The following is a 144,179-nucleotide window of genomic DNA, read 5'->3' as shown; positions in this document are numbered from 1 at the left end:
TACCCATTCATTGGGGAAACTGACGATCCTTCCTAGCCGACTGAATCCACATGGATCCCAGTCACTTTCAAAGCCAGCAACAAGCAGCTCCTGACAGCTTTCAGCCTGACCTGTTGACTGGCTACGGAAGAAGGGCAAACGCTAGAAGAAGAAGAAGTCCAAATGGCCCTGCACAGGTCAACTGGTGGATCTGAGGTATTGAAGTTAAAAGCAAGTTTGTGATGAAGGCAGTACTTTCAGACGTGTTGGTCAGGGGAGGAAGCGTACTCAATGTCTGTGTTTAACCATGAATAGAGAAGGTTAACCTGGCAGCTGGCAGAGAAGTTGGGACTATTGCAATGAAGTAGGTATGAGGCAGGAGCTCCTGTCAAAGGTATGAGGGCATGAGCAGCTCTGTTGAGAATAATGAAGAAGAGGATGAATGCCAGAGCTTGTTTCTGATATGTGATAGAGTAGGTTGGTAACCAAAGATGTTGAAGATAGGGGGATATGGTGAAGTCAGAGAAGGCCTTAAATTCCTAGTCTGGGAGCCAGAATTGTGACATTGTCCTTACAGAAAAAAGAAAAGACAATTCAAAGATTATGTTTATGGAAGGAGTCCAGATTCTGAATTTATTGATTATAAGGTCCACAAGTTATCACTTTAATTCTAACTGATTGTTGGAAATTATTTATAGACTAAATATGAATATTTGCTCATCTGGGGATGATTTAACTGAAGTCATGGAAATGGACAATTGCCATGGTTTAGCTGAGAGTTGACATTGGTATTATTGTGAGATTTTTTCAAGATGTTGAGTAATGGGATAGGGGTGGCCCCATGGTGGTACACCTGGTTGAGCACACCTGTTGCAGTGCACAAAGACCTAGGTTTGAGCCTCCAGGTCCCAACTGCAGGGGGAAAGCTTTGCAAGTGGTGAGGCAGTGTTGCATGTGTCTCTCATCTCTCTCCCTACCACTCCCATCCCCTCTCGATTCTGGCTATCTCTATTCAATAGATAAAGCCAATAAAAAAAGTTAAAAAATATATTGGGTGATGTCTGTATTGGATGGTGAATAGAGCAACCAGAAATCCCCAGTGCACCCTCTGCCCAGTCAAGTCCTTTTGCAGAAGATACCCTTGCATATTGGCAATTAAAATGCTAACATCAATTCTGCAATAAGACCCGGGATCCTGGTGCAGTGTTCTGCTTAGATCTGTTCTAATTGGCCGGTGACCTTACCATTGCTTTCCATTGTTAAGTAATTTTATAGTCCTTCTTACCACCAAAGGGCTGTGTTATCAGAAAAGAAGCATATTAGGATGTATATGTTGGGTGATGTGAGCCCAAGGAAGATGTGCTCATAGGAGCATTATGTTGTTTCTTCCATGCACTGGGCATATTCTTTAAACCAGTGCCTGTGGTGGGGTCTATGCTGAGATAAATTCAAATGAATGCATATAATAAGAACTCAATTTGTGTGGTAGTACAGACAATTAAATAATAAGTTGCAGATAATAGATGCTCAATGTAAATTTTAGGTCCCTTTCTCTATATTTTAAAGGGCACATAATTTGGCAATATGCACTTATATTAGACAAAGGGGCTGTATGTTACAAGGCAGTAATATTATCACAGACAAAGCTTTATTTTTTGTAATCTTGTATTACTGAGTTTGTATACTCTTCTGAACTGAGAGGGATTAGATTCCCCTACAACTGTTTTATCCATGCTACACATAGAGCTTGCCCCCATTTCTTCTGTGGAGGTTATGTCTGCATTTGAGAAAACATAAAGGACCACATTCTAGAAAGACCCAAAGCAGGTAGAGAACAATGACTCCATAAGACAAACATTCATTTTTTGACGACTGGATCAAGAATGTCCTACCTCCAGCTGCAGGTATTCCTGCAGTTCTTTAGTGTGCACTGCAATTTCTCAGATCTCAGGTCTTTCTTTGATTTTTTTCTTCTTGTCAGGCGGAGTGGAAAGTAGCAGATTAGTCCAAGGCAGGATGGTTGGAGTCTTCCAGTGGAAAGGTCATGCAGCAAAATCAGTGTGTTAGTGGCGATCTTATCATGACGTTCTCAGCATGAGAGAAATTTGAGTATTCATGATATTCTAATTACATATACTGATACCATGTTTCAGTAATAACCTTGGAAGATAGAAAGTGTTTTGTCTTTGTCACAAGGAAAATATTTCTTCTTCTAATTATTTGCAATGTGATCTATCTAGTTTTCATCTGACAGTTACTTGACCCTGCAATGCCATGTTTTAGTTTCATGATCGACTCTCAGAAGTATTTTAAAGACTTATTTCTAAATCATTCACCTGCAATTGCATAAAACTTGAGTTAATAATGACAAGTTCATATTAGATCTATGTTCCAGTAGGTGTGTATCAGAATACTGCTAGATATCACAGGTTACTGTTTTTGACTTTTTAAATTCTGCATGCCTATTAACTGTGTATTTATATACAGCAGGATGGAGTGAGTGCATAAGTCCTTTGTGAATGCTTGTTTAATGGAAGGCCAGATTAACTCTTGTCTGTTTCATGGTGTTTCACAACACTTCCCTGGAAGCAGCTTTCTTTTTGGGCAGAGGAGCAGAAGAAGAATCATCTTTAACAGAACACAAAAAAGCACAAAAACATAACTCCTCCTGCAAAGTTCAGCCATGTTAATTTTGCAATTTGGGAGATGACACAAAGACACATAGCTTCCTATTTGCTGACTGTGTTGCAGAATGGGAGCTTTTAAAGTGGACCTGGATCCTTGAACATGCACAATTTTACCATGAGGGGCCTGTTTTTTCACTCAGATAAACAGAGTGAGAGGCAGTGAATGGAGGGGACACACTAGCTCCAAAGTTTCCTCCATTGTAACAGTAGCTCCCATATGGTATCAGGGCCTGAACCTGGACCTCACAAAAAACAGTGCAAGTGTCCTATCCAGGGAACAACCTATTTGCCCCATGCTTCTTTTTCTTTTTTTCTTTCTTTCTTCCTCTCTTTCTTTCCTTCACCTTTCTTTCTCCCTTCCTTTCTTCCTTCATTTCCTTTTCTCTCTTTATTTCTCTCTCTCTCTCTCTCTCTCTCTCTCTCTCTCTCTCTCTCTCTGTGTGTGTGTATGTAGAGACAAAGAGAAATGGAGAGAGAAGGGGATGATACAAGGACCCAGGTTTAACTCCTGATCCCCACCTGCAGGGAGGAAACTTCACAAGTGGTGAAGCAGGGCTGCAGTTGTTTCTTTCTCTCCCACTTTACCTCCCTGTTCCATCTAGGTTTCTCTTTCTCTGTAAAAAAATAAAATAAAATAAAGTATTTAAAAAATGTGTGTGAATTTGGTAATGGTACATGTATTAGCCATAAGTAAAAACAAATACACCATTACTGTCATGGAGTTGACATTCTAGTGGGAGGAAAAAGATGCCGAACACAGGTCAGTAGAATAACTATAATGCTGGCTAGTGCAGTAAAGCAAAGTAATCCAGGAAAGGTAGTAAGCAAATGCCCTAGAAGAGGAGCATGAATATTTAAATAGGAGTTTTATGGAGGATCTCATTAAAAGTGACACATAGCCTTTGAGAAGTAACACTTAGGGGAGGGCAAGGAGCAGCTTTATGAAGATCTAGAAGGTTCTAGGAGAGGTGCTGTGTACCTGGCTCATTCAAAGAAAAAGTGGACAAAGTGGATGCCAGTGCCACCAGCACAGAGAAGTGGAAAAGTAATAGAAATGTGGACTGAGCTCATGGAGATTGTGAAGACTGTTAGAGTTTGGATGGCACTATTGCTGTGTATGTATGTGTGTGTGTGTGTGTGTGTGTGTGTGTGTGTGTGTGTGAGAGAGAGAGAGAGAGAGAGAGAGAGAGATAGGATGGGAGTTTTCTGCAGGTAGGCCATTAGACAAACAATAGTGAGGGCAGAAGCAGAGCTATTGAGTAGGACATTATTTACATAACTCAAGTGGGCCAGGTGCTGGTGCACCTGGTTAAGTGCACACACTACATAACTCAAGCCAGAAGTGATGGAGACTTGATGGTAGTAGCCAAAGGAGTAAGAAATCACTGGATGACCTGCTACTTCCAAGGCAGATCTGACAATAGGAGCTACCCAGTTTCTGGTAGAAGGAGGAATCAACTCAAGATTTGAGCTCCAAGTAACTATAAGGATGACTTTCTGCCTAGGCAATGTCAGAGTGGGTAGGCAGCATTTACTTGCTGAGTGTTTCTTCTGGGGACCTACTGTTGCTTTGAGGAATTGCTAGTACAGAGACTGAAATGCTAGCCCAGCATTTACAACAGAGTGTCTTGTACGTGTCAGTTTACTTTATTTCACAAATCAAGAATTCTGATCTGTTTAAGTCAGATTATGTGTCATGTTCCCAGAGCTCTTCTGTCCCTATGACAAAAATGAGCTCTTTCATGGAGCCAGGATCTGGGGAACACTTTTTTTAAAAAAATTATTTATTTATTTATTTCACCACTCCCATCACCAAAAGTTGGTGTGCTTTTCCCCACCCACATAGATAACCACTATAGCTCTCCCACAATCTTGAAAATAAGTTGACATTTTTTTTTCACATTTGTATATTCAGTGTCTATATTCCGCACGTGAGTGAAACCTTCCTGGAGCTGTCCTTCACCTCCTGACTGGCTTTACTGAGCATCATATTCTCCAGTTCCATCTACTTTATCCCAAAGGATACAATATTATCCATTGTTATTGCTGCATAATACTCTGTTGAGAATATGTCCCATAACTTTTCTATCCAGTTATCTGCCAAAGGACATTTTGGTTGTTTCCAAGTCTTTGCTATTGTGAATAAAGCCACTATGAATATAGGGTGTATGTAACCCTTGGAATCAGTGTTGTTACATCTTTCGGGTATATGCCTAGCAATGAAATTGCTAGGTCATAAGGTATTATCTGTTTTGTTTAAGGATTCTCCACACCATTCTTCATAGTGGTTGCACCAATTTGCACTCCCACCAGCAGTTTAGTAGAGTTCCTCTCTCCACATCCTCTCCAACACTAATCTCTTGGTTTATTGATGGAGCGAGCCTATCCTTTCAGTGTGGTTTTCATTTGCAGCTGGAAAAGGCCTTTCACCTCTTCTGTCCCACACCCAAGGCATGCAGTACCCTGCTGGAAGACACAGAACATGTGCCGGCCTCATTGCCCACTTGACTGTAGAGGTGTGAGGACAGAAGACAAGTGTGAGCAGGGAGGAGAGAGGGGGCACTGCAAGGATGCTGGCCTTTAAGACACATTGGCACCTTGGTCACACATGGCCCAGTTAATGTTCTGCATCCTGAGTGATCAGCACAATGATTCTTTCTCTCTGAATAGCCTACCTACCAAGGAATGAGGAAGCTGACCCGAGATCCTTCTCCACAGACATTAGTTTTCTCACAGAAGCAAAGAACTATGAGATGGTCAGCTTCCTTCCCATCTCAAATTTGACAATGCATTAATAAAACTGGGGTTTTGGAAATATATTAAAACTAAAGAAGTTTTAGAAAATATTTATTTATTTTCAGGGATGGGGGATATACTCTTGAGGAATTCTGTCCTTTGCATAGCTGCAGTTCAGCCTGAAGACCTCATGCATGCAAGGGATGCACTCTACCTGCTCAGTCACCTAGCTTCAAACTAAAGAGGTTTTCCTGAATTGTTAAGGATTTTCAAATATTTGCTTTTCATGATAAGGTGGGTGGGGTTCATAGGCTGGTAACCACAAGGGAATTTCTTAGAAATACAGTCTTCAGGCTATACCCCCAGATGAGCAGAAGCCAAATCTGTTTTAAAACTGGCCATGTATATAAAAGGAACAGAGAAAGAGAAATTCTTGAGTAGTTAGTTTCCAAGGTAAAAACACTTGGTACTGTAAACTTCAGCAATAGTCAATTACAACTGGAACAGTCAGAGATGGCAGTAACACTTGACAATTGATGAGGGGTCTATTTACTAGAGAAAGATATGTAATTCATGAAAACTTCACCTAATAAAACCTAGGAGTATTGCTTCCCATTTGGCTAATAAGAAGGGAGAGAGGTTATCTTCTTGAGTGTAATGTTGTTTCTTGAGATTTTCCTTACAGTTATCATTCCATTCAGGCCATATTGTCTTTGTCATTTTTTTTCCGGGGGGGGAGGGGCAGTGAATGGTTTACAGTGTAGCTGTTGACACCTGGGTATGATTTATGGCTCTGTGTGGCCAGTGTCAGCAGAATATTCTCACCCCAAATTGGGTCCTTTTTTTCCATTCTGCACCAAGACCCCTGAGGCCTGGCCACTATTCCATCCTTCTCTTTTGTAGAGTCCTTTGTTTTAGTGCAATATTCCATACCCACCCCCTAAGTCTTACTTTGTACTTTCCTTTTCTGTCCTGGTTCCCTACATTCTACCTGTAAGTGGGATCGCCTGGTAATTGCCCTTCTCCTTTTCAGTTATCTCAGTTAACATGACTGCTTCACCCTCTATCCAATATAAGAGAAAGGAGACAACTTTATCATTTTGAACAGCTGAGTAGTATTCCATTGTGTATAATAGACCACAACTTCTTTTTTTTTATGGCTTCCTCCCACCTCTGAGCACTGCACAGCTCTGGTTTATGGTGGTGCAGGGATTGAATCTGGGACATAGAAGCCTCAGGAATAGATGCTGTTTGCATCAGTATTATGCTATTTACCCACACAAGTTTTTAACAAGAAATGCGTTTATCTTTATTTGATAAGGCAGAGAGAAATTGAGAGGGTAGAGGAAATAGAGAAGCAGAGAGAAAGACAGATTCTTGATTCTTTCAACTGTGCTACCCTGAGCCATCAGAGTTACAAAGCAATCACTCTGCTAAGGGGCCACTTTCCTGGCTCCTATCATTCAACTTTACTTTGGTAAAAATTGTCAGATTGCAAACTTAATTATATGTGTGCATATACTTAAATACTATAAAATCAAGACCATAATCAACAACTAGCAATTGTCCTATGATTACAATAAATGAGTGTTATTAAACCATTAAGGTACTTTTTGTCAGTCTAAAGAAACTAATGCACAAGGAAATATCTAGCAGGAAATGGGATAGGTTGGAAAGCCCCAAGGAGTATTAATATGTAACAGTTCTGTGTTTTAAATTTTTTTAAAAGTTAAATAAAATTTCATATACTAATAAAGAATTTTTTATATGTTCTCCAGTATCAGGAGTCAATGAGAACTTAACTTATTTAGAGTTAATAGACAGAGTACTTACCATGGTGTGGAGACAGGTAGATGTTCTAGAAATGGTATATTTTTGGAAATGTCTCAGAGAGTATATCTTACTTGGAATGTCATGAATCTGAGTGTAATTTAGGCAAGTGTAATATATGCCACTCACACAAGAAAATGTTTGCTACTAAGGACAAGGAAACCATATATTATTCCTGGGTTGTGAAGAAAAAAAACATTGACTTCATTTCTGAGTCAGAGATAATATAAATTATGACTAAAAACAAATACTTTGGAGTCAGGTGGTAACTCAAATCTGAGAGTATAAATGAAATCATTATTAGGGTCTCGACATCATTATTACATCATACTCCACCTTGATCAGCCCTCAATAGCTTTTTCCAGTTATTACCACCTTACAGTTAGCACATAATCAAACATGATGATTCTAAGTGTCTTCCAAGTGTTGCAGGAACTATTTATTAATTTAAAAAATGTTTATAAATGACTTGTTGAACCTGTATAGACCAACTTGTGACAAACTGAAACAGCTCCATAAGTAGGCTGGTGATGCCTCCAACTAGTGAACACATTGCACTAATACAATTTATTCTTCCCAGGTAGGGTCATGCTATGAGAATTGGGAGGACTGATAGGGTTTAAACTGTGTGTAGAAGACAAAAACTCAACTAATAAGGTATTACACTTAATTGTATCTTGCTTTATAATTCTCCAAAAACTGTCAGGCTATTTCATTGGGTCCTTATAAGAGCACTGTGTGGTACATTTAACAGATGAAAAATACTCCTTAAGGCATGGAAGGAAATGATAGTTAAAGAGAATGTGGCTTTTCCTAACATCACATGGCTAGAACAAGGTGTCATGGAGGTGCTCACCTTGTCATTGTCTCTTAGTATGCCCCTTGTCCACCTGAATATCCATTACTGAGCTCAGAAACTACAAGAGAATTTTGATTTCCAACTGAAGAATTGAATGGTTTTCCTTTTGATACAAGAATGTCTTTAAAATGCATGCTAGCAAACTCAGTTACATTTTTTTTCTTTTCTATTTTGGAGCATAAACATTCTCTAAAATTAATCCTCCAGCTTACTGTTTTGAGTTGGTGACAGCAGAGTTGGCTACAATTCAGTCTTCAAATGGTTAGTCTTCTGATGAGAGCTGGGATAATCGGGCAATAAAGGTGACCAACAGCACAAGCTACTTAGGGTACTTTGTGGTACTTAGAGATAAGAGTCACTACAACTCCTGAAGTATCACATGCTTCATTTCTATAAATGCAAAGGCATCCTGCATCAGGCATTTCTAACAGATTAACTTGATTTTCTAAGTGAGAACTGGAACCTTAGATGCAATAAAATTATGAAAATGCTGATGTTTGTTCTTAATCCAGATCAATAATTTAATCCCCGTATAGGTTTACGAATCAATGTCTTATTTTATTTTTAATATGAAAATCAATCACTTGGGATGACCACAACCTTTACATACATATTTTTTATCTCCTAAAAGACTGTTTAAAAGATATATTTATAATCTTTAAAAAAGAAACTTGTGAATTCTGGTGAACAGCAAACAGATGCTAACACTACAAGATGATCAGTTTGCTCAAGAAATGCAAACGAAAAATTTGTTCTAAAGTAGAGCTGTGCTAAAAAATGACAAGCTACACCACAAGTGTGTGCAGGGTGCCTCCGTTTTCCAAGGCCTATCTGCATAGGAATGGAAAAAAACAAGATAATGGTGCACACTACTTATAGTCAATTAGTTAAGGAGAAAAAAGACAGGAGGGTTGGCAAGATGGCTGACCTGGGCAGTTCATCTGCTTTCACTCATGGGACCCATTCCCAAGTCACAGCCCTGCCACACTGGAGGGAGCATTGGTGCTGGCTTTCTTTCTCTCTTTTACCCTGCTTCTTTGTATTGGTCATCTGTCTATCTATCTATATTTCTAATTTATCCAAAAAAGGCACTTGGAATGGTAAAGTTCAGTAAGTGAAAAATGTAAATAAAAGATGAATGGTGAATAAAGTGAAGAAAAGGCATATATGATAGAGCAGAGAATCCTTTATTGTGGGAAACTATCATAAATAAATCAATATGAAAACTAGATGACCAAAGGGTTCAGTATTTAGTGAGAAAGTGTTAAATACTGAGGCTCTGGAATTCTTCTAGGATTTGATTCTGGTTTGAACACTTATATCTTGAGCAAAAAAAAAAAAAAAAAAAAAACGGAAAAGAAAAGAAATCAACTCTTTCAGAGGAATAAAGAAAAGACACTTGGAAGTAGTAATAGGTGTAGGCATGAATTAGAAAGGAAGTGAAGGCAGAACTATTAAAAATGGGGAGACTATATCTACACAGACATAGAAAAATAGTTATAGAACCAGCCCATATCTGTGATCTTGGGAGAAATACTACAGCAGTTTCTAGTGAAGGGGATGGGACACAAAACTCTGGTGGTGGGACATGTCTGGAATTATACCCCTACTACCTTAAAGTTTTGTAAATCAATATTAACTCTATATAAAAAATTTAAAAAATCAGTATCTCTCAACCTTATCTTTTTAACTTAATAATGAGTCAGTAAGTTCACTCCCCAATGGGATTGTGAATTGAAAATAATGAAAGTTGTTCTCTTAGTTCACCTGGGAGGGTGTCTGCTTTGCTGTATGTACAATCCAGATTTGATGTTGGCTTCCACCACACTGGGGTGTCGGGCAGCCCCCTTGCTCTGATGTTGTGGTCTATTTACATAATCATTGTTTTGCCTGAGACCTGCCCTGCCTGCAGGGTATTGATTAATCCCACTTGTTAGAACCTTCGCAACAGCTGCTATGGAAGCTTTCTACCTTCACACTCTTTTCTTTACCCCCTCTCCTAGCCAATCCCATTCCTGACTTCCACTTCCGTTTTTACCCTATACAGCCCGCTGCTGTTCCTGGTTTAGCTCTATTTTCTCTTCTGTGTCCCAGCCTGGAGAAGGGCTGGCATGCACAGCAGGAGTCAGCCATTTTGCTAGCTCCACGTGGCCTAAACCCGCTGTACTCACACCCGACTCTGGGGCGTCCACATCAATAAAGAATTGTATTACCACACTGCCACTAGTTTCTTGTCTCTCTCTCTGGCAAAGCTAGCCTGGCATTTTGGCACACCAACATGGGACCTAACCCACCCAGCCCCCAGATAAGTATATGGCCTTGGCTCTCTGCAGCCTCGTGTTTTACAAAGGCACTGTGATTCTTTTTTTTCCCTCATTCTTTTTTTGAGACCCCACCGCCATGGATGGCCTTCCTCCTTATGAAGAGGTTTCCCAAACCCTCTACTCTTTTTCCATGAGACAGGTTTTCTATCTCTGCCACATTTTGCTCTGAGACACAACTTGGTTCCTCATGACCATGATTATAGATCTTGGAAGATGTGTGGAGATTTCCCCCTGGGACTTTCTGTACTCCCTCTCCCATGTCTTCCATAGAGAAAGGTGACTCTAACTTGCAAGCCTTCTCCAGAACCTTGGCAGTCCCCACGAATGGAGACATGTGGTTAGTTCTACCCTCCAGACTCGATTCTTTCGTCTATGGAAAGGCATTTTTGGGAATGGGTGCCTGCAGCAATCCTGCAGGAACAGTCAGAACCAGCCTAACTGGGATTTTGAGGCCCTTTTTGGAGTAGGATGCCCTCTGGGACTTATAATGCGACATAGCAGGATCTGAAAATCTGGTTCAAAGAGCCTAAAAAAACAAAACCTCTGCTTCTCTCTCCCCCACCATTCTCTCTGAATATCATAAGCTTGCTGTCTACCCCTTTGTTTTCAGTTGTGTTTTGTGAGTGTGTGATCTGAACGACTGAATTTCTGTAGGACCCATTTTGCTCCGAGTACTCTGAAACTTAATTGACTTTATAAAAAAAAAAATGCTGGATGCAGCCATGATTTCTGGAGACGTCCAGAAACAATCCAAAAAAAAAAAAAAAAAAAAACACAAAACAAAACACTGTCACTGACGTGTTAACTCTCTTAGTTACCTGAGTGTGTTTCAATTCTAAGGTAAAAATTAGTTAAAAATTAATGTATTTTAACTAAATCTGGTCTGAAGATCCTGTGCACACTTAGGGTGTGTCTCCATCTTAAATGGGTCTAACAAAAGGTAGAAAAGATGCTATTGATATGTAAAGCTCTCATATACCTTTTCAATTAAAGAGGTAGAACCAGCCTCTGTGAGTGATAGATCACATAATGGTTATGCTAATGATTCCTATACTTGAGGTTTCTAACAATGGTTCTTCTGTTTATCTTTCCACATTTTATTGAGCATAAACTGTTTAAACAACCTTAAAATCATACTAGAAAGGACTTCCAAAATTATAAAGGTACTTAAACCAATTATAATCATTGAGTTATTAATTATAGTAAACTTTTAATTTGTTACAAATTTTTTCTTTACAAGTAAGTGATTACAGCTATGTCAAGCCTTCAAATGAAGAAGCATCTGTTCATATGGAATGCCCAGAAATACATTTGGACCTTAGTCCTCTGATATCACCTACAACTATAGCCCCCCCACCCCCTGAAACCAATGATGTGACCTGACATTATCTAAAGAACCTGATTCACAAACTCCAAGGAAAGAATTTTCTTTTTTTTTTTTTTTATTTAAGAAAGGATTAATTAACAAAACCATAGGGTATAATGGGTACAACTACACACAATTCCCACCACCCAGTCTCCATAATCCACCCCCTCCCATGATATCTTTCCCATTCTCTATCACTCTGGGAGCATGGACCCAGGGTCATTGAGGGTTGCAGAAGGTAGAAGGTCTGGCTTCTGTAATTGCTTCCCCGCTGAACATGGTCGTTGACTGGTCGGTCCATACCCCCAGTCTGCCTCTCTCTTTCCCTAGTAGGGTGTGTCTCTGGGGAAGCTGAGCTCCAGGACACATTGGTGGGGTCTTCAATCCAGGGAAGCCTGGCCAGCATCCTGGTGGCATCTGGAACCTGGTGATTGAAAAGAGAGTTAACATACGAAGCCAAATAAATTGTTGAGTAATCATGGACCCAAAGCTTGGAATAGTGGAGAGGAAGTGTTAGGGAGGTACTCACTGCAAACTCTAGTGTACTTCTGCTTTCAGGTATATATTTTGCAGTAGTTTATGGATACGTGTGAACATAAGCTCTCTCTCACAGAAACTGGTGTATATCTAGGTTATGGGACATTATTAGAAAGTGAACCACCTGAGATGAAATTAGAGTGTACTATAAAAGGAAAGGTCTCACCCGAGTAATGAAACTGAAGGGTTGTCATTCCATAAGTGAAGTGTCTGGACACAGTCTGAGGTGAAGCATGTTGAGGTGGCAATTGTTGCGTTGGTTAGGTTGTGATCGGCAGATGCAATATTTGGTATGGATTGGGAGAGGCATACGGGAAAGTGGGCCCTATCCAAGGGTTCCAGGACTGGGGGAAGTAGGGGCTCTATAGTGGAGATGTGAGGTTCCTGCTGTCTTAGGGTTCAAAAAGACAATCAATAGTTAATGTTATCATCACATTATTTGGTAATTGGGTTAACTTTGAAAAGTCCTTTTGTTATGGTTTGCTGTACAGTATCCAGTATCTTGTATATAGCTGTGCTATTGGATGCTTCTAATCTACTTGGTCTAGGTTTTTGAGAGAGTCTGCATATCAAATACACAGCCTATATATTAAAAAGATTCAGTTTGTGTTTTGAGAAACTTTGAGACATACAATTGATTTTCCCCCTCTCATATTAATTAACTACTGATTTATATGTCTACATTTTTCTAGGAGTGTACATAAACACCATTCCCACCACCAAAAGACTATGACCCATCCCTCCCACCCACTCCCACCCCCCACTATCCCAGGAAGCTGCATGTCTACCCCTCACCACAGGGTTTTTAACTTTGGTGCCCTACTTACAATTTGGTCAGGTCATGCTTTTAGTTTCCCTTTCAGATTTTCTTACTCAACTTCTGTTGATGAGTGGGATCATCCCATACTCATCTTTATCTTTCTTACTTAGCTCACTTAACATAATTCCTTCTAGCTCTGTCTAAGATGGGTCAGAGAAGGTGGGTTCATTGTTCTTGATAGCTGCATAGTATTCCATTGTGTATATACCACAGCTTTCTCAGCCACTCATCTGTTGTTGGGCACCTGGGTTACTTCCAGGTTTTAGCTATTATGAATTGTGCTCCTGTGAACATAGGAGTACACACCTCTTTTTGGTTGGGTGTTATGGGGTCCTTGGGGTATAACCCCAGGAGAGGAATTACTGGATCATATGTAATGTCCTTGTGTAGCCTTCTGAGAGTTTTCCAGACTGCTCTCCACAGAGGCTGTACCAAGTTACATTCCCACCAGCAATGTAAAAGGGTTCCTCTGTCCCCACATCCTCTACAGCATTTGTTGCTGCTGTCCTTTTTGATGTATGCCATTCTTACATTTTCCGTTTGTTGTTAAATGTTAGTTTTCCTCCACTGTGGTCTGAGAAGATACTTGGGATGATTTCAATGCTCTTGAATTTATTGATGCTGTCTTTGTGGCCTAACATGTGGTCTATCCTTGAGTATGTGTTATGTGGATTTGAAAAGAAGGTGTATTCCAGTTTTCTGGGGTGGAGGAGTCTGAAAATGTCCAAGAGGTCTAGTCTGTCCATCTCTTCATTCAATTCTCTTGTATCTTTATTGGTTCTCTGCTTTGTTGATCTGTCTAAGTGTGAGAGTGGGGTATTGAAGTCTCCCACTATTATTGTATTACTATTGATGTATTTTTGAAATTCTTTCAGTAGGTGGTTAATGTATTTAGATGGTCCCTCATTGGGTGCATAGATGTTAATAATTGTTAAGTCTTCTTGGCTGCTTGATCCTCTAATCATTATGTAATTTCCTTGCCTATCTTTTATTACTTTATTTAATTTAAAATCTATCATGTCTGAGATGAGAATGGATGTTCCTGCCCTTTTTTGTGGTCTGTTAGCCTGTATGATAGTTTTCCATCCTTTCACTTTAAGTCTGTGTTTATCTTGTTGTGACAGATGGGATACTTGCAAGCAGCATACGGTTGGCTTATGTTTTCTGATCCATCCCCCCACCCTGTGCCTTTTGATGGGTGAGTTTAAGCCATTGACGTTTTTTGATATTATGGATTTAATGTATTGTAGTGCCATTGTTGGCAAACGCTAGAAGTAGAAGTGCCATTGTTCAAAAAGAAAAAAAAATGCTCTGATATATTGCCAGTATTATAGTGATGTTCTTGTTTATAAGAGGTCTTTTAGAACCTCTTTCAGGGCAGGCTTGGTTGCCTCCTTTAACTGTTGTTTATCTAAGAAGGTTTTGATCCCTCCATCTAGTTTGAATGAAAGTCTAGCAGGATATATTATCCTTGGTTGAAACCCTTTTTCATTCAGGGCTCGATATATATATCTTGCCACTCCCTTCTGGCTTTTAGAGTTTGAGTGGAGAAGTCTGCAGATAATCTTATGGGTTTTCCCCTGTATGTGACTTTTTGTTTCTCTCTTGCAACCTTTAGGATCCTTTCTTTATCCTTAATTCTTCTCATTGTGACTATGATGTGTCTTGTTGTCTTCAGGTCTGGGTTGATTCTGTTTGGTACTCTCTGGGCCTCTTGAATCTTGATGTCCTTTCTGTTATTAAGGTCTGGGAAGTTTTCTTCTATTATTTCCTCTAGAATGTTTGCTTCCCCTTCCTCTCTTTCTTCCTCTGGCAGGCCAATCATACGAATGTTACTTCTTTTGAAATCATCCCATATGTCTCTGTTGTTGTTTTCAGTGTCTCTCAATCTCCTTTTAAGCTCTTTCACCTCTTTCTTTGTTTTCTCTAACTCATCCTCTTTCTGACTAATTCTGTTTTCTGCTTCTGTTAGTCTGCTTTCCCTTGCCTCAGCTTCTTTCTTCATTACAGCTATTTCAGCTTTTAGTGCTCTAATTGCCTCAAGATAATCAGTATTTTCCTTGGGAGTCTCAACTGTTGTTTCCCTAATACTGCCATTCCTTTCCTCCAATGTTGTTTTTATTTCTGTGATTAATAAGTTTATTATTGCTTGCATACTTTTCTTATCTATGGTTACTTCTGGCTGATTTGTAGTTTCTTCTGGGCTTTTGTCTTCATTCATTGGAGTAGCAGTTTTATTTGTTTTTGATCTACCCATTTTTTTTATTTATGTGTTTCTTTTTTTATGCTCTGTTGTTCCTCAGTTGTTGTGTCTTGAGTACAAGTAACACTGTCCTAAATACTTTTATGACAACTGCACTCACCAACCTCAGGAATTACAGTAGCAACTGAAGTAGTTTAATCGTTACCAGTTAGCCAAACAATTTTTCCAGTCCATGAAAAAATAGTAACCAAATCCCAGTGAAGAAAGAGAAAAGAAAGAAAGGATAGCAAGAATAGACAGTTATGCAAATCTACTATTCACTGTATATTCTAGGGGTAACAAGAGGGGAAAGGGAACTAGAGCAGAGATACACACATAGAGAGTCAACTCTGAGTCAGATTTCTTCCCCAAAATAATTCACAAATTCAGAAAGGCAAAGAAGGAGGAAGTGTATGAAAAGATTAAAAAGAGAGAGAGAGAGAGACAAGCGACAGAAAAGGGAAAAGATAAGAAAAAGAGCTGTAATTAAAGAGCAGTGAAAGGAAATTCCCAAATGTGTATCAGTGAATTCAAAAAAGCACACTGTTTGTTGGTGTGGGGCCTGGGGGCTGTGACTTTGCAAGCTGTAGGATTAAGGAAGAAGGGATCATAAGAATGAGAAAAAGAAAAAAAAGAAAGAGAGAGAGAGAGAAAAAGAAAAAGATAAGAAAAAGAACGGTCATAAAAGGGCAGTGAAAGGAAAGGGTTTTTTTAATGTATTTATTTTTAATTATTTAATTAGCTATGCGGGGTGAGGTGGGGGGGTTTGGCTACTTAGAAAGAAAAAAGGCCAGAGGTTTCAGAAGGGTATAGACTTAGAATTAATGATACTCCGTGGTGGGACAGGAATTTGGTAAAGAAAAGGACTGGTTATGGGGGGGGGGCGGGAAGGAGGTATGTTTGAAAATTAAAAGGAAGAAAAAATTTTTTTCCCTTTTTTTTTTTTCCCCTTTTTTCCCTACTCTAATTCTTAACCCAAATTAAGTTGTAGTCACCTCCTTGGTGTCACCGCTAGGACCCCTTATTGGCTGGCCTGCTAAAGGCAGAGAATCCTACCGTTTCCAGGAGATGTGGTCAGAGCTCAGCCACTAGCAGCTTCTCAGTCTGCCATCTTCCTGGAAACCCCCCCCCCCTGAAGCTTTTTTAAAGAATTTCTCAAAGATGAAAACTAGCTCCAAGTCCTTTTGATCCAATGAGAGCTGTACTCAAGGATGTCCTTGGATCCGCCCTCAGGGTCGCGGTGGTCCCCAGAGACTCCCAAGAGAAAGCCCCCGAGCTACAGTGCTCCCTCCCGGTCCTCTGTTGGCCGCCCAGCAGCACTCTGCCCGGTGCACCCGCCTTGCCTGCCGCAGCCTGGGAAGTCTGGAGCAGCCTGCCCGCTAGTCTGCGCCACCTCTACTCTAATTCTTAACCCAAATTAAGTTATAGTCACCTCCTTGGTGTCACTGCTAGGACCCCTTATTGACTGGCCTACTAAAGGCAGAAAATCCTACCGTTTCCAGAAGATGTGATCAGACCTCAAGCCACTAGCAGCTTCTCAGTCCACCATCTTCCGGAAACCCCTGGACAGAACTTTCTTACTGCCTTTCTCTCACCCATCACTGTCTGCCCTTCTTGCTTCTATCACCTTTTGGCATTTTCAGATCACTTTCTACAGAAAAGCAAAATTACAGTGGCTGTCCTCCCCCATCAAGATAGATGTGCAGTGTTTTATCCCCTGGCATTTCTTCCTCTGGTTGTTGGCATTGGACTGACGCTTCTATTGGAGGTGTCACCTCTTGGACACTTTACACACCTTTACAGCAGCTTCCCTTTATATTGCTGGGTTGCTCAAAGACTGACATGCAGCAGTCTATGGACTTTTCAGCCAGTTGTCTTGGGACTATACAGTGCTGAATAGCCCCTTCTCACTTTGCAGGCAATGCCCCCCTCACCTGCAGACCCTGCCCCCAGAAACATGAAATGCCCTTTGAAGCAGGAAATGCCCCCAGAGACAGGAAACCTGCAATGCTAGCCTGGCACTGGGGGGAAATTTGGTGCCTTTCTTTTCTCTCTGTTTCTCTCTTCCTATCTGGAAAAGCTGTCCTGGAGATCAGGTCTCTGGGGTGGTGAAACTAAACAAAGAAAAGACAAACAGAACAAAGGAAAGAAAAAGGAGAAGGAAATGATAACATGTATATAAAAGAATTTATATAATTCCTGACACATAGTAAATTCTAGCTGAAATGGTCTCTTATTAGGATTTTATTATATAGAATTTCAAAGACTGGCTCTTAGGAAAAAAAAGATTTCCTACGTTAGTGGATCACAATCAATATTAAGAACTAAACCGGTGTGCTTATACCAAGAGCTTCTAAGTTTAAAAAAAAAGCTCAAAAACCCAATATTTTCTATTAGTGATTTAATATTGATCTACAAAATTTAAGATACAGGGGTATAACTCTGTACCAACCCCACCACTGTTTCGCCATTTCCTGTACCGGAAACTATTGCAGTTCTACCAAGGTTGCTGATATGGATTAACTATTATTTCTACAACTATCTATTTATATCTGTATATATTTGTCCATTTTTAAGGTCCCATCTTCTCTTCCTTTCCAAGCACACATACACTTATTACTACATCCAAATGCCCCTCCCTTTTCTTCTTCTTTCTTCGATGCCTGATGGAGTTGAAGTTTAGAGTCCTCTGGTCATCTTCCCCCAAGATTTCTCCCCCTCTGAGAGTATGGACCCAAATTCTTTATGGGGTGCAGAAAGTGGAAATTCTGGCTTCTGTAATAGCTTTTCTGCTGGACAGGGACACTGTTAGGTCAACCCATACCCCCAGTCTAGGAAAAAATAGTTAATGTTAACAATCACAAAAATTATATAAGGAGACTCAACTTTCAGATTATCTCTCCTAGTCACTAAAACCTATTAATGTGTTTTAATTTAGATGAACTTTTCCTATAACACTTAAAAAGAAAATCCAATTCAAAAAGTGAAGACTCAAATGATATTCAAAGACAGATTGGTCATGTAAGAAGTTTGTTATTCAATTATGTTCAATATTTGTACATTGAAGTCTACAAAGTGTCTGTAGTTTTATTCATCAAACATTATTAAATTCAAGATAATTTCAATTAAATCCATCAAAAACAATATAAAAGATGAATGTTTACTAGAGTTTGAATATAGTACCTTTCAAATATTAAGTATCATCCTACTCACTTTTTTGTTCCTTCAAATACACGTGAAAGCTAGAATTTAGTTAGTTCAAGAAATATGGCCAGTCCAGAAAAATAAGTAAAACACATCTCTTTTACCACCCTTAACCTGGCCCATAAATTGACAGCAAATACTTTTCTAAAAATTAGTATAAAGAAGAGTTGCCCAAATCACACTAACAAAGCAAACAGTTGGCTTTCTGACTTCTGTGAGTCAGATACTCATGCTCAGATGGTGAAGCCAAAGGGCTGGTTTCTATAAACTTAAAAATAAACAAACCCATTGGAAGTATGGCATGAGAAAAATAAAGGAAGGAAGAAAGAAATAGAGAGAGAAAGAAAAAACAAATTGCCACCTTTGGCTCTGACTAAAGAAAGAACATGAATTAGTACTTTTGTTTGTTAAACAAATACATATATAAAGTAAATAACTGAAGATGTTTTTTTCTTAAAAAACATCTGAAATTTGTTTTAATAGTCTGTCTGGAGCTAGTGATATGAGTAGTCTTACTAAGAAAAGAGTTTTTTTTTTTTTTTCTAGAAAGCAGTAATCAAACTGTAACAGTTCCCTCAGTTAACCTAACTAAAGTTAACATAACTATGCCCACATCCCATTTAACTTAATGGCCTGCCTGTTCTGTAACTGTAGATAGGGCTAGTAGTAATTATTGTTGCCAGAGTGCTGTGGGCCAGTTATTTGTCAGTTTTTTGGAAATCAGTGAATCCCAAACTCTCAGCTCCCCAAATGAAATGGCAGAAGGTTAGAGGCAATGACTACCTCTAAACTGTAGAATCAAGAAGGGCAAACCTGGTCAGCTCATCTGCGGTGACATACAGAAAGATAATGAAGTTGGAAACTTAAAACCTTTGAAAGGGGGAAAGGGACTTTCAGCATTAAAACAAGATTAAGATACACTACCTGAGGGCTAGCACTGTGCATGGTCCTTTCACACCAGAACCCCAATCCCCTAAGAAATCTGCATGACTTCTATCTACCTAGATTCACAGTGGACACTGCTAGCCAATTTTTTTTTTTTTTACCTCAACTGTGACAGAGAAGCTATCCTTCTGCTAATCAAAAAGGAATTACCTTCTGGTGAAGGAATAGCAGAGGTTTCCAGCCCTTTCACAGACCAGCCAGATGTCTTCCTCTGCTGTGTACATGTAGTAAAAGAATATCTGCATTAAATTATGGGATTTATAGGAAGAACAAAGCCACGTATAGATCATTTTTTGCATTAAAATAGTTTTTTTCTCGACTAGTATATATTTTTAAAATATAGGTGACTTTTACTAATGAAGTACATCACAGCATATTATGTTCTGCGTTTTGTGAGAACTAGGCAATTTATAAATGCTATTCACATTTAATTAGTAGTCATTTCTCCCCTATAAGCAGATTCCCTGTTCCTACGGCAACCCAGCGAGTACTCAGGCTACAAGAACAGCCTAGGCTAACCTAAAAAAGGATGTAGATTAATGAACCGGCTCAATATTAAGACTCTACTGCGAAAGCCCAAGCAATAAGATTGTGAGAAGAGCATTACAAAGAAGCCTCGAAGAAGAACCTCTTATTTCAAGGAGTTTATTTATAGCAGCACAGATTTTATTTATTCAGGCGTGCCTATGGTATACACCTAGCAGGAGAGATGGCTCACTTAGTGCCAACTTCTGCTTAATTGGCTATCCATGAAGGTTCAGTGTTACCGATGCACATACACAGAGATATACATGCACACAATTACAATCTGCTTAGCACACTTATCAAAGGAATATATAAACAATATTACAAGCTCCTGTACTTATGAATGTTCTTCTTAAATACTGCATGTGTTTAAAAATAAGGAATTGTTAAAAGTAGCTTGAATCAAAGTTTAAATGTTTAGTGAAAAAAAATTCTTAAAGCTAAATATTTATGTTATTTTAAAGATAATTCTCTGACCAGATGTTTTTTTGCAAATCTACTTCTCACTCATTAAAGAACTGGACTGAAAATACTTAACCAGAACATTGTAAATACTATTAGAACAAACTGAACAGCTCACAGAAATCTTGCTTTTCCTCTAAATTCCACTTGCAAGCAACATTTCTTAAAGACCTAGATGGAGGGAGGTGATGTATGGAAGAGGGTTGAAATCAGTTTCTTCACACAAAAAGTTAACTTTTCAATTCTTGAAAGAGAAAAATCAGAACTGACTGAAAATTATCCAAATTTTGGAGAAAAGTAAGACATAACTTATGTCTTAAGATCTCAGTTGGTGTCACAACAATATGTGGGAAAGACACTGAATATGAAAAAGAACAAGATAATTTTATTTGGTAATAGCTTGCTGTCATAAAATGTTGCTCTGTGGAGGTGACAGGCTTTCTTCAGAGTGGGGATTTGCTCTTGCTACAACACAGAAGCCACCACATAGTTGTCACTGCCTTTAAATTCTCCTGCTTAGCGGCTAAAAGTAAAAATGATTCCTCCTGACCTTTCTGCATTGCTTCATTAACTCTAACTTGCGAGCAATAAGTAAAAAACGAGAAGCTTCTGCAGCCTCTTCTGAACTAACTGATTAAAGAAGTAGCCATCCGGTATCTATCCAGGAGGCTCTGGGCACTGTGCATCTGCTCAGGGAGAGTAAATTCATTGTGTAGGAAGCAATGATGGCTGGCATCACTGATAATCACTCCTATTCAACAGGCCTTTTTCCAGATTTTTTTTTCTTTTAGATTTAGAGCAGTTGAAGATTTAAAGCAGTGTGTATACCTTCTCCTCAGTAATGAACCAATGATGAAGTTACTGTCTATAGTTCTAGAAATAAAGAAAAAATATTTTGATTTATCTCTAGAGAAGATATTCTCAGCATGGCAGACTTCAAGTGTCCAATGTGATGCCACTGAAAGAAGAAATTTGTAAGCTGGAGATGATATTTTATATGCACTGGTCTGTGCAATGTCAGCCAGTTCTGTTGTCACAAACTGAGTATTGTAATATAATATCAGATTCTTTTAAAATACATAGCAGCTCCACCTGCAATTTCACTTTGTATAAAAATGCATCTTTAGAACTGAGCTAGTGTCTCTCTATTGAATTAATTATTTTAAACAATTAAATAATAAGGTATTTCTGTTCCAGATAATCTATGAGATTGACTTCAGTATTTCTATAGGTATTTTTGTACCTGTACAAAAACCCTTTTCATACTGAAGAACACAACAACTGAAATATCACATCCTAGGTTTATGAAGAGGCAATATAGGAGAAGAAATAAGATAAATATCAACAAAAAAGAACCATGAGTTGGAGTCAAACAAGAAATGCAAATAGGAGAAGTTAACCAAAGCAGAGAGGTAAGGGGTAAACACTGATACGAGTATTCTTCCTACAGATGCTCACCAGCCTGTTGTTGCATGAATATTCTGCTATCTAAAAAAATAAAAATAAAAAAATAAGATAATCGGCAATCAGTGAATCTTCTTCACTCAGCTTTCCAGGTGGAATTACAACATGGTCCCAGAGGCACTGAGACATGAAGACAGAGTCTTCCTGCCACAGATAATCAGCACAGCAGAGCAGCTAACTTCTTGAATTTCTTAAATGCCTACAGTTTGGTTTCACACTTGCCTTTTTCCCTTTCCTGGTTTTCAAATGTGGAGTTATGTATCAGAGGAGAAAAACTAGAGGCCATATCTTTAGGAGACAGCCAGACACTCCTATCCTATTAGCTTTTGTCACTTCTGAAAATTCATGCCCAGAATCCAGTGTCTCCCAGTCACACACACACCCCCCCCCACACACACACACTCCTCCATGCAAAGCAGGGCCTGCCTGAGCAGAGCTGGGCACCCCACCCCCACCCCAACTAATAGCACTAAAGAGGCATTAGCCACCACCTTCTAGGAAGCTAGGTGAAACAGCACAGCACTGATGCAGAGCCATTTGCTTTGTCTGTATTTAAACCTCACACCCACACCACCACCAAACACTGTCCCTGAAGCTGCCCTGAGACCCCTGGAAATCCTCTGTGCTCAAACAGTAGGCTCAGAAAAGGATGGAGATTTGCCGACTTGATAATGAGCCAGTTAATGACATAAATGATACCTCAAGAACATCACTAAACCATTCAGGTCCTACGATTTAATCTGTAATAAATACTCCTGCATCAATGCGACATGGCTGCTCATAACGGCACATGAAATACGCTGGTATGATAGGTACAATAAATCTGGATTTTCCTATGGTTCCCTCAGGCTAGAACAATATGTAACCACAGTGCGCACTGTCAGGATGAGCAGATCTCAAAGCCATCATAAAATCTAAATGGGGACTAATTAGGAGGCCCTTCCCTTCCAGAGTTACTATTTCTATTGACATTTTCCATGCATGAGCCCTTCCATAACACCATAAGTCACCATGGTAAAAACTCCCTAGATTATAGGGAAAAAAGCTTTAATGGAGAAGTTGAACTCAAAGGCAATCCATAAATTTCCCTTTTGATACTACGGGAAGTCTGTGCTCAGTACTTTCTTTACAAACTTTCAGACCACTAGTGGGGTCCTTTTTAATCCCTGTGCAGGCTTTCCCTCCTCCTGGCTTGTCCCAGATCTCTACACGGGGAGTGTGAGTGTCAAGGGGTTACCCAGGGGGAATATTAAGACAGTGAACCACTTGTGAAGCCTGTGAAGCCAGCAGCTGGGAATCGCTAGAGCCCCAGAAGAGGGCTCAGCATGGTGGCTGTTGGCTGGCTCTGGGCTCCTTTGGCTTAAAGGTTGTGCCGGCCAGAAAGGTCAGTGAAGACCAGACTTTCTCTCCCCCCAGCTCTTGCCATCAGGAGTGAGCTCATTGCTCCAAACTGCACTGGTCAATGTGGGGAAGTAAATCAGTTCCTTTATCCAAGGCACTAGTGTCAGGCAGACATTCTCTTTTGTAACACAGTAAGCTTCAGAAATTTTCTGAGAAGCAAGACCCTTGATTACCATGCGAATGAGAAGCCAGGGAGATAGCCCTGAGGTGGAACACAAGACTTGTAGGCAAAGCACCACTCAGCTCTGACAGAAAGTGCCAGAGATTGAACCCACAACCCCTGGGGGCTCAGGCATTGGAGCCTGTTGAATTCATAGGCTGAACTAGCCTTCTGGCTTTAGCTGAGTTATTCAAAGTTGATATTCAAGTTTAGGAACTTGATAACCGATGTTTCACACCTATTCGGAGTCAACTACTATTCTGGGTAACACAGGATACTGTTCAAAGCAAACAGACTCCTTACCTTCAAGGAATATATCTTATACTTACTACACAGAGAAGACAAAAGATAAAAGTCCAGGGGCTGGGTGGTGGTGCACCTGGTTGAGCATACTTGTTATAGTGCCCAAGGACCTAGGTTTGAGGCCTGGTCCCTGACTGCAGGGGGAAAGCTTCATGAGTTGTGAAGCAGGGCTTCAGGTCTCTCTCTCTCTCCCTCTCTTACTCCTCCCCCCTTGATTTCTATCTCTATAAGAATAAAGATAATTAAAAACATAAAAATGAATAAAAATATGCTGTGTTGGATGGCAATAACTGTGATGAAAGGAAATGAAGCAGAGTTGGCAGGACAGGAAGTGGGAAGTTCAGAAAAGGGCACTGGAGTTTCGTAGGGTCAGTACAGCCATGCAGTACTGAGGAAACCAGAAAGGATGAAGGGTGTGGGTAACTGGAAGTGGATCATGGCCAACAGAGAAAACAGAAAATGGAGTCATGCGCAGTGTTTTTGTTGTTGTTGTTATGAATTTATTTATTAGCATGATGAGAGAGAGAGAGAGAGAGAGAGAGAGAGAGGAAAAAGAAAGAACTGATGTCTCATTTAGCATACATGATGCCAGGGACCTCAGGACCTCACTCAAGGATGCTCAGAGCTCTTCCCACTCACTGCATGACCTCTTGGGTCACTGTGCCTGGTGTTTTTAAAGGAAAGCTAGTCTAGTGTGGCTGGCTTGAAGGAGGCAACACAGACCACATTGGGTACTAAGATCTAGCTCATGGTCATTCATCATCTGCTGCAGGGCCTGTTGAGCCTTTGTAAAGATGTTGGCCTTTGAGTAATGGAAAGTGTTTGAGTGTAGGAGGGATAGGCTTGGTGTCTGTCCCCACCATTCCTGGTAACTTGTTTTGCTTGTTTATCCTTTTGGATAGAGGGTGAGATAAGAGGGAGGGAGAGGGAAAAGAGAGGGAGAGAGAGGGGGAGGGAGAGGGATGAAGCAGCAAGAAAGAGGGAGAAAGAGAGAGGATGAGGAAGAGAGAGGAGAGACACTTGAAGCACTGCTCCACTGCTCATGAAGCTTCGCTGCTACAGGTAGAAACTAAAGGCTAGAACCCTAGTTCTGAAACATGGCTTTACCAGATGAGTCACAACCTCACCCCCCCCCCCCAATAAGTTCCTCTGCATGATTCTGGTGCTCCAAAAAAAAAAAATCAATGAATTATTAAGAACCGGCTTTACACAAATATTTGATATTAAAAAGTCTCTAGCATTTTAGTGATAGGATCTTCAGAAAGACTGCAAGGCAGCTTACTCATTTGCTGTGTATGGTGCAGTCTTAGCTTGGGCTTCCACAGGTGATTTATACACTAACAATGAAAAGGTGGGAAGACAGAGTGCTTACAGACAATGAAGTCTCAGCATGAATCTTTAATTGTGCATGATGGATCTGGAGACTGAAAATACGAGGCTATTCAGGAGCTACTCCCAAAGGCCTAAGTGTCTGCTTTACTTTTTTAAAGTTTTTATTGTGCTAGACACTATCTGCTTTGGGGCTAGGAGATGAGGAATACGGCAGAAACGTGCCCCTGTCCATGGAGGGTCAAGTTGTCCAAGTTTTCACGAGTTTCAGAAGATAGAAATGAAAAAGGTAAGCCCACTGTAGCAAACGCAGAAGGATTTTGGATAAACTAATGGATTGTGTTAGGAAAATGTGTTTTCATGGAAGACCAGTAATCTCCAAGATTTCCACCAGAAACTTGGAATATTTATACATCAGTCATGACAGTGGCAGTAATGTGAGCATTGTGTTGATGACTGGTGAGCAAACTTCAAAATCCAGTGGAAGAATGTTATTTTGTTTACTTATTTAATTATTTATTTTATCTCCAGGGTTATCACTGGGGCTTTGTGCCATCACTGCAAATCCTGCAGACATTTTTTCCATTTTATTGGATAGGACAGAGAGAAATGGAGAGAGGAGGGGAAGACAGAGAGGGGGAGAGAAAGATAGATACCTGTAGACCTGCTTGACCGCTTGTGAAGCGACTCCCCTGCAGGTGGGGAGCCAGGGGCTCAAACTGGGATCCTTACTTCAATCCTTGTGCTTTGTGCCATGTGCACTTAACCTGCTGCGCTACTGCTTGACCTCCACATGTTAGTATTTTTTGATGAATCAGGGACCAGATATATTTATGAGCATGTTGAACACAAACATGTTTTGAAGATCTTTCAATATGGACCAAATGCCTCAAAGAAAAGTTTAGGTCCAAATGTCCTATAAAGCTAGAAAAAATAGTTAAAACTTTCACTATAGTGATATCAAAAGGCACTGTTGAGTTTCCACATTTGTCTCTGCTTTAAACTAAAGGAAAATGAGCTGCAGTTAATTAAAAGTGTGGTGGCGAGCAAGGAAAGCTGATGGTCAGGAAGACATGAAGCAGCATCCCTACAGCAGAATGCTCAGGGAGTCAGGGCTACCCCAGTCAAACTGGTAAACATGTCCACAACTATTTGGAAGGTCTAGGTTAAAAATAGCAATTAAAACAGCTTTTGCTCTTATAAACAACAAAAATCTGATCATGTACAGCATTGGAGCTTATTTCAATTTGAAGAAACATTTTCCAATATATATTTTTATTTGTTAATCATAGTTTCTTATAAGATTTTAAGCTTACAGTGTACATTTCCACATCACACCCTCCACCAAAGTTGTGTCCCTACTCTCCCACATCCCAAAGAGAACCACCAGAGTTCTCATAAGTCTTACAGTTTGCTTGCTTCTGTTTTGTTTAGACTTTTTTCCTTTTTGGCAACTTTATGTAAACCAGATGTCTAGATTCCACCTATGACTGAAACCATCTGGTTTCCAAAGGAAACTATATCTTTTTGATTACAGAGTAGTATTTCATGGAATATATATTCCATGACTTGGAAGAATATTTTTGACTGAATATATTAACATTCTTCTTAATGGTACTCATGTGGCTTAGAAGAGAAGCAGTGGAATAAAAGTAATATGTATATATAATAAAATAACATATAACTTACATGTAATTATATATAATTCTATATCTTATATATACTTATAAAATTATTTGCTTAATTTAATAAACTATAGTGTATAACTCAGTTTAGTGTGAGGTTTTAGGAAGAAGTTTCAATCTACCATTGGAGTTTGCTAGTTTATTTTCAGTGTTTGAAGCTGTACCTGAGGTAATTGTTTGGGAAGACAATACATTATTCTAAGTTTAAAATATTATTTTTAAAAATTGAGATGAACTGGTTATGCCATCAGTCTCGGCATTTCAGAAGCATTCTTGTTTTATCCAACCTAAACTGTACATAACACTGTCATGTGAATAGTAGAGTGTTCCTGTTTTAGTGATAGATCTCAAAGATGTTAAGGGATCTTTCCTCAGTCACAAAGTCTGCCATGGGACACAATTAACTGAGAATGGGCACTTTGCTATTGTTGTGGCTTTCATAGAGTGTTGGGCTTGTTTTTCTTGATAAGCAACCACGCAGATTGGTTTTTTCTCTCAAGTCATCTCACATGATTTAATTACATTTAACAACTTTCAATTTTGTGATTAGATACTTATTTAATCTATAGTACTTTAAAAAAAGAAAAAGCACTGACCATTGAAGAGGCCAGTAAAAATTAGCATTCAACCCTAAATTGCTTTTGCTATAGGGTCTTTTTTCTGGGTAAGAAGTTTCCTTCTCTGCATCAGATCTCTATTACAGTCTGCAAGTTCATCTTTTTCTTTTTGATGTCCTACGGTGCCACATCCTAATGACAGCCATCAGTCCTTCCAAGTATAACTTTCAGATGATTAACCTACAGGCTGCCTAGGGCCATCCCGATGAAAAGTTTAAAACTCTAAAATGAAAATCTGGGTTGTCCAAATGGATAGTAGTTGCTTCTCAAAATTAATGAGTCACATACAACTTTATCTTGAAAGAGCCTCATTTCTACTATCCATATGTGTATGCTTGAGGTTAGGCATCACTGAGAGGGACAAACTGTACAACAATATGTTATACACACACCTTAGACTTAAACAAAGATGGTTTGAGTCACAAAGCCATGTCAGTGAAAAGGACCCGCTGAATGATTCCCTGGGTCTTGTAGCTTATATCTGGAAATGATGCCTAAAACTTCCTTGTTCAATTCCTTTGTCAGGGTCAAGTCCAGTTCCCAAAGAAGCAGTCTAATGACTATTAAATATTAAATCCTATCGTGGTTTGAAAGAAAAGAAGTTGAAAGTATTAGCTGAGTGACTGTCATGATTGTTACAGTACTGAAGTCTCTTCTGAATAAAGGAGGGACTTAACATCTTTAAAAAATCAATACACAGACTTTTAAAATGAAGGAGACATTTGCACAAACTTCTTTTAAGTCTAAACAAACTTCAGGGACCAATGAATGTCCTTAATTTGAGTAACAGCAGAAAACATGAACCATAATTATTTGTCATTTGTATTTGGTGTGGGTGGTTTGATAAGCTGAATTATTAATGTAAAGTTTCAAATGATCAGAAAAGCTAAAACATTTTGAAAGAAGAGATTTTTTAATAGAGATTTTTTTTAGGTTGCTAATAAGCATAAAAATATCTTACAGTCCTGAAATGCCACCCCTAGGTATTTACTTGAAGGCCATGACAGCAGGGTTAAACATGGAAATGCACTCTTATGTACAGCAATCAAGTTTTACAACCATTCCAAATGCTAAAGGTTGCATAACTGGAAGAAGCCGAGGTGTACATGCCCAGTAGACTATCACTTGACAGATGTTTGAAATCTGAATGGAACTGGAGATGATGATTGACAAGCAAAGTGAGTCAGAGTCAAAGACAACTAACTGGATGTTTTCACTCATAGGTGGAATATGAATATTAAAAAGTAAATAAACCAAAGCACATAACAAAAGCAATGCTGGGGCCAGGTGGTGCTGTTTACCCTCCTTATGTCTCTATCTAAAATAATAATAATAATAATAATGAAACAATTCTCATATTCTGAGAATGTGTCATGATAATTAGAGGGGAGGAGACTGGGGGTAGAAGGTGGGTAGAGGGTATTGGTTTGATTGTCTGAAAGGCACTGCATTCTACCTGTCTTGAGCTGTGTCCTCCCCACTGCTCCAGTATGTAAGCCAGTGAGAAAAACAACCACATTTTATTTGTAGATCTGATAACCAAAAAATACAGATAAGTCACTTGATACTTTGGAATACAGACATTAATTAAAAGTATTGCTACTATATATGTTATGTAACTATATAGAATTGTGTGTGTCAACACAAATAGAGGAATTATCTGAGGTTAAAAAATAATAATAGGTAAGCAAGGGTAAAGGAACAATGTGACTGAGAATTTACCTGTGGAGCTCTGGGCTTGTGGACCTGAGCTTTCTGGCTCAGTCTCCACACCATTTGGACCAGGATGCGCCAGTGCATCTCTCTCTCTTTGCTTTTCTTTCTTTACTTATTTCTCCTTCCTCCCTTCTTCTCTCCCTCTCTCTCTTTTCTTTCTTTTTTTTTTCTTTCATTTTTTTTCTTTATCCCTGTCTTATATAATTTTTTTCTCAGGGCCAGGGAGATAGCATTATAGTTATGCAAAGAGACTCTCACACCTGAGGCTCTAAAACTTCAGGTTCAATCCCCTGCACCACTAGAGCTGAGCTCTGGTAAAAATAAATAGATAATTAAAAATAAAGTTCTTTTGAATATATAATCAATAAAGTAAGTCTTAATAACAAGTCTAAACAGGGGTCTGGATGGTGGTACATTCGGTTAAACACACATATCATCATGTACAAGGATCCGGGTTCGAGCTCCTACTCTCCACCTGCAGCAGGGAATGCTTTGTGAGTGGTTAAGCAAGTGGTCTGCAGGTTTGTATCTTTCTTAAAAAAAAAAAAAGGAAATAATGGCTGCCAGGATCCATCAATTCATAGTAATGGCACCAAGCCCCAGTGATAATTCTGGTGGCAATAAAAAAAAGAGAATAAACAAAATTTATAATAAACATTAATGTATAGATTTCTTTTAGTCACTAGAAGAATGCAAACTGTAGCCAAAAAGGGAGAGGGTTAGGTAGCTCACCTGGACAGAATGTCTGGCCCCACTTCATTGGAGAAAGCTTCAGTGCTATAATATCCTTTCCTCTGACTCTTTCTACCTGAAAAACGAGCTTGGGGCTAGCTTGTGGAGCACCTGGCTAAGCACACATGCTGCAATGCACAAAGTGAATAAACATATAGCAGAAATGTCCCCACAGTGACAATGAAAAGTAACTAAAAGTACAAAGGAACATAATCTAGTCATACCTAATTTAATATTCTTCAAAAAGACAATAAAGGAAAATAAGGTCGTGGAAGTTCTTACATGCTACTGGAAGGAATACAAATCTATATGGTCCTTATGGAAAGTAGTGGACATATGTATTGTTAAAAGCATTTTTGAAACTGATTAAATGATTAAGGCTCAAATATACAAACTTAATGAATCAGAAGTGTGTTCTTAGACACATAGATAGGGAAAGATCTTTCACATATGTACATGGAAATACATATATAACATTCCACAATATCAATGGTCAGAAAATCTAGTTGTTCATAGAAAACTCACAACAATGACTTATAAACTATCACAGAAAAGTGAAAATGATCTTACATATATTCATCTATATAGACAATCCTTATGAATGTGTTAGTATTGGAATTAATACATCTCACACGTTATGACAACATGTAAAGTTCTCAGGCATGATGACTGAACAGTCTAAGTTCTCTCATTACCTAATGATTTGAGCTGAATATTACTTGCACTGAAGAGAGCCTGTACTTATATGTCTAGAATTTAAAGGAAGAAAGGGAGATGAAGACAGACATATGTAGTGAATCCTGGCATTTTGGCTTTCATGAGGCAAGAAAATGTTCCAAAAGCTGAAGATGCAAACTGTAACATTGCTGATAAGAGAGATATTTTGACAAGACTAGAATGCAAGGCATGAGACAGGTAGTACACTGAACACAAAGTATGGAGGGGGGTATTTTTGAGGCCTGAGCTCCTAATTCACTATTTCCTTGTTGGGAAAATGCTTTCCATCTCTGTTGGTGTTGTATGAGAGAAGAAGGTGGGGGTAGCAATAGGAATAGAACAGTAGCACAAGGTTTATGAGTCTGGCTTTTGATCTTGATTATTCCGCTAGAAGAAACCAGTCTGTCAGAAAAGGAAGTAATACTCTTAGTGTATTTGGCAGTGACAAAGTTCTCTGTCATCAAATCCCATTCTAGTTCAAGAAAGACACAACAGACAGGAGCTACAGAATTTGGAAAGAGTCCAGAGGCAATCAACAAAATGATAGAAATGACTGAAAAATAGGACCTTTGAGGAAAGGTTAACAGAGCCGGGCCTTTTAGTCCAGAGAACAGGAAACCCTAGGGTGATATAACTTTGGGAATGTGAATAGTTATTGTAAGGATGATAGAGGCCAGCTGTTCTTCATGATGACTGATCTTCAAGTAGTAGGGGTCATCTAAAAATTCAGCAAAAGCGATTCATGCTAGTTAGAAGACAGAACTTCACACATGTCAAAAAAAAAGTCTAGTCCCTGTTGTTAAAATACCATAAAGTTCCCACTCTGGAAAATATTCAGAACAGAATAGTTTAGTTTGGGGATCTGATAAATTGTGTAATTTTCTCAATCTCCTGCCTTAATAAAATTTTTATTCTACAGATTCCAAGCAGCAATTCAGGGTTTCCCTCTTAATAATTTGAAGCTCTGGAGTTCTAGTTCAAATGCTTGTCATGTGACTTTGATATTTTCTGGCTCTGATGATTAATGTATTTCATACAAATGATATCATTCGGAATTTTTTCTTTTATGTGTGTTTCTTTAGCATTTTGTAAGGCCAGTTTAGTGATAATACATTTCTTTAATTTTTCTTTGTCTGGGAAGCTCTTTATCAATCTTTCAGCTCTAAGTGATAAAATAATTAGAGTATTCTTGGGTGGAAGTCATTTTCTTTCAAAACTGAACATGCAAGTTCTTTCTGACCACTAGAATTTCCATTGAGAAACAGGCTGATAATATAGTGGGGATTCTTTTACAGGAGATTATTTTCTTTTTCTTCTTTTAAAATTCTTTCTTGATCTTGATTTTGCAATTTTCACAAGTATGCACCTTGGTGTGCTTAATATTGAGTTTATTATGTTTAGAACTTTTACAGCTTTCTCTATCTGACTGGTCATCTCCTTCTTGAGTTTGGGGAAAATTGTCAGTTATTTTTCTCATATAAGAGTTCTGTACTAGGGCCAAACAAATGGCTTACTGAGAAAGGAATATGCCTCACCATATACATGACTTGGGTTCTTGCTCCAGCACCACTTATATGAGAAGTGCTATAGCTCTAAAGGAAGCATTTGTGCTATGATATCTTTTTTCTGTCTGAAAGAACAGCAGTCCAGAGCAGTGAGATCACACAAGTGTAAGGCATTAACTCCATTTCTTCCCGACTCCTCCAAAAAAAGGAGAGAAAAGGAAAGAAAGATAAAAGAAAAAGAAGAAAGAAGAATTATGTTCCTTTCTTATTCTGGAATTTCTATGATGTGAATTTTGTCTTACAGATTTCACAGAAGTTTCTTTAAAAAACTTTTAAAATTATCTTTATTTATTGGATAGAGATAGCCAGAAATTGAGAGGGAAGGAGGAGAGAGAGGAAGTGTAGAGACATCTGCAGCCTTGCTTCACCACTTGTGAAGATTTCCCCCTGCAGGTGGGGACCTGAGGTCCTTGTACATTGTAATGTGTGTGCTTAACCAGGTGCACCACCACCTGGCCCCCAGAAATTTCTTTTAAAAAAAAGAATTTATTTATTCGTGAGAAAGATAGGAGGAGAGAAAGAGCCAGGCATCACTCTGGTACATGTGTGCAGCCGGTTGAGAATACAATGCTTTATCCACTGTGCTACCCCCTGGAACACCAGAAATTTCTTATGTCATTTTATTTTTAGCTGTCCCTTTATTATTATTTTTTATGATTAGATAATTTCTTAAAACTTTGACTTTTGTCTTTCTGCTGCTGGTCCTTTCTACTTAGATACTGCATATTTTATCTATCTGATTTTTGTTGTGATTTCTCACATTTTGCTGCAGTCTTATTACATCAAGATTCACATTTCAATGGAAATCCTCAGGATCATGGCTTTGGTGACCTTTTTAGTAAGTATAGATAACTTGGTTGATTTTGGAGGTTTATTCCACTTGTTGTCTTAGTGTAACAGTTCAGTTTGCTTCTGTCTTGTTTGATGCTTTGTGGTGACTCAGATCTGTGTTTAAACCTAAGTAGAGAACATATGTTTGAAATGCTAGTCCTAGGAGAAATAGTATAATAGAATGACTAGAGAATCTTATTTCTTTGAGATATCTAGCTTCCCCTAACTCATCTATGTGGAAAATCCAAGGGGTAAAAATTAGTATCCCCAAAATTTCAATAACTGTTCCCATTTAATTGAGGAACTAATGGTTTACCATACAGCTGTTGAAACAAGTATACTTTCCTGTCTGCCTATGACAGTTGTCTGCAAAATACTCTCACCCTCAACATGGATACTTCCCAATATCATGTACCTGGGCCCTAATATACTACTCTTCAATATTTTGAAGCAATTGTTGTGTATTAAAACAAGAAGGAACATTACAGAATATGTTTTCCCAATAAAGCTATTAGGATCTAAAAACTTCAGCTAGTAGTTCAGACTAACTTCAGACATTCCAAGCAAGTCACATATTCTAGGGATTCTAAGTTAAGAATAGAGATAGAAATAAAATTATGAGCAGTAGATATTAGTTAAAGTAGGAAAGGATTGTAGATATTTTGTGTGTGAGAGAGAGAAGTAGAGATACCACAGCACCACTTCACTGCTTGTGAAGTTTCTCCTTAGCATCATGCTCTATGTGATGGTCAAAATATTGAATATAGGTTTTCTTATATACAGTGTGCACTCTACCAAGAGAGCTATCTCTCTGTCCCCTAAAAGCAAATATCAAAATAAATTAGTACAAAATGAGTCATTAAAATGTTGTTTCCTATTTTAATAGCTTTATTTTTGTATTAAAAATATATTTTTAAAAATACTTTATTTTATTTGATAGAGACAGAAAGAAATTGAGAGAGAAGATAGTGATACAGAGGGAGAGAAGGAGAGAGACATCTGCAGACCTACATCACCATTCATGAATGATCTCCCATGAAGGTGGAAGCCAAGGGCTTGAACTTGGGTCTTTGTGTACTGGACCATGTGTGCCCTACAAGGTGTGCCACTGCTCAGCCCCTTCTGTTTTTAATTTTAATAGTTTTTCTTTTCTAGGATGGAATAATTCAACTATTTTGCCTAACACATTAATTGTCTAAATTAGATCAAGTCTTGGTGACTTTTTTCAACAAAATTTGTTTCTAATTACATATTCAAGGAAGTTTACCAAGGGCTATATATTCCCTGTATCCCATTCAGGTCTAATAGTCAAGAGCCTTCAGGAACTAAATCAAGTGTTACAAGTGACCCAAGAAGAATCATAATATAAATATTTATCTTCAGGGTGAAAGAAATATATTTACAAACCACTGCTTTAATAAACTGTATTGTCTAAGCTAAAATATTTCATGGACTTAGGCAGCACTTTAACAAAGGTATTATATAGAGGACTGTTAAGAAGATAGAGAGCCTTCATAGTTTAAGGTTTAAGGATTTGTATGTCTTGGGGATAACAGAAGAGTATAAAATGACCATTGATATGACTAACTTACATAATTGGTGTTTGGTGGTAATTTTGTTCAAGATAAGTTTTATAGGTGACACTGAATGTTTGGGGAGGGGCACTATCACTTTAGCCAAAGAAAAGCAAAGACACTATGATACAAAGGATGGCTCGGAAGAGGCCCAAAGCATGTCTAACTGACAGCTCAACAAAACAATGTATAACTACTCTCATCTGCTCAGCCCTGGAAGATGAGAGTTTACATAAACAAAAGTACAACAGTAGAGAAACCTAAGAACAGTTTTATTAACAACCACCACTTGGTGGAATCAGACATTACCTTCTCAAGATATCAGTCCACTGCTTTCTCTTAAAGAAGAAAGTATTTAGGGACTTAGGTGGTAGTGCAGTGGGTTAAGTACACGTGTCACAAAGCGCAATGACTGCCATGAGGATCCCAGCTGGAGCCCTGGCTCCCCACCTATAGGGGTGTCACTTCACAAGCAGAGAAGCAGATCTACAGGTGTCTATCTTTCTCTCCTTCTCTCTGTCTTCCCCTCCTCTCTTGATTTCTCTCTGTCCTATCCAACAACGACATCAATAACAACAATAATAACTACATCAATAAAACAACAACTACACTTCCTCTCCACTATTCCAAGCTTGGGATCCATGATTGCTCAACAAATTGTTTGGCTTCGTATGTTAACTCTCTTTTCAATTACCAGGTTCCAGATGCCACCAGGATGCTGGCCAGGCTTCCCTGGATTGAAGACCCCACCAATGTGTCCTGGAGCTCAGCTTCCCCAGAGACATACCTTACTAGGGAAAGATAGAGGCAGACTGGGAGTATGGACTGACCAGTCAACGCCCATGTTCAGCAGGGAAGCAATTACAGAAGCCAGACCTTCTACCTTCTGCAACCATCAACGACCCTGGGTCCATGCTCCAAGAGGGCTAGAGAATGGGAAAGCTATCATGGGAGGTGGTGGGTTATGGAGATCGGGTGTTGGGAATTGTGTGGAGTTGTACCCCTCCTACCTTATGTTTTTGTTCATTAATCCTTTCTTAAATAAAAAATTTTTTAAAAATAGAGAATTTGATAATATGGTGAATCCTACTATATGCTTTTGATAAAAATATAGAAATGCAAGAAAATAGGCCGAAGACCTGTGCATTATATGTAATCCGCAGTGCTTACTCCCTTGAGGACACTTATCTTCACTTGTGAGAGGAAACTTAATAAAGTAATCTATTAACTCCTCTCTCTTACTCATGGAAAAAGAAGTAATAAAGGACTCATTGTTTCATTTCTTGTCCATATGTTGAATATTAACTCTTATATTCCTAACTCAGCCTGCTGTACTAAATTTGCAAAGGGCCTGCTTCAGAACAAAACAATGTAGATGCCAAGAAAACCTTAAATTTCAGGGACAGAAGAATTTCAAGATGGGCAAATGCATTGGGTTTCTCAATTCTAAGTATTTATTTTTGAGATGAACTAACCTTGGTCCTTAAATGAAATGTGATTTCAACTGGTTAAATTATTATGTTATTCCCCAGAGACCCACCCTACTAGGGAAAGAGAGAGGCAGACTGGAAGTATGGACCGACCAGTCAACGTCCATGTTCAGTGGGGAAGCAATTACAGAAGCCATACCTTCCACCTTCTGCAACCCACACGGACCCTGGGTCCATGCTCCCAGAGGGATAGAGAATGGGAAAGCTATCAGGGGAGGGGATGGGATATGGAGATTGGGTGGTGGGAATTGTGTGGAATTGTACCCCTCCTACCCTATGTTTTTGTTAATTTATCCTTTCTTAAATAAAAAATAAATCTAAAAAAAATATTATGTTATGTCCAAGTGTTATGTCCACTCAGATAATAATACTTCACATGTGCCAAGTGTGTCAGGTCTCCTTCCTGAGCACAACTCTTCTCCCACCAAAAAAAAAAAAAGGATAAGTATTCAGAGGTCTAGTGCATTTTTTTTCTAGTATTGAAAAACAAAAGCAGTTAAAGTCATAGAGTTTATTTTCTGCAAAATGGAAACAGTTTTATCAGTAAATATAAAAACCACTGTTTACAATATAGTTATTTAAAGAATGTGACTACTTTCAAAGGAGAGGTAAAAAAATTGAACAGGAGAAATGAGACTCAATTGTATGTAAATTCTAGGTGAATTTATTTATTAAGTCAATGGTAATGATATCAAAATAAATCCAAACATGAAAGTTCTGTGCTCCACTAGACATTTTGTTGCCACTAGACCATTGGCTGGTTTTTCACTCTTGACTTCTAGGCTTATCTGCACTTGTGAAGAGAGCTGTCTTATTCAATAAATTCTCAGGTACATCTTCTGTAGCTTGAGATATGAGTAACATGATTTAATGTAAAGCAAACACAAAATGACTTCAGAAATTGACACAAATCCCTGCAATTGGCACAAAGTGACAGGTCTTATCAAAGGAAAATTCTGCTGACATTGGTTTGGGTTAGCAGACTCAGCCCCAGCCACAGAGGGAGAGGGAAGGGGATTTTGAAGACACAGACACAAAAGCATAGATAATAAGAGATGGTTAAAGTGACAGATGCAAGGAGACCACAGATTTCTCTGTCAAAACTTCTGTATTAGTAATTTCATTTTATTATTTTGAAAAAAAAAAATCTAAAATGTGTCTCTTGCATGGAAACCAGGACTCTGAAAATCAAACTCAACTCTAATTTGTTAAACAGAAATTCTTGTGAAACTAGGCCTTGAGCCTTAGCAGTTCAGAAACACTCTTTGTAGGTGGAGGGTGGGCACCACAGTCAGCAGAAACAGTGGGTCAGATCCCTTCACCTGAAGGTGGCTCACTTTGTCTTAAAACAGGACCAAAAATGTCAAGTCTGATAGCTCAGTGAGTGTGAGTGTGAGTATGAGTTCATGCCTTCTGTGTACAAGATACTCACAATCCTTTACATGTTATGCTTTAAAAAAATTATTTATAAAAAGGAAACACTGACAAGACCATAGAATAAGAGGGGACAATTCCACACAGTTCCCACCCCCAGAACTCCATATCTCATTACCTCCCCTGATAGCTTCCCTATTCTTTATCCCTCTGAAAACATGGATCCAGGGTCATTGTGGGGAGCAGAAGGTAGAAGGTCTGGCTTCTATAACTGCTTCTCCGCTGAACATGGGTATTGGCAGGTCGATCCGTACTCCCAGCCTGTCTCTCTCTTTCCCTAGTGAGGCAGAGCTCTAGGGAGGTGGGGATCCAGGACACATTGTTGGGATCATCTGCCCAGGGAAGTCCAGTTGACATAATGGTAATATCTGAAACCTGGTGGCTGAAGAAAGAGTTAACATATAAAGCCATGCAAATTGTTGACTAAAACTTATGCTTTCTTGTAAAAAAGTATCTATTATGAGAGAGGCAGGAAGGATGATATTAGCTAAAAAATAAAGACTATTTGGAAGACAATACTTATTCCAGAAACTAATTTAAGATTATTTATGTGGAATTTTCAATAAAATAAGATAGTCTTTTGAATTATTGTTGTGTGTGTGTGTGTGTGTGTGTGTGTGTGTGTGTGTGCGCGCGCGCGCTATGAGTGCTCAAAGAAAAATCTTTTCTTTCCTTTCATTTATCTACTGGAGACAATTTAGGTGACTACCTAGCTTGAGGAAATATCTAGACAACAATTTTTAAATTTTTTAAAAATTATCTTTATTTATTTCTTGGATAGAAACAGCTAGAAATTGAGAGGGAAGGGGGTGATAGAGAAAGAGACAGAGAGACACCTGCATCCCTGCGCCACCACTTGTGAAGCTTTCCCCTGCAGGTGGAGACTGGGGACTTGAACCTGGGTCCTTACTCACCATAACATGTGCACTCAACCAGGTGCGCCACCACCCGACTCCTAGACAACTATTTTAATTGTTCTAGGATAAAAGACTGACAAGGGACTGACCTGAATAGTGTGTCTGCTTCAATATGCGCTTGATCCTGCTGTGAGCCCTGCTTCTTCCTACATCACTGGAAGAACCTCTGGTGTTGCAGTATTTTCTTTCTCTTCCTTGCCATATCTCTGTCTCTATCCAAACAGAAAATGTTTTTTAACAATTGTCCTGTAGTAGTGAAGCCCTGGGAATGACCAAAAGTAGTGATAATAATCCATGGATAAAGAGGCCTCTTCCTTTATTTTTTTAATATTTATTTTTTCCCTTTTGTTGTACTTGTTTTTTTATTGTTGTTGTAGTTATTATTGTTTGTTGTTATTGATGTTGTCATTGTTAGATAAGACAGAGAGAAATGGAAAGAGGAAGGGAAGACAGAGATGGGGAGAGAAAGATAGACACCTGAGACCAGCTTGTCAAGCGAATCCCCTGCAGGTGGGGAGCCAGGGGCTCGAACCGGGATCCTTACCCCGGTCTTTGCACTTAGCACCACATGTGCTTAACCCGCTGCACTACTGCCCGACTCTCAAGAGGCCTCTTTATTATTGTGTTATCAAAGAAAGAAAAAAGTAGCTGAAATAGGATACTTGTTTTGCTTATATTGAATTTTGCTGATATTCTAATTGCATTTTCCAGCACTTTCGGAGCAGTGTTGTGCACTGAATTGATAATGGAAAGATTGGATCTCTTCTTAACAAATAGTAGTACTTTCAGCCTTAACAGTAGAATTGATGTTCTTTGCAACCTTCCACTTACATCTGAGAATATTTACTTATTCTAAAATCAGATGTTGTTTACTTTTATAAACAACTTTAATATAGTATTTAAGATGATAAACTATATTTTCAGATATATTTATTGATTTAGCCTTGCATTTATGGAAAAATATTTACATTACCAGACTTACTGTCTTTTAGTTCTCTTATAAATTCAGTTGAGATCATTTCTTCTGTGTCACTGAAAGAGGCTTATTTGTAATGTTTCATTGTCTATTCTACACACAGTTTATAATTACTACGGTTTGTTTTGTGGAGTTAATCTATTTCCATAAAAGACAATATTATTTTTTCTTCCTTTTTCAAGTCCTAGGAAAGGCAGACATTGGTTAAAAATATTTAATTATAAAACATCTCTTTGTACTTATCTGTACATGAGGATACTGAGAGGAAAATAAGATATTATGACTACTGTGATGATCCTCCAAACTGGCTGAATATACACATGAATTCTATTCATTCCTCTATCTGTTCAAAATTTCCCATATGAAAACTATCTTTTCAGCTTATGGATGAAAGTTCTGGACATGTTATGTCTTCGGGGCATGCTTAGGTCACTTTAAGTTCCATGCTCTAACTTGCAAAACAGCCACAATTTGATGTTAGAATTCTCAGTTCTAGCCTTGATGGAGAATTAAATCTTTTTCCATTTTCTCAGTTGGAGATGATTTGAGATAGGCTTTTGACACCTGGTAAGTGGGTACAGTCTGTATCTTCTCTCATTTTCTGTGGCTCTTCCTTCAGCTTGCAAAGTGGTTTCATGTTCTTCTGAAGACAATGTGCACAGAGGGAGAGAATGAGAGAAGACACAAAAAGCACACGAGTATTATATAAGATTATATCACATTCTAAGTTATAGGACTATTTCAAATGACTTCTTGCCTAAGAAATTTTGGGATTCTTTGGCAGACATCCCAATTGTAACTATTGTTACCTTATTGTCTGAACCTGGCATTGCAATCATCTCTCCATACCAAGTTCCAACGGGCACTTCTGGGTAGATTTTTTGAGTAATCCAGATTGTCAATGTCTTCCTTTCTTTTCTTTTTTGTACTCAAAATGAAAAGTATGTGTTCAGTGCTCTTCACACATAGGATTTCAAACCAAAATGGTGCCCATGTCCTCTCTCATATGTCTCCTCAGGTACTGAGATTCCTCAGTACATAGTAGATTGTACATTATTGTGATGAAAGCTGCTAAAATCTCATTATTGCCTGTGAGCAGTCTCTGAAGAGTCTAGATGAAGTTCCCTAGATGAAGGGATGTGCCTATCTGTTAAGGACTAAAATAAAGTATTTATTTTTAATAATTATTTAATTCCCCAAATAAAATAAAATAATAAAATAAAGATGCATCAGAGTTCTACTCCTTGTCCCTCACATCGGCAGGACACTGGAAACATATGGAAACAGAAGTTTTGCTTAAAAGAAAGGAACAAATAAACATTCCAATTCATTTACCAATGAATCTAGTTTAGCAGCTCTCAACAAAGAAATACGATCTGGAAATCCACTCTCAATCGTATTTCCAAAATGACATTTGGATTTCAACAATTCTTTGATAATTTGCTATATGATCAGATTCTTACTTTCACCCTGTAAAATATGTGCTTACAACTGTAAGAAATACTAACCACATCCTGCCATTTCCATGACAATATTAAATATAAAGCTTTGTGTTAAAACTTGTTTAAGAGTACAACCTGTGAAGTAGCACAGTGGAAAAGGATTGAATTTGTGGACATGAGATCCTGAGTACGAGAGTGCTATCTGACTAACTCTCTCTCTTTCTGTCTCACTGTCTCTCTCTTCCATTAATAAGTAAATAAAAAAATTCTTTTTCAAGATCAGCTATAATGTTAAGTAAAACAGAAACCTGTGGTCTCCAGTTCCAGATTATGGTATCTTCACTGTTTCATGCTGTTGTGTTTTCATTTCAGTCAGCTTTGGCTATTGGTAAATGAAATAAATTCTCTTATATCTTGTGTTTCATAGCAGGCATCAGAAGCAATGATCTTGTACTTACGTACTTTTGCTTATGGTAAAGTTTTCATGAAATTAATAAATCTTGTGGCAAAATTATCCTGTACCTTGATTAGCAATAATGGGAGTAACTTCCCTCCAGCGTTACCTATAATTCTATCTTCAGATAGAACACAAATATCTTTATTTTTTATTTAAATGGCTACTGTTTACACTGATACATGTTGTGGCTTCTTTATGCACCAGACCCCCCAAGTTCTCTTCCACTCTACCCTCCCTCGTCTACCCCAGAGTCTTCTGCTTTGATGCAATATACATTGTCCAGTCCATGTTTCATATTCCCTCCCTCCTTATATATATATTAAGCCCTGCTTACAAGTGAGATTATTTGGTATTTGTCCTTCTCCTATTGGTTTATCTCTCTTAAAATGTATTTTCAAGTTCAATCTAAGATGATACAAAGGAGATTGATTCATCATTTTTAACAGCTGAGTGATAATGCATCATGTATAACTATATCTATCTATATCTATATCTATATCTATATCTATATCATCATCTCTATCTCTATCTGTATCTCTATCTCTATATCTATCTATCTCTCTCTCTCTCTCTCTCTATCACAGTTTGTTTAGCCACTTATCTGACTTTGAACATCTGGGTTGCTTCCAGGTTCTAGCAATTACAAATTGTGCTGCTATGAACATAGGTGTATACAAATCTCTTCTGACAGGGGCTTTGTTTCCTTTGGGCAAATCCCCAGGGGAGGAACTGCTGAGTAATAAGGTTGGTGCATTTCTGATGTTCTGAGAAATCTCCAGATTGCTTTCCACAATAAATAGACCTTTTTTATATTCCTACCAGGAGTGCAGAGTGTTCCTTTCCCAATCCCCATATCTTCTCCAACATTTGTTGTTTCTGTCCTTTCTGATGTATGACATTTTCACAGGCATAAAGTGGTATCTCATTACAACACATAGATCTCTTAGAAATAAAAGGCCAGAAAAAGAAGAAAGTCAAATCCTTAATTTTTGAACTGATGATATCTACATATTAACTATATATTAAGTTTATATGATGTACCTTTTTAAGTAAGATTCAAAAATATGTAAAATGGTAAAGATTGAATGCATCAAGGTTAAGATGGTATTGAACAAAGGAGCACGCATATGGATCTTGTTATGTTTGTTAGGAATAATCTTGTACTAAGAACAGGAAAGTACCTGTTTACAAAGAGAATATTACCTGAAATATATTTGAAAAATACTTGCATAATGTGCTGAATTAATAAAAGCATACTGTTTAGTGTGAAATATTAAATGAAATAAACTCTAAAGAACTTCTGAAGGAGGGAAGCACACCAGTGGATTCTTATTAGGAGACTATATAAGTAGCCCAGGATAAGGAAATCAAGAGAAACTCAGGGAAGGTATGGAACGCTAATGGAAGAGTGAGTGGATTGCAGATAGACTCAGAGAAAGCATTTCTCAAATAAGGTGGATGTATTCATAAAGGAACAAGGAAGAGTTGAAAATTAAACCACAGGCAGATAGCTGTGCTGGGGATGTAACTACAGAACTACTCAGTTCTAATCCTAATCAGTACTGCTTCTCTTTTAATGCAAGTACTCTAAATTATTAATTTCATTCCATATATCTTTAAATGAATGAATCTGTATACTAATATGACATTATATTATTAATTTGGATTTTCTTCATGCCAGTTATGTGTCAATGGAAATGTAAACTTAAAGTAAGATATCTAATAACCCTTTTAATTAAACTGGAAGCTGATTTAAAGAGTAATATGCACCATCACTAGATTTAGATAATAAAAGGTGAACTTTTATTGAATTATCAGGATTATCAATTTCCTCAAAGCATTGCTTCTTATTTTAATTGTAAATAAAGCCCACTTCCTATGAAAGAAAAATGCATTTACATTCCCTGAAGAATGTAAATTCCTCCAAAGAAGTGTTAGGATTGAATGGCAGCATTTCTGATAGGTATCTATGTCTTTTGCTAGGATCTTTCCTTAAATGCCACACTCATTACATCTCAGCAACTGTTTCATCGTCCCATGAGAATGACTCTGGTTTAAACCATTATCTTAGTATCTGCAGTTGGGGCAATAAGTAAATAGACTGAATATTAGAATAATTCATAGTGAAATTTTTTGGGGTACATTTGGTTCAATTTTTCAGATGCTCCTTTTTCTATTTTCTTTTCTTTCCCCCCACCAGAGTTATTGTTGGGGCTGGTGCTGGGTTCCAGCACTACTAAGCCACTGCTTCTGGTGCCCACTTTTTCCTTTTCTTTCTATTTTTATTGGGCAGGACAGAGAAAAATTGAGAGAGGACACGAAGATAGACAGGGAGGGAGAAAAAGAGATACCTGAAGACCTGCTTCACCACTCATGCAGCTTTTCCCCTATAGGTGGTGAGCAGAGGCTCAAACCCAGGACCCTGCACATGATAATATATGAACTGAGCTGTGTGCACTATAGCTCATCCCCTTTAGATGCTACTTTTGAGTGAGATGTTATAAGTGCCATACCTTGCCTACCTTTTATTACTTTATGTAGTTTAAAGTCCATGGTGTCAGAGATAGAATGGCTGTTCCTGCCTTTTTTGTGGTCCACTGGCCTATATGATGGTTTTCCATCCTTTCACTTTAAGTTTGTGTTTGTCATCTTGGGCCAGGTGGAATTCTTGCAAAGCAGCATATGGTTGGGTTGTGTTTTCTGATCCATCCTCAGAATCTGTGGCTTTTAATGGGTGAGTTTAAGCCATTGACATTTATTGATATTATGGATTTAATGTATTATAGTGCCATTATTCTACAATTTTTTATTTGCTCTGATATATGGCCAGTAGTATGGTGATGTTCTTGTTTATAAGAAGTTATTTTGAACCTCTTTCAGGGCAGGGTTGGTGATCATTGCCTCTTTTAACTGTTGTCTGTCTGAGAAGGTTTTTGTCCCCCCATCTAGTCTAAATGAATGTATAGCTGGATATAGTATCCTTAGTTGAAATCCTTTTTCGTTGAGGACTCAATAGATATCTTGCCATTCTCTTAGGCTTTTAGAGTTTGAGGGGAGAAGTCTGTTGAGTCTTACGGATTTTCCCCTGTATGTGACTTTTTTACTTTTCTCTTGCAGCCTTTAGGATCCTTTCTTTATGCTTGCTTCTTTTCATTTTGTATCAGTTATGTGTCTTGGTGTCTTCAGGTCTGGGTTGATTCTGTTTGAAACTCTCTGGGCCTCTTGAATCTTAAAGTCCTTTCTGTTGTTTAGGACTGGAAAGTTTTCTTCTATCATTTCCTCTAGGTTTTTACTTCCCCTTCCTCTCTTTCTTCCTCTGGTAGGCAAATTATGTTAATGTTACTTCTTTTGAAATCATCCCATATGTCTTTGTTGTTGTTTTTAGTGTCTCTTGATTTTTTTTTTTTTTTTTTTTTAGCTCTTTCACCTCCTTCTTAGTTTTCTCTACCTCATCTTCTATCTGGCTAATTCTATTTTCTGCTTCTGTTAACTTGATTTTCCTTCCCTCAGCTTCCTTCTTCTGTTCAGTTACAGTATTAGCTTGTTCTGCTAGTTTTCCTTTTAGCTCAGCTATTTAAGTTTTCAGCTATCTAGTTACATTGAGGTAGCTGATATTTTCCTTGAGAATATCATCTGTTGTTTCCCGATTTCTGATAGCCATTTCCTATTTAGTTGTATTCATTTCTGTGATTATTAGGTCTATTATTTCTGACAATGAACCCACCTTCTCTGACCCATCTTGGATGGAGTTAGAAGGAATTATGTTAAGTGAGCTAAGTCAGAAAAAGAAAGATGAGTATGGGATGATCCCACTCATAAACAGAAGTTGAGAAAGAATTACAGAAAGGGAAACACAAAGCAAGATTTGACTGAATCTGAAGTAGGGCACCAAAGTAAAAACCTGGGTTGAGGATGAGGGTGAATGTTCAGCTTCATGGGGTGTGGTGTGGTGTGGGGTTGGGGGAAATGGGATGGGACACAGTCTTTTGGTGGTGGGAATGGTGTTTATGTACACTTCTACTAATTTGTAGTCATACTAATCACTATATAAGTAATATGAGAGGGGAAAAACTGATTGAATGTCTCAATTTTTTTAATGTTTTTTTTTTTTTATTTAAGAAAGGAGACATTAACAAAACCATAGAACAAGAGAGGTACAATTCTGCACAATTCCCATAACCCGATCTCCATATCCCATCCCCTCCCCTGATAGCCTTCCCATTCTCTATCTCTCTGGGAGTATGGATCCAGGGTTATTGTGGGTTGCAGAGGGTGGAAGGTATAGCTTCTGTGATTTCTTCCCCATTGAACATGGGCATTGACTGGTCGATCTATACTCCCAGTCTGCCTCTCTCATTCCCTAGTAGGGTGGGGCTCTGAGGAAGTGGAACTCCAGTACACATTGATGGGGTCATCTGTCCAGGGAATTCTGGTCAGCATCTTGCTGGCATCTGGAACCTGGTGGCTGAAAAGAGAGTTAACATACAAAGCCAAACAAATTGTTGAACAATCATGGACCCCAAGACTGGAATAGTGCAGATGAAGTGTTGGGGGGTATTCCCTGCATGCTCTTGTGTACTTCTGCTTTCAGGTATATATTTTTCCCCTAGTTTATGGGCACATGTGAACCTATGCTCTATCTCAGGGGACCTGGACTATATCTAAGTTTGGGGACTTTATTGGGGAGTGGACCACCTGGAATGGAATTAGAGAATACTATGAAAGGAAAGGTCTCACCCGAGTGATGGAGATGAAGGCTATGCATTGTCTTAGAGTTGCCTGAGCTTTCACAATTTCTATGTTTCCAACTCCAATACCACTTTTGTTCCTCTGGATAGATGTAGATCAGATTTACAAGTGACAAGATGCAGGATTCTAGCTTTAACCACTTTTCCAATGTGTCATCTTTTCACTTCTTTTTTAATTTACTTATTTCTTCAAATTTTTATTAGTGATTTAACAATGATTGACAAGATTGTAAGATCACAGGGGTACAATTCCACACAGTTACCACCACCAGAGTTCTGTATCCCATCCCTTCCATTGGAAGCTTCCCTATTCTTTAACCCTCTGGGAGTATAGACTACATTTCTTTATGGGGTACACCATCTTTCATCCCTCTCAGTGTCTCTGCTTTTGTACTTTTATGCATTGTGTGATTTTGTTTTTCTGTCAGTGGAGAGCAGGGAGAGTTTTCTTTAACCTCTGTACCTTGATATATGATGTTAACCTTACAAAGCTTCTGTTTCTTTTGGGTACCAGTATCCAATTGTGGAGTTTCTCTTTGCATGCACTTCAACATGTGATATCTCTCTATCAGCCTCTCAGTTCTAGAGAAGAAAATTTCTAAGGCTCCCTGAAGCAACATTTCTTATGGGATAGCCCACAGATAGGCACTATCAACATCAATGCAGAGCTGGTCAGGAAGAAAAATCTAATTTATTCCACAAGATCTGTACTTTAGTCAATTCTCTGAAAAGAACAAGAGGCATGCGTAAAGAGAAACACTGCTGGGAAGGAGTCTGGGCTGGTTGCACAGTCTCTAAGTTCTCTTTGGAGCTGTCTTTTCTGCAAGTTCAGTGTTTCTCTGAGGACCCTGACATTCAAGGCAGCACTGCAATATCCTGTATTAGAATAAGTGGGGCAAACAATCCTCGAGAAGTACAGAATCACTGAATCTGGTTGCACTGAATAGTAGACCAGTGCAAAGAGGTGAATGTGTAGCACAACTGACACAAGTTGTAGAGTGGAGGATGCATTATCTTTCATTTCCTAAGTCAGTCTCAGGCTTCCCCAGACTGGAATGAAGCTCCTGTAAGTTCTCTGTTATGAGTAAATAACATTTTCTCAATATTCATATCTACACAAGAACACACGTTGCTGTTGCAAGCATATTTACTGTTGTTGTAAAGCACTGGCTTTTTACGGACATAATTAGACCAGTTTTCAGTTGAACATGAATTCATATTATGCTCTACACTGCATATCAGTGCCAGGTTAGGATGTCTGATTTTGAAATTATGTTCTGTTACCTGTTTGCAAAGACAGACTCTAGAGCTTATCATTTAAAATGAAATTCCTCTTTGCAGATGGGTAAATAATTTAAACTCAGGCACACATAATGTTTCAAATTAAGAATTCATCTGAAATGATATAGTCTTCAGTTATTACCAGCTTGTTTGTAGTTTTCATTTAAGTAACCTCATTTTTATGCAGAAGAAAGCTTGTACACAATATCTGTGGTTCTGGTTCTAGTTATCAAGTTGCTGTTGTATGTCACAATTATTGAAAAGAACTCCTGTCACTTATTAGAGAGGAGGTAAAACATCACAGATCTTGTCTTTCAGAATAATCTTCACTGTCACGCTGCGCCACAGAGGGACATCTGAACAGCACTTCACAATCAAAGAGCTCTAGTGGAAACTTTTAACTGTCCCTCCAGATTGATATACAGCGAGTAAAGACACGATGGACAATGCTGTGTGTTTAATATCAGCATGGTTTTACATATTAAACCAAATAACAGTGGTCCAGGGTCTGGCACAGCGGATTAAGTGTTGTATTTGCCAACAGGATATGCTAAGTTTAATTCCTGATACCAGATATGCCAGAATAATGCTCTGGTTCTTTTTCCTCTCTCTCTTTCATCAATTAATAAAGAAATATTTTCAAGATATATTTATTCATTTTGTGTAGAGACAGAGAAACAGAGGGGAGAGAGAGGGAGGAGGTGGAAGGAGAGAGAGAGAGAGAGAGAGAAAGAGAGAGAGAGAAAGAGAGAGAGAGAAAGAGAGAGAGAGAGATTGAGAATGGCCTATAGCACTGCTTTACCACTTGTGAAGCCTTCCCTCTGCTGATGGGGATGGGGAGGGGGACCTTGAACTTAAATTTTTGTGCATAGTAATATGTTTGCTTAATTCAGTGCACTACCACCTGGCTGTAATGTTGGAGCATTCTGATCCCAGATTTCCTGATAACTGTTATTAGAAATCTTATTGATTGTTACCTTTGCATCTATGTTTACAAAATATGTTTTGCTTGTATTTGTCTTGAATATACATTCCTTTGGTTAATTTGCCATGAGGCCTGTATTTCAGGCTCTCTCCCATTATCACAAAATCCTGCTCTAAGGCAGTCTGGATATTTCAGAGACTCCTGCCCACAGGCAGTAGAAGGTTGGATTGCCCCATAAAATTGAATATCTGGCTGCTGCTGAGAGGGTCTGAAGGTGGTGTATGAGATAACTGGAATAAACCAAGTATCTTATGGCATCCAAATAATGTACCTGACATAAAGAAATTTGGATAATGACAGTTTTAAGCACCCTTACCCTGATGTTTCTCCCCTAGAAATACATTATGACCTCTGTCTCTGTAATGGATAACCACCTGTTGTTTTGTCTGAACATCTACTTCTGTGTAAATTTTCGAAATCAATACTCCTTGGGATGTAGGGAACACAGTGACACTGTCCTGGACAGGATGTCACATGTGTGTGTTTCCACCTGACCTTTTCTAGTCAGCGGATGTACCAGGCTGTGGGTACTTTCTCTCCACCATGGGAGGTATTTCATCTCAGGGACCTTGCAACTGGCTAAGGTTCTCTCCACCTGCATATTCATCATATTCCTGGTCTTAAAAACATTTGTGTCTGGACAATTCTAATACCTGTACATTTTCCTGAGAATGCAAAAATCATCTAAATGAAAAATCATAATATTTTCAATACTTGTAATTTCTAATTTGATTTGAAGTTTTGCTAAGGCTTAAGTAAACATATTGCATAATCTTGTCAACTATCAGCAACAACCCTCCAAGGTACTCAGTCACTGATTAAAAGTTTTACATTTGTAGCTCTGGGCTCATAAAAATTCATCTTAGAGGGACACATGTCTAATTTGCTACATATCTGATGTAGTTGATTAGAAATGGTTATCACATCACTACCTCTATGCATTGTGTACATGTCCCATAGGTTACTCCTCCTTCCACTTATTCTCTATGTTTAATTAGAGTATTGAGTTTATGCTTAAATGTTTTTTTTAAGTTTTATTATTGATATTATTCTTCACAGAGAGAGAGAAAGTGAAAGAACTACAACACAGTGTGGGTTGTATGTAGAGCAAAGCAGTGCACTATTCAAGTGAGCTATTTCACTAGTCCACTTCAGTACTGGCATGTAGCTATAATCACCTTTGAACATTTGTTCAAATGGGAGCATTCACAATATAGTTGCTGGACAGTAGGATATAGCAGGTTTGCTGATGTTGAAAACCACTCTCCGGGAGTCGGGTGGTAGCTCAGCGGGTTAAGCGCACGTGGCACAAAGCGCAAGGACAGAGTAAGGATTCTGGTTCGAGCCCCCGGTTCCCTACCTACAGGGAAGTCGCTTCTCAAACAGTGAAGCAGGTCTGCAGGTATCTGTCTTTCTCTCTCCCATCTTCCCCTCCTCTCTCCATTTCTTTCTGTCCTATCCAACAATGATGACATCAACAATAATAACTACAACAATAAAACAAGGGTGACAAAAAGGAATAAGTACATGAAAAAAAAAAACCACTCTTCTTGGAGGAATTCATTTCAGTAGATAAGGATACCCGCAATAGTCAGTAGCTGAGTCAAAGTTCATTTTGACATAAAAGTCAATGCACATGATACCGAAAACAGGTGGTGTACGGCTTGGGAAACCCAAGGTTTGTAGTGTTATTCTAATGGTGATGCCCACCTACTTTCCCCTATGATTTTGGATGAGTCCACACATTTTTCTGCATACGGATTTTCTTTCAATGAAGCAAACTGTTGCAGTTGGCTAACTCTAAATCCCTAATACAGTATGTCATCAATGTAAGTTTATTTTCTGCAGATTTCTACCCAGAACATGTAATACAATAAATGCTCATGGTTTTGATATTTTTTCTCTTCTAATTCTAAAGCTGAATCCATAAAGTTGTTATAGCTTCAGTTGGGTCAAAAACAAGAACCATGGGGAGAGCAAGAAGTTGGCTTCGTTAAGCCAGCAGGTTCAGGGGGCATGGTGCACTCTAACTGGACAGAAGTGAAAGAGGCGGTACCTTCAAACTGGGATGCAGGCAGCAACATGGGATGCAGATGAGGGTGGGGATGGGGGGTGGAGAAGTGGGGGTGGGGAAGTGGAGGCCCCCACCATTGGGGAAGCCCCTACAAATTGGGCTGCTCTCTCTCAGCCTATAGCTATTCAGGAGCAGAGGCCCCCCACAAACCTCAGGGTTTCCCCCTTTCCCTTTCATACCCTGTCTGCTGGTTTTCCCCATTTCTTTTTTTTCTTCCTCTGGCAGGCCAATTATATGAATGTTACTTCTTTTGAGATCATCCCATATGTCTCTGTTGTTGTTTTCAGTGTCTCTCAATCTCTTTTTGAGCTCTTTCACCTCTTTCTTAGTTTTCTCTAGCTCATCCTCTGTCTGGCTAATTCTGTTTTCTGTTTCTGCTAGTCTGCTTTCCCTTCCCTCAGCTGTTTTCTTCATTTCAGCTGTTTCACCTTTCAGTTCTTTAACTGCCTCAAGGTAGTTAGTATTTTCCTTGAGAGTCTCATCTGCTATTTCCCTAGTACTGCTAGCCCTTTCCTCCAAAGTTGTTTTCATTTCTGTGATTAATAAATTTATTATTGCTTGCATACTTTTCTTATCTATGGTTACTTCTGGCTGATTTGTAGTTTCTTTTGGGCTCTTGTCTTCATTCATTGTAGTAGCAGTTTTATTTGCTCTTGATCTAACCATTTTTTAATGTGTTTTTTATTTTTATCTTCTGTTGTTCCTCATTTGTTGTGTTTTGTGTACAAGCCACGCTATACTAAATACCTTTATGACAAATGCAATCACCACCCTCGGAAATTACAATAGTAACTAAAGCAATGACTGAAGCAGTTTAACCAATACCAGTTAGCCCCACAATGTCTCCAGTTCAAGAAAAAATAGCAACCAAATCCAAGTGAAAAAGAAAGAGAAAGGAAAAAGGGGATAGCAAGCATAAACAATTATGCAAATCTACTGTCCACTGTAAATTCTAGGGGTAGCAAGAGAAGAAAGGGAAGTAGAGCAGAGACACACTCAGAGAGTCCACTCTGAGTCAGATTTCTTCTCTGAAACAGTTCACTAATGAGTATCAGTGAATTCAGAAAGCAGAGGGAGGAGGAAGGAAGAAAGGAAGATGGGAAAAAAAGAGAGAAAATAAAAAAGAAAAGAAAACAGTAAAAAAAAAATCAGTGAGAGTTGTGTTTTTTTTTTTTTTTTTTTAATTGGCTTGGAGGCGGGAGAAGGGTGAGAGTGGATAGATGAGGTATGAAGAGTGAGACAAGCTTCTCTCACAATGAGTAAGACACTTTGTCGCCTAGCAATGGAAAGTATACTAAGAGTTAATATGGTCAACCTGAGGGAGGGGGGGCAAAGGGATATGAATGTATATATAATAGTAATAATAAAATAGAACAAAGTAAAAAGCTCAAGCAGTGGGTCTGCAGCTTGGACAGCTCTCAGCACATGCACATTGAGTCTAGACAACTAATTGAGAAAGAAAAAGCAAAACAAAACAAACAAACAAAAAAAACTTCCAAGCAATCTTTCCCAGGCTGAGTGAGGTCTGCTTGATCAGCTAATTGTAACTCCAATTGGGCCTAAGTCCCTTACTCAGAGGAAAAAAAAATAGCCTAGGTATTTAGAAGAAGCAGAATTGGAATGGCACCCCTGGTGAGTCAGGAATCTTGGTAAAGAAAGGAGCTCAGTGGGGAGCCTGCTACCAGCAGCTTCCTACCTCAGGGTCTGGTTATGGGGAGAGGGGGGCAGAGAGAAATAATAAAAAATTTCCTTTCTTTTTGCTCTAATTTTTAACCCAAATAGAACTATAGTCACCTCCTTGGTCTCACATTTAGAATGCCTCCTTCCTTGTCCCGCTGAAGGCCAGGATCTCTAAGGCTTTCTAGCATTTGTTGTCAGAGCTCATGCTGGCAGCTGCTTTCGAGTCACCATCTTGGCTCTGTCCCCCCTCTTTTTTTAAATATATATATTTATTTATTTAATATTGGATAGAGACAGAGAAATTGATATGGGAAGGGAGAGATAGAGAGGGAGAGAGACAGAGAGATACCTGCAGACCTGCTCTACAACTTATGAAGTTTCCCCTCTGCAGGTGGGGACCAGGGAGGGGCCCAAACCTGGATCTTTGCACAGTGTAATGTGTGCACTTAACCTGGCCTCTGTTGTCTCATTTCAAAGTAATAAAAATTAGCTTTTTATGTAGATATAGTTCCACTAAGTAGTAAACCACTTAAATTTTTTTGATGGATATAATATCAGAATTATTGACATCTATACAGTGATTGAAAATACTTGCTTGGTAAAACTAATGGCATAAGTTTCCATTTTTGTTACATGTAAAGACACATATTTAAATCATGACTATCAACCTGTGTGTATGTATACAGACATAACTTTACCTCTGATATTCTGGAGAACCTTGTATTTTTTTTTAAAAATTTATTATTTGATAGAGACACAGAGAAATTGAGAGGGGTGGGGGAGGTAGAGAGGGAAAGAGACAGAGAGTCACCTGCAGCCCTGCTTCACCACTTGTGAAGTTTTCCCCCTGCAAGTGGGGCCCAGGGGCTTGAACCCAGGTCCTTGTGCACTGTAATGTGTGCACTTAACCAGGTGTGCCACCACCTGGCCCCCTTGTATTTTTTTTACTAGTGATTTAATAATGATAGACAAGATTGTATGATAAGAGGGGTACAGTTCCATACAATTCCCACCACCAGAGTTCTGGACCTATCCCCTCCATTGGAAGCTTCCCTGTTCTTTGTATTACCATCAAACTCAGACAAGGTTTTTCAGATGAAATATACATGCTAATACATGAGAAGATTGCTTGTCCTTCGGTCATATGAAATGTTGCTTACTTAGCAAAAGGAACATCCATCCTTATCTTTTGGGATAGACCAGAAACCTCTCCTTCAATTTCCACTTCCTTCCTCCCTTCCCCACATATACCTTGCCACCACCCCTCCCCCCTTTTTTCCCTTTAAATTATCAAGAAGAGGCCATGGGATGTGGTATGCTTCACCACAAGTGCTGAGATGAAAGTGACAAGCAGTTTATAAACTCGCCCTATCCTGTTGCTTGGAGAAGCTTTATTACTGATTGTTTTAATACCAAAGTGACACCAAAGGAGGTCAAGTAAATAAATATGCAAGCCTCACCAGTTCAAAATAATAAAATTCCAATGTGTGCAAGCCTGCTTGTTGAACATATGTTTGAGGTATGGCTAAGCCATCTGGCTCAGTGTCAAGCATTTACACCAACTGCAGTCTTACAGTACCTGACAGCAGAAAAGCTTTATTCCCCTGGTGTTTGGGCACAAATGGAGAAATATTATTGAAATGATTATCTGCATCAAGACTCAGATTTGCTTTGACATTTAGCTGTCTCTGTTTAATCCAAAGGGTTGTCTGAATGAATAAAGAGAAGGGTTCCTCCAGAAGATGCTGTGAGCAGCCAGGGAAAGCCAAATGATTAATGAGAGTGAAAGGCAGGGTGGACCTGCCCACCTCCACCCAGACCTCAGTGCCAAGGAGCGCATATGAAATGAGTCTAAAGCTTTCTGTGGCTTGTCGGGAAGATTCACCCACCCTCACATGGACTCTCATTTTGGATCTCTGGAAACAAAGGGGATGCTGCCTTACCCCTTGTGGAAAAAATAAAGTGAGTGGGAGAGAGTTTCACATTACAATCTGAATATTTCATATTCTGTGCTTCTTGTTTTTAACAGCTCTACCAGAGATATTCAGATATTATGCTAGAAACAGAGTTTCTTTTAGGACTTAGAAAGCTAAGGTTTATAGATTTGCTCTTGTTTTGGTAGCTGGTTTCTAGGAACAATGACCATCCTAACAAGATAATTTCACTTGGTTTTGAATGCCATTTTCCATTTGTTGTTCTGTGATGACAGCCACTGGTGAATGCTATATAAAACTGGAAAAAAATAACTTGAAAAAATGAAGGACAGTGTGAGTTTCAGTATTCATCTATGCTAATAAAATTTAGAGACTTAGCCCTGCAGAGACACCATTTTCAGAGTCAAGAAAATACAGTAACAGCAGTGATAGAATTATAATAGTAATAATAGCAATAATAATAAAAATGCTAAAATAAGTATCTTAATTTGAACATCTTTTTAATAAATTTATAACTTCACAGCTGCTCTGGTGTTCAGGTATACTGTACCTTTTGAAAGAAGAGTTTTAGTAATGATTGTTGATTTAGATTTGAAATTACTTTGGTGAAATGGATTTAATAAGAATGTTAGACATAATTTCCTCCTCACTCTTACTTTTAATTAACTTTTTATAGGGATATGAATGAATTCTAATGAACACAATTGGCAGGCTAATTGATTTGTTTCAGAGCACAGTGAGTGATCAGTATGTTGGCAGCACAGTGATATACTATTCAAGGATGTCAAACAGTTTTTGGGTTAATGTTCTGGCAGAGGTTAGTTGGGGAAAACTGCTTAAAATATGTACTGTTTTTTATTTTCAAATAAGTCCCTTTTTAAAATTCAGTGAATTAAAAGAAGATATCAATTACTTGGAATTTATAGTATCTTTAAATTATCCCACTGCCACTAGGGAGTTGTTTTGTGTATTCTGTGCATATTAACAGAATAAGTCTGCATGTGTTATGCACATGAGAATATTAAAGGCAATTTTAAGAAGATAAAAAATTCTTGTGGCAAAAAGAAAACGAAGAATGCTCCTAGGCTTAAACATTTATTTTTTTAAAGTTATCACAGAGTCAAAAGTGGTCAAAGAAAATCCTGAAAGCCCCATTTGAAGTACAGCTCCAAGAGGCTACTGTTTTGCTAAGGATCTCATTTGAAAGGCTTTGCTTAAATAAATCCCTGTGAAATGACATTTTTTTATAGTATTAAGAACAATGAGCGTGTGAGGAAATATATTGTGACATAGTTAAACACAGGGCTATAATTTCTAAACTGCATGCATTACATGTTTTTCCCTATTATGATACAGACAGCCAAACTGAACATTTTTTGAAAGAAAGTGACCAATGAATGATTAATTGCAAGCTCACAGATTTTGCAGCTTCAAGAGTAAATCAACTGCTAAGAAGTGCTAACTTGCTAAAATATAAACTAATTTTAGTCTCTAGGTATTAAAATATAATTCATCTTCTTCCTCCATTGGAAAAGCTAATTAGAATTTGTGATTGTCAGAAGGAGGGGAAACCAGAGGACATCAGGCTAAGGTTGTTGCTCTTGAACTCTGAGCCCAGAAAGAAGGAAGAGTGGTTGGATGTTTTCTTTCTTTTTTTTTTTCTTTTTGCATATCTGAGTTTTCTGAAGCCAGTTTACAGTAGTGGCTGCTGCCAAAGTGGGTGACAGAGGACGTTGTGAACAGAACATAATTAGCTGACCTAGAATGCTACATAAGTAATGCAGAGATAGAAATGAGCTGTGGATTCCGTTCTCAAAAAATCCCAATGCCTCATATGCAGTAGAATTCAGTATAATGACAGGTGTTTTGCCATCAGGTGGATGCCATTTGTGTTCTGAAACTTTATGTTCTAGAAAACTGTCTGGACTGTTCAAGATGAGGTTGGGTTGATTATGTCTGGACTCTAAGGGCTTTTCCAGGGGAGGTCACAGTGACAAAGAATGACAGTGATGATGCACAGTGAATACACAGACTTTCCTACCCACACATTCAGGACACCTGTGTACAATTGCAGATAAATTTCTCTAATATGATTGGAATTCATTTGTCATACTTTAAATTTATAGGTACAAAGTTAAATATTTTGTAATATTTTCTGGGATATATTTTTTTAATTAAATAGATTTTGGAAATGTGAAACAGTAAGTGATTTAGAGTTTCATGATTTAGAGGGGCTGCTATCTTTTTCTATTTTGTTATTAATGATTTACAAAATTTTAAGATAACAGGCATAACTCCACACCATTCCCACCATCTGAGTTCTCTGTCCCCATTCCCTCCATTGGAAATTACAATGGTTCTCCCAAGGTCACAGATATGGGGTGACTATTATTTCTGTAACTGACTATAGTTATATGTATTTGCCCAGTTTTTCCTATGATTCTGCCTCCTTTTCCTTCCTTTCTTCTTCTTCTTCTTCTTCTTCTTCTTCTTCTTCTTCTTCTTCTTCTTCTTCTTCTTCTTTTTGAGTTGCAGTATATATTCTTTTATTTTTTAATTTATTGGGGGATTAATGTTTTATAGTTGGCAGTAAATAGAATAGTTTGTACATGCATGACATTTCTGTTTTCCACATAACAATACAACCCCACTAAGTTCTCTGTCAGCCTTTTCCAGGACCTTCCTTTCTAAGTCACACCTACATCTCTTGGAATGTCCTTCCTTTTATTCCTCTTCTCTTTCCAGGTCTTGGCGTCTTGAGGAAACTGAAGTTCAGAGCCCTCTGATCATCTTCCCCTAACATTTGTGGAACTACTATCTTGTAATAATAACCCATTCTTATTTCTTATTGAAAGGATAGATCCAAATAAACATTTAAAAATAGAAGTAGAAGATATACAAATGTGGGCTATACTCTGGCATATTTTAAAATAATAAATTAAGGTGAAAAAAATTATCCAGTGAGTATTTTCTTTGCATTTGGTATAGATGTACTCATCTGCCACTAGGTTAGTTGTAGTATAGGTTTAAATGAAAAGTGTCATTTTCCCAAAAGAGTTTTCATTAGCCCTGAATATAAAAAAACAATAAGTTCCCCAAGCTTAGTTATGACAAAGCTTATATACAGGAAGTTATGCAATCTATATGTTGAGCCAGAGAAAAACAAGACATGAAAGTTAACCATGCTCCTAAAAAAATCACTTTCCTTTTTGTGAATTGTATCACTTCACTGATTGTCTCTTATAGCAGTTCAGTTTCATTGCAGATAAATTTAACCCATCTGGAAAAAATGTTCTTTGCTCAGCTTCTTTAAACACACACACACACACACACACACACACACACACACACACACACACACACACACACATATTCGGATTCCCAGAAATATTGGAAAGAATGGGGAAATAAATCTTGAAGAGACAATGCTAACTTTACATGCTTATCAATGAAATATAAAGATATAAAGATACATACAAGCAGCGTTAAAATAATTGAGGATTTAAAATAATTGTTAAAACAAACAAGTGTATATTAAAAGGTATAGACAAAGAAAATAATCATTGCATTTAAGAGAACAACTATGAAATGGACAGATGACTCATAAACAGAAATGATGGAAGCAAAAGACAGTGGAATAACATGAAATGGTCAGTAAAATAACTGTTATTCTAGAAAAAAAAAACTCAAAAAAATGCTCAGAAAAAGAAAGCCTTAAATTGCATAAGGAAATGGAGATGAATTTAAAGAATAAGTATATTAGAAAATATATTGACTGGACATAAAATATAGGAAATATATAAACATAGCATTATGCAAAATAATATCTGTGAATTATATAGAATTAAGATTATAACAGCATAAGACAAAGTTAAAAAGTCAAATGGAATTAAAAGAGCATTTTTTGGAAAGTGGTAACAATTATTATTTTTTATGATTTCAATAAATCCATGATTCTTGTTACAATTGAGGGAGTCAAAAATTATATTAAATTAATAAACAAGGGGTTATAGATGAGAATAGAACAATAGTTTCATTTTATTGGCAAGAAATGGAAATCAATAGATTCTTCTTCTAGCGTTTGCCCTTCTTCCGTAGCCAGTCAACAGCGTCAGGTTGAGCCTGATGTAAAGTTTAGAGACCTTTGAATCTGGAGAGGTGGCAGTGGTTGACTATGTGGGTCATAGTCTGTCTGTAGCCGCAGGAGCAGTTCAGGTCGTCTCTGGCTCCCCAGCGATGGAACATAGCGGCGCACTGGCCATGGCCTGTTCGATAGCGATTGAGGAGGGCCCAATCATAACATGCTAGGTCAAAGCCGGGTTGACGCTTGCAGGGGTCTGTGATGAGGTATTTGTTCTTTACCTCAGCTGACTGCCAACTCTGTTTCCAAGAGACTGGAACAGAGAAGTTCAGTGTAGGCGTAGGGGACCAGATTGGGTGACGAGACGTCAAGCGTTGGACAGGGTGGGCGAAGATATCCGCGTATATTGGCTGGTCTGGTCGAGTGTAGACGTGGGAAATGAACTTAGATGATGCTGCATCCCGACGAATATCTGGCGGGGCAATGTTGCTAAGAACTGGCAGCCATGGAACTGGGGTGGAACGGATGGTTCCAGAAATTATCCTCATGGAGGAATATAATTTGGAATCGACCAAGTGGACATGGGGGCTACGGAACCATCCTGGGGCACAATATTCTGCAGTGGAATAGCATAATGCCAGAGATGATGATCTGATGATCGTAGTGTGGAAGCGCTCGCGCCCCATGAGGAGCTGGCCAGTCTTGCAATGATGTTATTCCTCGCGCCCACCTTTGCTGCAGTTTTTATGAGATGTTTGTGAAATGACAGAGTGCTATCAAGAGTAACGCCAAGATAGACTGGCTGGGCTTCATGCTGGATTCTCGTAACAATAGATAATAACTATAAACTCAACAATAGATAATACAATAGATAATACAATAGATAAAACAATAGATAATCAATAGATAATAACTATAAACTCAAATATATCTTTATTCTCTGTTTAAATTTTTTTTTAACCAAATAGCCCTACATTTCAAGGCTTTAACTAAGACCATCTTCAGTTACTTTGGAAAGCAATAGTATAATTCTACTATTACAGAAATAGTAATAGGAGAAGGAAAGAATATCCCTGAGAGATGCAGAATTTAATGAAAAAGTGATATCACTATGAAGCGAGGAGAAAAATATTTATTATGAAAGAAATGAATAGAAAAAAATAGTCTGTGTAATGCTGTGTAAGACTCATCAATGCCCTCCTCCACCCCAAAAAATTGGAATACACCTTCTTTTCAAATCCACATAACACATACTCAAGAATATTCTCCCCAGAGCCATATACAAATTTAATGCAATACCCATCAAAGTTCCACCAAGCTTCTTTAAGAGGATAGAACAAACACTACAATCATTTATCTGGAACCTGAAAACACCTAGAATTGCCAAAACCATCTTGAGGAAAAGAAACAGAAATGGAGGCATCACACTCCCAGACCTTAAACTATATTATAAAGCCATCATCATTAAAACAGCATGGTACTGGAACAAAAATAGGTACACAGATCAGTGGAACAGAATTGAAAGCCCAGAAATAAATCTCAACACCTATGGGCATCTAATCTTTGATAAGGGGGCCCAAAGCATTAAATGGAAAAAGGAGGCTCTCTTCAATAAATGGTGCTGGGAAAACTGGGTTGAAACTTGCAGAAGAATGAAATTGAACCACTTTATCTCACCAGAAACAAAAATCAACTCCAAATGGATCAAAGACCTAGATGTCAGACCAGAAATAATCAAATACTTAGAGGAAAACATTGGTAAAACACTTTCCCACCTACACCTCAAGGACATATTTGATGAATCAAACCCAATTGCAAGGAAGACTAAAGCAGAAATAAACCAATGGGACTACATCAAATTGAAGCTTCTGCACATCCAAAGAAACTATTAAACAATCAGAGAGACCCCTCACAGAATGGGAGAAGATCTTCACATGCCTTACATCAGACAAGAAACTAATCACCAAAATATATAAAGAGCTCAGCAAACTTAGCACCAAAAAAGCAAATGACCCCATCTAAAAATGGGCAGAGGATATGAACAGTCTGGAAAACTCTCAGAAGGCTAGACATGGACATTACATATGATCCAGTAATTCCTCTCCTGGGGTTATACCCCAAGGACTCCATAACACCCAACCAAAAAGAGGTGTGTACTCCTATGTTCACAGGAGCATAAAATAATAGCTAAAACCGGGAAGCAACCCAGGTGCCCAACAACAGATGAGTGGCTGAGAAAGCTGTGGTATATACACAATGGAATACTATGCAGCTATCAAGAACAATGAACCCACCTTCTCTGACCCATCTTGGACAGAGCTAGAAGGAATTATGTTAAGTGAACTAAGTCAGAAAGATAAAGATGAGTATGGGATGATCCCACTCATCAACAGAAGTTGAGTAAGAAGATCTGAAAGGGAAACTAAAAGCAGGAACTGATCAAATTGTAAGTAGGGCACCAAAGTAAAAACCCTGTGGTGAAGGGTAGACATGCAGCTTCCTGGGCCAGTGTGGGGTAGCAGTGGGTGGGAGGGATGGGTCACAGTCTTTTGGTGGTGGGAATGGTGTTTATGTACACTCCTAGCAAAATGTATACATATAAATCAGCAGTTAATTAATATGAGAGGGGGAAAATCAATTGTATGTCTCAGAGTTTCTCAAAACACAAACTGAATCTTTTTAATATCTAGGCTGTGTATTTGATATGCGGACTCTCTCAAAGCCTCGACCAAGTAGATTAGAAGCATCTAATAGCACAGCTATATCAAGATACTGGATACTGTATAGCAAACCCTAACAAAAGGACTATTCAAAGTTAACCCAATTACCAAATAATGTGATGATAACATTAACTATCGATTGTCTTTTTGAACCCTAAGACAGCAGGAACCTCACATCTCCACTACAGAGCCCCTACTTCCCCCAGTCCTGGAACCCTTGGATAGGGCCCACTTTCCCGTATGCGTCTCCCAATCCATATCAAATAATATTGCATCCACCGATCACTACCTAACCAACGCAACTATTGCCACCTCAACATGCTTCACCTCAGACTGTGTCCAGACACTTCACGTGTGGAATAACAACCCTTCAGCTTCATTACTCGGGTGAGACCTTTCCTTTTATAGTACACTCTAATTTCATCTCAGGTGGCTCACTTTCTAAGAAAATCCCATAACCTAGATATATACCAGTTTCTGTGAGAGGGAGCTTATGTTCACACGTATCCATAAACTACTGCAAAATATATACCTGAAAGCAGAAGTACACTAGAGTTTGCAGTGAGTATCTCCCTAACACTTCCTCTCCACTATTCCAAGCTTTGGATCCATGATTGCTCAACAATTTGTTTGGCTTCGTATGTTAACTCTCTTTTCAATCACCAGGTTCCAGAAGCCACCAGGATGCTGGCCAGGCTTCCCTGGATTGAAGACCCCACCAATATGTCCTGGAGCTCAGCTTCCCCAGAGACACACCTTACTAGGGAAAGAGAGAGGCAGACTGGGAGTATGGACCGACCAGTCAACGCCCATGTTCAGCGGGGAAGCAATTACAGAAGCCAGACCTTCTACCTTCTGCAACCCTCAATGACCCTGGGTCCATGCTCCCAGAGGGATAGAGAATGGGAAAGCTATCAGGGGAGGTGGTGGGTTATGGAGATTGGGTGGTGGGAATTGTGTGGAGTTGTACCCCTCCTACCTTATGGTTTTGTTCATTAATCCTTTCTTAAATAAAAAATTTTAAAAAAAGATTCATCAGTGCCTAACTACCTCACTAATTTTTAAACTATTTAAAAAATGTCTAACATTACTGATAGAGAATTTAATAATAATAACTAATGTTAATGAAAAAAATTAAATTACACTCCCTATCTTCAGAGATTAAAACATGGGTGATACATTTGGGAAAAATTTTCATCCAAATAGTTAAAATAAATGAGTAATGCTGTAGGTGGGTATGGTGTGGACTATATAACTATATTTTGAAAACACTAATAAATCACTAAGAAAAAAAGGAAAGCATTGCAAAAAGTGAGTATTTTGCATTAATTAGAAATCCAAAATACTCTTTCACACTGTTTTAATGATAAGTTATGTTCTGACACCAGAATAATAAAACATAAAATTCAAAATAATTTGAGGGGATGAGAGACATTTGAAATCAGCTGATTAGAGTATGGGAGTGGTCTTAGATTTCCTAAACATTTTATTTAGAATAGCTCTTCTCAGAATTTGAAAGGCACATCACTTATATGAGATGTCTGTTAAAATATAGACTCTTTTTTTTTTTAAATCTCCATGCCCATTTGTTTTTTTCCTTTATTGTGGGATTGATAAACTACAGTCCAGTTGCTGACACAGGGTATAGTCTCTCATCTTCCTGTGACAGGTGTCTGCAAAACACTCTCATCCCCAACTTAGTCATTGTCTGCCATTGTGCATCAGGACCCGAATTCCCTCTCCACCCACCTCCTCTTCCCTCCAGCCTCCTAAGTGTGTGGTAGGGTCTGAAATTCTTCCTGTATAACAAATGATGCCAATGCTTTGAATCATGAACCACCTTGGAATAGTGGTGATGTAGACAGTACACAGTGAAAAGTCTTGAGAATGATAATCAAAGTCAATGATAACATGATATTAACTCAAAAAAGTGATGCAAATAGTTAATTTATTTTAGGTTCATACTCCCAAGGCTCTAAATTCTAGTTGATGAAAATGTATTCAATAGCCCCACTCCCCCAAAGGGAGAAAAACTCCAAAAGAGGAAATCTTTTAGGAAACTTATTATGCACCATGTTATTTCCACCAATTGTCATTGTTATTACTGATTTGTAGTCCTGTCTGTTTCTATAAACAGTAAATGTGACTATAGCCCATTAATGCACAACTTATTTTGTTTTAGGATTATCAGACTCAACTTAAGAAAATAAACTTTTACCTAGAAAAACACATAGATGTAGGTTAAAGTAATTGTTGATTTATACAAGAAACTTCCCATAAAATTTCATAGAAAATTAAAATCCAGGGTCATATAAAACTGCTTATCAAAACAAGGAGAGATGCACACAGTCAACATTTGGGGGGAAACACTCCAGCAGCTTATCACCTTTTATTAAATTTGATAAGTGCTTTTCAAGAATAAACACCAATGAATTAGAAGCAAGACATTATACAGGTTGATAACTCTATTCAGTTATTTTATGCTCATAATGTCTTCTGTTTACAAAAATCATGTTATCTGAAGTGTTGTTAGTACTTTGGAGTCAAAAAGTTTGTGGGAATTCTTGCTTCATTGTGTGTTTAATTTTTAGACCTGGAATATAAGATGTCATAATTAAAATATAGATAGATTTTCCAAAACTCATTACTAGGAGGAGAAATATTGTATATTTAGATGTACTAAAGGAAATGTGATTCTCAATGACAACCCTGTGTATGTGGGATTTCACCAGATATTGCTTAACACCAATAATCACCATCCCATTCAATCTCTTGGTTCAAATAATGAAAGTAATGAATGGAAAGTATTAAGATAGGAAATATGATAATTAAGAAGAAAGACACCTGGATTTTCTTCATCAGAATTAGAAAAATCTGATTAGAAGATGGAAAACAGAATCAGAGTCTTCAAATTTCTTTGTATAGTACTTTACACCACTGCAAAGACGAAGCAGGAAAGTCTCTAGCACAATAGGGGGAGAAAGGCTGATTATAATCCTCAAGGGGTTCTTAAAAATAATCAAACATAAAAATGGAAAACTTGATTTAATTTAATAACGAGAGCAATTTTTATTCAATAATTTAATATGGAATATTTTAACAAAATGGATTTGAAATGTATATATATATATATATATATATATATATACATATACATGTATATATATTTATTTATTTTCCAAATGACCATCTGGGGAGTAATGATGATATACAAGTCAGTTTCTGGTACATAAATACAATTTGTTTTCTCCCTTTGATAGAAACATAGACTTTGGAGTCCTAGAGCAACTCTAAATTGAATAAATTCTAGAAAAACAGTCATGGAGGAGGAGGCCTAAAACATGCATCTGTGTACCACTCAAATACTTGACTAACTACTTAACAGTGTTACTTTTTAATTAAAATTGAGTACTACATTTAATTAGTTAACTAGTTAGTTAATTAATTAATTTTGTTGAGGGGGTCAGTGCTTTACAGTACAGTCATTGATATATTAGCATAATTCATTCTGCAGCAGGACCTCACAAGTTTCTTAAACCCCTACTGTCCATCCCTCCCCAGAGTCCTTAGCCTTGATGCAATACACTATGCCCAGGCCACATTTCATTCCGTGTCCTCTCACCCTGCCCCTGTTTATTATGTCCTGACTATAAGTGAGATCACCTTGTACTTATTCTTCTGTTTGTGGCTTATCTCACTTAACCTGATATTTTCTAGTTCCATCCAAGATCATGCAAAGGAGATGAATCATTTTGAATAACTAAGTAGTATTCCATCATGTACATATACCACCATATTTTTTAGCCACTTGTCTGTCCTTGGACATCTGAGTTGCTTCCTGGCGATTACAAATTATGCCACTATGAACAGAGGTGTACACAGATCTTTTGTGATAGGTGCTTTTGTTTTCTTTGGGTAAATCTCCAGGAAAGAAATTGATGACTGTCCTTCTTAAAACAAACAAACAAATTGGGGGTGGGGCAGGTGGTGGTGCACCTGGCTAAGTGCATGTTACAGTGTTCAAGGGTCCAGGTTCAAGCCCCCGGTTCCCACCTGCAGGAGGGGAAGCTTCATGAGTGGTGAAGTGGCTGCAGGTGTCTGTCTGTCTCTCTCCCTTTATATCTTACTCCACCCCTCTCAATTTCTGTCTCTATCCAGTAATAAATAAAAATATATTTTTTCAAAATTTAAATTTTAGTGAATTTCTGTCCACTGTAGGTGACAAAACTGAAAGCTAAGAAATGCCATTACCATACCCTTCAATTATTTATATATACAGCTATAATATAATATAATATAATTAATATAATATAATATAACCCTCCTGTAGACCCTGAGGACCCTGAATGAGTATGATTTCAGTGCAAGTGGCAAACATGTCCATCCTATATAGAACATAGTAGATATATCATGATTCTTTGCTGACTGTCTTTGTGTATTTTATTTCATGCTTACAACAATTTTACAGATTAAATATAAACTTTTTGAGTTAACAGAAAAGGAATCTAGAAGTCAAGAATACTCCTCTCCCCTTAAAGTATACTGCTAGAAGATGCCAAAGTTTCTGTTCAAATTATTGTGTGTCTGACTTGACAACTGATGCTAAAAGAAGCGGCCTCCCCAGATCCCTGTCTAACTAGGAAGAGAAAGAAACAGTCCGGGATTATGGATTCACCTGCCAATGCCCATATTAAATGGGGAAGCAGTTATAGAAGCTAGATCTTCCACCTTCTGCTACCCATAATGACCCTGGGTCCATACTCCCAGAGGGATAAAGAATAGGAAAGCTATCAGGGGAGGGGATGGGATATGGAGTTCTGGTGGTGGGAACTGTGTGGAATTGTACCCCTCTTATCCTATGGTCTTGTCAGTGTTTCCATTTTATAGATAAAAATTAAAAAAAAAAAGAAGAAGCCTCCATTCAATTAGAAGGGAGATCAAGGAATCCTGCTGGCAAGACACTGTACAGACCATAGAAAGGGATATTCATGTGCTGGACATGCACTGAAGGGCAGTACTGGGTGAGCCTTAGCTGGACTAGAATAGGCTGCAGCCACTGAGCCTATCTGGTACATATTCTAGCCAAGCATGATACTGTTTATCTACATGTTCACCTGGGCAGATGAGGCCACACCTATGCAATGCATATGTGATTGATGTTCTGTCTATAGATAGCTGGAGAATAGAGGACAACAAGGGTCCAGAGTGTTTGGAATTTCTCTTGTTTGGGGTCTGAGGTGTATGATGGAGTGTGTGATAACATGTGTTCTTCTGTGATCAGAAGGTAAGGTGACTTTGAGTAAGTGAATCTTAAAGTAGGCGGCCATGTGGCCTGCAGTTAATGGGGAGAAGTATAGGGGTTTCTGTGGGCCTGAGAGTCAAGAAGGAAAGAACTAAGTCTGAGTTTCTCCCCTTTTGCTCACCTCTGTTGAGAGAGACTAACCAAGAGGGTATCTTCTCAGACCTCCATCCAAGGATGGGGGTAGTTCTCCTTAAGCTCTATCAAGCTTACACATAGTCCCAACATCTCCTCCTTATTTCTTTAATTAATGAACAATTTCTATGGATCAATGTCAATATGAGCATTTATTTTCTCTAAAGGAATACGAGTGTAAGGGTAAACAGAGACCCTCTGCACTGTAACATGTATGATGTCATGTATGTGTTTCTTGAGGAATTGAATGAGGCAAGGAGCAATCAGCAATAGGACTACAATAGCTAGCAAGGGCCTATGAGAGGCAGAAGCCAAGCAGTTAAAGGAGAAGAAAACCAAGAGTTAGTATTGAAAGGGGAAAAGGAATCCTTAATATCACGGCTGAGTTTGTGCAAGGTATCAACATTCTGTTCTACAAATCTAGTTTCATTTATGAAAAAACACATTCTTCCTGCAATGCTAGACAAAGGCCACCCTGTTCCGCATATATTAAGTCCAAATTAGGTCAATGGGAGAACTGGTGAGAAGGGAAGAGATTAAAGTGACATCAGGCTTCTTGGCCATTTGGCCTGTTTCTTTGCAGACTAGCTCCTGTTCCAGAATGCCTTTGGCTCCCTACTGTCTTGACTCTCCTCTGTCCCTTGCTTCTCCCCAGTCCCTGCATCCTGGAAGACAGAGGACTATGGCTGGAGAATGGACTTCGGGCAGAAAGAAACTCAGGCTCACTTGGGTTTTAGTAGCCTTTACCTCAGTTTCAAGACCCTGAAAAAATTGTCCCTTTTATGTACTTTAACAATGCCATCCAAAAAGAGCCTTCTTATTTCTTGCTTAGAGTTAGTTTACTTTCGGCTACTATTTTTTTAATGAGAGTTGTACTTGGTTTTGAGGTAACCTTGATTCATAAAGCTATAAAACTTTAGAAGTAGGATTCCACAGTTCAGCAGAATGTGTGGCCATACCACCCCCAGTCCTGAAGCCCTGATATCCTCCCATCAAAGGTCACGGAAAGCTCTTCCACTTACCCCTCCCACTTGACTTTATTTGACTTTACTTGTTCCCTGCTTTCTTTATTTACTCTATGTGAGTAGGGTTACTTAGGATTTTCCTTTCTGAGCACCCTTAGTGTCTCTTATCTAGTCCAGGGCTAGTCTAGGATAATTGAATTCCTTTAAATGTTGTTTAAAAAGTCCATCATCAGCCCTTCAAACCTAAGTGATGACTTAGTTGGAAAGAAATCACCTTCTCATCTTTTGGAAGAAGCTTCTTATATGTGCATCTTTGATACCTTTGCTATTGTCTCCTTATGTTTGATATTTGCCATATTAGCTATTATGTGACTTGTTGAGATTAGGTTTGGAATTTTTGCTTGTTTGTTAGTGGGTTTGAAACACTCAGAGCATCCTTAACTACCTTGTCTCTCTCTCCTGTTTAGAGAAATTCTCATAGCCAATACTTTTTTAAAAAAGTAACTCTATCCCTCCTGCCACCCCTATGATGTGGCTATTGCTACTCTTGATATGATCCTGTAACTCTATATAATCTTTGTTTTAATTCTTTTTGCTATTTTTTATTTCACCTACACTATCCTTGGTCTCATTTATTTTGACTTTTGACTTTTGTCTTTTTTGCTGATATTCCCTTGGCTGTAGTTGTTTTTCTGTTTAGAATCTTTTTTTTTTTATCTCTTGATACCCATTGTGAATTTTTTTTCACACTTTCTCTGCATTTGTTGAAGTTTTCTTCCACTGAACTTTTCATTTTAATGAATATCCTTAGGACCATACCTTTGAAGATTTCCTTAGAAAATTTTATAGCTCTATTGATTTTGAGGTTTTCTTCAAACTGCTATCTTGGCCTGTCAGTATGGGTACATTTCTCTGTTTTCTTATCACATTTGATGTTTCTTGAAGACCTGAGCCTATGGTTCTGTTCTGAATACTCCTGCACAGAGACCAAGGCTTGGTCACAAATTTCTGGTTGAAGTTGTAGTACCAAAATTGTGTCAGCTTTGACAGGAACCAGAAGTGTGAAGTTGAAGCACTCTGCTGGCTTGTAGGGAACAGGTTTCCGCAGTCTGCCAGCCGTCAAGGAAACACCACTCCCAGAATCAATTAGTTACAGAATAAAGATGTCTGGGGGCCAGCCGGGTGGTGGTGCACCCAGATAAACTCACATAGCACTAAGTGCAAGGACCCGCATCTGGGTTCCAGCCCTGGCTCCACACCTGTGGGGGGGGGGTGTGCTTCACAAGTGGTGAGGCAGAGTGAAAGGAACAGTTTCTCTTAACTGAGGATCACGCTGCCCCTTGGCAACACTACAGTGCTCCACTTTCTCCCATCTTTCCAGGGGTCCACTTGTACCTCTAGGAGGTTAAGCCAATGGGCAGGGCCAACAGTAGGGAAGAGCCACCTTCGGAGAACAGAGTGGACAGCAGCTGTGAGCAGGCTGAGAAGCACAGGAAAGGCACTGCAGTCCTAGGCAACAGACTGGTGCTTTGATAGCTCTTCCTTTCTGTCTAGAAATAAAAAAAAAAAAAGTCAGCTTGGAGCAGTAAAAGCCATACGTTGACAAAAAGCATAAATATCTAGCACAGAGTCCCAGAACACTCTTTTCTTGTTTGTTTCAACTTAAAGTGTCTTTTGTACTCTTTTTAAAATCTAGTTTCCCAGCAAGAACTTGGGCATTGTCCTAAGTGGACATGATGTTGTACACTTAATTTACTTTAAGAATTGTTTTTTAATGATATGAAAATGAAAGTAGAGAGTTACTAATATGGAAGGGAGGAATAATTCCTCACTAATTCACAAGGTTGCTGTGGAATTAAACAGAATACCTGAGAACATGCTATGCAAATCGAAGTTCCCTTTTTTAAGGAAAGAAAACAACCTTGTAATTAGTCCCTTCATTTTTCCTCCTTTCATTGACATTTCCAAGAATACACAATGCTGTCTTTCTAATGATCCAGTTAAAATGCAATCAAATAATTATGATAGGCTGTGCTCCAGTGAGAGATGAATTCTGTAGTTACATGGGTGTAGACTGAGGCTCCAGAGAGGAGGAGACATAGTGATGGTGCCTAGAGAGAAAACGGGAATTCCATTGGGGGAAGTGGCCAAGAGGGGACGTCAGCAGGACAGAAATACAGGAAAGGTGCTGAAGAACATGTCCCTCTTAGGCAGGCTATTTTAGGGAGAAAGACACTTGAGATTCTGACACACAAGATGCACAGGATCTGGCATGGAGAGACAGCATAATGGTTCTGCAAAACTTTTCAGGCTTAAGGCTGGGGTACCCCAGGGATTAAACCATCATAAGCTAGAACTGAGCAGTGCTCTGGTATTTCTCCCTCTTCCTCCCCTCCTTCTGTATCTATTCTTTCTCATTAAAATAAAAAATATTAAAGGATATATATAGTGGGGAAAAAAAGACTGAAAAAGACCTGAGTCACAGTCACAAGATTATTCTTTTTTTCATGCTAAGGATGCTGAGTCTTCCCTCCCTCCCTCCCACCTTCCTTCTCACCATTCCTTCCTTCTTTTACTGTAGAGCAATAATTTTAAACAAATTTTCTATTGTTAGTATCTGCTTGGGAGAAGCTGGGAAATGGTGCTCAGGTAGAGCACCATGTGCAGGGACCCAGGTTCAAGGCCCAGGTTCCCACCTGCAGGGAAGAAGCTTTACAAGTGGAGAAGCAGAGCTGCGGATGTTTCTTCTCTCTCCCTCTCTAGCTCCTTCCACTCTCAATTTCACTCTGTCTTGTTAAATAAAAAGAAAGAAAGAAAAAAAATGAAAATGGCTGACAGGGAAATTAATTTATCATGCAGACACCAAGCCCCAGCAGTCACTCCAGTGGCAATATAAATAAATAAATAAATAAATAAATAAATAAATAAATAAATAAATCTCTTTGGAGAAATACTGAAATTTGAGACCAATTAAATCACAATAGTTTGGAATGAGAAAGAACCAGGCTGCTATTTTGAAAATGATCCCATAGTCCTTTAAATCTGTAGTCACTGGTGAGAATATGTCAACATTTCTGTCTTCAGTTTCTTTTTCTGCATAGTCACTGGCATCCAAACTGAACTTCTGTCCCAATTTAATCATCTTTCTACCTAACTGTCCATAACACTTCAGGTTATAGATGCACAGCTTATTCTAATGTTACCTTCTCTTTGGTGTTTTCTCCATTTTCTTAGAATAAGTTAAACACACTTTGACATACGTTAAGATTCCTTGAGAATGTTTCTGCCTTCTGCAGCATCCCTTACCCCTTGCTGCTGCAATTCTCACGGAGCATTTCCACATCCTGCTCCTCTCTGAACACCCTGTGCTGCTATTTGGACTGATCAAGATTGACACTTGACTCGCTGCAGACACAGAACCTGCATCCATCCCCTTAGAAGACACTCAGGGGAAGAAAATAAATAAATAAAAGGAGAGGGGCCAGGTTATGGCGCACCTGGTTGAGCGCACATGTGCACATGTTACAATGCGCAAGGACACAGGTTCTAGCCCTCGGTCCCCACCTTCGGGGGAAAGCCTTTTGAGTGGTGAAGCAGGACTACAGGTGTCTCTTCTCTCTACTTTTCTATCACCCCTTCCCTCAAATTTCTGGCTGTCTCTATCCAATAAATAACTAAAGACAATTTTTAAAATTTTTGAAAAGATGATGTTGGCAGGGGGAGCCCTTATTCCAAAGGATTTGAAACTATCACAATTATCTCTTGTACAGTAGTCATGTCCCACGTGCCAGTTGCACCAACAACATCCTCTTAAAAAGTGTGATCAGTTAACTGAGATCTATTCTGTGCTACACATTGTTCTGAGTCGGAAAGAACTTGCTTGACCACCAAAGGCAACTTTATTGAATAGCCCTGGTGGTCCACTTAAAATGCCCTTTCATCTCCAACAAAATACTTTTATGCCACATGTTACTTTGTTAAAGACCCAGGTAGGACATTTCTGAAGTTTAGCATGATTGACATCAATGTAATGGTATGTTATTCCTTCTGCTTCAGTCTCAATCATGTGGATCACAGCATCTGATTCTAGCTTGGCATCTTGTGTATGAGAGCACGATCTCATTTGCTCTACTGATTCTACCATGGGAAGTGTGGTGTAATAAAATCAGTGAATTTTTCCTTTCTGTCCTTGTTTCATCATGTGTTACACCAAGGCAAAGGACTCTGGGGAGGGAGGGTGAAGGACAGAACAGAGAGGACCATGGGCCCTGGTGTTTGATGATAGGAAAAAGTCCTATGGAAGGTGAGAGTGCTTTGCAGGCACCTATCATGGGGAGATGAACTATTGTCCCCTTGTGTCACAACTGTGATATGGACCCCTCCTCCAATAAAGTGAGTGATTTTTTTCCACTGGTAAAAAGTCCTTTTATTAAAAAAGAAAATGAGATTCATCTATGACAAAAGTCAGTTGGTGTCTGTATACCAGTGATGAACAACTGAAGTTTAAAATGAAAACTAGTAAAACATTTTATTAGGACCAAAAATATTTAGGTATAAATCTTTTCTTTTTTCCCCCCACACTAATTCCTCCAATAAAGTGAGTGATTTGGGGGAGAAAAATCAGTTGATGTAGCCCTGCAGGTGGCACAGTGGCTAAAAGCTGTGGCTTTGTAGGTATGAAGTCCTGAGTTTAGTTATTGGTACTACAGATGCCAGAGAGATTTTGTTTGCTAGTTTGTTTTTATTTTTTCTCTCTACTTTCACTGTCTGATACATAAAAATAAATACATCTTTAAACAAAAAAACCAATAGGAGGGAGTTGGGCAGTAGCGCAGCAGGTTAAGCGCACTTGGTGCAAAGCACAAGGACTGGCATAAGGATCCCGGTTCAAGCCCCCAGCTCCCCACCTACAGAGGACAGAGAGTAGTGAAGCAGGTCTGCAGGTGTCTATCTTTCTCCCTCTCTCTGTCTTTCCCTCCTCTCTCGATTTCTCTCTGTCCTATCCAACAAAGACATCAGACATCAATAACAACAATAATAACTACAACAATAAAACAACAAGGGCAACAAAAGGGAATAAATAAATATATTTTTTAAAATCAATGGGAATGCTTAGCAAACTCACCTATCCCAAACTGTAATTGCACAGTCAAGTACAAAGAAAAAAAAGCCTGTTAAATAGTAAACACAAAGCCTTTCATCACAAGAAGAATTGTTTATGGTCTTCTAACTAATTCAAAAGTGAGTATCAGTGTGACCTATACTGCAGATGGTAAAAAGGAGATCCAATGCTGAGATCAGCTCCAGAACTGTTCATTGAACCCCCCCCCCCCCCTTGACTGCTAGTGTGTTCAATTCTGGAAGGGAAACAAAGTTAGCTGTGAATAAGAATCAGTTGGGTATTTGAGCAGTCATTAAAATTACTAGTTCTTGAAACTGAGACATGCACATTGCTGTGACAACTGGTATCCCAGCTTCCCATTGTTCGAGATATGCTTCTTTTTATTTTTAATATTTTATTTCCTTTATTTTAATGAGAAAGATACAGGGAAATGAGAGAGACAAGAGATCAGAACCCTGCTCAGCTCTGGCTGATGGTGGTACAGGGGGTTGAACTTGAGATCCCAGAGCCTCAGGCAGGAGGTCTTTTGCAGAGCCATTATGCTGTCTCCCTAGCCCCCAGATATGCTTGTAAGTGCCATGGCTTTATAAAACAAATAGCTGGTAGGAGGTGCAAATCTCTCCCATTAAACGGGCTGTGTCTGTCTCAGAACTCTGTAATGGTGCCTCTCTAGGGAGCTGATCACCTAGCAATTCTGTTAGAGCAATGCATTGCTTACCTTCTGGGTGCCAGCCCGAATACTAGCTGACCAGTCCTGTCTATCTAATATTCCTCCTGAAAAGAAGGTTCTCCTTTTTCAAGGTGTGGAGAATGACATATTCACAAAACCCTGGCTAGGTTTAAGGAACATCTTCCTTAGCTTATGCTAGCTTTTTACTTTCAGGACAAACTCCCTTGGGCAAGAATATTATTCAGGCCATCAGTGTGTGTGTGTGTGTGTGTGTGTGTACTCACACACACACAACTATTTTATTTATTCTTTTCCTCAAGTTCTAACATATTAGTTCTAAATATGAAATGGCAGGGCTTCCTATTTGTCCAAATCTTGTAAAATTTCATTGTTTCTTTTATTTTTGTGGTTGCAAATCTTATCTTTTTCATCTTATCCCCTTTATAAGACATTCACAGTGAGTGGACTTGATGGAGGAGACATACTCATACAAAAAAAACTTCTTTCCTTGTGAGCACCTGTCAGGTAATAGTGAGTGGTCTGGAAAACAGGCATGGAAGTACAAAGGTAAAGTTTGGCCAGAAAGGTGCTTTTTCCTATTTATTTCTTTCATCTTTATGGTAATGACAGGACTTCAGTGATGGTTAGTGTTCTCTAACATTTGGGCTGACTGTTAGGAGGGCTTTCTCTCATCTTTACACTTCACATAGTACACACACACACACACACACACACACACACACACACACACACACACGTACAGATGTGCACCCACACGTATGTACAGATAGATGTCTGCCAAGGTATTGGAAATTTGTTTTGCATGAAAGAGAATGAATTCCTCTGTCTGCTCATGGAGAATTTCCACACAAGAAGATAATTAACTCTTTACTGCCCTAATTTCTGCATTTTAAAAAGTAGCCAGACAAGACAAAAGTCAAGCACTCAGTCTGCAGGGTGGCTATTAGCAGCAGCCCGTGCCTGGCTGTTCTCAGTTCAGATCACAATTACTGTCAGGGAATCGCACTGGAAGCTCCTTCTTGTACGCAAACAAGAATGCTATTCATTAAAGAACACTTTCAATAAAATACAATCTATATTTTTAATGAATATTTGAGGAAGAAAAGACAATCTTGGGTTCAGAAACCTGCAATGTGGTTATTATTCTTTTAATAACAATCTTTCTCATGTACATATACTGAAAGATGTAGGAGCAGGAAGCAGAAATGAGATGGCAGGTTTTAACTCAGAAGAAATGAAAAAGCCAAGCCACAATAAATGAAGTCAGTGTTAAATAAGGATTTCCTAGAGCCACCCACAGCGGACATGACTTTCCAGAGGTCTTTATTGATATTCCCTGAGATAGCAGAGCCCACCTAAATCTTTCAGATCCAGTTAATTATAAGGACATGGGCCACTTCGGAAAGTGAAAAACATCCAAGGGACCCATCAAAGATTGTCCTTGCTCCAAGAATCTGCCACTCTGTATTCAATTCTTCTCTCTCATTATTTATTTTCAATTTTAGTAACTGCTATTTTCATATTATGGATCCTGATAAAACAACTAGTTGTAGTTTGTAGGAATTGATATTGTTGCTGTGTAATGCCAAAGAGAAGTGCCTAAAATTATTTCTCACTAGTGATTTTTAATTATAATCTGGACTGAAAAAAAAGACAGAAACAGAGGTATGTATATGTGTGTATATAATACACACACACACACACACACACACACACACACTTGCAAGAAAAATGAGTCTGTGGGTTTAATAAGTGCAGGAGTAACCGTATATGCTACTCTACCTATATTTCCAATTGTTTCTGAGAGCAACAGCACAAACAAGTGTGTTGATCTAGACTGAGAATGTTGCTTTGACAAAACAAAAAGAAAGAAAGAAAGAGAGAGAGAAAGAGAGAAATTCTGCTACTCAAATCTTCCATTGAAAATTTACTCTGTGTTTCCAGAAAACAACTAAATCATAATTTTTATAGAAGTGAAAAAGAATGATGGACATAGTCAATTAGGGAAATGAACACAGCATTTTATTAAAGACAGAGAAGACCACTAAGTCAGACTCTCTTGAAGAAAGAGGCTCTTACATAAAGGTCTGGACTCATCAAGGATTCAATAAGAAAAATCAGAGCACACAGCACCCACTTTTCCTCTCCCCACAAAAGAAAATGAATGCTAGTTATCAAGATAATCAACATCGTGGTGCTTTGAATTGTTTTTACACTAATGACATGAGGGTGAATTCTGGAAAAAATACAGTTGGAACAAACAGAATTTTTTTTTTAATCCTTTTGTTTTCAGCCTGGTTACATATGAAGACCACCTTGGAATTGTTCCCTGGTTGAATAATTGAGAAAAGGGGCCATGGTGAAAATATCCTTCAGTGTTGCCCATGGCAGTTTCTTTCACCTTCTGCCTATCACTAGCAAACAGAAAGGAAGAGTTTCAGATTTCAGGGAGCATTTGGCTTGTGTGTGCCAGTCATGCATGGAGTGAAATGCGTTAACCTTTAAACAATTTGGGAGTGGTGCAGTTAATAGGTAGGACAGATAGTTACAAAATCCTGATTAACTGCAGAGCGCGGAGACATGTAGAAACTTGTCTGTGGCGGAAGGGGAGAGACAGCCGCGATTATTTACTGTCCTAGAGACCAGATCCCTGGGAAATGGAGGGAGGACATTCTGAACAGCAACATTGCCCTCTTTTGGCAAAGCAGTGCACCAAGTGTTTACCTCTGGCCCAGGTGAAAGCGTTTTTTCAGGACACAGACATTTTCCTATCAAGAAAAATGACACAAACTAAAACAAAGCCAAGCACAGCAGTGATGAGTCGGCCCACAAACCCATGAGGTGGCCACAACTGGAACATGCAGGGTGGAAGCTCCAGTTCTGGGTCTTTCTGCTGCTGGCCACTGATGTCCTCAGCCCTGGCGTTTGTCCTGGACAGCCACAAGCCTCCTTCAATGGCATCCAGAATCATCAGGACTTAGCATGTGAACAAATAAAACAAGAACTGGCTCTTTTGGAGGATGGAGGATTTAGATGTGTGGGGACTCTGTAGGCTGGCCGGAAGTCCCCAAAACAAAGACCGACACAACACATCTAGCACTTTGTGCTTTGTGTCCCTAATGAAGACAGGGAAGGGAAATGCTTTCACTACATCAAAAAAAGGAAGAAAGAAGATTGTCAGGAGACTGGGTGTTAAACTGATGACTTTGATTCCATGATACTAGTTGCAGGCTCATCTCCCAGCTCTAGTTTCAAGCTAGAGTGTTTTTCTTTCTGGAGACAGACTTGGAGATTTTTTTTTTCTTTTTAGGAACTATCACTAGCATTCAGGAATGGTTATTGCAGATGCAGGTGTACTGAAACAGCACAGAAATTTATTATACTTCCTGAATAATCATCATTCCTGTTATTCCTATATATGTCGTCTTTGCCAGTTTTGCTGTTTAAACATATTTGAAGAAAGGTACCTGTTTTTTGGACAGTGACAGTTTTCTTAAGGTACTAGGATAAAGCAATTTCCTCATCTTGATTTTATTTGTTTGAGGTAAATTTGACTTCCAGAAAGGAATGTGAGTACAGGTCTCTCTCTCTCTCTCATCTTTTTTCACGCAACTAATTTTGCTAAATAAAACACCAGCAAGAACAATAGATTTCTTCAAGAGAAAAACTGAATTGTAAAATAAATACAGAGGAAGAGAGGAAGCTCACATTCATACATACCAGGTGATTTTCCATCTTTTGATTCAGAATAGCTGAAGCACTGTGTATTTGTTGTCTCTACTATCAAAATAGGCTTTGGAGGGAATTAGAGTTTGACGTTTACATCTTCTTTACCTGACAAAAGGCTTAACTCTCTCAATACTGCTGCACATAAAAATATAGAGAAGCTGTTTTGAGCTTCCTCACATGCAATTTGGAAAACCATAAATGTCCTAATTCTCATAGTTTCAAAAGTTTATCTTTACAAAATTCTCCAAGGTAAGGAACTATTATTGCCTCTATTTGGAGGGTGAGGAATTTGAAGACCAGAGAAGGAATTTGGTTTTATAAGAATAGGCAAACTCAATTTTAAATCTTGTACTCTATTCAGTTTGCTAAATAGGATATCACATAGTTTATTTCCCTATGGGTCTTACAAGCAAGTGGAAGGGGCATCCATCCCCTCTAAATAACATGCAGAACTTGAAATTTTTTTGGAAAAATACTTTTGAAAATACCCTGGTATTCCTCTTTATGACTATTATGATTTGCAGCTGCAGCGTTACCTTTTGGAAACACATTGCGTAGCACATAACTAAGGTTTTTTTTTTTCTCTTACTTTCTCAACTCCTTCTGCAATGCTAGTTCACCTCTGTGACAAAGCAATCCATTAGCATTCTCCTAGTCACAATCAAATTGACATTTATCTCCCCCTCCCACAGTTATATCTCACAACTTTCTGTCTATTAACCTCTGCAGGACTCACACCTGAAGCAAGGGAAACTAATCTTCCCATGGCGGTATTTGAGGTGCACACAGGTGACAAAAGCAATTGTATAGGTCTGTCACCAAACACAACAGCACTCCCAGGTAAACCCTGTGAGATTGCTCTGCTCTGTGAGACCATATTTTCACTGACTTCCCCTTTGAACCTAAGAAATTTGTGTACTATTACCTGTAGGAGAATATGTGTGCGTGTGCAAATTTCTCCTGGTCAAAATATGCAATGCCCTTATTGTAGTAAAAAAACAACAAAAAAAGTGAGTTGGTTCTCTACTGTTGCCATGTCTTTCTGCATGAAGATATGTTTATTGACCTTTGAGGCCAATGACATAATCGTGTGTGTGTGTGTGTGTGTGTGTTAGTGGGAGAGTGTGTGTGTGTTAGTGTAAGTGTGTGACTGTGTGAGAGGGTGAGTGTGTGTGTGTCTGTGTGTGTGAGAGTGTGTGGAGAGTGTGTGTGTGTTTGTGAGTGTGTGTGTTTGGTGGGGGGTGCTGAGGGACAGATGCCATTTATCCCAAGGTAAAATAAGAAAAAAAATCTCCCTAGACTGGCTGACTATTACGTGTGGGAAGAGAAAGACACACATTTCCCCTCTCTCTGAGTGCTGACATAGACACACACAATCGATTTAGAGTAACTTGGATAACTGTTTCACATAGGAAATGTAATTAAAGCCAGATTCAAGTAGTATTTTCCAACATGATGCTCAAATTATAAATAACAGTGAGCCTCAATTTATTTTTTCCTGCATCAAAATGGATCTAAAATTATTCAAATAGGTATTGCTACTATAATTCAATCAGGTAATCCAATAGGAATACTTTGTGACAAAGTCTTTGTGACAAAAACTAGAAAGATTTATATTTTACTTTTTCCTTGTATATCTGGTTTCTGGCTGGGAAACTAGAAGTATCAAAATGTCTCTAACAATTACTGCCACAGGTTTATTCCAGGGAATCACACAATGTCTTATTAATGGTCCATGATTTTTTCCCTTATTTTTAGGATAGCATTCACTTCTTGATTTTTGTAATATCTTTAGGCATGCTGTAAATAGCCAAATGTTTTATATATGTTATATATGTGCTTATTTTTGTTGTAGTTTTTAAATTTGACCACTTTACATAGTCTATGTGGAACCTAGATTAAGTGGCAAGTTAGAATAACCATTTACCAGGAATATTTTTGCCAGGTACTAAATGAATTCCAGACTATACAGACACTCTCTGCACATTTGTTTAAGCTGAAGAATGCTTTGATATATTTGATATATTTGCAAATAAAGTTGCAGACTTTTGGGTGACAAATGGAAGGAAGCACAGGCAGGCACTCTGGTCCTGTCTGTGGCAGTCCCTTGAGTTACTGCAGGCAGCATCCCAGAGTTCCCAGTTTCTTCTTCTAGCATTTGCCCTTCTTCCGTAGCCAGTCAACAGCGTCAGGTTGAGCCTGATGTAAAGTTTCGAGACCTCCTTTAAATCTGGAGAGGTGGCAGTCGTTGACTATGTGGGTCATAGTCTGTCTGTAGCCGCAGGGGCAGTTCGGGTCGTCTCTGGCTCCCCAGCGATGGAACATAGCAGCGCACCGGCCATGGCCTGTTCGATAGCCCAATCATAACGTGCTAGGTCAAAGCCGGGTTGACGCTTGCAGGGGTCTGTGATGAGGTATTTGTTCTTTACCTCAGCTGACTGCCAACTCTGTTTCCAAGAGACTGGAACAGAGAAGTTCAGTGTAGGCGTAGGGGACCAGATTGGGTGACGAGATGTCAAGCGTTGGACAGGGTGGGTGAAGATATCCGCGTATATTGGCAGGTCTGGTCGAGTGTAGACGTGGGAAATGAACTTAGATGATGCCGCATCCTGACGAATATCTGGCGGGGCGATGTTGCTAAGAACTGGCAGCCATGGAACTGGGGTGGAACGGATGGTTCCAGAAATTATCCTCATGGAGGAATATAATTTGGAATCGACCAAGTGGACATGGGGGCTACGGAACCATCCTGGGGCACAGTATTCTGCAGTGGAATAGCATAATGCCAGAGATGATGATCGTAGTGTGGAAGCGCTCATGCCCCATGAGGAGCTGGCCAGTCTTGCAATAATGTTATTCCTCGCGCCCACCTTTGCTGCAGTTTTTATGAGATGTTCGTGAAATGACAGAGTGCGATCGAGAGTAACGCCAAGATAGACTGGCTGGGCTTCATGCCGGATTCTCGTATCGCCAAGCTGCACATTAAGCTCACGCGAGGCCGAGACATGGTGTAGATGGAAAACAGATGATACTGTTTTTGCAGTGCTAGGGATTAGTCGCCATTTTTTACAGTAATCAGATATCAGAGACATGTCTTTCGCGAGTGTTTCCTCGAGGATGTCGAACTTGGATGCCTGAGTTGCACAGCAGATGTCATCGGCATAGATGAACTTCCTTGAAGAAGTTTCTGGGAGGTCAGTGATCTGCAATCACTCCTGTGGGACTCGAGATGCGTTTTCTTTTAGCCACAGTTTTATTAAGGCACCAGGGAGCTCAGGTCATGCTCTGTAACATTCCATGTTACTGAGGCATCATTCTACATTCGAGAGGGAAATCTATGCAGATTCAGATGTTTTGATACTGGTTATTAAACACACAGGAAAATAATAAAAACAAAAAGTTATTTTTGCAATGCTGGTTCTTGAGGAAGGCGGGTTTAATTAGAGGAGAATGAGGATGGAGGGGGAGACTGCTCTGGAAATCTTGAAGGGGACTCCTGGGTCCAACGAAGCGCCCTCGAGGTGCCCAGAGCCTGCTTGGTATTGTCTAATTTCACTTCATGATTGAAGACTGTCCTCTCATCTTTATTACAGGTGTATCATGAATACTTATGAGCTATAACTGAGGCCATTGTTTTGCTCTGTGTTCACAAGTGGAAGGGATTGCCAAACAGGAAAAGGATTATATTAAGGGAACTGCAGGAAGGGTGGAAGGGGAAGAGGAGGTGTGTTTGGAAAGAAAACCCCATCAGTGGAAAGGAACCTAACCATCACTCAGGGTTTCTAGAGTGGAAATTAAGAAAATATAACAAGTTGCAGAGTGGGAATTCATGCCCAATTCCATAAAATTAAGAGACACATGGGGTAAACACAATTCCACCATGGATATCAGATCTTCTCAGGGGCAAAGGCCACTTCAAGGCAAAGTTAAGAAGCCGAGTGTTTATAGGCTAAGTAGATGTTTACCAGATATTTACAAGTTTAGAAGTACCTGTATTATTATTATTATTATTTATTTTCCCTTTTTTACCCTTGTTGATTTTTATTCTTGTGGTAGTTGTTGTTGTTATTGATGTCCACATTGTTAGATAGGACAGAAAGAGATGGAGAGAGGAGGGGAAGACAGAGAGGGGGACAGAAAGACAGACACCTGCAGACCTGTTTCACCACTTGTGAAGCGACTCTCCTGCAGGTGGGGAGCCGGGGGCTTGAACTGGGATCCTTTTGCCAGCCCTTGAGCCACCCTGCCACCTGCGCTTAACCTGCTGCAATATCACCCGACTCCTGTACCTGTATTTTTTTAGAAGCCATAATAAAGAAGGAGAAGGAGTGAGAAGAGCACCTTACACTCGTTGTATGAGCTCATTTGCATATGCATATATAACATTGGATTCAAATATTATCTTAATATGCACATGTAATCTCTGTATGGCATAGAATTTGTCAATTTGCAGTCATTATCCTCTGAACTCACTATTTATCTAGGAAACAATGAATTAAGCATGGCTTGATTAAGTCAGAAAAACTTTTCTCTCATTTTAACTACTCAGGATTAACTACTCAGGACAAATCAAAGAATGTGCTAACCTTTAAATTTTCAAAAAACTCTAGTTTCACATTCTTATTAAAATATTTATGTATTTGCTTTCTCTATGAAAGAGAAGAGAGAGGTGCAGAGCACTGCTCAGCTTTGGCAGAAGACAGTGCAAGGGCTCAAGCTAGGAGCTCAGCTTTCTCTGAAGCAAGGTGGGGTCTGATCAGGCTGTGCATTCCTGCAACTGGCTCCTTCACCTCCACATACATATTCTTTCAAAATTTACTTTTTATAATTTTTGAAAAATAGCATATTGTATGATGATGAGATCTGGTCTGCTTTGTAAGTCACTTCTATGCTCAGTATGTTTGTGTAAAGCAAACAAAAAGAACCCAGAATTTCTAGCTACATATACAAAGGAAATAGCCCCATTTTATTTTGTCTCACTTTTTGAAATACTGAAAATAATTTCCACTTATTTACTTATTTGTAAAATGTTTTAATTTTTATTTATTTGTTGTATAGAAATAGCCAGAAATTGAGAGGAGGTCGAGAGGGACAGAGACAGAGAGACACCTGCAGCCCTGCTTCACCACTCACAAAGCTTCCCCCCTGCAGGTAGGGACCAGCGGCTCGACCCTTGCACATTGTAACATGTGCGCTTAATGAGGTATGCCACCACCTGCCCCCCCCCCCAAAAGCAGTTTTTAAATCTTTATTTACTGAGAGAGCAAAACACTGCTCAGTTCTGGAATATGGTTGTGCTTGGGACTGAACTTCTGGAGTCCCAGGCTTGCAGACTCTACACACTTAGCTGTCTTTCCAGACCTATTAAAATATCAAGCATCCTTGATGGCATCTTATATAAACTAGGCTAAAATAACTTCTCCAAAGAACCTTTCAGAAGTGGTCTTGTATAAATTCTATGTTTCACATAAGAATACGGAAACTCAAGAGATGTGTGATTTGTCCCTGATTCTACATACAATACTTACTGAAGGGATTAGGTACAGATCTGCTTCACTAAAAAATCCATGCTTCCTTACAGTCGTGCTTGCAGGTTCTTGGAATATACTCTAATGCCAAGAGTAGCTAGGATAAAGAGACAGAAAGACAGACTTTCCTTACTTATTCTATTTATGCTACATGTCTCTCTGTCTAGTTCTATAGTGAGCTCTAAGGACAGGCAGCGACAACAGAGGCAATAGACCACGTCCTGTGCTCTGCTAATTTTCATGCCTTTATGGTGAGAATCTGCTTTCCAGCTGACTCAAAAATCAATCTCAATCCACCTGTGAGCCAGTCTGTCCAGTCTTTCTGCTGGGTCTCCACTCAAAGAATACAAAGACATTTATTCGAAATAGCTGTAGACACCTGTGCTCCTGTCAGAGCCGTCTATACCAACCCACAGTGGGATCTAACTATCCAAGTGTCTAGCAGCAGAGACTGACTAAAGCAGTTGTGGCGTGTCTATATAATGGAATACTCCATGACTGTAAGAAAGCTATTTCTCCTTTAATGCTTCGTGGATTGAGCCCAAGAGAACCAGTTTGAGTAGGTAAATCAGGAGAAGGGTGAATAACAAAGCAAAGGGTAGTACAGGGTGAGTCCTCCATGGACTAAGCTCTGTCATGGCGGGGCTGGGGACTCAGAAAGTGATGGCCCACTTTTCTCTCCAAGGACAGATGCTCTAGGCAGAGTGAACTGGTTGTGGAAAATGAGAGTACACCTAGTTTGTGCAAAGAAGAACAGTGAGTTCTTGAAAGGAGTCGGCAGGATGCAGAGAAGTAGAAGAGCTTACCCTGTGTCCACAGCTGCATCATTCACAGTCGCCAAAGAGTGGAAGCAGCATAAATGTCCATCATCAGATGACTGGCTAAAGAAACTATGACATATATACTTCGTGGAATACTATTCTTCAATCAAAAGGATGATATCTTTGGGATAAAATGGATGGAACTGGAGGTGATGATGGTTAGTGAAATAATTAAGACGAAAGACAACTGCCAGATGGTTTCACTCATATATGGAGTCTAGAGATCTAATTCACATGAACTTACCAAAAACAAACAAACAAAAAATCTAAACAAAACAGAAGCAAGCAAACTGTTTATAAGACTTAAGAGAACTTTGGTGGTTCTCTTTGGGAGATGGCAGGGAAAGGATACAGAGCAGTGGTGGTGGGTGTGGTATGGAACTTTACATTGTAATCTTACAATCTTATAAGAAACTATTAATAAAAAATTTAAAAAATTTAAAAAGAAGTAGAAGCGCTCAGTGATGGAGTCAAAAAGGGAAAGACAGACACCCCTCCCCCCAGGGTCCTATGCTTTAAATTCTTGCCTCTTATTCTGAGAGAAATGGAAAGTCAAATTCATAGAAATCTGTCTTATGGGAAATTTGAACAAAACATTTGAAAATTTTAAAAAAGACTATATTGGAGAAAATTCATGATATTGTAAATAGGAAGTCATTTCGGAGGGACTAAATGACCTTTCAATATTTTACTTCTAAAATTGGATCCTGCATAGTAACATTTTATTCAAGAAAAATGCCTTTGGAGGAAGAACGCATGTGGTGATCTTGTCACTGAGTCATGACTCACAGGGTTTTGATCTGCCCTTGTTTAATATTGAGCCCCTGAGGCCCTGAGGCCCTGAGGACAGGGCACTCTGACTATGCTCTCTGCTATGGAATTCTCTGGCCAGGTTGTCTCTTTAGTGCACATTAATTGAAAAATCATTTATTTAGTGTTGTTTTCTAGCAACTAAAAATGCAGAGATGGAGTGTTGTCTACTTGGCTATTCTTTGAACTTCCTGTGTCTTGCTGTAGCTCTTTTTGAAGGGCAAACAGAGCAGTACAATCATCTGGGTTTGTGTCTTTATATTAGAATGGGGAAGTCATACTTTCCTTTTCATTTTTTATTTTAATTGAAAATTTTTATTTTTATTTATTTAAATAGTTTTATTATCTTTATTTATTTATTGGTTAGAGACAGCCAGAAATTGAGAGGGAGAGAGACAGAGAGACAGACACCTTCAGCCGTGCTTCATCACTCACAAAGCTTTTACCCTGCAGGTAGGAACCAGGGGTTCAAACCCAGATCTTTGTGCATTGTGACTCAACCTAGTGTGCTACCAACGGCCCCTAATTTTTTAATTTTTTTATAGAGATAGAGAAATTGAGAATAAGGGGGAGATGGGGAGGAGAAGAGAGACAGAGAGACACCTGCTTCACCACTCATAAAGCTTGCTTTCCCTTTGCAGGTGAGGACTGGGGCTTGAACCCAGGTCCTTGCACGTGGTGACCCATGTTCTTGCCTTGGTGGGATGCCACCCATTCTTTTTTTTTAATTTTTAAAATTATTTATTTTCTCTTTTGTTGCCCCTGTTTTTTATTACTGTTGTGGTTATTATTGTTATTGTTGATATCGTCATTGTTGGATAGGACAGAGAGAAATGGAGGAGGGGAAGACAGAGAGGGGGAAAGAAAGATAGACACCTGCAGACCTGCTTCACTTCTTGTGAAGTGACTACCCTTGAAGGTAGGGAGTTGGGGGCTCCAACCAGTATCTTTACCCAGGTCCTGGGCGCTTCGTACCACATGCGCTTAACCTGCTGCGCTGCTGCCAGGCCCCGCACCATCCATTCTTAAACCATCCTGTTTTGATTGCATTCGTGATGTTTTTGATAGATGAAGGTAGGCCCAGAGAAGTCACCTAAAGGGACGGCAGAGCCAGGTAGGATGTGTGCCTTGCCACGAGCCCCAGCACCACATGTGAGGCACTGTGGCAACAGCTGGAGGCTCAGTTGCTGGGCTGTCTCTTGCTATTTCATCTCTCTGTCTGATTGAAAAAGTGACTCAGAGTAGTGAATCACACTTGCTGAGACCTTAAAAGAATTTGTACTAATGTAGTGAAAAGGGTAAGAAGGGCCTCATGACTCCTCCTCTGCTGTAACTGACATACATCCTTGTATATTTCTTGGGTCTATATCTGTATATATCTGTATTGGGGGCTGCTTTATATACTGCAGGAAAAAAAAAGTTAACTTTGTTGTTGTTCCTGACTTTGCAGAGTTTAAATCAAAAAGATATTTCAGTGTGATTAGTTCTATGACAGTAGAAGTCCAAGATGCTGAAGAAGAGGAGAGTTAACCCAGCTTTGGAAGTGCAGTGATTTGGGGCTTGTTTTAGACATATAAAGTGCACATGACGACACACAGACAAACTTGGCATTTCCCATTTTAAACACCTAAGGTGCCATGCCCATGGAAATAATTTTCCAGATAAGCAGACCCTTGTAATAAGGGAAGTGAAATTGTTTCTTATTTCAAAGAGATAATCAGGGGAGATTCTTGGTAAAATTAATATATACTTATCATTTCTTGGATGGAACTGGAGGTGATTGATTATGCTTAGCAAAGTAAGTAAAGAGGTGAAAGAACACTAACACATCAATTCACTTATGTATGGCATCTAGAGGGTTAGAACACACAAACCTGAAAAAACAAAAACAAAACAAAGTACCAGAGTCAAATAATCTCTAAGACTTTGTGAGAATTGTGCTGGTTATTATTAGGAGGGTGGGGACACAGAACTTTGGTGCAGTGTGAAACTATATCCTATAAGCTAACAGTCTTATATACCACTGTTAGTCACAAATTAAAATAACTTGACAACAACAAACACATAAACACACATACAAACACATATAAGTGTTTTGTTGACACAGCAAAGTCTGCTTGGTCCTGTATGCAGCTTATTCACACTGGCCCTCACAACAGGGCAGAAAGCTTCAATGCTGTTCTCAACTGGCCCTCACCACAGGGCAGAAAGCTTCAATGCGGATCTCTCTCTCTCTCTCTCTCTCTCTCTCTCTCTCTCTCTCTCTCTCCCTCTCCCTCTCCCTCTCCCTCTCCCTCACTCTCTCTTCTTTTTTTTTAACTTATTTTATTTTTTGAGAGAGATGCTGATAGAGACACAGAAAGAAACACCAGAGCATCACTCAGCTCTGTGGTGGTGCAGAGGATTGAACCTAGGACTTTGGAGCTTTAGGCATGAGTCAGAGAGTCTGTTTGCATAACAACATTGCTATCTCTCTCTCTCCTTGTCTCTGTCTTTTCCTATCTTAAAAAAAGTCAGACTGGAATGCTGAAGCCCTAAAATAAGCTTCATTTTGAATGAAATACTTAAAGTTTAAAAAAGAATAGAATAGAATAGAATAGAATAGAATAGAATAGAATAGAATAGAATAGAATAGAATAGAATAGAATAGAATAGAATAGAATGAAACCAACTGCCTCAAATAAATGATTTGGACAAGCTTGGGCTTGGATTGTCAACACTAATGTGACACCAACAACAGAGGACAGATCTCTGATTTCCCTTTTCTTACATGAAATATAGCAACCAGCTGTAAATCCTAGAATCCAACTACAAAAGGAAGTCTTTTCACTGTCTTTTAGTAATCTGCTTAGACTGAAGCCTGGACTGACTCTCTCTCTCTCTCTTTCTCTCGTAATCTATGCCATTTCCACTTTAATAGTCACTTTTCCCTCACAGAAATCCAAATTTTCTTATTTTCTTATTGACAACTAATTTGGGTTGTGTTTCAGCAAAATCATAAAATAGAAACATTAGCTCCCAATGCTTTGGAGGAAAGACAATAAGTCAAATTCCCCAGTGAATATCCAACCTTTGTTGTCTAGTAGTTAGAATACGTACACATTTTTTATTTGAAATCCCTCTATGAGCCACAAACTAGTTCAAAATGTCTGTGGAAGATCCCAGGGGGGAAACAAAGCAGAACTCTAGGGAATGAAAAGAGTTAGCTTAGGGCAGAGTGGTTGAATTGGAGACCTAGGCAAAGAGAACAGCATCTGTAACCTGGAAATAAGACAGAAAAGGAAACATTAAGTGGTATACAGTATGATTTGGGGAAAGAATAAGTGATCATTTACATATATATATACATATATATATATATATATATATTCTGAGCCACACCATGGCCATTTGGATAATTAAAAACTGCTATATGTATAAGTTTGCATTGAATATTTGTAACTTTTGTGACTGTGGAAAATTTGTAATCTGCAAGATAACTGATAAAAATGACTACAATCCAATTCCTCTCCTGGAGACATACGCCAAGGACTCCATAACACCCAGACAAAAAGATATGTGTACACTTATGTTCATAGCAGCATAATTCATAGTAGCTAAAACCTGGAAGCAATCCAGGTGCCCAACAATAGATGCGTGGCTGAGAAAGCTGTGGTATATATACACAATGGAATACTATGTTGCTATCAAGAACAATGATCCCATCTTCTCTGACCCATCTTAGATGGAGCTAGAAGGAATTATGTGAAGTGAGCTAAGCCAGAAAGATAAAGATGAGTATGGGATGATCACACTCATGAATAGAAGTTGAGAAAGAAGAACAGAAAGGGAAACTAAAACAGGATTTGACTAAATCTAGAGTAGGGCACCAAAGTAAAAACCCTGTGGTGAGGGGGAGGGTGGACATTCGGCTTCCTGGGGCTGCGAGGGGGCAGGGTGGGTGCATGGGAGGGGACACAGTCTTTCTGTGGTGGGAATGGTGTCTATGTACACTACTATTAAATTGTAGTCATATAAATCACTATTTAATTAATATGAGAGGGAAAAATTTGATTGTATGTCTCCAACTTTTTAAAATACAGACTGAGTCTTTTTAACACATAGGCTGAGTCTTTGATATCTTGACTCTCTCAAAAGCTTAGACCAGGGAGAACAGAAGCAACCGGTGGCACAACTATATACAAGATGTTGGATATTATACAGAAAATCCTAGCAAAGGGACTTTTCAAAGTTAACCCAATTACCAAATAATGTGATGATAACAATAACTATCCGTCATTTTCTTGAAGCCTAAGACAGCAGGAACCTTACATTTCCACTATAAAGCCTGTATTTCGCCCAGTCCTGGACCTTAAGATGGGGCACACTTTCCTGCATGCCTCTCTGAATTTATACCAAATATATTACATCTGCTGATCACAACCTAATCAATGCAATGAGTGCCACCTCAGCATACTTCATTTCAGACTGTGTCCAGAGACTTTCAGGCGTAGAATGACAACCCTTCAGTTTCATTACTCAGGTGAGAGCTTTCCTTTCATAGTATTCTCTAATTCCATTCCAGGTGGTTCACTTCCTAACAAAGTCCCAAAACCTAGATATAGACCAGGTCCCCTGAGATAGAGCATATGTTCATACATATCCACAAACTAGGGCAAAATATATACCTGAAAGCAAAAGTACACAATAGTCTGCATAGAGTACCCTCCAACACTTCATCTGTACTGTTCCAGCCTTTAGTTCCATAATTGTTCAACAATTTGTTTGTCTTTGTATGTTAACTCTTTTTTCAGCCAACAGGTTCCAGATGTCAGCAGGATGCCTACCAGACTTCTCTGGACAGACAATACCACCAATGTGTCCTGGAGCTCTGCTTCCCCAGAGACCCACTCTACTAGGGAAAGAGAGAGGCAGGCTGGGAATAAGGATAGACCAGTCAACGCCCATGTTCAGCGGGGAAGAAAGTACAGACCTTCCACCTTCTGCATGCCACAATAACATTGGGTCCATACTCCCAGAGCGATAAAGAATAGGAAAGCTATCAGGGGAGGGGATGGGATATAGAGATCTGGTGGTGGGAATTGTGTGGAGTTGTACCCCTCCTATCCTACGGTTTTGTTAATGTCTCCTTTTTAAATAAATAAATAAATAAATAAATAAATAAATAAATAAATAAAGTGACTACAACCCTTTTCTTAGAGAAATGAATGTGATTCCAAATTTAGTTCTTGGACATTTCAAGTCCTACAATTTTTTTCATGAAATATCACTATAAAGAAAATAACAAATCAGACTATATACACACTCAAATATATACATACACATATATATATATATATATATACACCTGTATATGTATATATATATACAGGTATATATGTGTGTGTGTGTGTGTGTATATATATATTTGATTTTTTTTCATTTTTTTTCTACCGTGGTTATCATTGGGCTTGGTAACTCTGTAGTAATTCCACTGCTCCCAGCAGTCTTTAACATTATTATTTTTCTTATTATTTATTTATTTTAACTAATTTTTTTATAAAATAGTAACCTTTATCATTATTATTGTCTTTAGGGTGAGAGACAGAGAAGGAAATAGAAAGGGAAATAAAGAGAGAGACAGAAGGAGAGATGCCTGCATTATTATTTCACCTCTTGCGAAATGTGTCCCCGCTGATGGGGCTCCAGGACTTGAACTGTGATCCTCATCCATAGTAATGAGTGCTCTACCAGGTCTACCACCTCCCAGCCTTCTTCATGTAGATGTTGAAAACTCTTTATGTGGAATAATTTGCATATCAAAATATTAGAGATATGAGTTTCTAATAAAGCCATATCAAGACAAATTACATATAAACATATATTTTATTTAATATCTTTTATATACATGAAATTCCTGGCTTCAAGAAAAACCAAAAAAAGCTTGTATAGTTCTTTTTCTAGGATTTAGCTGATACTTTATTCTTGACTTTATTTTTACATTTTCTGGAGTCAGACTAATTTAACCTTCAATATTTTGAAATCATATGCTAGGTCACCTCAAACTGATCCTTTTTTCTTAGAATATCATCTTAACATTTTCAGTAGAATGCACTTTCCAGAGATCTGCTATCATTTTTATTTCTCTCTTCTGTGCCCCTTATTTGTGTGTAAGTAGATGATACTTAGATCAAGGAAGAAAAAAAAGAGTTCATTAGACATGAAGCTAGAGGGCTTGTCTCTTCATATTAATATTGTTTCTTTAGTTATTTTACATAGTGCTGTATATTGGAAAGAAGGTGATATTCCACTGTTCTTTTACGAAGACACAGGACTGTTAATTGCCTTCTAGAAGTTTCAGTTCTTCAGTATTGTAAGGTCATCACTCTAGGATTGTTTTAAATATTAAAAGTTTTAATGAATATTTACAAAATGCATGCAACATAGTTAAGAATAAAGGATAACTAGGCAGATGTGATAATTATTAGAGAAATATTAAGTATTTTATGGACATTGATCAAGCATACTAAAAGGCTTCCACAGAAATACTACCATGTCAGATAGAAGTTGGAGGCTGGGCGGTGGTGAACCTGGTTAAGCACCCAGAGAAGAAAGAATTTGTAGTGGATGGTGGTTATAGTGAAGAACTTGCTTGCATGAGGTCCCAGGTTTAATTTAGGACAACACATAGGCCAAGGAAATGCTCTGGCCTTTCTTTTTCTGTCTTTCTAAGTAAATAAATACAGACCTATTTAATATTCTTATCAACAAGTTACATGAAATCATCAATTCAAAATTTTAATATCACAAAACTTAAAAAATGCTTTCAACTATACATGAACGATTGTTGTGTCATAGATAGATATACAATGGGAAAGATTTTAATAGTTACATATGAACTGAAATAGGGTTTCATTTCTGGAAGTTTCTATTTGTTACATTGTGAATTAAATTAAAATATTCTATAAATACACCTCTACTTTCACTCATTAAAGATGATAAGTTTAGAGATCAATGATCATAGTAAAAATAAATAAACATTATTCTTATTATGGTAAGATTACATATTTCCAATAATATTCAATACTACTAAAACATTTATCATAAAGTATTCATCATGAATAAGTCATCTAAATTGTCATTCTAACCCCAAAGGTTTGTTTTGACTTCTCTCAGGAGCACAACAAAGGAATTTGAAGCAGGAATTTAATTCCAGATATTGCTTTCTTAGAATAAGTTATTTTGCAGTGTTGATGAACATGCTATGTTAAGAACAACAAGAAGTTCAGGTTTATGAAAATAGCCCTTTCTTTGGGTGAAATAAAGTCAATATAGTCTCAATGATGAAGGAATTAGTCAACTACAAAGAATATGGACTTTCAATGGACATATACAAAAGCATGTCAAAGAGGGGCAGACCTCTACTGCAGAATTATCAAAATCACTCAGATAAGGAGCCGAAATTTATAGACATCAAAGTGTATTCTTCTGCTTAACAAAGAAAATAATTTTATTATGAAAAATTCATGCATATACAAAATAGACAAAGAAATCTAGTGAAGTAGGGTATGCTCATCTTTCAACTTTAACAATCATCAACAATTCAATTCTTCTTACACCCCGCTCACTTTACATTTCTCTAGATTATTTTTCAGCAAATAGCTGACAACATATAATTTTACATGTAAAAACTCAGTATGAAAGAATGCTTTTTGAAAATGTAATTATAGCACCCATTTCACCTAACAATTAGTAGAGATATATTAATATAATCATACAATCAATTAGTGTTCAAATTTTCCTACCTGTCATTTGTCATCTGCATATATGTTTGTATTTTCCTGTATATGCACATATATATATATATATATATATATATATATATATATATATATATATATATATATATCTTAGTAGTTTGAGTCAGGTTCTATCAAGATATTGACTTTAATTGAGTTGCCTGATATGTTCCTATGACCTCTAATAGTTAAGCCAAGATCCTTGATCTGATTGAGGTTCACTTTCTGTGGGGGGGGGGGATAAAGAAAGTATTTTAAAATTGTGTTGAGTATTGTTATATATCTCTTTTCTTGATGTTGTCAGGTACTACTAATCAATGCTCATCATCTGAGAACAAAAAATCTATGCTCCATGGACCTACATACCCAGCAATTCATTTTTGTAATAAGAGTTGTAGTGAAGCCCAGCCATTTAAGTTCATTTTTATATTGTTCCAAAACCAAAATATCCATTATTTCCCTAGGATGTAAAGATGATTATATTTTATTTTTAACTTCTTTTCAATAAAGATAAAAACTGTCTCAAACCCCACCAAGGTGGCTTGGAGCTCTGCTTCCCCAGAGACCCACCCTACTAGGGAAAGAGAAAGGCAGACTGGGAGTATGGACCGCCCAGTCAACGCCCATGTTCAGCGGGGAAGCAATTACAGAAGCCAGACCTTCCACCTTCTACAACCCACAATGACCCTGGGTCCATGCTCCCAGAGGGATAGAGAATGGGAAAGCTATCAGGGGAGGGGGTGGGATATGGAGATTGGGTGGTGGGAATTGTGTGGAGTTATACCCCTCCTACCCTATGGTTTTGTTAATTTATCCTTTCTTAAATAAAAAAAAAACTGTCTCAACTTTCTTATGACACTAAATTACAACTGTATATCAATGTACCACAAATATTTAATTTTCTGGTTTTATTCATTTATGTTTTATTTAATTTTTTATTTATAAAAAGGAAACATTGACTAAACCATAGGATAAGAGGGATACAACTTCACACAATTCCCACCACCAGAACTCTGTATCCCATCCCCTCCCCTGATAGCTTTCCTATTCTTTAACCCTCTGTTTAAATAATTCTTTAACCCAAGATTATTGTGGGATACAGAAGGTGGAAGGTCTGGCTTCTGTAATTGCTTCCCTGATGAACATGGGTGTTGACAGGTTGGTCCATACTCCCAGCCTGTCTCTCTCTTTCCCTAGTGGGGCAGGGCTCTGGAGAAGTAGAGCTCCAGGACACATTGGTGGTATTGTCTGTCCAGGGAAGTCTGTTTGGCATCATGCTAGCATCTGGAACATGGTGGTTGAAAATAGAGTTAACGTACAAAACCAAATTGTTGACCTATCATGGACTTAAAGGCTGGAATAGTACAGATGAAGAGTTGGAAGATCTTCTATTTTGTGGATAGCTAGTAGGCGTATTTTATATTCCAAAAGGCCTGTGGCTATATTAGTGTTTGTTTTTTTTTTTGCCTGAGATTGAAATCTGATATGCAGGTGGATCCTAATTATTAACTGGGGAGGTGATGTCATGGTGGGCAGAAGGACCAGAAAGCTGGATCAGGGAAGAGAGTAGCTCCCAAATAGGGGAAAGGGGTATAAATATTGTAAACCCCATCGATCTGGTGTGATCTGGGGCCCATAGTCAGCTTAGGAGTCTATGTGACCTCTGCAACCCTGTAGATCTGAGCTCACATTCTGTGGTCATAAGTAGAAATGTTCCAAGCTGCCCCATATCAGGATCCTCAGGTGTAGCATAGATGATATTGCCCGGCCTCCCTTTGAAGGATTAAACATTCTCTACCATTGTTGATCCAAATTGAGGGCAAGGTCTTATGGGGGCCCAGAAGGGGGTCTATTGTGTTGTTCCTGATAGGAATGACCGATAATAATGGAGAGAAGATTTATTTGAGGTCTAGGCCCATCATGTCTGTTTGTGATTCTCAGGACTCCCCTATTAGGGCCCCAGCTGATGGGGTGGCCTGATAGTGACTAAAGAGTATCATTAAAGTATGCCAGTCTCTTGCCCTTATTCAGCTTTTGCAGTCCTTGCTTTGATGAGGTTAGCTTTGGAGTGAGTGAGAGAACTGTAATAGGAAGTAGTTGAGGAGGGTATCTAAGTCTAAGTAGACACTATTTCATTATGAACTTGATACTGACTCACTGCACATTATTATGCACTTTTACTTTCAAGTATATTTTTTGCCCTAATTTATGGGAAAATGTGAACATATGCTCTATCTTATGGGACCTGATCTATATCTAGGTTTTGGAACTTTGTTAGAAAGTGAACCTCCCTTTCTAACAGAGTCCCAAAACCTAGATATACACCAGTTTCTGTGAGAGAGAGCTTATGTTCACACGTATCCATAAACTACTGCAAAATATATACCTGAAAACAGAAGTACACTGGAGTTTGCAGTGAGTACCTCCCTAACACTTCCTCTCCACTATTCCAAGCTTTGGGTCCATGATTGCTCAACAATTTGTTTGGCTTCATATATTAACTCTCTTTTCAATCACCAGGTTCCAGATGCCATCAGGATGCTGGCCAGGCTTCCCTGGATTGAAGACCCCACCAATGTGTCCTGGAGTTCAGCTTCCCCAGAGACACACCCTACTAGGGAAAGAGAGAGGCAGACTAGGAATATGGACTGACCAGTCAACGCCCATGTTCAGCGGGGAAGCAATTACAGAAGACAGACCTTCTACCTTCTGCAACCCTCAATGACCCTGGGTCCATGCTCCCAGAAGGATAGAGAATGGGAAAGCTATTAGGGGAGGGGGTGGGATATGGAGATTGGGTGGTGGGAATTGTGTGGAGTTGTGCCCCTCCTACCCTATGGTTTTGTTGGTTGGTCCTTTCTTAAATAAAAAAAAAAGTTAAAAAAAAAAGAAAGTGAACCTCCTAGAATGGAATTAGAGAATACTATGAAAGGAAAGGTCTCACACAAGTAATGAGGCTAAAAGATTGACATTCCATGCCTGACATCTCAGGGACACAGTCTGAAGTGAAGCATGTTGAGGTGGTACTCCTTGCATTGATTAGGCTGGGATTGTGGATGCAATATCATTTGGTATGAATTGAGAGAAACATGCAGGAAAGTGAAGCCCACACTAGAGGTTCCAGGACTGAGGGAAATACAGGCTCTATAGAGGAAGCGGGAGGATCTTGCTCTCTTAGGGTTTAAGAAAACCATAGATAGTTATTACTATAATCACATTATTTGGCAACTGGGTTAACTTTGAAATATCCCTTTGTTAGGATTTTCTGTATCATATACAACATCACCATATTTTATATCCTTTGACATTTTGCATATTGCTGTGCCATGGGTTGCTTCTGTTCTCCCTGGTCTAGGCTTTTAAGAGAGTCAACATATCAAAGACTCAGCCTATGTATTAAAAAGACTCAGTCTGTGTTTTAAAAATTTTGAGACATTCAATTTTCCCCTCTCATATTAATTAAATAGTGATTTATATGAATACAAATTGATAGGAGTGTATATAAACAACATTATCACCATCAAAAGACTGTGTCCCATCCCCCCTCCACCTGTCCCATGAAGATGAATATCCACCCTCACCCTCAACCCAGAGTTTTTACTTTGGTGCCCTACTCCAAATTCAGTCAAATCCTGCTTTGAGCTTCCCCTTATGTTCTTCTTTCCCTTTCTGTTCTTCTGTTGATGAGTGGGATCATCCCATACTCATCTTTATCTTTCTGACTTAGCTCACTTAACATAAATCCTTCTAACTCCATCCAAGATGGGTCAGAGGTGGGTTTATTATTCTTAATTGCTTCATAGTATTCCATTGTGTATATATACCACATCTTTCTCAGACATTCATCTGTTGTTGGACACCTGGATTGCTTTCCACGTTTTAGCTATTACAAATTGTGCTGCTATGAACTAGGTGTACAAATAGCTTTTTGGCTAGGTGTTATGGAGTCCTTGGGGTATATCCCTAGGAGAGGGATTACTGGGTCATATGGAAGGGCCATGTCTAGCCTTGTAAGAGTTCTCCAGACTGCTCTCCACAGAGGCTGGACCAATTTACATTCCCACCAGCAGTGCAGAAGTCTTCCTCTGTCCCCACAGCCTCTCCAGCATTTCCTGTTCCCCACATCTCTGTCTCCAGCATCTCTGTCCCCACAGCCTCTCCAGCATTTGCTGCTGCTGTCTTTTATGATGTATGCCATTCTCACAGGAGTGTGATGATATCTCAATGTTGTCTTTATTTGCATTTCTCTGACAATCAGCGACCTGGAGCAATTTTTCATGTGTTTGTTACCCTCTTGGATCTCTTCTGTAGTGAATGTTCTGTTCATATCCTCTGCCCATTTTTGGATGGGGTCATTTGCTTTATTGTTGTTAAGTTTGCTGAGCTCTTTATATATTTTTGTTATTAGTCTCTTGTCCAGTGTATGGCATGTGAAGATCTTTTCCTGTTCTGTGAGGGGTCTCTTTGTTTGTGTGATAGTTTCTTTGGCTGTTCACAAGCTTTTCAATTTGATGTAGTCTCATTTCTTGTTTCTGCTTTAGTCTTCCTTGTAATTGGGTTTGTATCATCAAAGATATCCTTGAGGCTTAGGTGGGAAAGGGTTCCACAAATGCTTTCTTCTAAGTATTTCATAGTTTCTGGTCTAACATCCAGATCCGATCAATTTGGAGTTAATTTTTGTTTCTGGTGAAATAAGGTGGTTCAGTTTCATTCTTCGACATGTTTCAACCTAGTTTTCCCAGCACCATCTATTGAAGAGAGCCTCCTTCCTGCATTTAATACTTTGGGCCCCCTTATCAAATATTAGATGTCCATAGGTGTAGGGGTTTAGTTCTGGGCTTTCAGTTCTGTTCCACTGGTCTGCCTATTTTTGTTCCAGTGCCAGGCTGTTTTGATGATGATGGCCTTATAATATAGTTGAGATCTGGGAGTATGATGCCTCCATTTCTGTTTCTTTTCCTCAAGATGGTTTTGGCAATTCTAGGTGTTTTCTGGTTCCAGATAAATGATTGTATTTTTTGTTCTATTCTCTTAAAGAAGCTTGGTGGAACTTTGATGGGTACTGCATTAAATATGTATATGGCTCTGGGGAGAATATTCGTTTTGATGATATTTATTCTTCTGATCCATGAGCATGGGATGTCTTTCCATTTCTTGGTGTCATTTTCTATTGCCTTGAATAGCAACTCATAGTGTTCAATATACAAGTCTTTCACTTCTTTGGTCAGCTTTATTCCTAGGTATTTTATTGATTTTGCTGCAACAGTGAATGGGAATGATTTTTGGATATCTTCTTCTTCAGATTTGGTGTTTGCATAAAGATATGTCACTGGTTTTTGTACATTGATTGTGTAGCCTGACACCCCTTGCTATATTGTTAACAACTTCCAGTAGCTTTATGCTGGATTATTTAGGTTTTTCTATGTAGACTATCATATCATCTGCAAATAGTGAGAGCTTGACTTCTTTCTTTCCAATCTGTATTCCTTTGATTTCTTTCTCTTGCCTAATTGCTATGGCAAGAACTTCCAATACTATGTTGAAGAGTAATGGTGATAATGGACAGCCCTGTCTAGTCCCCGATCTGAGAGGGGGAATGCTTTCAGTTCTTTCTGCTGATTGTGATGTTGGCTGTAGGTGTGCTATATATGGACTCCACTATCTTGAGGAGTTTCCCATTTGTTCCCTTTTTTTGTAGAGTTTTGAGCATGAATGGTTGTTGGATTTTGTCAAAGGCTTTCTCTGCCTCTATTGAGATAATCATGTGGTTTTTGTTTTTACTCTTATTGATGTGGTGAATGACATTGATTGACTTACTTATGCTGAAGCAGCCTTGCATTCCTGGGATAAAACCTACTCTGTGGTGATGAAGAATCTTTTTGATGTACTGCTGTATCAGGTTGGCCAGGATTTTGTTCAATATTTTGGCATCTACCGTTTACTGAAATTCTAGGGAGAATAAGAAGAGAAAGGGAAGCAGAGAAGTTAGACACACACACACACAGAGTTCACTCTGAGTCAGATTTTTTCCCTCAAAATATTTCAGAATCAAGTATCAGTGAATTCAGAAATTAAAAGAAGGTGGAAGAAAAGAAGACAAGAACAGCAAAAAAAACAAAAAAAAAAAGCTGTGAAAGGAAAAAGTTTTGTTTTTTTTTTTAATTAGCTAGGAGACTAGTTGAAAGAAGTGTGGAGGGAAGAGGTAGAGAGAAACAAGTTCCTCTCACACTGGCTAGGACACTCAGTCACCTAGAAATGGAGAAAACAACAACAGTTATTTTTTGTCAACCTGAAGAAGGAGGGGACAAAAGGGACACACATATATAATAATAGTAATAATAAAATAGATAGAAATCCTAACAGTCAGTCTGCAGCTTGGACTGCTCCAAATTGGATGAAGGCTGCCTGAGCAAAGACAGCCAATTGTAAGAAGTATCCAAAAAAAAAAAAAAAAAGCAACCAACCAAACAAACAAACAAACAAAACCCTCCAGGTAGTCTCTCCTAGGCAGGGGTGGGGTGAGGCTCTGATTGGTCAGGTATTTTGTCACTCAAATAGAACTCCAGCAGCAGGGGGAAAAAAAGAGAGAGAGAGGAAAACAAAAAGGAAAAGCACCCCTGGTGAGCCAGGAATCTTGGTAAAGAAAATAGCTCAGCAGGGAGCCTGCTAGGAGCAGCTGTCCAGACCCTGGAGTCTGGTTCTGGGGTTAGGGGGAAGGATGAGCTGCATATATAATCAAAAGATTTCCTTTCTCTTTCCCTCTGGCCTCTGTTTTCTAAGCCAAGAGTGGTCTCACCCTTAGGACCCCTTATTCACCTTCCTGCTGATGGCTCAGTTTCCTACCCTATCCAGAGAATTTCCAGTCACAAGCTGCTGTTTGTTGGAGCTCACACCAACTGCTGCTTGCAAGTCTCCACCTTGGCTCCCCCCAATTTTCTAGTTTTAAAAATAAATTAGTTCCCTGAATTCCCTGGACAGATGACCTCACCGATGTGTCCTGGAACCCCACCTCCCCAGAGCTCTACATCACTAGAGAAAGATAGAAACAGGCTGGGGAGATAGATCCACCTGCCAACACCCATGTCCAGTGGAGAAGCAATCACAGAAGCCAGAACTCCCACTTTCCACACCCCATAAAGATCTTTGGTCCATTTCCCCAGAGGGGTAAAGAATAGGAAAGCTTCCAATGGAAGGGATGAAATGTGGAACTCTGGCTTTGGGAATTGTGTGGGATTGTACCCCTCTTATCGTGTAGTCTTGTCAATCATTATTAAATCAATATGAAAAGAAAGTTGGTTCTTTTCATCTTCCAAAGTCAGTGACAAATGTTTGTAAAATGTTATTATGCCTCATGAACTTAGTTTAGATGCTTTCCACTCTATTGTGTGTTCTGCATTTACCTGATGCAAATCATCCCACTTTGGCCTATTAGGACATCTTAATGTAGGCTCTCAAGTAATTTTATTATTGGCATAATAGTATTTCTTCCTTTGTTTTTTGATGTGAAAAACTATTAGAAATTCATCTTGCATATAACTTTCTTAAGAGGTGTAGTCATTTTTCTACAAATCGCCATGTTCCTTCCAACACAAATTATGTTGGAAGCAATTTTTTATGAAGGTCTAGGGATTTCACTAGATTAGTGTTTCTAAGAAATTCAATAAATAGAGCTAGTAATTTTTTTTTGTCTGTGACACATCTTCATTAGTAGAAATTTGAATTTTATACTAGAATTTTTACTTAACCTCCTCCATCCATGCCCTTCCCTCTCTTGTGAATGAATGAATATAATGACTTGTTCTTTTTAATCTCATGGTAGACATAACAACCTAAGAATAATACTAGAAATTAACAAAAGCCATTCTTTTGTCTTTATTTATTTATTTATTTTTTTACTTTTTCAAAGAACTAACATTTAGCTTTATTGATCTTTGTATGTTTCTCTTATATTTGAGGTTATTTATTACTGCCCTAGTTTTAGTTATTTCAGTTCTTCTGGTTGCTTTAGGGTTCCTTTGTTCATCTTCTAAATCTTTAAGACATGCAGTCACACTGCTTACTTGAGCTTTTTCTTGGTCACTAATGCTTACTTGTATGGCTATGAATTTCCCTCTAAGTGCTGCTTTAGCTGTGTCCCAAATATTTTGGTAGGTCATGTCTACATTTTAACTTGATTCTAGGAACATTTGCATTTCTTCCTTGAGTTCCTCTTTGATCCAATAGTTGTTAATAAGTGTGTTGTTGAGTTTCTATATTTGGGGACTTTTGCTAATCTTTTGTTGTTGTTAAGTGTTAGTTTATTTCTACTATGCTCTGAGAGGATATTTGGGGTGATTTCAACACTCTTGAATTTGTTTATACTGTCTTTGTGGCCTAACATATGATCTAGTCTTGAGAATGTTCTGTGTGGGTTTGCAAAAATAAAATGTGTGTTCCAATTTCTTGGAGTATAGAACTCTCAAAAATGTCTAGAAGATATATTCTATCTGTCTGCTCAACTAATTCTCTTGTTTCTTTATTGATTTTTCTGTGTAGATGATCTGTCTAAGTATGAGTGGGATGTAAAAGTCTCTTAATAATACTATGATACTATTAATGCATTTTTGCAGCTCTTTCGGTGTTTGACAAATTTAGATGAGCTCTCATTGGGTACATAGGTGTTGATAATTGTTAGGTCTTCTTGGTTGACACATCCTCTAAGCACTATGTAATATTTATGCCTATCCTTTATTACTTTATTTGTTTTAAAGTCTATTGTGTCAGTAATGAGAATAGCTGTTCTTGACTTTTTTGTTGTTCATTAGCTTGTATGATAGTTTTCCATCCTTTCACTTTGAGTCTGTGTTTGTCTTGTTGAGTGAGGTGAGATTCCTGCAGACAGCATATTGTTGGGTTGTGTTTTCTGATCTGTCTTCCTACTCTGTGCCTTTTAGTGAGTGAATTAAGGCTGTTGACATTTATCGATATTATGGACTTAAGGTATTTCAATGCCATTATTCAATATTTTTTTTGTGTGTGTTCTGAATCTAGAAGCTTTTTAAATGATGTTATTAATGTTTATAGAAGACCTTTTAGACCCTCTTTCAGGGCAGGCTTGGTGATATTTGCCTCCCATAACTGTTGCTTGTCTGACAAGTTTTATATCCCTCCATCTAGTCTTAATGACAGTCTATCTAGATATACTATTTTTTTTACAGTTTTTTAATTTTTTTATTTATTAATATCTTTTTTGGATAGAGCCAGCCAGAAATCAAGAGGGAGGGGGGCGATACAGAGGGAAAGACAGAGAGAAACCTGCAGCCCTGGCTTCACCACTCATAAAGCTTTCCCCCTGAAGGCGGTGACCAGAGGCTTGAACCAGGGTCCTTGCACATTGTTAATACATACGCTCAACCAGGTGCACCACCACCCAGCCCCAAGATATACTATTTTTGATTGAAAGCCTTTTTCACTGAGAGGTTGATAGATATCTTGCCATTTTCTTCTGGCTTTTAGAGTTTGTGTGGAGAAATCTGCTGATAGTCTTACAATTTTTCCTTTGTATGTAACTTTGCTTTTCTTTTGCACCTTTCAGGATACCTTTCTGTATCCTTGCTTCTTTTTATTGTATCTATGATGTGTCTTGGTGTCTTTAGGTCTGGGATGATTCTGTTTGAGAATCTCTGGGCTTCTTGATTGTTAATGTCCTTTCTGTTGTTTAGAAGTTTTCTTCTATTATTTCCTCTAGAAGGTTTACTTCCCCTCCTCTCTTTCTTCCTCTAGTAGGCCAATAATGTGTGTGTTTCTTCTTTTGAGGTTATCCTACATGTCTGTTGTTGTTTCAGTATTTCTTAATATCTCTCTCTCTCTCTCTCTCTCTCTCTCTCTCTCTATATATATATATATATATATATATATATATATCCCTTTTAGCTCTTTTATTCTTTCTTGGTTTTTTTCTAGTTCAATGGCACTGGCTTATTTTGTTTTCTTCTTCTGTTATTCTGTTCTCCCTTCCCTTAGCTTCATTCTTCTGTTCAGCTATTTTTTTTTTTTTTTTATCTTGTTCAGTTAAAGTATTAGCTTGTTCTGCTAACTGGTCTTTAGCTCAGCTATTTCAGCTTTCAGTTCTCTGATTACCTTGTGGTTGTTTTTTCCTATGATAGTCCATGTTTTCTTTTAGGGTCTCATTTGTTATTTCCCTATTTCTGATAGTATTTCTTTCCAAAGATTTCCTCATTTCTGTGGCTAATATATCAATTCATGTTTGGATACTTCCCTCATTCTTAGTTGCTTCCTGCTTGCTTGGAGTATTTTCTGAGATCCTGTTCTGGTTTACTTTTGTAGTGGATCTTTTTAACTTGAGCATACTTCTGTTGTCTTTTGTAGTTTGTGTCCTGGATACTGATGTTTTGGTATGGTGTGGGGTGACCTCCCTTCTGTTAGTTTTTATATAATTGAAGCCATTCACCTTGTGGGCTGACTCAGGATTGGCTGTAGCTCTTGTTCTAATGATACATCACCATCACTGCTTTTGGAACATGAGATGAAGTGTCTCTATTGTTCAAATTTAAGTGGATAATGACTGACACACACACACACAGAAGCAAAACCACACCAAATCAAACTCCTCTCACAAGCAAACCCAAGTGAATACAACAACAACAACAACAACGTAAGTATAGATTGATCAAACCAGACAGAAAAAAGAAAGAAAACAGCAAACCAAACCAAACTCCTCCCACAAAAGGAAGCACAGTAAACCACAAGACAATACAACAACCACACAACAGCACAAGCAAAGAGTGATCAAATCAGAGAGAAGAAAGAAGAAGAAAAAGAATTAAAAGAAAATCCAAACCAAACCAAATTCCTTTTACAAAAGAAATCACAAAGAAATACCAGCCAATACAGCAACAACAAAAGCAAAGATTGATTAAAGCAGAGAGAAGGGAAATAATAATAATTCAGTCACCGTAGAGATATTACTCATTTATTTATTTTTCTTAGTGATTTTATTTTTACCTTAAACTAGAAAGTAGAATTTGTGCTCTTTTTCACTCTTTTCTCTTTTTTACAGTAAAATGTTCATATGCATAAAGAATTCATCACTGAACAGATATTAGTACAATGATTGCCCAGAATGTGTGTTTTTTTTTTCTATATTGGAGTGTCCAGATGTACTGATTACTCACTACATGTTAAATCAGCTTTAAGCTACATTATAGTAGATGTAAGGGTACACATGAAAATAATAGTCTTTCTTTTTTTAACTGAAGAGTTTGACTTTCAAGAATCATGAATTTCCCTCTTTTTTTTTTAAAGATACATAAATGTGGTAAGTTGTCCAATTTAAATGCCTTGGGAAAACATAATTATTTGATGGACCTAGAGTTCTATTTCCCCAAATAAGTTTATTTCTCATAGTGAGTAAAACATTAAGGCATGATTTTTATACAGAAATATTAATTTTTGAAGGTGGTATAAGATGCAGCAGTGTCAAGGCAGGATAATAAAATAATAATACTATGCATGTCAATTAATCACAGAGATTCTTTTCTCTTTTTGATTTACTCTACCTCATGGAATAAGCATGGCTTGTTAAATGCAGATAATATTGTGTATCATGGGAATACTAAGAACATACTTTTAGAAATGATCTCCCATCATTTATTTCAGTTTCAAAAAACAGGGAACCCTCACCACACTGCTTAATTGTGGGTAGAAAGAGCCTTAGTATTTTAATGGTAACTACTATTTTAAAAAGTGTCACAGACATAGAAGAAAACATACTCTCATTAATGCATGGTTGGTCATTGAGCTTACTAATGTTCTATAAAGAGACTCTTAAATTTTTTTCATAACTGTATTTTGCATAATTCCCATATTAAAATAAATGTATTATTCACCTCTGAAAACACTGTGGCTGATCTGTGTCAGTCTGAAAGAAAACTGAAGTCAACAGACAAAGACTGATTCTTAACCCATCTGACATGTGATGCAAAGACATGATTTTTTTTTATGCACTCTGTCAGCATCTTAATCAGTGTCATGACAGCCCCTAGCACTGACTAAGCTTTGAAAGCTCTTCTCACACTTAATCCTTCAACTTGTATACATTGTGGAGACATTCAGATGAGGCCTGATAATACACATGACTTACATGTTTCTGTCAATTCTTGGATTTGTCACACATCAAAAATCACATAAGCTGAATTTCTCCCTTTACTGTTAGCTACTTGAAGAGTAAGTTACAGCTATAATACCTCCTATTACTTTCTAGAACAGTTACAACTATAATACCTCCCATTACTGTCTAGAACAGTTTATGGTACCTTGTTAGAATTTTTATAATAAAATATTTGGAAAAACTTTAAAAAATTAGTAATTAGTTTCCTATTTATAGTTGTTTGTATATAGACTGTGTTCTTGCCCTTTTTTTCCTCTAATAAATTGATGTTAATTTGATATGGGGTTATGTGAACAAATATTAAATAAGTGAATATGTGAATAAAGACTTGATAGACATTTTGGAGCCAATTAAATTTAAAAGTTTTTTAATAATATATAGAAATGAACAAAAATATTATCTGAAACTTAACATATCAGATAAAAATAATATTACAGAAAGGAACCCTGTAGTTGCACCAAACTGAACAGTACAAATTTATTATTTCAAAGTATAGATTTACTTGTGTTTCTAATAACTTTGTAGTTAAGTTAAAATTGATGATAGATTTGTTTTTCACTGTTTGGATATAAATATATATTTTTCAACTCCTCCTTGACACCTCAGTTTCTTTTTCTTTCTCTCCTTCTCCCTCTTCTCCTCCTCCTTCTTCTTCTCCACCTCCTCCTCCATTTCTTCCTTCTTCCTCTTCTTCTCTCCACTATACTTGATAGGACAGAAAGAATTTTAGATGGGGAGGGTGATAGAAAGGGAGACAGAGACCTACAGACCTGCTTCACAGCTCATGAAGCATTCCCCTCCCCTGGATCTTTTTCCATTCAATACTTTGAAGTTATCCTGCTAATCTCTTTTGCTTTTGATTGTGTATTTTTTAATTTAATAATGGTTTACTAGATTATAAAATGTCAGGGATGGGATTGGTTAATGGCATAACTGATAGAGCACACATGTTATCATATGTAAGAATCTGGGTTCAAACTTCTGGTCCCCACTTGCAAGAGGGAAGTTCCATGAGTTGCAAGTGTCTCTATCTTCCCCTTCTGCCTTAATTTCTCTGTGTCTACCCAAAATAAATATTATTATAAAAACATTTTTAAATTTTTATTTATAAAATTAAAACACTGACAAGACCATAGGATAAGAGGGATACAATTCCACACAATCTCTCAACTAGATAAAAACATTTTTTAAAGTAATTGGAGTATAGTTGCACACTGTACCCACCAATAAAGTCTATATTCCATCTGTACACCCCACTCCTCCCATCCTCACCCCCCAGACCCTCTCTGTCAGCAGTCCCTTCCCCTTCTACCCTGCCTGATAACCACTATGGTCTCACAAAGTAGAGTCAATCTGACTCTGTCTTCAACCCTTTTGATAGAAGAGTTCACAGGCTTCAGAATGGTTTCTGTGAACATTGCTCTGGACTTTGGTTTAGTTTTGCTGTTTGCTGGATGAGGAGATTGTACTCTCTTTGTCTTCAAGCATCTTGCCCAAAGATCCTCAAAGTCATAATGAACTTTGTTTTTTAACTCAAACTCTTTTATCACTTCTAGTTCCTAGAGATCAATGACCTTTATTTTGTACTCTTTACCTCTGTACTTATTTTCTACTCTTTAGTAAGTAGGACTAGCCTACAAGTGAAATAACATACACAAAGTGTCTTTTTTATAGAGTAGAAATTATTCAGTTTGGTAGAGTAAATTTTTTTTAGTTAATGAATAAAGCTTTCAGTGTTATGATTATAAAAGTATTTTCATAATCCAAAGTCACAAAGAAATATTTATTATGTTTTGTTTTAAGGTTTTATGTTTTACCATTAGTTTTCTTGAATTAAATTTTGATATTGTGCAAGTAATGATCAGAGATTCACTATTTTTGCTTAGGAATGAAATTTTTTTCAATAGCATTTCTTGGAAAGAACATTACTTTAATACCTTTGCATTATTGTTGAAAATAATATGATCATATATGAGAACTAAATTCTAATATTTTATAAGCACCTTTAGGGAAAAATCAGGTACATGAACAATTTCAATTTTCCCAATGTATAAAAGGAAGAAACAATTGCCAAAAAGCCAGATAAAATGCAAACAACAAAAACTTTAATAAAATTTAGAGGTGAATTTGAGGTTTAAAATGACAGTTTAGGGGAGTCGAGCGCTAGCGCAACAGGTTAAGTGCAGGTGGTGCAAAACGCAAGGACCTGCGGAAGGATCCCTGTTCGAACCTCGGATCCCCACCTGCAGGGGCGTCACTTCACAGTAGGTGAAGTAGGTCTGCAGGTGTCTATCTTTCTCTCCCCGTCTGTCTTCCCCTCCTCTCTCCATTTATCTATGTCCTATCTAACAATGACAGCATCAATAACAACAACAATAATAACTGTAACAACAATAAAAAGCAACAAGGGCAACAAAAGAGAAAATAAATATTAAAAATTTTTAAAAAATAAAATAAAATAAAATGAGAGCTTAGAATCTCTTCAGATCAGACTAAAGTCAGGTCTTTTTCTTGTACCTGTCATTTTGAGCTGCACACACACATAAAGGTAGAGTTGGCCTATACTGGTGGACGAACAAAACATCTGGAGGAATCTGTGTGGGACACTGCTCCTTAAAGATAAACAAAATAGTGTTTCTTGTTGGAAAGGGAATAGGTACTAAATCACTAATATTCTATACATTACTATAAAGCTAACCTGCAAATAGGAGAAAGCAAAAAAAATTCTGCCACTGAACTTATTAGAAAAGGTGATGCTGGACATGAAATGCTGGAGAATGCTACCAGAGAAAAGAATATAAATAAAAGACAAATGATGTCAGATATCAGAAGTATAATATCAAAGATGTTTTGGCTTAAGACATAAACCTTTAAATGTGGTTGACAAACGTCTAAGTTGACAAAACACTTTAAAAATGGTGTTGATGTACAATCCTATTAACTTGTAGTCTCCTGAGTCACTATTTAATTAATATGAGAGGGGAAAAACTGATTGAATGTCTCAAACCTTTTAATGCACAGACCATAGGCTGAGTATATGTTCCTTCAGTCTAAGCACTTAAGACTTCAAACGTGTAATCAGACTGAATTTTAAAAGTGATATCAAATTTTTAATATATTTCTAACAATTACTTGTTCTTTGAAATGTTGACTGTTCTAAAAGCTTAGACAAGGGAGAACAGAAGCAACCAGTGCTATTATTCTATAAGACACAGATATATACAAATAATGTCAAAGGGCATTAATTATTGTGATGTTGTGTATGATACAGCAAATCCTAACAATGGATTTTCCAAGTTAACCAAATTGCCAAATAATTTGATTATAGCAATAACTAGCTATTGCCTTCTTAAACCCTAAGACAACAGGAACATCCTAGTTTCTCTATAAAGCCCATATTTACCCCAGTCCTGTAACCTCTAGGGTGGGGCTCACTTTTCCTGCATACTACTCTCAATTCATACTAAATACATACTAAATACTCTCAATTCATACTAAATGACATTGCATCTGATTATCCCAACCAGATTTCCTTGGGCAGACGACTCCAACAATGTGTCCTGGAGCCCTGCTTCCCCAGAGCCCGCCCCACTAAGGAAAGAGAGACAGGCTGGGAGTATGGATCCACCTGCCAATGTCCATGTTCAGCAAAGAAGCAATTACAGAAGCCAGACCTTCCACCTTCTGCACCCCATAACGACCCTGGGTCCATACTCACAGTGGGATGAAGAATAGGAAAGCTATCAGGGTAGGGGATGGGACATGGTGTTCTGGTGGTGAGAACTGTGTGGAGTCGTAACCCTCTTATCCTGTGGCTTTTGTCAGTGTTTACTTTATAAAAATAAAAATTCAAAAATATATATGTTCTTTTTATACTGACATTTTTAACTATACTCCTTTGTATATTCTAATAACAGAGAATAAAGTCTGAGGAATTCAAACTGTATAGACTTTTTCATTTTGCTTTTTAAGAAAATTGTGAACTAAATCCCAGGTACTTAGGCTCTACTGTCCCATGTATTAAACTCCTAACTGCTCTGCTGGCTTCTGAATGTTGCCTTCCTTTTGTCTTCTGAATTTTGCAGCCACAGCCAACTCTGCAGAGCACACCAAATGTGAAGGCAAGGGAGTCTTTGTTTGGCATCCAGTTTGTCTGGCATCTGACATTAGCATTGCTAAGTACATAGTTTTTTAGGTTTAGCATTGCTAAGTCTTATCAATTCAGATATTTGTTGTACATCATTCTTATACTCTGGCAATCATGTTATAAAAGAAAAGAATAAATATTTTACAAAATATGTGGTATAAACACATAGAGTAAAATACATTTGAATATATAAATGAGGTGACTTCAGGTACTTAGAAACACACATTTATGCACATGACATATATATTATTAACAAATAAATGATAGAAACTATACTGCCAATTTAATAGTTAAGAACAGTCTTGGAATTTTTTTAGATATCTTAAATTTATTTTTGATACTTTGGCTGAAGTTGTCCAATTTTCCTGAATAAAATAGAATTAAATTTATGTGTGGGTCCAGGTGGTGGTGCACAAGAACTCAGGTTCAAGCCCCTGGTTCCCACCTGTAGGGGGAAAGCTTCACAAGTGTTGAAATATTGTTGAAGGTGTCTCTCTCTCTTTCTTTTTCTTCCCCCCCCTCAATCTCTCTCTGTCTCTATCCAATAACAAACAATTTTTTAAAAAAATTTTTTTAAAGAATTAAATTTATTTGCCAAATTAATTTTGTTTGTAAATTTAGTAGTTTACAAGCAAAGAAAAGAATATCCACAGATGCAATTCACACAGGAAAAGGAATTCACAAAATCATCGAACATTTCAGAATAAAAACTAAAATAGAAAGTACTTTAAATATTTATTTCATATAATATGTGTACTTACATGTACATGTATATATATATATATATATATATATATATATATATATATATATATATGAGAGAAAGAGAGAGTTATGAGAGAGAGAGAAAAAAAGAGAAAAACAGAACACTTTTCTGGTACATAAAGCACCTAGGATTGAACAGGAAGTCTCAGGTGTGCAAATCCTGTGCACTACCACTTGAGCTATTTTCCTGGCTATTAAAAAAAAACAAAAACTCAGAAGCCATGAACTGAGCATAATGAGCTTTATCTGAAACCCTATTATATAAATGGACCTGTAAGGTTTGCATTTTCGAGCTAAGGGTACGCACTGTGCATCTTGCCTCCAGACGTTCTGTGGTGGATGAATAAGCATGGCAGGCTGAAGCAATGGGTCTGCTAGTGGGTGTAGTGTGAAAGTAAACCCTATGATCTTGTAAACCACGACCAGCCACTAATAAAATAAAAGGAGAAAAAGCAACAGAGACCCATCTGTGCCGAGTGAGCCTAAGTACAGAGGCTGGTGAGGGCGCTGCCTTCATTAAATTTCATGACTTGGCATTTCTGAAATGAACCCAGCCAATGAGAGAGTTCAGCTTAAATTTAGGTGCAATCTGACCTGCAAGTAAATGAATGAGCTATTGTGTTGATATTCATCCAATATCCTTCCATCTCTTCCATCACTTTTAATTCCAGATGCACTTTTAAGGAAAGTCGTGGAAAATGCAAAAAACATGGAAACATTCTAGTAATGCCCTATTTTGATATTCTGATTTTTACATCTTTTGTTAACACAAGGAAAACCTGAAGAAATATAGTTATATTTTAACCACACTCTGAAATAGCTATTTGTTTCTAAAAAAAAAAAGACATATAAAATGTGGCTTATAACATTAAGTAATTGCATTAGTATTGTCAGAGCACTTCCTAGTGTGTGTTTGTATGTGTTTGTGAATGTGTGTGTGTGTGTGTACAGATGGCAAAATAGAATTCATTTGAAAACATCACCCTGTGTTCTCAGTGGCATACTTGGGCAAAGGCAAATGTCATAACCCAAAGGTCTCCAACAAAAGTATGCACTGCTTAGAGACACTGCCATGGAGGAATATGGCACGGTGAACTGCCAATAAAAAAATCAGCATCCAAGTCTGAGTGAGGGTTACTTGTCTCATCCCATTTGAAACATGCCTTGTAGAAGCCTTCACTGTGTACTATGAAAGCAAACCCTGATGATGCTCACCTACCACATCCTAATGAAAAATAAAGTTAACTGGTTGAAGAAAAAAACTAGTATGATGATAAATCTTGCATAGATAATTGACTACTAGCATTCATTCATTATTTCAGTAGTCATTTATGCAGAACACTAATACTTTTGAGTATGGAACTGCAAAGAATTTTAAGCCCTAGACTTTATAGATTGGGAGACAAGACATACAAGGGACTTTAAAATTTTTATTTATCTATTTATTTATTATTGGATAGAGACAGAGAAATTGAGAGGAGGATTATAGAGAATGAGAGAGACAGAGAGACACCTGTAGTCCTGCTTCATCACCCAGGTTCTTGTGCACTGTTACATGCTTATAGCAACAAATCTCTTTATTACAGATTTGATTGTCCCTATCATTGTGTAAGCTGCATAAAGCAACAGACAAGGTTATAACAATTGTGTATCAGCTTAATTAACATTAGCTGATGTTAAAAGAGTCTACTCCCAAAATATCAATGAGTATTTTACTCTTCTCTCGCTTCATAATTCCAGGCCAGTCAGACCCCTCTGGCTGATGACCTTTGCTAAAGCTTTAGACCAGGCTAGTGAACAACAGCCACATAGTCACTGGTTAAAATGATAATCTCGTTTCTGGTATTCACTTTCTTGATAACATACAACATTTCTCTGGACTGCTGCTTTCTCACATTATAGTTTCAAACCTCATTTTCTCTCTCCTAGATTTGTAATGTTTTTTTTTTTAACTGAGGAAATATAAATAATTGGAATACAATTCCTGCAGATTCCCACCACAATTACCAGCTATGCTATCTCTATCCATATTCTCTGTCCTCCTTCCACTCTTGTGCTGGAACAGATCATGTTTCTCCCTCAAGTCTGCCCCTCAGTTCTGTAAAGGGCATTCTCTCTTTTTAATTAATTAATTTTTTCATCACTCCCGTCACCTCATCATCAAGGGTCTGTTTTCCCATCCCCACCCCCATAGAGAGCCACTCTAGCTCTCCCATAGACTTAGAAACAGGTTGACATTGTTTTTTCACATTTGTATACTCAATTCTCTATATTCCGCATGTGAGTGAAGCCATCCTGGAGCTGTCCTTCACCTCCTGACTGGCTTCACTGAGCATCATCTTCTCCAGTTACATCCACCTTATCCAAAAGGATGCAATATCATCCCTTGTTATTGCTGCATAATACTCTGTTGAGAATATGTCCCATAACTTTTCTATCCAGTTATCTGCCAAAGGACATTTTGGTTGTTTCCAGGTTTTTGCTGCTTGTGAATAAAGCTGCTATGAGCATGGGGGTGCATATATCTCTTCAGATTCCTGTTGTTACATCTTTCGGGTAAATGATTAGGAGTGGAATTGCTGAATCATAAGGTATTTCCATTTGTATAAGGGTTCTCCAGACTGTTCTTTATAGTGGTTGCACCAGTTAGCACTCCCCCAGTAGTGCAGTAGAGTTCCTCTCTCCACATGCTAACACTGATGATCTCTTGTTTTATTGATGGAGCCCATTTTCACAGGTGTGACAAGGAATTTCAGTGTGGTATTGTTTTGCACTTCTCCAATATTTTCTATGCATGAGGACATTACTTCAGTGACTCTTCCATTTATCTTTTACTTCATTTACTCCCTCCCCTTACAATGATTTTAATGCCCCCCTTTTTTTTTCTTTTTAAAGAACACTGCTGGCCCAGTTATGTCTTCATCAGCCATTTCTTTGTCCCTCTTCATAGCAGACACTTGAGATGGGAATGCCTTTCCATCTCTCCTGTCCCTCCAGGTTGGCTTATCCCCATTCCAATCAAGGCCTCAGCTAGTTATTCACCAAAACTATGTAGCCATCAGCAGTGCTTAGTCTTATGGTCAAGATGCTGTCTATATGTTTGTCTAGCAGCAGCATTTAGTATAATTAATCACAATGTCATCTTCCAAACTCATTTTTTTCTGCAAATATTTTCCTAGACAGAAAGATTGTATTGCTAAATCCCCTGACCAGGTCCCAATTTAGGAGAAAACCAAGTTCTGACAAGTCCCCCAAGCTTCACCTCCAGCTTTTGTACCATGTGGCCCTTCCTCTTTCCTTCCTCTCTCTTGCTGATATTTCCCCCCTTCATTTTGCTATCTCTATTTCACAGAACAACACCTGGAACACAACATTTATTTTTGACTAGTAGGAGATAAAATAGAACAGAAAGATGAGAGTCAGTTGGGTTTTATTCACTAGACCTTCAAGTAAAGGGAGGGATAGCATGATGACAGAGCTAGTGAAGGAAGAATACTGAACCAACAATTTGCCAATTATTGAAAGTGCAGAAAATGGGGAGGATGGACAACATACTCTATGCTACACCTGAGGAAGATGGGTCGATACTGGGGCAGCATGGAATGTTCCTACTCATGACCACAGAAAGTGAGCTCAGATCTAGAGGGATGTAGAGGTCACACAGGCTCCTAAGCTAATTATGGGCCCCAGATCACATCAAATTTATGGGGTTTACAGTAATATTTATATCTGTTTCCCATATTTGGGAACTACTCTCTTCCATGATTGAGCTTTTTGGTCCTTTTCCCAGCCACGACATCATCTCCCCAGACAATAATTAGGATCCACCTGCATATCAGATTTCAGGCTCAGGCAAAAAAAACAAACAAACAAACAAAAAAGCACCACAAAACATTATTATAGCTACAGGCCCTTTGCAATATTACTAAAATATGTCTATTAGCTATCTACAAAATGGAGGATCCCCCCCCCCCCCAAACACTTCATCTGTACTATTCCAGCCTTTAGGTTGTTCAACAATTTGTTTGGTTTTCAATGTTAACTTTCTTTTCAGCCACTAGGTTACAGATGCTAGCAAGATGTGACCAGACTGCCCGGGACAGACAACACCACCAAGGCTCCCCACCAAGCAGAGCCTTGGAGTTCCGCTTCCCCAGAACTCTTCCCCACTAGGGAAAAAGAGAAACTGGCTGGGAGTATGGATCGACCTGTCAAGGCCCATGTTCAGGAGGAAAGCAATTACAGAAGCCAGACCTTCAACCTTCTGCATCCCACAATGATCTTGGGTCCATACTCCCAGAGAATTAAAGATCAGGAAAGCTATCAGCGGAGGGGATGGTATACGGAGGTCTGGTGGTGAGAATTATGTGAAGCTGTACCCCTTTTATCCTATGGCTTTGTCAGTGTTTCCTTTTTATAAATAAAAAATTTAAAAAATAGGCCTACTAACTATTTATAAAAACAACTCTTCATCTGAACTATTCCAGCCTTTAGGCTCATGATTAGTCAACAATTTGTTCTGCTTTATATGCTAACTCTTTTTTCAGCCACCAGGTTCCAGATGCTACCATGATGCCAACCTGACTTCCCTGGACAGAAGACCCCACCAATGTGTCCTGGAGCCCTGCTTCCCCAGAGCCCCACCCCATTAGGGAAAGAAAGAGACAGCCTGGGAGTATGGATCGACCTGTCAATGTCCATGGTCAGCAGGGAAGCAATTATAGAAGCCAGACCTTCCACCTTCTGTACCCCATAGTGACCCTGGGTCTATACTCCCAGAGGGATAAAAAACAGGAAATCTAACAGAGGAGAGGATAGGATATGGAGTTCTGGTGGTGAGAATTGTGTTGAGTTGTACTCCTCTTATCCTATGGTTTTTGTCAGTATTTCTTCTTTTTATAAATAAAAAATTAAAGAGAGAGAGAAATAAAAGAAAGTGCAAAAAACGATACTGCAAAGAATAGTTTGGATTCTTTTTTTTTTTAACTTTAAAAAATTTTTTTTTTAATTTTTTATTTAAGAAAGGATTAGTGAACAAAAGCATAAGGTAGGAGGGGTACGACTCCACACAATTCCCAACACCCAATCCCCATAACCCACCCCCTCCCATGGTAGCTTTCCCATTCTCTATCCCTCTGGGAGCATGGACCCAGGGTCGTTGAGGGTTGCAGAAGGTAGAAGGTCTGTCTTCTGTAATTGCTTCCCCGCTGAACATGGGCGTTGACTGGTCGGTCCATACCCCCAGTCTGCCTCTCTCTTTCCCTAGTAGGGTGTGACTCTGGGGAAGCTGAGCTCCAGGACACATTGGTGGGGTCTTCAATCCAGGGAAGCCTAGCCAGCATCCTGGTGGCATCTGGAACCTGGTGATTGAAAAGAGAGTTAACATATGAAGCCAAACAATTTGTTGAGCAATCATGGATCCCAAGCTTGGAATAGTGGAGAGGAAGTGTTAGGGAGGTACTCACTGCAAATTCTAGTGTAGTCCTGCTTTCAGGTATATATTTTATAGTTTATGGATACGTGTGCACATAAGCTCTCTCTCACAGAAACTGGTGTATATCTAGGTTATGGGACTTTGTTAGAAAGTGAACTACCTGAGATGAAATTAGAGTGTACTATTAAAGGAAAGGTCTCACCCGAGTAATGAAGCTGAAGGGTTGTCATTCCACACGTGAAGTCTCTGGATACATTCTGAGGTAAAGCATGTTGAGGTAGCAATCGTTGCTTTGGTTAGGTTGTAATCGGCAGATGCAATGTTATTTGGTTTGGATTGGGAGATGCATACGGGGAAGTGGGCCCTATCCAAGATATATAAAGAGCTCAGCAAACTTAGCCGCAAAAAAGCAAATGACCCCATCCAAAAATGGGCAGAGGAAATGAACAAAACATTCACCACAGAGGAGATGCAAAAGGCTAACAAACATATGAAAAACTGCTCTAGGTCACTGATTATCAGAGAAATGCAAATCAAGACAACACTAAGATACCACCTCACTCCTGTAAGAATGGCATACATCAAAAAGGACAGCAGCAACAAATGCTGGAGAGGATGTGGGGACAGAGGAACCCTTTTACATTGCTGGTGGGAATGTAAATTGGTACAGCCTCTGTGGAGAGCAGTCTGGAAAACTCTCAGAAGGCTAGACATGGACCTTCCATATGACCCAATAATTCCTCTCCTGGGGTTATACCCCAAGGACTCCATAACACCCAATCAAAAAGAGGTGTGTACTCCTATGTTCATAGCAGCACAATTCATAATAGCTAAAACCTGGAAGCAACCCAGGTGCCCAACACCAGATGAGTGGCTGAGAAAGCTGTGGTATATATACACAATGGAATACTATGCAGCTATCAAGAACAATGAACCCACCTTCTCTGACCCATCTTGGACAGAGCTAGAAGGAATTATGTTAAGTGAACTAAGTCAGAAAGATAAAGATGAGTATGGGATGATCCCACTCATCAACAGAAGCTGACTAAGAAGATCTGAAAGGGAAACTAAAAGCAGGACCTGATCAAATTGTAAGTAGGGCACCAAAGTAAAAACCCAGTGGTGAGGGGTAGGCATGTAGCTTCCTGGGCCAGTGGGGGGTGGGAGTGGGCGGGAGGGATGGGTCACAGTCCTTTGGTGGTGGGAATGGTGTTTATGTACACTCCTAGCAAAATGTAGACATATAAATCAGTAGCTAATTAATATGAGAGGGGGAAATCAATTGTATGTCTCAAAGTTTCTCAAAAGACAAACTGAATCTTTTTGATATATAGGCTATGTATTTGATATGCGGACTCTCTCAAAAGCCTAGACCAAGTAGATTAGAAGCTTCCAATAGCACAGCTATATACAAGATACTGGGTACTGTCCAGCAAACCATAACAAAGGGACTTTTCAAAGTTAACCCAATTAACAAATAATGTGATGATAATATTAACTATTGATTGTCTTTTTGAACCCTAAGACAGCAGGAACCTCACATCTTCACTATAGAGCCCCTTCTTCCCCCAGTCCTGGATTCTTAAAATATCCTCAGCACAGAGTAACTAAGAATATGCTAAAAAGAAAGGGGGTCTATTAGAAATTATTATAAGTTGGCCTTGGAATTTTGTGCATGGGCTAAAGTGTTGTTCTCTCAAGCATGCAGTCTTCAGTTTGATCCCCAAGGTTATCTGTTCTACAGTGAGGCCCTGCTTCACTCTCTCTTCTCTCTCTTAAAAAAATTTACTTATAAAAATATTTTACTTTACTTATTTTACTTTATTTTATTTTAAAAATATTTTACTTTATATTATTTTAAAAATACTTTACTTTACTTATTTATTTGGATTGATACAAAGAGAAATCGAGGGAAATAGGGAGGAATTGGGGAGATAGGGAGAAAGAGAGACAGACAGACAGACAAACACTGCTTGCAAAGCTTTTTCCTTGAAGGTGGGGACTGGGGCCTTGAACTCTGGTCCTTGTGCATTGTAACATGTGCACTCAACTATGTGAGTCTACCACCCAGCACTTCTTCTCTTTATCCCCTCTCTCTGTCTCTTTAATTCTCTCTTATTAATAAATAAATCTTATAAAGGAAAATAAAAAAAAAATGGAAGACAAGAAGGCAAGATGCCTTGTGAATAAGACCTAGGAAGATTAGTGTGTATGTATAGAGTACAATGTACAAAGGACTTTCTTGACAAAATAAGAGAGAAATGGGAAAATTTGGGGAGGTGGGTAGTGGCGCACCTGGCTGAGCACACATCACAGTGCGCCAGGACCCAGGTTTGAGTCCTCAGTCCCCACCTGAAGGCGGAAAGCTTCACAAGTGTTGAAGCAGTGCTACAGGTCTCTCTCTCTCACCCTCTCTATTCCTCCCTTTCCTCTAGATTTCTGTCTTTATCCAATAAATAAATAAAGATAATAAAAAACAAATGGGAAAATTTGAAGAATATTAATGTGAAATTAATGAAAGGATAAAATAATTCCATTCATATTTTATGATAAAGCAATTAAACATGAGCTGTCTAGCGTATTTGTCATGTTGGACGGAAAAGGACTCATTATTTAAGCTTCCAGAATGAGATCTTTCCCTGCCATAGCCTAAGATGGCTGGCAAGTTCCCAGTGGTGGTGAGAAATTCAGTTTTACCTGACCCTCATATGCCACAGATATATTTCTGTGAGACCTCTTACTGTCCCTGATGCTGAGTGCTCATGCTGAGAGCTATCCTGATAACCGATAACCGGTGCCTATAAAAGCAGAGCTTTACTCTGAAATGTGTGTTCTTCCCAGAGCAATGTTGACTCTGGGGTCTTCTTGTTTGACTTGGAAGATCTGCTTCTCTCCTTCCTGCAAACTGGTCAGACTGGTCCCAGGAAGGAGCAGCAGCAATTGGGGGGGGGGGGGGGGCGATGTGCCTTTGCTCAGTTCTACAGGCTTACTCCCCTTCCCTCCACCATCTCTCAGCAGCCAACATCCCATCAATTTCCTGGGTGGATTGAGGTGTCTTTCTTTTACTTTTGAATGTATTATTTTCAAATTTAGATTTGTTTCTTCAGGCCTTTTGACATTTCCAGTTGTCTCTATCTGGAGCTGGTTCCTATAAGCAAAAGCAATGACTTGGAAATAATGTTCCCTCCATTCAGATCTTCATCTAACTTAACTTTTTAGCTTTGGGCTATACTCACCTGCCCTCTCTGAAAAGAAACAGTGAATCTAAGACCAGATTTAAAAAAGAAAAAAGGGGGGACAGATGGTGGCACACCTGGTTGAGCGCACACATTACAATGTGCAAGGACCTGGGTTTGAGCCCTTGATCCCCACCTGCAGGGGGAAAGCTTTTCGAGTGGTGAAGCAGTGTTGCAGGTGTCTCTCTCTTTTTTTTATCACCTCCTTCCCTCTTGATTTCTGGCTGTCTCTATCCAATAAGGAAATAAATATAATAACATAATAATAAATGTGTATTTTAAAAAAGAAAAAGAATACACAGGCAAAATAAACCTTGCAGCCACCTCTGTATGATATGCAAAAAGATTTTCATACTTGTGTCTTCAAAGTTCCAGGTTCAATCCCCAGCACCACTACAAACCAGAGCTGTGCAGTCTCTGGGTGGAAAAAAAAAATCAATAAGGAGCAATAAAGGCAATTGAAAAGCATAGGGGAAAATAAATTCCTATTCCTAGGCTGAGGAGAGAGGAGACAAAAAGTGTGACCCTTGGATGATTTTGAAAATGGTTCTTGTGGTCCGGGAGGTAGCACAATGGATAAAGCATTGGACTCTCAAGCATGAAGTCTTGAGTTCAGTCCCCAGCAGCACATGTACCAGAGTGATGTCTGGTTGTTTCTCTCTCTCCTATCTTTCTCACTAATAAATAAATAAAATCTTAAAAAAAAAAAAAAGAGTTTCTTGAACCTTGGAAGTTCTGGTGGCTATCCTGAGTGAAGGGAGGAGGTAGGGAACCAGTAATACTAAACTTTAGTCATAGCATTATTATCTTGTAATACTGTAACTCACTATTTAGTCACTGATAACAAAAAATAAAGAGAAAAAATAATTCAAGAACTATAGGGAAGTAATTATGAGTGACAGCTGAATGCTGAATCCTTATAAGTGCCCCTGGCGTCCAGAGAGCTACCTTTTTGTGAACTGATGGTGTAGGACTAAGAATTGAATTTATGTCACATCAAACTTGTGGGAGATTTGGAAAATCACTATTATTTACTGAAACTGTAATGAAATGTAAACATTTTTGTGAAAGTTATTTAAGATAGCAACAAATAGTAAATTCATTTTGGCAATTAGGGTTATGAACCTATATGGCGTCTATTCTTACATTTGCATTTAGGTTGGAGGATAGTTTAAGAGCTAAAGGAGCCTTATGTGAACATGTCTGAAATGTGAGAGTTTCAGGAATATTGATTTTTTTATGCATGCTATCAAACAGGATAACCCATGACATGGTCAGGAGTAGAGTCTATTCTTTTGGAATCTAATGCTTGCTTATGATGAGTTCAACATGTTTTGGAAGTACCTTATGCGATAAATGCTTTTGTGAGAAATTAAGCTTAACAGTCTCAAATCAGCTTGCCCACACAGTTAATATGTTGATTAATGTCCTGGAAGCCAGAGACACTCATTTTTATCTCATTATTCAACCCAGTGTTTTCCCACAGCTATTGAATAAAGATGCAATTATTGTTGTGAATTATGTTATTATTAACTGCCACATGGTGTTTCCTGATAAACATAGCACATGACAGAGGACCCAAGGAATAGGAAAGTCCAGATGAAGCCACACAAGTACCTGGAACAATTTACTACCTTGTATTTCATCCATACCTGATGTGCCAGTGAGGAGAGGGCACTATTTTTACTTCTCTAATTACAATCAAGAAAGTATGACATTAAGAGTTTGAAATATTGATGACACAGAACTCATATTTGTCCAATAAAGTGCAGTTGACAATGATATAAAATATTGAATTATTTCCTAGAAGTCTGTGAATATAAAGCGAAGTCTCTTCTCATATGCCCATATTTACAGACTCTTGACAGTGATCAAAATAAAGGGCAGTCACCCCAATATTGCCATATTTTCTTCCAATATCTGAAGATACAAAGGATCCCCACCTGGTGACCTTTACCTAAAACTAACTTGACTTCAAAAAAGAGCTCTGGGATCAGATTTGCAACTGTGTACTGAAATGGAATACTTTCTTCTTATAACTTGTCAGAGATATTATACAATGCAGAGAATCACAAAGCATTTTGGAATTCTCTAAAGATAATGTATCAATCCTCTGCTTGAGTTTTATAACTAAGACGGACCTTTTCAGAGTTATGCTTTTGACATTATTGTTATGCAAAATGGCATCTTTATGCATTAATCCCCACAAGAACACTAGCTACTACCCAGTAATGTTATCGCATTCCATGAAAGAGATTGCACACAAGTTTGATGGTTGCAGTTCCTTTGGCTTGATTATTCAAAAGGATAAAGTGTTTAAGCATTTCCATTTATATAGAAATGACTATTTAAGCAATCCCAACAATATGCCAAAAAGTTAATAGTCTGATAAACAAACAGCAGTTCTGACATTCCACAGTAGGACAAACTCAAGACCTGAAGAACATCAGAGTTTAAATGGGGGAAAATTTAAAAAATAAAAAAACTTGGGGGGTCGGGCGGTGGCGCAGTGGGTTAAGCGCATGTGGCGCAAAGCGCAGGGACCAGTGTAAGGATCCCGGTTCCAGCCCCCGGCTCCCCACCTGCAGGGGAGTCGCTTCACAGGCGGTGAAGCAGGTCTGCAGGTGTCTGTCTTTCTCTCCCCCTCTCTGTCTTCTCCTCCTCTCTCCATTTCTCTCTGTCCTATCCAACAACGAATTGCGTCAACAAGGGCAATAATAATAATAACCACAACGAAGCTACAACAAGGGCAACAAAAGGGGGAAAAAAATGGCCTCCAGGAGCGGTGGATTCATGATGCAGGCACCGAACCCAGCAATAACCCTGGAGGAGGAAAAAAATAAATAAATAAAAAATAAAAAAATAAAAAAAACTTGGTCTTTGCTGAATCAGTGTCCAGGGTTTCAGGAAAATACCAAATAAAAGTGCCAGCGATGCAGAGTGGTCATCCAAGAGAGAGGAATAAAAGGGACATTTGATTTACTTAAGTACTTCTGGCTCAGCTCAGCTCAGGCTTATGAGTGAATCTGGGAACCACTAAGCTGTCTCCCCAGGCCCAGAGGGGTACTTTATATAATGTTATTATTTTTATTATTATTTAATTTCTTAATTTTCTTTTTCTAAATTCTTTTCCTTGAGGGGTTAATGGTTTTCAATGCAGTTGGTTAAACACGGAAACAATTTCATTATACACCAAGACCTCCCAATTCTATTCCTCTAAGTGGTATTTATTAAAAATATTTTATTAGTTATTTAATATCTATTTAAAAATTATAAGATAATAGTATAATTCCACACAGTTTCCACCACCAGAGTTCTGTGTCCCCATTCTCTCCATTGGAAACTGCAGTCGTTCTACCAAGGGCACAAATATGATTGACTATTATTAACATAACTATAATTATATTTATATATATATTTGCAGATATTTTTCCTTTGTTTTCTTTTCTTTTATTTATAAAATTAAACATTAACTAAACCATAGGATAAGAGGGGTACAACTCCACACAATTCACACCACCAGAACTCTGTATCCCATCCCCTCCCCTGATAGCTTTACTATTCTTTAACCCTCTGGGAGTATGCACCCAGGGCATTGTGGGATGCAGAAGGTGGAAGGTCTGGCTTTTGTAATTGCTTCCCCGCTGAACATGGGCATTGACAGGTTGATCCATACTCCCAGCCTGTCTCAGTCTTTCCCTAGTGAGGAGGGGCTCTAGGGAAGCAGAGCTCCAGGACACATTGGTGGGGTTGTATGTCCAGGGAAGTCTGGTTAGCATCATGCTAGCATCTAGAACCTGGTGTCTGAAAAGAGAGTTAACATACAAAGCCAAACAAATTGTTGATCAATCATGAACTTAAAGGCTGGAATAGTGCAGATGAAGAGTTGGGGGGTACTCCATTTTGTAGATAGCTAGTAGGCATACTTCCTCAGGTGTATCATAGAGTATGTTGTCCAGATTACCTTTGGAGGATGGAACATTCTCTACCATTGTTGATCTAAGTTGAGGGCAAAGTACTATGGGGGCCCAAAAAGGGGTCTATTTTGTTGTTCCTGATAGAAATGACCAATAACAATGGAGAGAGAGAGATTTATTCGAGGTGTAGGCCCATCAAGTCTGTTTGAGAATCTCAGGATTCCCTGAATGTTGGGCAGTATGCCAGCTCCCCCCTGCTTAACACTGTGGTCTATTTACATAATCACCTGAGAACTGCCCTGCCTGCAGGGCACTGGTTTAATCCCACTGGTTCTAACTCTCTTTTTGCTCCACCCCCTCTCTGAATCACACCCTGTTTTCTGCTACTAGTTTGTTTGCACTCTCTTTTTGCTCCACCCTCTCTACATCACATCCTATTTTCCATCCTACTATTTCCTTCTTGGCGAGTATAAATACAGAGGCTCTTCTGATTAAACATGGGATTGCCTTCCGGCTCCCAGAGTCCCAGAGTCTCTCTCCTGCAAAGCTAGCCCAGCACGAGTTCCTGATTCCTCTCCCACACAGCAGCCTAGGTTCTCTCCAACCCAGAGAGCACTTGCTCAGGAAGAAGCACCCTCAGGCTATCCCAGCACCCAGCTGATGGAATAGCCTGATAATGACTAAAAAGTCATCATTAAAGTATGCCAGTTTCTTGCTCTTATTCAACTTTTGCAGTCCTTGCTTTGGTTAGCTTGGGAGTGAGTGAGAGAACTGTAATAGGAAGTAAGTGAGGAGGGTATCTAAGTCTAAGTAGACACTATTTCATTATGAACTTGACACTGACTCACTATAGACTATTGTGTATTATTGCTTTTAGGTATGTATTTTGCCCTAATTTATGGATATATGTAAGCATATGCTCTATCTTATGGGACCTGGTCTATATCTAGGCTTTGGGACTTTGTTAGGAAGTGAACCACTTGGAATGGAATTAGAGAATACTATGAAAGGAAAGTTCTCAGCTGAATAATGAGGGTGAAGTGTTTACATTCCATGCCTGATGCCTCTGGACACAGTCTGAAATGAAGCACTCATTGTGTTGATGAGGTTGGAATCAGCAGATGCAATATCATTTGGTATGAATTGAGAGAAGCATGCAGGAAAGTGAGCCCCACGCAAGAGTTTCCAGGAGTGGGAGAAATATAGGCTCTATATATTTCTATAAGAGGAAGCAGGAGGTTCCTGCTCTCTTAGGGTTTAAGAAGACAATAGATAGTTATTACTATAATCAAATTATTTGGCAATTGAGTTAACTTTGAAATGTCCCTTTGTTAGGATTTTCTGTATCATATACAACATCACCATAATTTATGTCCTTTGACATTATTTGTATATAGCTGTGCCACGGGTTGCTTCTGTTCTCCCTGATCTAAACTTTTAAGAGAGTCAATATATCAAAGATTCAGCCTATGTATTAAAAAGACTCAGTCTTTGATTTAAAAAGTTTGAGACATTCAAACAATTTTCCCTTCTCAAATTAATTAAATAGTGATTTACATGACTACAAGTTAATAGGAGTGTACATAAACACCATTCCCACCACCAAAAAACTGTGTCTCCTCCCATCCCCCACCCAACCTCCTACCCCTACCCCATGAAGCCAAACATCCACCCTCACCCTCCACCTAGAGATTTTTACTTTGTTGCCTTATTCCAAACTCAGTCAGATCCCTTTCGTTTCTTCGTTCTCAACTTCTGTTGATTAGTGGGATCATCGAATACTCATCTTTGTCTTTCTGACTTAGCTCAATTAACATAATTCCTTCTAACTCCATCCAAGATGAGTCAGAGAAGGTGAGTTCATAGTTCTTAACAGCTGCATAGTATTCTATTGTGTATATATACCACAGCTTTCTCAGCCACTCATCTGTTGTTAGGCACCTGGGTTGCTTCCAAGTTTTAGCTATTACAAATTGTGTTGCTAAGAACACAAGCATACATATTTCTTTTTGGTTGGGTGTTAAGGAGCCCTGGAAGTATATCCAGTATATTTCAAATTCTGTCAATTGAGTATGATGTTTGCTGTAGGTGTGCCATATATGGAATCCACTATCTTGAGGAATTTCTCATCTATTCCCATTTTTGTAGTGTTTTGAGCATGAAGGGGTGTTGGATTTTGTCAAAGGCTTTCTCTGCATCTATTGAGACAATCATGTGGTTTTTGGTTTTGCTTTTATTGATGTGGTAAATGACATTGATTGACTTATTTATGTTGAACCATATGTAAGCCTTGTATTCCAAGGATAAATCCCACTTGGTCGTGATGAAAATTGTTTTGATATACTGATGTATACAGTTGGCCAGGATCTTGTTTAATATTTTGGCATCTATGTTCATCAGAGATATTGGTCTCTAGTTTTCCTTTTTTGTTTTGTCCCTATCTGCTTTTGCTGTCAGGATGGTATTGGCTTCATAGCAGGTGGAAGGGAGTGTTCCTGTTTCTTCCATCTTGTGAAAGAGCTTTAAAAGTATAGGTATTGGGAGTTGGGCGGTAGCACAGTGGGTTAAGCGCAAAGCACAAGGATGCAGGTTCAAGCCCCTGCAGGGGAGTCGCTTCACAAGTGGTGAAGCAGGTCTGCAGGTGTCTATCTTTCTCTCCCCCTGTCTTACCCTCCTCTCTCCATTTCTCTCTGTCCTATCCAACAACAATGACATCAACAACAACAATAATAATAACTACTACAACAAGGGCAACAAAAGGGAATAAATAAATATTTTTTTTTTAAAGTATAGGTATTAACTGTTTCCTGAAGGTTTTTTAGAATTTGTTTGTAAAGCCATCAGGTCCAAAACTTTTGTTGTTGGGAAGATTCTTAATAACGGTTTCAATTTCTTTCTCTTTGATAGGTGCATTTAGGTGTTTTAGTTCTTCTTGGTCAGTTTTGGAAGGGCATATGTTTCTAAGAATTCTTCCATTTCTTCCAGATTCTCTAGCTTGGCAGCATATAGTTCTTCATATAAGGTGTGCAGAATTTTCTGGATTTCTGTGGTGTCAGTTGTGATATCTCCTCTATCCGTTACAATTCTATTTATTTGAGTCTTCATTTTTTTTTCTTTTTTTTTTTAGTGAGGCTGGCTAGAAGTTTGTCAATCTTGTTTAAAGTTTCAAAGAACCAACATTTGGATTCATTGATCTTTTGTGTGGTTCTCTTATTTATTTAATTTATTTTTTATTTAAGAAAGGATAAATTAACAAATCCATAGGGTAGGAGGGTTATAAATCCACACAATTCCCACCACCCAATCTCCATATCCCACCCCCTCCCCTGATAGCTTTCCCATTCTCATTCCCTCTGAGAGCATGGACCCAGGGTCGTTGTGGGTTTCAGAAGGTGGAAGGTCTGGCTTCTGTAATTGCTTCCCCACTGAACATGGGCGTTGATTGGCCGGTCCATACTGCCAGGCTGCCTCTCTCTTTCCCTAGGGTGGGTCTCTGGGGAAGCAGAGAGCCAGGGCACATTGGTGGGGTCTTCAGTCCAGGGAAGCCAGGCCGGCATCCTCATGGCATCTGAAACCTGGTGACTGAAAAGAGAGTTAACATACAAAGCCAAACAAATTGTTGAGCAATCATGGACCCAAAGCTTGGAATAGTGGAGAGGAAGTGTTAGGGGGGTACTCGCTGCAAATTCTAGTGTACTTCTGCTTTCAGGTATATATTTTGCAGTAGTTTATGGATACGTGTGAACATATGCTCTCTCTCACAGAAACTGGTGTATATATAGGTTTTGGGACTTTGTTAGAAAGTGAGCCACCTGAGATGGAATTAGAGTATACTATGAAAGGAAAGGTCTCACTGAGTAATGAAGCTGAAGGGTTGTCATTCCACACGTGAAGTCTCTGGACACAGTCTGAAGTGAAGCATGTTGAGGTGGCAATCGTTGTGTTGGTTAGGTTGTGATTGGCAGATGCAATATTATTTGATATGGATTGGGAGAGGCATACGGGAAAGTGGGCCCTATCCAATGGTTCCAGGACTGGGGGAAGTAGAAGCTCTATAGTGAAGATGTGAGGTTCCTGCTGTCTTAGGGTTCAAAAAGACAATTGATAGTTAATGTTATCATCACATTATTTGGTAATTGGGTTAACTTCAAAAAGTCCTTTTGTTAGGGTTTGCTGTATCTTGTATATAGCTGTGCTATTGGTTCCTTCTAATGTACTTGGTGTAGGCTTCTGAGAGAGTTCGCACATCAAATACACATCCTATATATTAAAAAGACTCTGTGTTTTAAAAACATTGAGACATACAATTAATTTTCCCCCTCTCATATTAATTATCTAGTAATTTATATGACTACATTTTACTAGGGGTGTATATAAACACCATTCCCACCACCAAAAGACTGTGACCCTTCCCTCCCACCCACTCCCACCCTCCATGGTCCCAGGAAGCTGCATATCTACCCCTCACCACAGGGTTTTTACTTTGGTGCCCTACTTATAATTTAGTCAGGTCCTGCTTTTAGTTTCCCTTTCAGATCTTCTTACTCAACTTCTGTTGATGAGTGGGATCATCCCATACTCATCTTTATCTTTCTGACTTAGCTCACTTAACATAATTCCTTCTATCTCTGTCCAAGACGGGTCAGAGAAGGTGGGTTCACTGTTCTTGATAGCTGCATAGTATTCCATTGTGTATATATACCACAGCTTTCTCAGCCACTCATCTTTTGTTGAGCACCTGGGTTTTTTAAATGTTTTAGCTATTATGAATTGTACTGCTATGAACAAAGGAGTACATACCAAATTTTTGCTTGGGTGTTGTGGAGTCCTTGGGGTATAACCCCAGGAGAGGAATTACTGGATCATATGGAAGGTCCATGTCTAGCCTTCTGAGAGTTTTCCAGACTGCTCTCCACAGAGGCTGTACTAATTTACATTCCCACCAGGAATGCAAAAGGGTTCCTCTGTCCCCACAGCCTCTCCAGTATTTGTTGCTGCTGTCCTTTTTGATGTATGTCATTCTCACAGAGGTGATGTGGTATCTCAATGTTGTCTTAATTTGCATTTCTCTGACAACCAGTGACCTAGAGCAGTTTTTCATAAGTTGTTAGACTTTTCAATCTCCTCTGAGGTGAATGTTTTGTTCATATCCTCTGCCCATTTTTGGATGGGGTCATTTGCTTTTTTGGTGCTAAGTTTGCTGAGCTCTTTATATGTTTTGGTGATTAGTTTCTTGTCTGATGTATGGCAGGTGAAGATCTTCTCCCATTCTGTGAGGGGTCTCTTTGTTTGTGTGATAGTTTCTTTGGATGTGCAGAAGCTTTTAAATTTGATGTAGTCCCATTGGTTTGTTTCTGCTTTAGTCTTCCTTGCAATTGGGTTTGATTCATCAAAGATGTCCTTGAGGTGTAAGTGGGAAACTGTTTTCCCAATGTTTTCTTCTAAGTATTTGATTGTTTCTGGTCTAACATCCAAGTCTTTGATCCATTTGGAGTTGATTTTTGTTTCTGGTGAGATAAAGTGGTTCAATTTCATTCTTCTGCATATTACAACCCAGTTTTCCCAGCACCATTTCTTGAAGAGAGCCTCCTTTTTCCATTTAATACTTTGGGCCCCCTTATCTAAGATTAGATGTCCATAGGTGTGGGGATTTATTTCTGGGCTTTCAATTCTGTTCCACTGGTCTGTGTGCCTATTTTTATTCCAGTACCTTGCTGTTTTGATGATGATGGGGATGGCTTTATAGTATAGTTTAAGGTCTGGGAGTGTGATGCCTCCATTTCTTTTTCTTGTCGTCAAGATGGTTTTGGCAATTCTAGGTGTTTTTAGGTTCCAGATAAATGATTGTAGTGTTTGTTCTATTCTCTTAAAGAAGCTTGGTGGAACTTTGATGGGTATTGCATTAAATTTGTATATGGCTCTGGGGAGAATATTCATTTTGATGATATTTATTCTTCCAATCCATGAGCATGGGATATCTTTCCATTTCTTGGTATCAGTTTCTATTTCCTTGAGTAGTGACTCATAGTTTTCAGTATACAAGTCTTTCACTTCTTTGGTCAACTCTATTCCTAGGTATTTGATTGATTTTGCTGAAACAGTAAATGGGAGTGATTTCTGGATGTCTTCTTCAGATTTAGTGTTTGCACAAAGAAATGCCACTGATTTTTGTACATTGATTTTGTAGCCTGATACCTTGCTATATTGCCTAATAACTTCCAGTAGTTTTCTGCTGGATTCTTTAGGTTTTTCTATGTATACTGTGATATCATCTGCAAATAGTGAGAGCTTGACTTCTCCCCTTCCAATCTGTATTCCTTTGATTTCTTTGTCTTGCCTGATTGCTATGGCAAGAACTTCCAATACTATGTTGAAGAGTAATGGTGACAGTAGACAGCCCTGTCTAGTCCCTGATCTGAGGGGGAATGCTTTTAGCTTCTGTCCATTGAGTATGATGTTGGATCTAGGTTTGCTATATATAGATTCCACTATCTTGAGGAATTTCCCATCTATTCGCATTTTTGTAGAGTTTTGAGCATGAATGGGTGTTGGATTTTGTCAAAGGCTTTCTCTGCATCTATTGAGATAATCATGTGGTTTTTGGCTTTGATTTTATTGATGTGGTGAATGACATTGATTGACCTATGGATGTTGAACCAGCCTTACATTCCTGGGATGAATCCCACTTGGTCATAATGAACAATCTTTTCGATATGTTGCTGTATCCGGTTGGCCAAGATCTTGTTTAAAATTTTGGCATCTATGTTCATCAGAGATATTGGTCTGTAGTTTTCCTTTTTTGTTCTGTCCCTATCAGCTTTTGGTATCAGGGTGATGTTGGCTTCACAGAAGGTGGAAGGGAGTATTCTTGTTTCTTCAGTCTTATGGAAAAGCTTAAGAAGTTGGGTACTGTTTCCTGAAAGTTTTGTAGAATTCGTTCGTGAAGCAGTCTGGTCCAGGACTTTTGTTGTTGGGGAGATTCTTAATAATGGTTTCAATTTCTTTTTCTGTGATTGATGCATTTAGATTTTGTAGTTCTTCTTGGTTCAGTTCTCTAATTGCCTCAAGATAATCAGTATTTTCCTTGGGGGTCTCAACTGATGTTTGCCTAATACTGCCATTCCGTTCCTCCAATTTTGTTTTCATATAGTTTCCCATTGATGTGGTCAGAACTCAAGCCACCAGCACCTTCTCAGTCCGCCATCTTTGGGAAACCCCCATCGGTTCTCTTATTTTAAATGTTGTTTATTTCTATTCTAATATTAGTGGTTTCCATCCTTCCGGTTGCTTTAGTGTTCCTTTCTTCCTCTTCCTCTAAGTCCCTAAAGTGTGCCTTAAGGTTGTTATTTGAGCTTTTTCTTGTAATCTAATATGTGATTGTATGGCTATGAGTTTTCCTCTCAGTACTGCTTTAGTTGTTTGCCAAATATTTTGATAGCTTGTTTCTTCCTTTTCACTTGTTCTCAGGACCATTTGAATTTCATGCTTGAGTATCTCTCTTACCCACAAGTTCTTAAGCAGCATGTTGTTGAGTTTCCAAATTTTATTGCATTTAGTAATTTTCTGTTTGTTGTTGAATGTTAGCTTTGCTCCACTGTGTTCTGAGTAGATACCTGGGATGATTTCAATGTCCTTGAAATTGTTGACACTGTCTTTGTGGCCTCATATGTGGTCTATCCTTGAGTATGTGATGTGTGGACTTGAAAAGAATGTGCATTCCAGTTTTGGGGGGTAAAGAACTTTGAAAATGTCCAGGAGGTCTAGTCTGTTCATCTCTTCATTTAATTCTCTTGTTTCTTTGTTGAGTCTCTGCTTTTTGATCATTTTGAGAGTAGGTTGTTAAAGTCTCCCACTATTGTTGTATTACTATTTATTTTGTAGTTCTTTCAGTAGGTTTTTGATGTATTTAGAAAGTCCCTCATTGAATGCATAGGTGTTAATAATTGTTAAATCTTCTTGGTTGATTGATCCTGTAATCATTATCTAATGGCCTTGCTTATCTTTTATTCTTTTATTTAATTTAAAATCTATGTGTCAGTGATGAGAGTGACTATACTTTTTTCTTTCTTTCTTTTTTTTTTTTTGGTCCACTAGCCTGTAGAATATTTTTCCATCCTTTCACTTTAACCTTATTTATCATTTTGGGTCAGGTGGGAATCTTGCACACAGAATATGGTGGGTTGTGTTTTTGATCCATCCTCCCAATCAGTGCCTTTTAATGGGTGAGTTTAAGCCATTCATATTGTGGTTTTAATGTATTGTAGTCCCATTATTCAACAATTTTTTGTTTGCTCTGATATATGGCCAGTATTATGGAGATGTTCTTGTCTATAAGTGGTTTTTAGAACCTATTTCAGGGCAGGCTTGGTGATGATTGCCTCCTTTAACTATTCTCTGTCTGAGAAGGTTTTGATCCCTTCATCTAGTTTGAATGATAGTCTAGCAGGATATATTGTCCTTGGTTGAAACCCTTTTTAATTCAGGGCTCGACAGATATCTTGCCATTCTTTTCTGGCTTTTAGAGTTTGAGTGGAGAAGTCTGCTGATAGTCTTACGGATTTTCCCCTGTATGTAATTTTTTGTTTTTCTCTTCCAGCCTTTATGGTCCTTTCTTTATCCTCACTTCTTTTCATTTTAACTTTGATGTGTCTTAGTGTCTTCAGGTTTTGGTTGATTCTGTTTGGGACTCTCTGGGCCTCTTGGATCTTTATGTCCTTTCTATTGTTTAGGTTTGAGAAGTTTTCCTCTATTATTTCCTCTAGAATGTCTACTTCCTTTTCCTCTCTTTCTTCCTCTGGTAGGCCATTTATATGAATGTTACTTCTTTTAAGATCATCCCATGTCTCTGTTGTTGTTTTCAGTGTCTCTCAATCTCTTTATGAGCTCTTTTACTGCTTTCTTAGTTTTCTGTAGCTCATCTTTTCTCTGGCTAATTCTGTTTTCTGTTTCTGCTAGCCTGCTTTCTCTTCCCTCAGCTTCCTTTTTTAGTTCAGTTATAGTATTAGCTTGTTCTGCTAGTTGACCTTTTAGTTTAGCTATTTCAGCTTTTTGTTCTCTAATTACCTCGAGGTAGTTTGTATTTTCTTTGAGGGTCTCATGTGTTGTTTCCCTAATTCTGATAGCCCTTTCCTCCATAGTTGTCTTAATTTCTGTGATTATTAGGTTTATTATTGCTTGCATATTTCTCTTATCTATGGTTACTTCTGTCTGATTTGGAGTTTCTTCTGGGCTCCTATCCTGATTCATTGTGGTAGCAGTTTTATTTGCTCTTGATTTAAGCATTTTTTTAAATTGGTGATGATTTTATTTTTATGTTCTGTTGTTCTTCAGTTGTTGTGTTTTGAGTACAAGCCATGCTATACTAAAGAACATTATGTCAAATGCAGTCATCAACCTCAGAATTTACAACACTAGTAACTGTAGCAAGGATTTTTGCAATCAACTGATACCCATTAGCCAAACAATACCTCTAGTATAAGAAAAAATAGCAACCAAATCCAAAAGAAAAAGTAAGAGAAAGAGGAAAAGGGAAAGCAAAAATGGACAATTATGCAATTCTACTGTCCACTATAAATTCTAGGGATAGCAAGACGAGAAAGGAAATTAGAGAAGAGAGATATGCACATACAGAGTCCACTCTGAGTCAGATTTCTTCACCCAAATAATTCACAAATGAGTATCAGTGAATTCAGAAATAAAAAGAAGGAGGAAGGAAGAAAAGAAGTAGAAAAAAAAGCAATGAAAGGAAAGAGTTTTTTTTTTTAATTAACTAGGAGGAGGAAAAAAGGAGAGTGGAGGGATGAGGTAGAGAGGAACAAGTTCCTCTCACAATGGATAGGACACCCAGTCCCCTAGCAATGGAAAAAGCAACAACAGTTAATTTTGGTCAACCTGAAGAAGGAGGAGGGAAAAGGGACACGTGTATGTAATAATAGCAATAATAAAATAAAATAGAGTAAAAAACCCTAACAGTCAGTCTGCAAGTTTGATCATTCCAGATTGGCTGCAGGCAGCCTGAGCAAAGACAACCAATTGTAAGAAGTATCAAAAAAAAAAAAAAAAAAAAAAAAAAAAAACCTCCAGGTAATCTTTCCCAGATAGGGGTGGGTAAGGCTCTGATTGGTCAGGATTTTTATCATTCAAATACTAGCCACTTTAAAAATAACAGAAGGAAAACAAAAAGGAAAAGGTTTCGCAAGACACCCCTGGTGAGCCAGGAATCTTGGTAAAGGAAATAGCTCAGAGGGAAGCCTGGGGGGAGGGGTGAGCTCAGAAATAATCCAAATATTTCACTTTCTTTGTCCCCCTGGCCTCCATTTGCCAACCCAAGAGTGGGTTATAGGACTCCTCCTTGGTGTCAACCTGACAACCCTGTGTTCTCCCTCCTACTGATGGCCCAGTATCCTACCCTATCCAGAGGATCCCTGATCACAAGCTGCTGCTTGTTGGAGCTTATGCCAGCTGCTGCTTCCAAGTCTCCATATTGGCTCCGCCCCCTGCCCATTTTTTTCCTATGACCCTACCTTCTCTTCCTTTATAAGTCACATCTGGGCACTGGCAAGTGGATCTATAACTCCAAACTGTTTCTATCTTTCTCTAGTGGGGCAGGGTTCTGGGGAGGTGGGATTCCAGGACACATTGGTGAAGTCCTCTGCTCAGGGAAGGTGGGGGGAGTCATAGCAGCATCTGCAACTTGGTTGCTGAAATTCAACAAGATATAAAGCAGATCAAGATATTTATTAAATAAGAGCAAATAATAAATAAGATTTACTTGATAAATAAGAATTTAATGTTAATATTTAATAATTATTTAATAAATATGTACTAAATAAGAATAAATAATATGTTTAATAAATACATAAATAGGAATAGAGCAAATGGAAATAAGGATCTTAAGGTAAGAAGCTAGGAAGTCTATTTTAGGTATGTTCTAAGGAACTTATAGCTTTTTTTTTTTTTTTTTTTTTTTGCCTGAGCCTGATAGCTACCTGCAGGTGGACTAAAAGCTTTATATGAGAAGATGATTTCATAGTTGAAAATAAGACTAGAAAGCTGGATTAGGGCAGAGAGTAGCTCTTAAACTTGAAGAAAACATATAAATACAATTAACTATTTACCACATTTATCTGATACTCATATCTTAGTAGATATGAGTATATTTAGTATAGGAGCCTGTATGAATTCTGAGCCTCTGTCATTCTGAGTCATAGCTGGGGAAATTCTAGGCTGCACTCATTTCAACACCCATCTTCCTCGAGTGGCAGAGTAGGCTGACCCAGTCTCTTTTCAGAGAGTGGGGCTATCCCTACCATTGATGCTCTACAGTGAGGGCAAGGTCCTGGAGTTGCCCACAGGAGGGCTTGTGATGATACTCCTGATGGAAGTGACCAGAGATGATGGAGAGAGGTATAGATCTATACATTCTATGGGGTAATCCAAGGATACCCTGAGTAGGTGATGAGGTGGCCTGCCAGTGACCAAGAAAACTTATTAAGTGAGCCTGTCTCTTCCCCTTTTCCACCTTTTTTTGTGCTCTCTTTGCCTGAAAAGCTTGGGCTTTCTCCCAGTTGTTAAAGCACTGTGTACTATTTGTTGTATCCAAACTGTTATTAGGTTTATGGAATTTGGCCTCAGGTTAGGGAGGAAATACACCTAAGATTTCAGTGAGGTCTAAGGTAACCTTGACTTTTACTGATTTTACTGGTTTGCTGATTCTAAGAGAGATAGTCAGAGAGACAATAGTTGTCATTTAATTGATAAATACTTTTTGCCAGTGTATCTTTTGACCAACTGTACACAGTGTTTGTTCTGAAGATTATCGGGGGTGACTATAATGCTGATGTTGTTAGAAGAGGCTAAGAGATATATCTTGCTTTCTTGCATGTAGTTAGTTGAGTAACTACTTGCAAGAAACAGAGTGGCTGAAGTGAACTAGGGGTAGGAGAGGAGTATATCTAAGCCTAAGTAATAAATATTTGATAAGAAAATTTATGGTGTCTATTTTAGGACTTTCTACCAGATTTCTGAGCTAAATAGTTGTAAATCTCATCACAGAGAACTATTCAGCACTTTTATTTTGAGAAAGAAAAACTGTCATATTTAAGAAAATATACTCTAACTCAACCCTCTATATTGGTGCCAGAGGGTTTGTCTTCTCTGCAAGACATGAACTGGCATCTTGACAAGTCTGGATATGATTGCAAGTCTCTCTCTCTCTCTTTGGATATATTTGTATATATATATGTGCTTTAGTTGTAGTGGAAATAGCATAAAAGTAGCATGGAAACTGAAGTATGAATTCTGCCTCAACTTTTCACTAGTTGTATAAGTTATTCTAAGAAAGCAAAAAACTGGAGGGCAGATAAGAAAATTTAAAACGTTTTTTCCCCAAAAATCAAAAGCACAGCTAAAAATAAATATATATATATATATATATATATATATATATATATATAATAAGCAGTGATCCTTGTGTTCTTATAAAATATAATAAAACCCATGTATCTTTAAATCTATTAAACTCAGTAGGATTATATTATCCTATTAACTTACCTAAATATTCTATATTTTCTTTTCTTAAAAAAATATTTATTTATAAAATAGAAACACTGACAAGACCATAGGATAAGCGGGGCACAATTGCCACCACCAGACCTCCATATCCCATTACCTCCCCTGATAGCTTTCCTATTCTTTAACTCCTTGGGAGTATGGATCCAGGGTCATTATGGGGGGCAGAAGGTGGAAAGTCTGGCTTCTGTAATTGCTTCTCCACTGAACCTGAGCATTGACAGGCCGATCTATACTCCCAGCCTGTCCCTCTCTTCCCCTAATGGGGCAGAGCTCTGGGAAAGCAGGGCTCCAGGACACATTGGTAGGATCCTCTGCCCAGGGAAGTTTGGTTGGTATCATGGTAGCATCTGGAACCTGGTTTGCTAACAAATAAAGCCATACAAATTGTTGGTTAATCATGAATCTAAAGGCTGGGATATTGCAGATGAAGATTTGGGGTCTCTGTTTTGGAAATAGCTAGTAGGTATATTTTAGGTATATTCCAAAGGGCATTTTACTTTTTTAGTTTTTTCATGAGCCTGATATCTGATATGCAGGTGGACCCAAGTTATTGTCTGGGGAGATCATGTCATGGTTGGAAAAAGGGCTAGAAAGCTGGATCAGGTAAGAGAGTTGCTCCCCAATATTGGAAAAGTGTATAAATACTGCTGACTGTAAACCACCATTGATTTGATCTTTGGCCCATATTCAGCATAGGAGCATATGTAACCTCTATATCCCTGTAGGTCTGAACTTGCATTCTGTGGTCATCAGTAAGAACATTCCAAGTTGCACCAGTTTCAGGACACATGTCCGTCAGGTGGTAGATAAGAGTATGTTATCCAACCCCCCTTTAGAGGATGGACTATTCTCTACCATTGTTGATCCATGTTGAGGCCAAGGTCTTATGGGGGCACCCCATAGGGTTCTATTATATTGTTCCTGATGGAGATGACCAGTGATAATGGAGAGAGTGATCCGTTAGAGATCTGGGCTCATCGTGTTTCTGTAGGAATACTAGAACTCCCTAACTAGGGCCCCAGCTGATGGGGTGGCCTGATAGTGACTAAAGAGTCATTGAAGTATGCCAGTCTCTTGCCATTATTCAGCTTTTACAGTCCTTACTTTGATAATGTTAGCTTTGGAGTGAGTGAAGGAAATATAATAGGAAGTAGGTGAGAATGTATTGAAGTCTAAGTAGAAACTATTTCATTAGGTACTTTAAGGTGTCTTTTAGGTCTTTCTACTTGCTTGCTTCATTTACTGACTCACTGAAAACTAGTGTGCCCTCTTGCTTTAAGGTATATATTTTTCCCTAATTTATGGACATATATGTACATATGCCCTATCTCATGGCACCTGGTCTATATCTAGGTTTTGAGGCTATGTTAGGAAATGGACCACCCGAAATGGAATTAAGGGGTCCTATGAGAAAGGAAGTGTCTCATCCTAGTAATGATGCTGAAGAGTTGACATTCCAGGCCTGATATCTCTGGACACATTCCGAAGTGAAACATGCCTAAGTGGTACCAATTACATTGAATAGTTTGGCATTAGCGGATGCAGTATCAGTTGGTATGAATTGGGAGAAGCATGCTGGAAAGTGAGCCCCACCCTAGAGGTTCCAGGACTGGGGGAAATTTGGGCTTTATAGAGGAAGTGGGAGGTTCCTGCTGTCTTAGTGTTTAAGAAGGCAATAGATAGTTATTGCTATAATAAAATTATTTGGCAATTGGATTGACTTTGAAAACCCCATTGTTAGGATTTGCTGTATCATAGGCAGCCTCACCATAATTTTCCTTTAATGTCATATATATATATCTTATAAAGTAAGGCTACCCGTTGCTTCTGCTCTGCTGGTCTAAGATTTTAGGAGAATCAACATTTCAAAGACTCAGCCTATGGTCTGTGCATTAAAAAGTTTGAGACATTCAATCAATTTTTCCCCTCATATTAATTAAATAGTGATTTATATGAATACAAATTAATAGGAGTGTACATAAACACCATTCCCACCATCAAAAAACTGTGACCTATCCTGTCCTCCCCCATACCCCCAGTGATGCTGAGCATCCACCTTCACCCTCACCCTCCACCTAGAGATTTTTACTTTGGTGCCTTATTCCAAACTCAGTCAGATCCTGCTTTGAGTTTCCCTTTCTGTTCTTCTTTCTCAATTTCTGTTGATGAGTGGGATCATCCCCTACTCATCTTTGTCCTTCTGACTTAGCTCACTTAGCATAATTCCCTCTAACTCCATCTAAGATGTGTCAGAGAAGGTGAGTTCATAGTTCTTAATAGCTGCATAGTATTCCATTGTGTATATGTACCAGAGCTTTCTCAATAACTCATCTGTTGTTGGGCACCTGGGTTGCTTCCAGGTTTTAGCTATTACAAATTGTGCTGCTTTGAACATAGGTGTACACAAATCTTTTTGGTTGGGTTAGCTAGATGTTCTAACTATGGCACTGAATGGAATGAAGTTTTATGTTTTCTGTCAACAACAGAGATACTTGTAGTTATCTTTATTGACAACAAGGACTAGCTACTTCATACATGTACATTGTATACAGTTTTTACACTACATTTACATTAGAGTAAATTCCATGAACTATTCTAGGCTACTGGACCCAAACATAACTTCAAATCAATTTGAATGGTACCATTAGTCACTTCCTTGGTAGCTTCATTCTCTTTAATTCTAACACAAATTGTCAAGAATTCTTCTCCATAAGACCTAAAAGAACTGAGAGACCATTACATAAAACATTAAACAAATAATGAAATAATGGGTATTTTATTAGTCCTTTTATCACATTTTACATCTTAGAAACAACCACTGATGCTTTATGATACTTATTTTTTACTTGAGCTTAAAATAGGAAAATCAAACAAACATGAAAGTGTGAGAGGTATGGACAGATAAGATAAATCTGAAAGCTTTATTGGAAGAAACGTCCCTCTATGTTTCCAGCAGAAGTGCAGATTCTGGGATACATCTATAAATTCCAGTGGAATTCTTCACACCGCTGACTGATCTATGCTTATGACCTGATCATTCACAGAGAGCTCTTGATTTGTCAGACATGGTTCATCATGAACTTCCCAGCTTGAATGTGAATGACCGTTTTCCCAGTTCTCAATCCCAGCTTCCATTTCCCCAGTGCTGTTGTTTGGATTCTCACTGACTTGCTCAGCTTTTGTGTGTGTACCTGAGTCTCACTTCTGTACTTGAACCATCCATTTGTAAATTTCCCCACCTGCATGTCCTGAGACTGCCTCCTCCTTCGAGTCTCCATGTTCTTTTTCTTTCACATGAAATAAGACACTGCTATGGTTGTTTATATGGAAACTTTCAAAGATTAGTTTCCAGGGAAGGTTTACAAAAATTGATATCAATAAGAAAGAAGGAGGAGGAGGAGGAGAAGGAGAAGAAGAGAAATTAAGAAGCCAGTTTATGTCTTGCAGGGAAGACAAAACTTCTGGCACCAGTATAGGAGGGTTGAGTTCGAGTGGGTTTTCTTAAACATGACAGTGCTTTTCTTTCTTTCTCATTCACACTTTCTTTCTTTTTTCTTCTTTTTTAAAGCATATTTTTACTTTAAAAACATTTTTGTTTTTGAGGTGACCATGGCTTACAAACCTATATGCAAGTAGTTTTTCATCTTCTCAAAATGCATTACCCCATCCACAGCAAGTCTCCATGATCTGCCCATCCAAGCCCACTGGACCTCCTCCCCTGAGGAGCCCACCCCTACCCCCATAGAACCTTGGAACCACAGCATCTCACTCAAAGATCCCACTAATTGTCCTCCAAAAGTAGACTGATCTTCTCCACCAAAAGAGACTTCAGAACCTCAAGGACAATTTCTCCAACTCTAAAATGCTGTTGAGAACACTTGGCCATTAAGTCCTTCTGAATGCATTTTGTCTTGTTACCTGGCCCATCATGTCACACAATTCATTCAACTATGTGATAAACACAAGAAAATGAAAAAAATAATGTTTTAAGATATAAGGTTAGCATATAAATAAAAAATTTATAACCAAATTTTGATTATTTAAGAAACTGCCCATGTTCATATGATCAGAATAAAAACAGAACTTAACGTTTCATTAGATGCCTATTATGTTTGAAATTAGTCTAGCTTTAATGTTACATATTCTTAATATATAAACCTACCAGCTACTGAGGCATGTGAATAGTGCTAGCATAGAACTGAATTATCTCAAGTCTGTTATTCAAAGAGTAGACTTTTGCCTTCCTCTTTTTTCTTTACCCAGAATTGTCATGTAGTTAAATACCAATCTCAGTTATTACATACAATTTGACTTAATATGTGAGATTTTTTGCATGTACTAAAAAGGCTTAGCTCTTGTTTGTGTCAAGACTGTGGACAGAAGTGTCAAGAATAAGAAACTTTTCTTTTGAAATGAGCATCTGATCATAAGCATCTTGATCAATTTAAGGGCAATTATCTTCAGGTTGGTATTTAAATTCCAGTCATAATAACTTCAGGAAGAGTTAGTTTTCATTTCTAGTCAATGTCCAAGAACTTGAAATAGATTTCCAAAGAAACTACTCTATCATGGTACTGAAAAATAATTTCAGAAGACTTCAAACTGTTTCAAAAAAGTGACATCCGTTCTTAGGTGAATATTTTTAATCCTTGAAAGAAATTTTAAAAGTAAAGTGTAACTTTGAAAATAACACGAACAACAACAAAAAATGATACTTAATTTCATATATTTTTGCATTTTATAACTTCACCTTATTTCTATAATAAAATAAATACATATAATCAAATATATTGCTTTCATACCAGGAAATTAGCTTGCAAACATAACTACATATAAAAATCTATGAGGAAATTTTAAAAATACACTTTTAGCCCACCTGAACATTAGCTGTTTGGCCCAAACAAAAATTGGTAAAGTCATAAGCCCATATGAATATATCTAAAATAGACTTCCTAACTTCTTCCAACATGAAGACCCCAAACTTCATATACTATACTCTTACCTTTATATTTCTGAATATTAAAATTTTTTTCTGTTTTATATATTAATGCGTTTCAATCACCAAATTGCAAATGCAACCATGATAACAACCTCGACAATGTGTCCTTTAATGCCACTTCCCCAGAGCCCAGCACCACTAGGGAAAGACAGAAAGAGGTTAGAGTTATAGATCCACCTGCCAATATTTATGTCGAGCAGAGAAGTTAATTACAAAAGCCAGAACTCCTACCTTCTGCACCCCGTAGTAATCCTGAGTTCATACTCCCAGAGGGATAAAGAATAGGGAAGACTCCAATGGAAGGGAGGGGATATGGAACTCTGTTGGTGGGAATTGTGTGGAATTGTACCCCTATTACCCCACAATCTTATCAATCATTATTAAATCACTAATAAAACTAATTAAAACAACAACAAAAGAATAGTGAAGTTCCCAATGGAGGGGACAGGGAACTCTGGGAAAGGGAACTGTGTGTAATTGTACCCGTTACCTTACAGTCTTGTTAATCATTATTAAATCACTATAAAATAAAATAAAAAGTAAAACCAAAATCACTCTTATATATATATTATATATATTACATATATTATATATATATATATATATATATATATATATATATTAAAGTCATCAGATATATTTTTGGATTCATAAGTCCCATGACAATTTTAAGTCAAGCATTTTAAAATCATGCTTTAGAATTACTATATGAGATGTTTGTGTATTTGAATGCATATGAAAAAAATCAATCATCCTTTTCACATTTTATGATGATTTTCTTTATACTTATATTTTCTTCCAAAGATATTATTGATCCTTTGTTTTGTAAAGTTCATCATATTGGTACACTATTTTTCTTTTTTCTTTTTTAAAATATATTTTATTTATTCATATATTTATTAGAGACAGACAGAAATTGAGAGGGAAGGGTGATAGAGAGGGAGAGAGATAGAGAGACACCTGCAGCCCTGCTTCACCACTCATGAAGCTTTTACCCTGCAGGTGGGGGCCAGGGACTTGAACCTGGGTCCTTGTGCACTGTAATGTGTGCTCTTAACCAAGTGCGCCACCACCCGGCTCCAATTGGTACACTATTTTTCTTATCTATTGTAATTGATCTCAAGGTTTAATTATGATTTTACTGAAATTTTATATTCATATTGTGATTATTTGATCCTGATTAAAATAAAACAATAAATCTAATAAAATATTAAATAAGATTCAAAATGACAGTTTATTGCAAAATTCTATTTGGAAAAATAGGAAAAAACAAATAGAAAAAAAACAAAGGAAGTTCAGTTCTCTCAATACCATGTGTTGAATAGGCTTTCTTTTTACTTGTTATCTGGTCTTGGATCCTTTTTCACAGAATATATATACATATATGTAGAATTATGTAAAGAGATTCTAAAATGGGCTGTCTGGAAAATAAAAGTAAAAATGTATATTTATGAATTAGAAGACCAAATAATTCTAAACAAGTATTTCTTGGAACTGAGAAATAACTGTTCTGGTGGGCATAAGACTTCAGGTTCAAAATCTGGAACCACAGAGGGCCATCATGGACTGAGTAGAATCTGTGCTATGAAGTCTCTTCTCTCTCTCCCCTGTCCTGATATATACATTTTAAGAAAATGTGGATAAAATTTTCAGGCTAGAAGCAGTGGCATCATAGCAAAAAATATTTGAGGAAAAAATACTATTCAAAATGCATAATGTTTATTGGATTAATAAAGATTACTATTGATCTAAATATTATAAAATGGAAATGTATTAATAAATCAGTAATTTAACATATCTTGGCTAACAACACAGATACTAAAACCTAATGGATAGAAATAAAACAAATATTGACTTTTAAAAATATGCAAAAAATGTATAGGAGAATAAGATAATCTTAATATACCTCAATAAAAGGCAAGCATCAGGATTAAAAAGGAAATAAGAAGGGTCATACGCATGATTAGAACCACTACTTAATTCTGTGCTACAGCTGTTAGCAAAGTTAGTTAAGAGCTGAGAACAAGAGACATGAAGATTAAAATGTTATTGCTATACTATGATTTATTACTCCTCTGATCATTTGTACAAAAATCAGCTCATTAAGGTGGTAAGTCCAACCTTAGGCAATAAAAGATACACTGAACTATGTCAATCACAATACTCATGACTTGTGGAGAACCTGACAAGATCTTGTAAAGGGAAGGACTAAAGTAAATTAAACAAAAATTTGCAGGAAAAGTATAAGCATGAGAGGTGGTGACAAAGAGTGCTTTTTTATTGTTATAAAATACATTACAGAACATCTATGTCAAGCACTTACTGAAAGAATTTCAAAAATACATCAATAGTAATACAATAATAGTGGGAGATTTCAATACCCCACTCTCACACTTAGACAGATCAACAAAGCAGAGAACCAACAAAGATACAAGATAATTGAATGAAGAGATTGACAGACTAGACCTCTTGGACATTTTCAGAGTCCTTCACCCCCAAAAACTGGAATACACCTTCTTTTCAAATCCACATAACACATACTCAAGGATAGACCACATGTTAGGCCACAAAGACAGCATCAATAAATTCAAGAACATCGAAATCATCCCAAGTATCTTCTCAGACCACAGTAGAGTAAAACTAACATTTAATAACAAACAGAAAATTATTAAAAGCCACAGAATTTGGAAACTAAACAACATACTCCTTAAGAAACACTGGGTCAGAGAGTCACTCATGCAGGAAATTCAAATGTTCTTGGAAACAAATGAAAATGAAGACACAACCTATCAAAATATTTGGGACACAGCTAAAGCAGTACTGAGAGGGAAACTTATAGCCATACAATCACATATTAAACACCAAGAAGAAGCTCAAATGAACGACCTTACTGCAACACCTCAGAGAATTAGAGGAAGAGGAACAAAGGAACCCTAAAGCAACTAGAAGGACAGAAATCACTAAACTTAGAGCAGAAATAAACAACATTGAAAATAAAAGAACCATACAAAAGATCAATGAAGCCAAATGTTGATTCTTTGAAATATTAAACAAAATTGACAAACCCCCAGCCAGACTCACCAAACAAAAAAGAGAGAAGAGTCAAATTAATAGAATTGTAAACGATGGAGGAGATATCACAACTGACACCAAGAAATCCAGAGAATCCTGCGAAACTTGTATAAAGAACTATACGCCACAAAGCTAGAGAATCTGGAAGAAATGGAACAATTCCTAGAAACCTATGCACTTCCAAAATTGAACCAAGAAGAACTACAAAATCTAAATTCACCAATCACAGACAAAGAAATTGAAACCGTTATTAAGAATCTCCCCAACAACAAAAGTCCTGGACCAGATAGCTTCACAAACGAATTCTACAAAACTTTCAGGAAACAGTACCCATACTTCTTAAGCTTTTCCATAAGACTGAAGAAACAAGAATACTCCCTTCCACCTTCTATGAAGCCAACATCACCCTGATACCAAAAGCTGATAGGGACAGAACAAAAAAGGAAAACTACAGACCAATATCTCTGATGAACATAGATGCCAAAATATTAAACAAGATCTTGGCCAACTGGATACAGCAACATATCAAAAAGATTGTTCATCACGACCAAGTGGTATTCATCCCAGGAAAGCAAGGCTGGTTCAACATACATAAGTCAATCAATGTCATTCACCACATCAATAAAAGCAAAGCCAAAAACCACATGATTATCTCAATAGATGCAGAGAAAGCCTTTGACAAAATCCAACACCCATTCATGCTCAAAACTCTACAAAAAATGAGAATAGATGGGAAATTCCTCAAGATAGTGGATTCTATATATAGCAAACCTACAGCCAACATCATACTCAATGGACAGAAGCTGAAAGCATCCCCCTCAGATCGGGGACTAGACAGGGATGTTCACTGTCACCGTTACTCTTCAACATAGTACTGGAAGTTCTTGCCATAGCAATCAGGCAAGAGAAAGAAATCAAAGGAATACCGATTAGAAGGGGAGAAGTCAAGCTCTCACTATTTGCAGATGATATCACAGTATACATAGAAAAACCTAAAGAATCCAGCAGAAAACTAGTGGAAGTTATTAGGCAATATAGCAAGGTATCAGGCTACAAAATCAGCGTACAAAAATCAGAGCATTTCTTTATGCAAACACTAAATCTGAAGAAGAAGACATCCAGAAATCACTCCCATTTACTGTCTCAGCAAAATCAATCAAATACCTAGGAATAAAGTTGACCAAAGAAGTGAAAGATTTGTATACTGAAAACTATGAGTCTCTACACAAGGAAATAGAAACTGATACCAAGAAATGGAAAGATATCCCATGCTCATGGATTGGAAGAATAAATATCATCAAAATATTCTCCCCAGAGCCATATACAAATTTAATGCAATACCCATCAAAGTTCCACCAAGCTTCTTTAAGAGAATAGAACAAACATTACAATCATTTATCTGGAACCTGAAAACACCTAGAATTGCCAAAACCATCTTAAGGAAAAGAAACAGAAATGGAGGCATCACACTCCCAGACCTAAACTATATTATAAAGCCATCATCATCAAAACAGCATGGTACTGGAATAAAAATAGGCACACGACCAGTGGAACAGACTTGAAAGCCCAGAAATGAACCCCCACACCAATGGACATCTAATCTTTGATAAGGGGGCCCAAAGCATTAAATGGAAAAAGGAGGCTCTCTTCAATGGTGCTGGGAAAACTGGGTTGTAACATGCAGAAGAATGAAATTGAACCACTTTATCTCACCAGAAACAAAAGTCAACTCCAAATGGATCAAAGACCTGTATGTTAGACCAGAAACAATCAAATACTTAGAGGAAAACATTGGTAAAACAGTTTCCCACTTACACCTCAAGGACATCTTTGATGAATCAAACCCAATTGCAAGGAAGACTAAAGCAGAAACAAACCAATGAGATTGCATCAAATTGAAAGGCTTCTGCACATCCAAGGAAACTATCACACAAACAAAGAGACCCCTCACATAATGGGAGAAGATCTTCACATGCCAGACATCAGACAAGAAACTAATCACCAAAATATATAAAGAGCTCAGCAAACTTAGCACCAAAAAAGCAAATGACCCCATCCAAAAATGGGCAGAGGATATGAACAAAACATTCACCTAAGAGGAGATCCAAAAGGCTAAGAAACTTATGAAAACTGCTCTAGGTCACTGATTGTCAGAGAAAT

This window comes from Erinaceus europaeus, chromosome 18 (genome assembly GCF_950295315.1).
Source record: "Erinaceus europaeus chromosome 18, mEriEur2.1, whole genome shotgun sequence".
In the NCBI taxonomy this organism is placed as follows: Eukaryota; Metazoa; Chordata; class Mammalia; order Eulipotyphla; family Erinaceidae; genus Erinaceus; species Erinaceus europaeus.
This window is presented reverse-complemented; position numbering follows the sequence as displayed.